The following is a 132,766-nucleotide window of genomic DNA, read 5'->3' as shown; positions in this document are numbered from 1 at the left end:
AGGGCTATACCTAATACATGAACTTGAACTTGAGCTCTTTGTCAGAAGCGCGACCTGCCCACAGATGATAGCCCAGCGAAGTGGCTCATCGCGTGGACATTTATAGCAGCAGCAGCGATGTTTCTAAATGCGGAGAGAAAAGGCGGAGAGGAACCCGAGAAAAATCCACGCGAACCACGGAGAGAGAGAGAGAGAGCGACACGCAAACTACAAACAAACAGCAGGCGTCAAGGTCGGGATCGAACCCACGACCTCCTTGTATGCCAGGCGAGGTAGTTAACATATCTCGCCTTTTAACCCAGAGAAGACGCCACCGGGCTGCTTGCCGTGTTATTTACAAGGTTGCCGAGTCTACACTAAGAGGGTAGAAGCACTTTACGCGAATATATTTTTTTATTTAAGAATTTTACGCATGTGGGGGGGGGCGGGGGGCGCTCGGTGGGTAGAGGGAGGGGTGGGGAAATTGGCCCGGGCGAGAGAGATTTTATTGAGCTGCAGTTGGAGGGATTTTCACCCTGGGGGACCCCGGATTAACTCCTCCTTTTGCCCTTAATCTGACAGCGCCGAGGGATCCGATCTCTAACGTCCCAGCGGAGGGAAGGCGGGCCACCGGTTAAAGTCTCGGCTCAGGAAGACGGCAACCGCTGCTCGTTCCGTGGTAGATGGGGGGGGGGGGGTGGAGGGGGGGGCAGTGTGGGGGGGGGGCAGTGTGGGGGGGGGGCATGGGGGAAATCTCTGGCCTTGGGAGTCAACTTGGGGATAGTTCCCTGCTGAGAATCTAGCAACACGGTGGTAATCCCCCATCAGCTCTGCAGTGTACCTCCCCCCCCTTCCCCCACTAGCCCCCCCCCCCCTCCCCGCCTCGTTGGGTATGCACAGGGAAAAATCCAACGCGTGCAAGTGGCGGTGGCGCAGTGGTTAGGCGCGCCAGTGCGCGTACGTACCTTCGATTCCCGGCCACGGTTAAACATCGGTTGCGAATGATATCTCGAAGCCGGTCCGGGTGCTCTTCCCACCTCGAACCTCGATCACCAACCCGAACTGAGCCCTTGTGGTGAAGTACAGTCACAAGAAATACACCACCGCCGCTTGTGATTTGGCGAGGTGTCGTGCCAGGTGCTGTATAAGTGGGTAGTCCGTGATTCATTGTTGGATTGAGAATGGCGATATTTGATAGGCTTCTAAAGATCTTATATCTACAATAAAAATATATAAAAGCACCACGAATATACCCGGTCTTGACAGATCTCAGGGTGGAGCCTGGTTGGTAATTGTATGGGCGAACACCACCACCACCACCACCGCCGCCGCCAGGGCTTGCCAGGTGTTGTAGGCGTGTGGCTGCGAGGTGTGCCCACAAGCTGATGGGCAGAGTTTGATGTCACCTCCCCCCCCAATCCACCTCGAATGCGCGGTGGGGTTCTCCGGGTTTTCCGCTTTCCTCCCACGTGAAGCAATACCACGGATTTAATTATCACTGGTCAACAACAGAAATTTTTTTTTTCTGGCCTGGACTTTTGCAGCTGTTTTAGACTAATTTCAGGGTGCTGATTCCAAATCTGATCTCAGATTTGCTCTATCACATCTCATTTTTATGCTATCGGCATACCCCATTTTCATTGATTTTACCCGAAATTAACTCTGCCACTTATGATTGCAAGTTGTTGCGAATCAGTGACTGCTTTAGTGTTAAAATATGGTGCTGTATTTTTAGGATAGTGTGTTTATAATATAATTTTATGTAGATATCCACATTTATTTAATATATTTCTTCTGCAGTTTTTATTGAAAATGCAATATTTGATATCTCAATAACCTGATGTGATAGACAAAAACTGATGCCAGATTTGGAATCAGCACCCCAAACTTACCTTACAACCGTTGGAATACCTTATGCCAGAAAAAGTGTGCTGACCAGTGAGTGTTATTGGTGTTGGCCAAACATCTTCATGGGGCAGGGACCCTCCTGACTGGCCCATGCTGGAATGTCTGTGACAAAGGAGCTTTATAGCTCTTGGGATTCCTCCCGCAGTCTAAATAAAGATTGTGATTCTCATCTGAAAAAGGTGGCGAGATTCATTCGGGATTTTCGTGGGTAAATTCAATGGCATTGTTACAATTGTCATCATCGTCATCGTCGTCGTCGCCATCGCGTGAGGCACCGAGGTTGTCAGCAATGATTCCACATTTGAAGCTTTCGTGACTGCAATAATTCATACTCTTTGTTTTTTTCGGTAAAGTCACGTAGGTAAAACATTTTTTCTTAAATTTAAAACAACTAAATTAAATCACTTTTATTTTTTTTTATTTTTACCTACATGACTTTACCGAAAATACCAAAGAGAATGATTCCATTTTAACACGTAGGCTGTCGCGACCAATATTATTCATAATCAACGTTTTTGGGTTTAGATCGCGTTCTTTATAAATGTGTCGTAACCCTCCACCACCCGACACACGGCCAATCAGTAAAAAAGTGTCACGTTGACAAAAGACAAAATAGTTCACTGCTTTAGCCCACCGGTGTGTTGAAGCGTGAAACCACACCATTTACAATTTGAGTACGACGTTTCGCTGGTAATTGCATCCAGCATCATCGGGCAATTCGCCAAAATGGTGAGGCTCTGCTCTGTCTCCCGTTCTTATATAGAGCAGCAGCAGGGTGAACGTCATCATTAAAAACAAATCATGAGCACGTAGGCTTTCGCGAAACAATAGTATTCATAAAATATATTTTTCTTTGGGGTTAGATCGCGTAAGTATAAAGGTGTCGTAACCCCTTCCACCACCCGACACGTTGTCACGTAAACAAAACGCGCCAATTAGTTAGTGGGCTGAAGCAGACACTAATTGGCGCGTCTCGTTTACGTGACAAACCTTGCTGACTGTGTCGGGTGGTGGACGATTACGACACATTTATACTTACGCCATCTAACTCCAAGCACCTTTATTACGCAACCATGAGCAGGCCAAGTCGTTTTTGTCGCGGACTCGAGTTTCTTTGAGTCGCCAGCGTTTCACGGCGTCCCTCTGTCGCGTTAAAACTCAACACTGACGTGGAGAATCGAAACTCCCAGCGGCCAATGATGATGAGACACTGCGTGTCGAAACCGGTACAAAGGTTGCTTGTGCTCAATCAATTCAGCTTAAATGATGCACTTACAGAAGGTTGCTTGGGGCCGATCGGTTGCGTACAAAAAAATATAAAAACTTAGGCCTAGCACTCTTCTCCTCCCCCTCCACCACGTTGTCAACAGCACGAAAACATGACCTTCGCGCCCGCGTGACTGCCAGACGGACACTTTTTTTTCGCGTGAAAAAAACACCCTGTAGACTCTAAATTGTCTCTCAATTTTAAATTGTTGCCTCGGTTATTCCTTCACGTTGTTTTTTTTTCGTGCGCGCCCGCCGTGCGCATTACGCGGAGATTAAATAAGGCCAAATGTAACGAGAGCATTTTCTGTCTCTGGCTAGACTACAGGATGGTGTTAGGTGGATTCCACACACACACACACACGTGGTTACTGATCCGTCGTGGAGTTGCACATGGGTGTCCCTCTACAGACGCCGTCTCAGCCGAGCCAGACCACTCTGTTGCCAAGCTGTTGCAGTTCTGAGTTAACCATTCCGTTGCTTTGTCTGAGATTTGGTGAATTTGCAGATATGCATAACGACCCAGTTACCCACTCGCACGCTCACTCACTCGCCCCACCCAGTCACCCATCCACTCAACAAGTTCACTCACTCACCCACCCACTCATTCACCAACCCACCCAGTCACCCCAATCTGACAATCCACTCCGTCATCCACTCATTCATCCGTCCACTCGCTCACTGATCCATTCACCCACCGAGTCACTCGATTACATCACGGTGCCAAGCTCGGCTCTACGTACACTCGTGACAGCAAACAGGCTCGTTTCCTACAAAGACAAAGGTCCCCCGTATAGCCTTCACGGACTGTTGCGGCGAGTGCTGCTAGAGAGTAACATCCATGAATGCCGGCACGGCACGCTAAGGGGTGAGTGGCAAGCACCACGACCCCAATGGCGATGTTCATACATCGCACCGGGTACTCGTTCGCGGCTGAGTCGATTCCAGGGGAAGCTCAGGACCAATTCAGATCATCGTCACTGGGGTCGGTGGCCGTGAACGGGAATCGAACTCGCTTCTTACAAATACTGTACTAGCACGGAATGCTTCGTCAGCACGTCAACAAACCACGACTCAAAGTCTTTGCAAAGAGTCCGCTCGATTGGCTACTGGATTTGAAAGGTAATGAGCTGAATGGTGACTGCCCAAATTAATTTACGAATGGGGCAACCCCCCCCCCCCCCCGGCTCAAACACCCCACCACCTTAGGGAGTCTCGGCAGGTTGACGCGTCGGCTTTCGCGACCGATAGTATTTGTCTCGACAGCCACAACACAGCACGTGGTGTGTGCAAGGCACTTGCAGAGTTCAATCGGTGACCGGCCGAAACGGACTGTATCCAAGATACTATTAAATGACGTCCCGAACGAAATCAACGGGGGGGGGGGGGGAGATTCAATCCGACAGACAAAATGTCACCTTTGCGACGCCTTCGTAGCAATGTTTAATTTTTTTTGTTGTCGTTAAGGACGGTCGTGAACATGGTATACAGCGGAGAAGCAATAACTCGGGTTCACGTCGGGGACGCGTTGCTGAAAGGTGCGAAGACGAATCTCTAGAACGACGCGAATGAAAGCGATGTTACGGGGTGGGTGGCGGATGGCGAAGGCTGTGAAGAGGCAACGGATAACGAGAGAGGGGGGGGGGACAGAGGATGCCGTCAGCGACGCGAGTGCGTGGGGTGGTGGCGACGCAGATCGGGTTCGCGGCGTTAATAAAGCGGCGACGTACTCGCGAAACGAGGTAAATCAAGGCGATGCACGGGGTGGGTGGTGGAGACGAAGGCTGTGAGTGGCGACGGATAACGAGAGAGGGCGGACGACGCTGTGAGCGACGCGAGTGTGTGGGGTGGTGGCGACGCAGATCGGGTTAGCGGCGTTAATAAAGCGGCGACGTACTTGCGAAACGACGTAAATCGGGGTATTGCTGTAATTATCATGATTTTTTTTTATATAAATATTTTTTATTGTGTTTTTATCGTTATTTAAACAATAACAAAAAGCCTTCACTCAGCAAAGGACTTTGTCAGAACGGGTTAACCCACTCGCTTGTTTTGCATGTTTACCCCGGCGATGGCGCTCATGATTGTTGCAACAGCGAGCGTGATACGAGCGCTGCTGCCAGTCTTCACCCGAGAATCATCGGCGCATTTAAATATCTCTCAAGCGTCTGTGTTGGTGGTGGTGGTGCAGCGGTTAGCGCTACGCTACGCTACGAATCCGGCCCCCCGAGTTCGATTCCCGCTTGCGGCCAACACCGGTGACGATTATTTGCACCGGTCCTAGGTCGACTCAGCCTCAAATGAGTATCTGGTGTGAAGTGCAAAAACATCGCCACTAGGGAGACAAAGGCGGTCGGGCGTGATGCTGGCCATCTACCCTCTCGTGTGCCGCGCCGGCCTTCATAGGTGCTCGCTAACAGCACTTGCCGTAAATGTATGTGAAGGCTATACGGGGGATCTTTGTTAGATTTGTATGCAAATTAGTTGGTGATGCTGCTGCTGCGTTGGCAATGGTGCACAAGCACAAATAACAAACGGCACTCAACATATTCGTCAAGAACAACAACACCGTAGCCCTTAAAATAAATAACAACAACAAATATTCTGTACATGATAGGCATCATCATAGCACATAAATACAGAGACAGAGTGCATAATACGAGTTGACTGCACTGGTTTTGCACCACGGGGTCTTGATGAGAATTACATTTAAAAAAAACATCTGATGACAGTTCAAAACATTTGTTGGCAAATTAATTGTTGTTATATATAAAAAATAGTTTAGCATGCCAAATAATCTGTTAGATGTGTATAAAGTACACGTTAACTTGACACCGCATCTTACTTTCCGTGATGTCAGAATCAGCATCTTTATTCATACTGGAAGAATCCGATGAGCCATAAAGCTTTTTTTGCAGATGCCTTACAATCACGGAGGATACGGTGCATATATTACACCACCCATTGTATATTTTTAAATATCGTCGAAGATTAATTATTCACGTGGGCGCGTGCCGCTTGCTAACAGGCGAGCGGCCTGCTGCTGCTGCTGTTGTTGGGCAGGACGGGAGCTGCTGTCGCCACGTGGGTGACATCATCACCATCAGCTGTTCCTCATCCTCCTCATGCTGGGGGGTGCCCCCCCCCCTCTCTCTCTGTTCAGCTCGGTGCCCCCCACATCCCCCTCCCCCATCTGCGCGGGGCGCGTGGAATCAGATGGGGCCAGATGTGGCACTCTAATTGGAACGAGCCCCGGCGCTCGGCGCACAGATATGTTAATCGCGAGCCCAAGGATGCATCGGTATGCGCACAAATAACAACAACAATACAACCACAATACCACCACCACCACCGCGGCCGCCGCCACCACAAAACGAACGCACGACGCGTTCGTCGCTGTGTGGGTGTGTGTCGTAGTGTAGAGCGGTTAGCGCCACGATGTGCTCCGAATCTCGGCGAGCCCGAGTTCGATTCCCCGCTCACGGCCAACGCCAGCGACGATTGTCCGAGAACCGGTCCTGGGGCCTCCCCTAGGTCGACTCAGCCTCAAATGAGTACCTGGTAGAAATCGTCACTGGGTATTTTTTTTGTACACAACCCATCGACCCCACACAACCTTCTGGCAAGTGCAGAATTTCAGCTGAATTGATTCAGCACAAGCAAACGTTGTACCGGGTTCGACATGCAGTGTCTCATCAGCAGAGGCTGCATGGGGTTGTCTGCTCGGATTTTAAATTCTACATGTCAGGGTTTGCAAAACTCCAGTCTCTCGCGCCCCCAATTAACAGTCTGCGTTAAAAGAGCAGATTCATATGAAGATTCAGATCTCGGTGTCTGTGCACGTGCTCCACGTGTGCATGCATTGCATTGCACGTCACGCATACACGATCCATAAACTTGCACAGAGACCCATAGACTTCAATAGCGATACAAAGACTTGCACAGAGATGCATTCCACAGGTTAATGTTCCACAGACTTCTCCATGTTTGTAGAACTTATTCCGCACCGCACGTAGCCATAGACTCACAAACACGTACACGATATTCTTGGTTATTTCGGTAAAGTCACGTAGCAGGGAAATAATAAAATATTAAAAATATTAAACAAAAACATTCTCACGACGTTTCGACTGCAACACAAGCAATCGTCATCAGGTGTGAAATCCACAGCAAATTTATTTTATTTTATTTTTTTCAAAATTTCTTGCTGTGGATTTCACACCTGATGATGATTGTTTGTGTTGCAGTCGAAACGTCGTGAAAATTTGTATTGTTTAATATTTTTATTATTTTAATTTCCCTTCTACGTGACTTTACCGAAAGAACCAAGAATATGAATCCCTGCAGTCATGAAAGCTTTAAATCAAAACGCACACGATACGTAGACTGACACAGAGAAGCACATGCATTCACATCGGAACTCATGAACGTGCATAGGCTGGCACAGGGACCGACGTCTGCTCAGCCAGAAGCTCCACAGTCACACGAGGTCGGTTGCTCAGATCACCCCCCACCCCCCCGTGTGCTTCTACTCTGTCTCCTCCTTCTCTCGTCACATCTGCTGCCCTTGAATCTAGTTCCACCGCGTTCCTTCCGCTCCTTAGCACCCTGCGCTGGCCGGCAGTATTCTCTCAACGGGCTTCCATCTCGTAACATAAAGGACAAGGACTGAATAACATGCAGCGTATGAATTGCAACGCGAAGCTTTGATGGCATTGTCAGTTACGAAAACCGTATTCCATTCCCGAAAAGCTCTTTCGCGTTCGTTGCATCATTAATGCGATCTTGTTGAGTCGCAAGGTAACGGTTTTATCCATTGCCAGGGATGTCCTCTTCTCGATTTGTGGATTAAATCGGGAAAGATTTGAAAAATATCAGGCCTACGTAATGCCATTTCGGACCCAGGCGAATGTTCTGTGTTTGTTCCCGATTGTGACGTCGCCTCGAAAAAGCGATTGTGACGTCACCTTGAAAAACGCAGGCAACGTCACAACTATGACGTCACTTACGCGTGTTTCGTCACGTGGCGTCGAGTGAAGTCACCGTTGTTAGGACGAGGACGACGACGACGCCCAACACAGAGACGATGGAAAATTTGAAAGAGATCCGAAACGTCGAAATTCCCAAGTCTGACTTTTGAAAATCCGAAACTCATCCCGAATACTTGAATGTGTGTGTGCGTGTGCTCGATGGTTGTGGAGAGCGATTCCGCAGTGGTTAGCATGCTGCACTATGAACCGAGCGACTTGAGTTCGATTCCTGTTCACGACCAAGGCGGTCGAGCATGGTGCTGGCCACCCACCCCCTTGTACTGGCCTTAATAGGTGCTCGCTAACAGCACTTGCCTCAACAGTCTGTTAAAGGCTATACGGGGGAACTTTGTATTTGTGCATATCAAATGACTGTCCTGAACCAAGCGAGCGTACATTGAGATCCGTTACAGCTTTTAGGATCAAAGTAGCTGTTTGAAATAGATATTTTTACGCCAAATATTTTTTGAACAAATACTAATGATCAGAGAGACACGTTACTTTAACACTTACTCAACATGATACGAGGTGAGCCAATTATGGCTACCCCATTGATATCCATTGACTCGTTCTCCCTTCATTCTCAACAGGCGATGTCTCCCCTCTCTTACAGAGGAGAGAGTTAACGACGTAAACAACATTGAGATTGTGGGAGACGGGCAGAGGCTTTGGAAAGAAAAAATTAACCCGTAAAAACAAAGTTTTTCACTCTAAATCCTTTATATGCGTGGCGGCTCGAGTCCTCTCGTCCTCTGGCTTGAGATGGCTGCCACCTATGGGTCATATGATTGCCTGCCACCATTAAGCAATTGGTAATTAAATATTTATTTTTTCCTAAAAAGTGTAAAATTTTGGAAAAAAATTTTCACGAAAATAAATTGTCACGCACAACGAGTCTGTGTGCAAAATGTCAGCTCGATTGGATCACGGGAAGTGGGATAAAAAACGACCGAAATATTTGCACGGTCGTAAGCGCGCAAGCAAGCAAGCAAGTGAACTTAATATAAAGGATTTAAAAAAAAAGTCTTCTCTGAGCGAATGATTCTTCTTATTTTGGTGGGGTAGCTATAAATGGATCGCCCTGTACAGGTTACTCTCGCTCTATGCGATAGATGCGTTCCAAATAAAGGGGCGCACAAGCAAAACCGCACGAGGAGACAGCTTCTGCCTACCGAGTGGCGCGCACAGTACACACACACACACACAATGTTGTCCCACATCCGACCTTATCGCCGCAGATGAGTGAATTCAAACCGCATATAGCGTAGATTGTTTTTAAATATGCTAGCTACATAGATACGCGAAATCGCACAATCCGAACCCGCATAAAGCGAGGGAAATCGAGGTATATTTACGTAAAAATACGTAAAAATTATGGGTGGCGCAGTGGCTTAGCAGACTGCGCTATGAACCAGGGTGACCAGAGTTTGATTCTCAGCCACGGCCAACATCAATGTCGAGTAGTATATAACATATTCATGCGTGTAAACGTACAGTAATTTGTCTATGTATCCTGGACCCCACCTCTTCACCAAGCCTCACCGACTAGCTTGGTGAAGTATGGTCAAAGCCAACCCCCCCCCCTCCCAGCCCCATGATCGACACGACACTGCGAAGGCATTCATCCAGCAGTGGCTTGACACAGGTCTGCTGTGAATGGTATAGCATTTTTTAGTAGTTATATAGTACCTATTTGTAAACAACAATCCCTTTTATCCATCGCCACAATCTGCACTACTTCTACAATATGTAAATTCTCAGCGAGTCTGGGCACCGTTTATACGTTTACACGCAAACACGGGCACGTCTGCATATCCGTAACAACAAATACACGTATATCACCATCATCAAAGCCCAAGGATAATGATGATGATGATATATCTGCGCGCGCGTGTGTGTGTGTATGCATATTGTGTTGCTAACAGCAGTGTGTGGAGCCGGTTTGCAATACGTTTAGCCGTTTTCATGGCAACAGATATATCCATCGGTGGCGAGGGCAATTTTTGAATCCCATTGAGGCTACCGCCGTCTCATCTTCGCAAATGTTCTGGTATCGAGGGCTAACAAATCTCCCCCCCCACCACCACCACCATCATCTCCCCCCCACCCCACTAGCCTCGCGACGCACCAGGGCTTCAAACGTTGCACCCCCTGAGCCACGCCAATTTATTGTGGGTGGTGGCGGGGACTCCTTTTCCAATTGCCTGCCGACGGATTGTTTAAAGCCGGCGTGGTCCAGAATTTGAATCGAGAGGGCCTCGGATAATTTCCTCGCCGAGATCCCCGGCTCCCGGCTCCATCAGAGCAATTTGGCACCGCGCGCGCGCGACTCCGTTCCAAAGCGGATGACGGAAGGCAAACGACAACCACTCACCTTGTCAGCGTGGCAGAGTACAACGTCGCATACAGACAATGGACCTTCATTCCTTTCGTGAAATGTGTTTTTTTTAATATAAATCAGATCCGATTTACAGTTATGAAATACATTGTTCATACACCACAAATTCATTAACAAAAGCAAGTGAGGTCATGGATTATTGTGTGCTGTGATAATAAAATGGTCACATAATGAAAATAAACATCGGCTTCTTTTATACGAACGATATGTCGGCCTAATATTTTTGTTTGCGTGCGCTCAAGTGCCGCTGGGGAAGGCAAATGCCCGACGTTGTAAAATAGGACAATTCCTCGCAATTAAACGGTCAAATTATTGCAGTGGAAGATATTTTCCCTGTGGCCATTCAGGTTACTCGGATAATTTTCCTGCACCGGCCCAACGTGCTCCACTTTTGTTTTTGATTCAGAATATGTAAAAAAAATAATTATACTCTGATGGGAAATGGGACTGGAGCTTACAATGCAATATAATTTTACAAATTAACAATTGTAGATCTGTAAGATGCGTGGAAATGGATTGTAAATGGTTGGGGGAGGTGGGGGGAGGGGACCCCGAAAAAATATCATTTTCACAAGCAATATATATTGGATTAGAGTTATCGGGTCAAGGTAAGAAGAGAATTACACTTTTTCAATGTTTTAGAATGGGAGGCCTTCCTGGACACCCACGTTTATCTGTGGACCTCACTCGGAAGATCAACGCTGTCAACCCAAACAACCACCATCATCGTCATAATAATAAAACTATATATGGAAAAAAAATGTTATTTTCGCAGGTAAGGCCCACTTAGCTATGTAGCAATTTTTCAGAAGCGACCAAGCCACAAATGATACCTTAACGAAAGTGGCTTATCGTGTGAACATTTTATAAAACGAAATACTCTAAACGCATTTTGATTCTAATGTGCAGAAAAAAAGCGGAAGACCCGAAGAAAAATCCACGCGACCACGGGGGAGAGATAAATGCAAACTCACAAATATACAACAGCCGTCAGGGTCAGGATCGAACCCGCGACTTCCTGCATACCAGGCGAGGTAGTAAACATCTCGCCACTGCGGTGCCCCAATAATTCGCCCAGCACCAGCGCACCGTCCAAGTGCCCCGACTCCAACCACCGCTCGAGCACGCATCCCGAGCGTGGTGGCTTCATTCCACTGTTTGTCTCTCGCCACGTGGTTTAAAAACCACGAGCAGTTATTTTTATAGGGATGTTATACATCTGTGTTCTTCACTAATTTCTAGAGGGGGAGGGGAAGGGGGGGGGCGGTGCACTTTCGCCGATAAGACATCATCAGTGTGAGGGCCGCCGCACATTTGAAACCAATGGGGGTTTTACAGCAACACGATGGTGATGTTGTTTTTTTTCACGTGTCGTGTATCGTCGGGGGCCGCACGTCAGGGACCGCACTAAAGGCCACAAGAGGTCCACCAGTGGCCCGCGGGCCTTGCAATGAAAAACATTTGTGTAAATCAACACCCATCTCCTCTCCTCTCCCCGATTCCTTGGAATTCGACGACCTGTTGCGATGCAGGGCCACGATTCAATTGAAGGCTTCTACGCAAAGCGGCAATGCATTAGCTATTTCCGCATGTCTGCTTTTGACATCTGTCCGAATTGATCGTTGGCATATTGTGAGTGCCACAGTCGCCCTGTATCTGTCGAACGTTTCTGGAGCTAAGTTTTAGAATTTGTGTTGCTGTGATCAGCCTGGAGGTGATCTACCCAAGCCGATTTGCGCTGCAGGGAATTTGAGAATCAGCTTTGATTTGACGTTGATTTGCGTTTGACGTATGTGCAATGCATCGTGTGATACAGTGTTTGTTACATTTTGTCCGCCATTGACGTTTACGTTTTGTTTATTTTAGTTGTTTGCGATTTTGGTGTCCCAGGTGAATGTTGCAAATGAGACTGTCCTGATCTCCTTACTCACCACCTGGTTAAGCAAAAATAAACTTGGCGCCTGATTATAACACCGCGTGACGATAACACTCGTAAAGACGATCCAATGCAACACGGAACTTTAGCGTAAAGTCGCGTTGCCATTAAGACAATTTGCCTATACACTTATATATATATAAATAAACAACGCGGCCCTAATTGATCCGGGGCTTGTCCGAAAAAGTACAACGACTCAAAACAAGACGCGAAAGGCAACTCGCCTCGCGCGGCTCATCCTGTGACGTCATCGTGTGTGACGCGTGGCGTGACGTCACACGCCAAATGCCACGTGACCCGGCTTGAGTTGCCACGAGGGCTTGAAGCAACTCGGAGCTGCTGCGTCAGCTGAGCACACACCAGCTGAGACCTTGGCATAACTCGCTCGGTGAGTTTAAATAAGTATAACCAGTAAAAAAACGTTTTTCACTATAAATCCTTGATATGCGTGGCGGCTAGAGTCCTATCGTCCTCTGGCTTGAGATGGCTGCCACCTATGGGTCAGATGATCGTCTGCCACCATTAAGCAATTGGTAATTAAATATTTAATTTGTTTTCCCTAAACAGTGTAAAATTTTGGAAAAAATTTTTCAAGAACATTAATTGTCTCGTACAACGAGTCTGTGTGCAAAATGTCAGCTCGATTGGATCACGGGAAGTGGGTTAAAACACGACCGAAAGATTTGCACGGTCGTAAGCAAGCAAGCAAGCACGCAAGTGCGCAAGCAAGCAAGCAAGCGAACTTAATATAAAGGATTTTAAAAAGCTTTAATTTTCGATTTAAAGCTTTCGTGACTGCAGGGACTCATCTTCTTGGTTCTTTCGGTAAAGTCACGTAGAAGGGAAATAATAAAATAATAAAACAAAAACATAATAATTTTGTATAATAATTTTGTATTCTATAATAAAATAATAAAAATAAAACATGATAATTTTGTATTTTATTATGTTTTATTTTGTATTATTTTATTATTTCCCTTCTACGTGACTTTACCGAAAGAACCAAGAAGAAGAAAAGCTTTAATTGTTAAAGCCCCAAGTCCCGAGGCTTTTCTTTAACCAGGCGAGATCTCGCGAGACCAGGCTCGAGTTTCATTTGCAGCAGTGATCCGAGTTGATAGGCCACAATTCAGTATGGAATATATGTACATTACGTTTGAGTGTTACCACCGTTTGTGCACACATGGAATAGATGATTTACATTTGTTCGAGTATAATCCATTTATAGATACCCCCAATTAAAAATCAGTGGATTAAATAATTATAGAGGTAACCACACGTTCAAGCCACCACACGCCTCACACCTCATCTCAATACGACACAATTATTCAATCTCGATTTAAAGCTTTCGTGACTGCAGGGATTAATCTTCTTGGTTGCTTGCGTTGTGACCGAAACGTCGTGAGAATTATTTTATTATGTTTTATTTTTATTATTTTATTATTTCCATTCTACGTGACTTTACCGAAAGAACTAAGAAGATAAATTATTCAATCTGTTACCACTCTCCTCTGTAAGGTACGGCAGAGCCATCCCTTTCACAATATTCGACCACATCTGTCGCTGTGCTTCATTCCAGCTGGAGCTTGCCAGGGCTTGGCTCAGGAAAATATTTCCCCATATTCTTAGGTTTTTTCGGTAAAGTCACGTAGGTAAAAAAATTACAATTAATAAAAGTAAAACAAAATAGAAAATCACGACGTTTCGGAGGCAACACAACGTCGTGATTTTTATTTTATTTTACTTTTATTAATTTTAATTTTTTACCTACGTGACTTTACCGAAAAAAACCTAAGAATATGAATCCTTGCAGTCACGAAAGCTTCAAATCTAGAATATTTCCCCACCCTCCGCTCTGAGTCTTGGGGGAGGGCGGGGTGGGGTGGGCTAGAGGCCGATTCCGTGGGATTGGTGTGGTGCGTTTGGAAGAGCCCTTGAACATATTCCGAGACAAATTCATCCCTGACCTGCGCAGAAGAAAGAGGGTCATTACAAATCAATGGGGCGTCTACAAATGGATCGCGATGCGTTTGACAATTGCATTTTCAATTCGAGTCCACGTGTGCTGCCGGCGTCATGCCACAACAAATCCATTCATCTCGTGGCGAGCCGAGCAAGCGTGCCAACTTGTGGCGGCTATGCGACGTGCGTGCGTGCAGGGTGTGACAGGATGGGGGGGGGGAGGGTTGTCGTGCCATCATCCGCTGATCAGTGCACTTGGCTACGTGCAGGACGCGCAGGCAGTTGAACGCACGGCACGTACCGTCCAACACGGAGGGGAGAGTGTAAACGTCGAACATCGTGCCGAACAATACGTGTCACAAACCCCGGGACAATGCGTGCGGGTAAAAGCCAGCCTAACCGATGTGGGATGGGGGGAAGGGGTATTCGTTCACAAAGCGCGTGTGCATCTTGTGGGCGCTTTCCTGACTCCGTGCGTTCGTATCCACTGTTCATTCCCTGCCACACCGCCCCAGCCCTCAGTCCCAGCCCCACCCCGGGGTTTGTATTTCCGCAAATAGCGCCGTTGATTCATGCTTGTGTAGGGTGCGCGGTGCGTCATTCGACACGAGCACAGCGAGGTAATTGTGGTCAGCGACAGGGTGCGAAGAGGACTTAACGCCCGTATCGCTTGCGCTATTATTTCGTGGCCACAATTAAATAAAGCTTTAAATCGAAAATTAAATCGAAATTTAAATATGAATTTTCCATAAAAAAGTGTTAATAATAACAACAACAACGGCAACGTTTAGCATCGGTGTGGTCGTTCGTGCAGATTGCATATTTCACAATCGCCGATGAACTACCACAGGCACGAGCTGAAAGGCAGTAGCAGCAGCAGCAGCTAGGCCAGGGGTCGACATCCAAAATAACAAGGGGAGGCGGTTTTTTTTTCTCTCTCCGAAATTGGTAAAAAAAAACACTCCTCAATATTTCAAGAGCCGCAATGCATGTGTGGTGAATACGAGACGGTGGTTGTCCTCACTAAAAAAAAAAAAACAACTGAAAGCTTTCGTGACTGCAGGGATTCATCTTCTTGGTTCTTTCGGTAAAGTCACGTAGAATGGAAATAATAAAATAATAAAAATAAAACATAAAATAATTCTCACGACGTTTCGGCCACAACGCAAGCAGCCGTCCTCAGGTGAAGAACAGGTCTGTCGAGAAGACAGAGTCTGAAATTCAGACTCTTCAGATTCAGATTCAGACTCTGTCTTATCGACAGACCTGTTCTTCACCTGATGACGGCTGCTTGCGTCGTGGCCGAAACGTCGTGAGAATAATTTTATAATGTTTTATTTTTATTATTTTATTATTTCCATTCTACGTGACTTTACCAAAAGATAATTGGTTCTTTACCCTTCTATCTGGCAACAAAACTGACATCTTTTTGCAAGGAGTCATGTTTGCATAGACCGCAATACCTGCAGTCATAAATACAAACAAAAGACATAACTCTGATAATGTGCACTGTCCTTGAAGTTGATTGGTCCACACCCGAGACAGCTTTCCTTCGAGCCTAGTCTCATATGGGTTGGACCAGATGACGCCAAAAGGCGCGTATTTATGACTGCAGGTATTGCGGTCTATGCAAACATGACTCCTTGCAAAAAGGTGTCAGTTTTGTTGCCAGATAGAAGGGTAAAGAACCAATTATCATATTTTTACTGGCAAATGAGGTCCCCATAGTGTAGATGTTTACCAAAAGAACCAAGAAGAGCAACAACAACAATGACGTCACGAAGCGGTCCTTAAAGAGCCACCGCACACGGGTTTCCGACCCCTGGGTCAGGCGATGTGAGCCGGCGTGGTCAACAATTGCCCAAGTTCCTGGGTTCTCTCTCTCTCTATATATATTAAGATGTTTCGAGACAATTAACGAGTTATTCATGCACGTGGGAAGAAACCGGAGCACCCGGAGAAAACGTGCGCGTGCGAGGGAGCAACGCTATGTTCCATTTTTTGCTTAAAGGCAGATGATATTTGTCCATTCTAGATTTGAAGCTTTCGTGACTGCAAGGATTCATATTATTAGGTTTTTTTCGGTAAAGTCACGTAGGTAGAAAATTTTAAATTAATAAAAGTAAAATAAAAATAAAATAAAGATAAAAATCACGACGTTTAGGAGGCAACAAGTGAGTTCTCACTTGATACAGCAATCGTGCTGTGACGGTTCCACCTGTAGACGGAAGCTTGTGTTGCCTCCGAAATGTCGTGATTTTTATTTTTTATTTTACTTTTATTAATTTAAATTTTTTACCTACGTGACTTTACCGAAAAAAACCTAAGAATATGATATTTGTCCACACTTTGCTGTATCACCTTCTCCCGGCAAGCCAGGGTTATGGGTAGCTCAACATTCGTGTGATGTACCAACACTGTTAATTATAATAATGTTCATAATTGACATCCCTCTAGCAATCCACTGCTGGATGAAAGCCTTGCCTGCGTCGTGGTCCCCGATTGTACTATAGGCGTCAGGCCATGAGTCAAAGTATCCATTCGGAACTCTGGCATGGGCAGTGCAACTCTTTGCGTTGGAAAACGGCCCACAGAAGTAGACACCACAGAGCTACCTCTGAAAAAACCTTCAAGTGACCTTTGGTCCACAAAGTGGCAGCATTTTCCCACTGAGTAATGCTCAGCGTATGACAGTGAAGGATGAGTTCACTCATTTTAACACGTAGGCTTTCGCGACCAATATCATCCATAATGCAGGTTTTTTTGGGGTTAGATCGCGCTAATTATTCATTTATTTTATTTACGCAATCTAACCCCCCCCCCCAAAAAAACCTGTATTATGGAGTCTACTCATGTTTGTACAGTCGTTGGTAATCGGGCTGAGACCATCAACTAACTGCACTTGAGATCTGGGTTAAATCGCAAGACGTGGCTGAAACGTGGATTCCAACCCAGGATCTTTGCAGTGTCGTCCCAGCGCTCTCAGAATCGTAAATTAGATTCTTTATTTATACTGGAGGAATCCGATGAGCTATGAAGCTCTTTTTCATAGATGCCAAGTAAGGGGTAGGTGATCTCTGAGCAACCTGGCCCCAAATAGCTGGTTGCCAAATCCAAAGGGCAGTATGCTAACCACTGCGCCACTACTCCAGCGCGAATTAGTTTTAATACAATATATTTTATAATTCCATTACAGTATTGAAACGGTGCACAAATCTAATTGCAAGCCGTACAAGTTTAAGCTTCCTCGTTAAAAAAAAAACGTGGATAAAATCAAGTTTAGAATCTTGAAAGCAGCAATTTGTTAGAAGGTAATTCTGTCAGGGACTCTGGTTTGGAGTGGAACTCATTGTAAAAAGTTAACAGAATAGTTTTGATCCTAAGAGCCAAGCTCATTAGTCTCATGATCCAGCCGGTAAAATAAAGCCTCAACAACATTAACACAAGACAAAAAAAAGCATTAATGACATGTTGACAAATTGGCTCACATTAGAGCGAGACCATGATTATTACATTTGTAACTTTCTCAACATCCTAATTCCCGTTGCATTCTTAATGACTTCATACATTGCTTATGCTGGATATTAAAAAAATTTTATTGCTCAATCTTTTCACAATTACCGTACATCTCGTGATCACAGCCTACCGATGGAATCTCATTAAGCAGGCTCAACCACACACACACACACGTGTCAAAAACGTCGTTTTTGTGTGTGTGTACGATGCAGGTTTCCTATCGCAGGAAATTCGTTTTCAAATTTAGATTTTTTTCTGGGGGGAGGGGGGACCCCTAGACCCCTTGAAAGATTTGGTCCCGCCCAATGTTGACTCCATGGCTACTGCCTTGGGTTACAAAGCTCTTTTTCACAGATGTCCAGCAGATATCACTCATCACTACTGTGCTGTGCGCTAACCACTGCGCCACTGCTCACTGCGAACCAAGTGAGGGTTCAAGAATTAGCCTGGGTTCAAATCCAGGTCTCCACCACCTGTGATTAAGCAGGGCCTTCAAGTGCGGTGAGTTGACGGCCTCGACCCAGTCACGAAACGATTGCACGAGCAAACCCCATCACGTTACATTTGGTTCTGCACTTAATTTGGTAGAAGGTCAAAAGCAAAAACAGAATCCAGCTCGAGCGAGACTTAAAGTATCGGTTTGACTGTCATGCGACGAACGTGACAGTCGCCCCTCGCTTAAAACACATTCCTGCGGAAGGGAGCTGGTAGGAACGTTGGGTTGCTCGGTCAATGGCCTGCAGGGTCAACGGCGGCGTAGTGTATTCCGCAAATATGCCCGACTGTGAGGGCGGGCACAAGCCGCCGTGAGTAGGTTAAACGTTGAGTTTTATAAGGGCACCACGGGGTGACCAGCCCCTCCCCACCCAGCCCCACCCCTCCCACCCCCCACCCAGCCCCACCCAGCCCCTCCCCACCCAGCCCCTCCCCACCCAGCCCCACCCTCCCCACCCTCCCCTCCTCACCCAACCCCTCCCCACCCAGCCCCTCCCCTCCCAGCCCCCACCCAGCCCCTCCCCACCCAGCCCCACCCCTCCCACCCCCCACCCAGCCCCTCCCCACCCTCCCCTCCCCACCCAACCCCCCTCCCCTCCCAGCCCCACCCTTCCCATTTTTGGATGCGCGACGGATGGACGGACGGACACAATAATCCCCTGTGGGCTGATATTACCAGGAGGTTCCTACCAGTATTAACAGTGACATGGGTGAACGGTTTTTTTCGTTGAACGATTCGCCTCCCATAGTGACGCCCCCCTCCCCAACGTCGCTTCGACTTGACGTGAACAATCCGACTCACGGTCACGTGCTCACGTTATGCACGCGGGGCACGCATTTCGGCCAATCAGAGCTGCTCGTTAAGCGGGGGGGGGGGCTGAGGCGCGCCCTCAGCCAATCAGCTTTGACAACATAATAAACACGTGGTTCCTCTGTTCGATTAACGGTCATTTCGGTTAGGGGCCATCCATTGAGTAGGTACTCAAACATCTGTCAAAACTTGACCCATTCCCCCTCTCTGTACGCACGCGTACTATTTACACCCCCCCCCCCACCTGCGTACGTACGCTTGACGCACCCCCCCCCCCCCGAATCCTATAGAACGGTATTTAATCCACGCAGAAATGACCAAGGATTCATAATATTAACGTGTTTAAGCAAACAGATAGTCCACCGCCGGCTGCATTAAAGAATTCAGTTGCGTACCTTGGCCACTTATGTTGCTGAGCTGCGCGACAGCTGCAGTCAGAGGGGCACGGTGGCACACGAAGTGACACCTCTCCCATAGTCCCACTTCTCTCAGCAGTACTTGTCTGACAGCTGGAGAAACTGAACTGTGGCTCATTTGAAGGCCAATGTAGACAAATTATAATCGAGGCTTCAGAACTGAATCTCGATTTGAAGCTTCAGAACTGAATCTTGATTTGAAGCTTCAGAACTGAATCTGGATTTTAAGCTTCAGAACTGAATCTTGATGTGAAGCTTCAGAACTGAATCTTGATGTGAAGCTTCAGAACTGAATCTCGATTTGAACCTTCAGAACTGAATCTCGATTTGAAGCTTTAGAACTGAATCTTGATTTTAAGCTTCAGAACTGAATCTTGATTTGAAGCTTCAGAACTGAATCTCGATTTGAAGCCTCAGGACTGAATCTCGATTTGAAGCTTTAGAACTGAACCTCGATTTGCAGCTTTAGAACTGAATCTTGATTTGCAGCTTTAGAACTGCTTTTTGTGTTCAGTTCGTCCTTCCCGCCTGCCCGCACCTCCGACTAGCGCTGTTGGCCACGCACGGTGCGAAAGAAGTTCAACGTACACCGTACACACGTGGCGGTGCCGCTCTCTGCGAGAGATGCACATTGAGCATTCGTCTTCGTGACGCGACGCGTCGCTTGTTATTACGCGACATCGTCATTTGGCTGCATTTGGTAAGCAACTGACGGGGGGGGGGGGGGGACGTATGGAGATGGAGCGGTTGGGATGGAGGATACCACGGCTGGGTTCAAAGGTGAAGCGGGATTGACTTTACCATTGTGTCAGGGATGTCAGGGGAAGGATTCCCACCAAGAGGAGGGGGAGTGGGACGGTGACAGGGGAAGGGGGAGGAGCAAGCGAGGAGATATAAGAGAGAGAGAGAGAACGGGCGGGAAGAAGGGGGATTTGGCTGGGAACGAGATTGAGAAGGCTGGGGGACGAGCGTGGACTTGCGTCGGCTCACCTTTACAATTGCAAGCCGGCTGTTGTCCAGAGTTGTGACGGCCTGTCTCGGGCTCTCCGCTTAATCTCTTCACATCGACGGGGGCGAACAATGCTGGCTCCAAGGTGGGGGGACTCCAGCAAAGGAAAGCGGTGTTTTTTTTTCTTTAAGCCTATTAGACGAGGTGTATAACATTAGCACGGATTTTGACTTAAAGCTTTCGTGACTGCAGTAAGACGACTGCTTGTGTTGCGATCGAAACGTCGTAGTTTTTTTTGTTATTTTCTTTGAACCAATCTATACGTGGCTTTACCGAAAGACCCAAAGAAGATTAGCACGGATGGCTACGTACGACGCGAAAGAAGTTCAACATTCATACAATATATCTAATGGGTATGTATCATCATTTGTGGATAGGAATATTCTAGAGGTAGTGCCTTTATATTGTTTGTACCAATGTCTAATTTGCAACATGGCGTGCGGTCATTTAACATTTTTGGTGAAAACATCACAATTGCTTGAAAGAGTTTTTTGGGGGGAAATTAAATATATTAAAAAGATTCGCAAAATATAAATATTCTCATACAAGCCCAATAGGTACGTACGTGTAAAACAAATCACGGCTGCTGAGCGACAGGCCAAACGGCCAGTAACAAACGGCACCAGCGGAGGTGTAAAGATCAAAGAGCAGTGCTCAATATAAGCCTGGAACAGTCTGGTAACGCTGCTCCGGGAGCTGTTCTGGACACCAAACCACATTGACATCACCAACAGATGTAAGAAGAATAACTATGGAAGAGGCATACCCTGTAATCTAGTGGTAGTGCCTTATGCCGATAATTAATCCCAGCTATAGGAGTGGAAAATGTCGAGTGACGGGATTAAGCCCCGGATAAGAATTAGGTAATATGCACACTTGTTAAAATATACAACACAGTAGTACACATACCAAGATGGGTAATTATTCCACAAAATATATTTACAGCATATAAATATGCATTATCCTCCCGCGATAAATTTTCCTTTTCGGTAATATGGCATATATATAATGCACTGAATCATTGAAATTTAATTATCTGTTAAATTAATAATGTCTATTATAATTTGGTATTTTGCGGGTGATGTTTGTGGATTCGTGTGGCCCCTCTCTCACAAGACCAAGACAACGATCCCCCGTATAGCCTCAAGAGACTGTTGGGGCAAGTGCTGTCAGCGAGCTACCTATAAAGGCCGGCACAGCACACGAGGGAACGGGCGACCAGCACCACGCCCGATCGCCTTTGCCTCCCCTGGTGGCGATTTTTACAAACCTCACCAGCTACTAATTTGAGGCTGAGTCGACCAAGGGGAGGAGGATGCTCAGGACCGGTTCAGATAATCGTCACCGGCGTTGGTAGTGGCCTTGAGCGGGATTCGAACCATTGCCGGATTATCCTATAGGAGCAAAAGCAGCTACATATGTAGTGGCTACGGGCCCCACACTTTCAAGGGCCCCCCACGCGCCAAATGCTTTCAAGCTATCAATTCCGGTTCAGCGATTCTGCACTTGCTCTATTACGATAGTACTATACCGCCTTCAACTTTTACGAACGACTGGGTGTTTAAGGTTAGCGATTTGTCGCATTATCTGGCTGTATAGCAAATGAAAAACTACAATTACTTTACGATGCAAGTTTAAAATGTACGTGTTTTCATATTTTTTCACTTAGGGCCCCGTTTATAACATATGCTACAGGCCCAGCACTAGCTTAATCCGGCACTGATTCGAACAACTCGTGTCGCCAGGTTCGCAGCGCAGCGCGCTAACCACTGCGCCACCGCTCCCCACCCCTTCTCTCACACAACGCGCGTGAATGGGGGGGGGGGGGGGTAGAGAGGAGGGGGGGGCTGGCTCATTTGCAAGTCAAAGATTGCGTTTGCACCTTTGCCTGGCTCTCTGACCGGGTCTACAAAACTACTCTCACCTTCAATCCCCTAATAACCGGCTGAGATTTAATTATTGCAAAGCAGGTCGCTCTGTCTCAATTGATTATTTATTAAGAGCTCTATTATAATGGCTCGCTTAGGAAAGCCAGCATTAAGGGGGGATTGGGTTGTATTTATATATAGAGAGAGAAGACACACGTGGTGTGTTAAACAAAAGAATATTCAGCAAAAAGAACATGGAAGGATTCGTGTTACCGTATTCTTCAGAATATAATACGCACTACACCCCCCCCCCCCCCGACGCCCCACTACTATTTGACAGCAAAAGTGGTGTGCGTCCATACTCTTGGTTCTTTCGGTAAAGTCACGTATTTCCCTTCTACGTGACCTTACCGAAAGAACCAAGAATATGGATCCCTGCAGTCACGAAAGCTCTAAATCGAAAAATGCGTGCGTCCAACTTGTATCCTGAATCGGCACCTTCTGTTTACGTGACAAACCCTTACTCATTGTCCGTCGTATCAGGTGGTGGCGGGTTGAACGAAACATTTATATTTACGCGATCGAGCCCAACCCCCCCCCACCACCACCACCCTCTATTATGGACAATATCGGTGCGCTAAATCCTCCTGCGTGCGAAACCGATCGTCATCGTCCGTCAATCCGTGCGAGCAACGCTGGCTTCGTGGCGGCTGGAATCCATCTCGTGGCGACACACAACAACAAAAACGTTTCTCATGTCACCGCCTCCCGAAGTGACATGGCACACGGCAGACAATTCTCTCTCTGCCCCCCCCCCCCCGCGTGGCCTTCCCTGGCGTGCCCCCCCCCCCCCCGTTACTAATTCCGCCCGTAGTTTTGTCGTCCTCGGCACCGCGATGCCACCCTTTCGTTTTTGTTCGACGCACAGGTTTTGAACACGTTTCAAGTTTCATTTATTAGGTATAACCCTGTGAGCCATTCGGCTCTTGAATCGGGTGCAACCGCAACAAACAAAAAAACATAAACATGAGCAAGAAAACATCTTAAAGTGACTATGTGCAAACAGAAAATCCAAGAAAAGACCGCAAAATATTGCAGAAAAAGCACCGTACATCAACACTGTGTGCAAAATCCTAGTGGGATGCAAGTCAAACAACAACAACAACCACAAGACAACTTAGATTAAGGCCGCGTGCAAGCGCCGTCGATAGTTGCGGCCGGAGGAGTGTTCAGAACCGGTGGTTCACGGCTGCCGAGCACGGGAGTTTCGAGTTGAGAACCGGTGGTTCTTAACTCGAAACTCGCACCCCCAGAAAAAAAGAACCAGCGCTTCTTAACGTTTACTGCAGCCTTGCGCCACTTTGGTTGTTAAACGTATTTTTTTTTATAATGTTAACAAATACGTAGGGTTTGATGAAACAAAGTAAGTTGTAACTTACGTGCCATTGCTCAATTTGTTTCGGTGATTTTTAGTTTCTCAAACAAATCTGGCCGTGTCTTGTACCCCCAGAAAGGGCATTTGACATCCCCAGGGGGTGAAGCGTGCATCCCAGGTTAAGAAGAACCACTGGTGTAAACGCCTTTTGGAGTGTAAACGTACTTGCATTTGATTATGTCGGGAGTTTCAATGTGTGTTGGGTGTTTTAGATATGTTTTATATTGTCCAGAAGGAAGTTAGACACAGGTGCAGGCACGTTCAGTATTTTCGGAATGCAAACACACCACGCGAATCGAAAGAGACAGTGCACACGCGTGGAAGAGGCGTCACGGACGTTGCATGTTGCATGCATGTTGCATGTTCTTACCGGGTGTCCCTAGGCCTGTCGACATGGACGCATCACTGCGCCACGGTTCCTGCTTTTTGTTTTTCTTTAAATGCCTCCAAAATACGCGTGGCTGCCGAGTGGAAGGGCTGACGCGTCGCCAGTTGCGTTAACTAAAAAAATTCCAACAATTGCAATGTCTTCCCTCTTTGAAGTGGAGCGAATATTTGGCCGGAATGCGCGGTCGCGTGTGCGCTTTTTCGTTTGTCGATACGACGAGAAATTGTCAACAGCAAAAAAAAATTTGTGATGACTTTTTAAATCTCGCCATAGTTATATTCACACATCGGTGGCTCCAATCCATCCCCCCCACCCACCCACCCTAAAAAAAATCAAAATATTTCCAGACACATCCTTCGAATAACTTTGAGATGACATCTCTCCCCCACCCACATCGCGTGAAAACTTTTCCTGTGTGTTTAACTTCACGCAACTTAATTATAAAGTAAATGTAGGTAGGCGGTGATTGGCAGAAACGTTGTAATAAAATACTTTCAAACACCGCGTGTTGATGGCCAATTTGCAAATGAGTCAAACGTTGCAAATGAATGCCAGGAATACCCATGCGCCACCAACGCAGTTGACGGGCATTTTTCGATGATGATGAGAGCCACCGACGTTCGTTTCAACCCCCCCTCCTCCGAACCCTGCCAATCATGGTACATTCCACTCTGGATCACCCCCGTGAGCCCTGGCTCAGCAGAGGGAACTTGCAGCCCGGGATAGTTGATTACGCAGTGGCGGGGGGGGGGTCCACACGTGCGCTGTGGCGATAAGCACGCACGGGCGTCCCGCTGTCTGCGAATGAGTGAGGGGTATGTGTGTGTGAGTGTCTACAGGTGTGTGTGTCTACAGGTGTGTGTGTGTGTCTACAGGTGTGTGTGTGAGTGCGAGGTGTGTGTGTGTCTACAGGTGTGTGTGAGAGCGAGGTGTGTGTGTGTGTGTGAGTGTCTACAGGTGTGTGTGTGTCTACAGGTGTGTGTGTGTCTACAGGGGTGTGTGTGTGTCTACAGGGGTGTGTGTGAGTGTCTACAGGTGTGTGTGTGAGTGTCTACAGGTGTGTGTGTCTACAAGTGTGTTGTCTATAGGTGTGTGTCTACAGGTGTGTGTGTCTACAGGTGAGTGTGTCTACAGGTGTGTGTGTCTGTGTGTTTCGAGGTGTGTGTGTGTCTACAGGTGTGTGTGTGGGGAGCGATAGTGCAGCGGTTAGCGCGCTGCGCTATGAACCCGGCGACACGAGTTCGATTCCCGCTCACGGCCAACACCAGTGACGATTATCTGAATCGGTCCCGGGCCTCCCCTAGGTCGACTCAGCCTCAAATGAGTACCTGGTGCGGTGTGTAAACATTGTCACTAGGGAGACAAGGGCGGTCGGGCGTGGTGCTGGCCACCCACCCCCTCGTGTACCGTTCCGGCCTTCATAGGTGCTCGCTAACAGCACTTGCCCCAACAGTCTGTTAAAGGCTATACGGGGGTTCTTTGTTCTTTGTGTGTGCGAGCTGTGTGTGTGTGTGAGAGCCCCTGATGAGCGCCTTTTGTTTCGGCTCTGTTTGTAGTCGCCCTGTGCATCCGCCGACAGCGCCTTGTGTGCATTTGTTTACGTCGCGTTTTTACATTTATTAAAAAACAAAGATACCCCCCGCCGCCCCCCGTATAGCCTTCTAATAGACTGTTGTGGCAAGTGCTGTTTGCGAGTGGCCCCTATGAAGGCCGGCACGGCACACGAGAGAGGGTGGTGTTGCCAGCAGCACGCCCGGCCGCCTTTGTCTCCCCAGTGACATTGTTTACACACACACCGCACCAGGTACTCATTTGAGGCTGAGTCCACCTAGGCGTAGTCTATACTCGTGCTCTATGGCTCTCCCGATTTGTTTTCTAGTTGCGCCGCGCTTGTTGTTTGGCACGATGTCCGACGTTTCGCGACACGTGCTATATGAGCTTCTCACAGGAACTGAGGCTAACAGCACGGCGTAGCGAAACGTCGGACATCATTCCCAAATCCTCCCCAAGCCACTGCCATCACTCACGGCAATCTTGCGGTGCAACAACACCCATAGCACCCGAAGATGAGACGATTAATTATCTGGCTGCTAATTCGTGAATATTCATTGACGACTTCTGTCACGTGTCCTATCCAAGCAAACACAGAACCACAATATTTATTCACACTCGAGAAATCCGATGAGCCAGGAAGCTCTTTTTTCACAGATGTCCAGTAAAACTGCCGTTGCGATGCCATTATGTATTTCAAGGTTTCGTCATTAGCGGAATCAGAATTCATGTCATCTGCCTGAACGGATGAAAAAGTGTTCTCAAATACAGTACTGTGAATTGTTGTCCAAAAATCTTGTGGCGCCATACCTAAACATGTTGCGGGTTGTTCGGACACACACAAGACACCTGCAGGCCTACAACGCGGAGCCAAGTGACTCCAAATATAACCCAAAATAACCATTCGCGTCATCGTGGAGAATATAAGTGGCAAACTAAATGAGCAGACAAACCCTGCGGTTGATTGTGCTGATTCCAAAGAACACAGGATGAGATGTTACTATCCTTTGTGCAAGCACTTCCAAGAGTTCATGAACCAATCCTGTGAAAAATGATGCACTCCTCAGGAGGCCGTGTTGGCTGATGGGATGTGGAGAGGATGATTTTAAGTTTAAGAATTGGGTTTCCCCCTTTTTTCTGTCAACAAAACTGAAACCTTTTTACGAGGAATCACGTCTGCATTAACCACAATACTTGTGGTCAGAGATTGCAAACAAAAACACACTCTGATAATATATGCATTGTCCTTGAAACGTATTGGTCCACACCAGAGAAGAAAGCTGTCTTTGGTGTGGACCAATACGTTTCAAGGACAATGCATATATTATCAGAGTGTGTTTTTTGTTTTCATTCTGACCACAAGTATTGTGATTAATGCAGACATGATTCCTCGTAAAAAGGTTTCAGTTTTGTTGCCAGAAAAAAGGGGAAAAACCAAATTATTATATTTTGGTACTGGCAAAGGAGGTCTCATGATGTCAAATAATTGTAAGTGTTTTTTTAGTTTATTGTGGAGGGACAGATATGGCAAGGAGGCATATCGCCTGCTTATTTATTCTGTTACAAACATAGCCGTGATGTGAACAGCGAGTAAATTCACAGCCCCTCAGACTGCGGCAAAGACACAGAGAGGCCAGTGAGGGAGTGGTCACGTGACAGCCGCTCTAAACTGCGACCTGGGAGAAGGGGAAGAGTGGGGTGGCCCGGTTGGGGTCAAAGGTCAGACCGCAAGGTCTAAAATCCTGGCAGGTACCGTGATTAAACGGGCTTCCCAATTTGATGGTTCCAACCCGATAACCAATGCACTGAACACACACACAAACCCTTAACAAAATTTTAGGATTTTCACTTAATTTGGCTTATTCTTGGGTCTTTCGGTAAAGTCACGTAGATAGGTTCAAAGAAAATGATAAAATAAAATAGCAGAAAACTACGACGTTTCGATCGCAACACAAGCAGTCGTCTTCAGGAACACGACCGCTTGTGTTGCGATCGAAACGTCGTAGTTTTCGGTTATTTTTTTATTATTTTCTTTTAACCTATCTATGTGCCTTTACCGAAAGACCCAGGAATATGAATTCCTGCAGTCACGAGAGCTTTAAGTCAAGTTTAATTTGGCTTGTTCCAGGGAATTCCACATTTTGGCCTTTTTATGGAAACAAAAACATTAAACGTGTTTTATTGCCCCGAGTGAAAATATATATATTGAGGTATACTGAAGTCCCTTTTGAAGTAAGTCTATGACATTATCATCCGGGACTGTTCTGACACAGCGTGGTGCACTGCTTAGCTGTAAGAGTTTCAAATGGCAAAGCAAAAAACACACACACAAGTGGAATATAATTGAAAGAGAAGGAGCCATGGGATGTCAGCTCAAGCCACGAAGTAAATAACCGCAGTCAGCTGAAGGCAACTCGAGCTGTCATGGAATAAAACAAAGTGATGGCAAAAGCTGGGTGGGCGAGCGGTGACGCACGCCTGTAGCCCAGCGCCGCGGAGGCGAGTCCTGGTGGATCACGCAAATGTTGTCTGACAACCCTGGCTCGCTGTGAGAAGGCGATGCAGCGAAGTGGTGGCTTCAGGTAATCCGTCCCGTCTGTATGTCGTAGAGTGGTGCCCCCTCGCACGCGTGGATTTTTCTACAGCTACCTCTCAAACGCACGAACGCTCATTAATTGGCTGAACGGGTGTTGCTATGTAGAGGACTGTGGAACTTGGGCAACTGTTGGTAGCGGCGGCTCACCGTGTCTGTGGTTCTTGAACGAGAACGATGCTGGCTATAAAACGTAACATTACACTGGTCAACAGAAGAAAAACATTTTTTTCTGGCCTGGATTTTTGCAGCTGTTTAAGACTAATTTCAGGGTGCTGATTCTAAATCTGATCTCAGATTTGCTCTATCACATCTCATTTTTATGCTATCGGCATACCCGTTTTTCATTGATTTTACCCGAAATTAACTCTGTCACTTATGATTGCAAGTTGTTGCGAGTCAGTGACTGCTTTAGTGTTAAAATATGCTGCTGTATTTTTAGGATAGTGTGTTTATAATATCATTTTATGTAGATATCCACATTTATTTAATATTTTTCTTCTGCAGTTTTTATTGAAAATGCATTATTTGATATCTCAAAAACCTGATGTGATAGACAAAAACTGATGCACCCCAAAATTACATTAACATCGTTGGAATACCTTATGCCAGAAAAGTGTGTTGACCAGTAATTATTATTATCATCAAAGGCAAACTGTGACACACGGTAGTGTGGCACGTGGTTACTCAGCAAGTCATATTTGTCATGGGGAACCACGCCAATTTGCAAATAAGGAAGAAGAATCATATATGTGCAGGGATTCTGCAATACTGTCCAACACGCGTGTGTCCTCGGAAGGGAGTGAATTAGCAATAATAACGATAGTGCTAGTAATAGGATTTTACCCTTTCAACTGGTACAAAACCTGACACGTTTATACAAGGCATCATGTTTGCAATAACCACAACACAAGCAGTCAAAATGCAAACAAAAAGAAACAACTCTGATGATGATAATGATATGCACTGTCCTTGAAGTTGATTGGTCCACACCCGAGACAGCTTTTCTTAGAGCATAGTCTCCAGATGACACCAATGGAGACTAGGCTCTAAGAAAAGCTGTCTCGGGTGTGGACCAATCAACTTCAAGGACAGTGCATATCATTATCATCATCATCAGAGTTGTTTCTTTTTGTTTGCATTTTGACTGCTTGTGTTGTGGTTATTGCAAACATGATGCCTTGTATAAAGGTGTCAGTTTTTGTACCAGTTGAAAGGGTAAAAACCTATCACTATATTTTGCCACTGGTAAAGGAGATGTCTCATAGTGTAAACGATAGTGCTGTCGCCAGGTGCGTAGACCAGGTGGGATGGGCGGGGGGGGATGGGCGGGGGGGGAGATGGGGGGGGGATGGGTGGGGGGATGGGCGGGGGGGGATGGGCGGGGGGGGGGCGGGGGCGGGGGGCAGGGGCGGGGGGATGGGCGGGGGGATTGCAGAATCTGCCGGGGAGGCTGCTACACAACCGGCATGGCAGGGAACACCAAAACGGTTGGATCCCTAACAGCAACACAACCTTGTACGAAATTACCATTCATAGTCGCGGTGGCTCAGAGATGTTAACTACCTCGCCTGGTATACAAGAGGTCGTGGGTTCGACCTTGACGCCTGTTGTATATTTTGAGATTCTGCGTCTCTCTCTCCCCGTGATCGCGTGGATTTTTCTCCAGGTCCTCTGGTTTTCCCCTCCACATTTAGAATCAACACACGTTTAGAGTATTTGACTGCTATATATTTACACGTGATAAGCCACTTCGTTGGGCTATCATTTGTGACCAGATCGCTTCTGAAAAAGAGCTACATAGCTCCGTGAGCTTTACTTGGTAAAATACAAAGTTTAGTTTCTTTAGTTAGTGTAGTGGATTATGTTTACGAGATTCATCATCACTCTCACACCTATCCCAGTTGCGCACGAAGAATGAATCTCTTATAGTTGCTCTTCATAGGCCATAGGACAGAAGACAAGCGAGCAAGACAGAGCGTGTGCGTTTAACGCGCATCAAAAATAACCGAAGCACGTGATCTTACGAATAATTATACACCGATACTCGTCAAGTGTGAGAGCTTGTCGACTTTTAAAAATACCTTTACCTACCCATCGACATTTTAAAAGTCCTATTTGCCCTCCAGTAAGGAATGAATTCCCCTCCCCCTCCACCTATGCCTGAGGAGAATGGAATGAACTCGACCGAACATACAAGAAAAACAATTGCAAACGACACTGTGGAAAATAGGGTAGATGCATTCTTAAAATATCTGGAAATTCATCTTCTTGGTTCTTTCGGTAAAGTCACGTAGAAGGGAAGTAATAAAATAATATAAAAAACATAATAAAATAATTCTCACGACGTTTCGGCCACAACGCAAGCAGCCGTCTTCGGGTGAAGACGGCTGCTTGCGTTATTTTATGTTTTATTTTTATTATTTTATTACTTCCCTTCTACGTGACTTTACCGAAAGAACCAAGAAGATGAATCCCTGCAGTCACGAAAGCTTTAAATCGAAATTTATCTGGAAATTGCCCATCGGTTTTTGTTGTTGTTGTTGGGCAAACACGAGCAGCCCTGTACGTCCGTTCGACGTCGCCGTCCGTCCGTCCGTACCTGCAGCAAGAAAGCAAAACTTTCGTCTCAAATCAGTGGCGTCGTAACTGCATTACTCAGTCGGCGCGGCCATCGGTCAGTTGGGGACCCCAATATTAAATTTGTGCCGCACGGTCGCACCCAGACTATTTATACATCGCGTCTCCTCTCGCCAAATCGCATCGCCATTACCGCTCACGGTCTCGAACGTTTACCGCTGGAGGGGCGCTCAGTATTCGCAAAATACGTTTTTTTGTCCTTGTACACCGTTGTTGAAAACAGATCTTCACGGTGGTTGTCAAGGCAACGAGGGGGGAGGGTGGGAGGGTGGTGGGGGCAAGGTACCCCCTGCTTGCCCCAGGCTTGCTACGACGTCTCATATCGTACGAGATCGCGTCTGCCGTGGCATTGGCGATGGCAGGCAGCCAGCCAGGCCGGCGTAAATCCAAGCAGTAAGCCAGCCAGAAAAGAAAAAAAACTATTTTTTTCTCTCTCTCACTAATATATAGTAATAATATAATTACAAGGAGCTGGTTCGAACACCTTGGTGACACGCCACGTACGATCGGTTCTGTGGTTTAGCCTTCTGCCCCATATAGAGAGTGAAAATAACGACCCGTTCAAGTTCAAGTTCATTGATTAGGTATAGCCCTTTGAGCCATTCGGCTCTTGAATCGGGTGCAACCGCAACAAACAAAAATCAAAAACATGAACAAAAACATCTTAAAGTGAATGTGACTAAGTGCAAACAGAAAATCCAAGAAAAGACAGCAAAATATTGCAGAAAAATCACCGTACACCAACGCTGTGTGCAAAAATCCCAGTGGGATGCAAGTCAAACAACAACAACAACCACAAGACAACTTAGATTAAGGCCATCAGTATAACTCTGTACTACAAAAAACAAACATGGCTAAACCAATACACTTTCGAAATCACCAAAATAAAGCCATGAAAGCAATGAAACAGTGGGGGGGGGGGGGGGGGGTCTGCATGTCAGAAGACCACCACGTTACACGTGCACAAAGTTTTTGTCATTTTCTAGACCACCAACTCCAACAGAACTACTGGGGTGGCTGTATTATAGTTGTTGTTGTTGTTGTTTAGAACACCGACTCAAAATGGTTGAGAGCAGTGGCGTCACTCGGGTTGGCGTCACCCAGTGCGGCAACTCATTGTCTCACCCCCCCCCCTCCCCCCCATGGACCTCCTCCCGTACCAGACCATACAGACTCCTTAGTAATGTTTTTTGTACTAATGTTACTCGCAAATCGTAATTCCCATATATCACTGAATGTAATGGCAATGGTAGTGACATAAAGAACTAGCAACATGTAAATTACACCTTTAAATTACAATATGATACGTGCAGCCTAAATGTAATTACTTTTACTAAGTTTCAGGTGGTTAAAGTGAAAATTCGGTAAGAAAAAAAATACAATTCGAAGTAAAAAACGTAAAAAACATTTAATGACTACATTAAAATCAGATCTATACTTGCAAGAAAGTGATGTTTTTAAAGAAAATTAATAGACTAAAATAAAAAAATGAATTTAAGATTTAAGTTATATTTCTCAACATGTATCAATAAACATAGCACCCCCCCCCCCCACTTCATGTTAAAAATGTCAATTTAATAATAGAATGTTGCTTAAATGTAATATTTCTTAGATTATATAAATACTAACAACAAAATAGTTTTTAAAAATATTTCTATATTGAATTATAACATTATTTGTTACAACATTATTTGTTACAACATTATTAGTAACAGATTAGAGCCTTTTTGGATTTTTCTCCTTTTCATTTAATTACTACTCATTCTCAAACAAGTTATTGATAAAGGTTCACACATACTAATTACCACAATATTGTAACTTAAACACCAGAAAAATTGACTAAATCAGCGACTATAAAAACACGAGCAGCAAAGAAAACAACGGCGCGTGCTTGTTGCACGTGCAGACGAAATCACGTGACTCGAAGCGTCACTGCAATTGGGTAACTCTGACAGCTCTGATAGGAGCGCATTAGAAGGTTCAAATATTACATTCGCATAGAGTTGTAGGTATATTGTACATGTAAGCTGGGCTTACGAACAATGTTTTTGTTGTTATAAGTAACTACAGAGATAGTTTTAGAAAAAAAAAATTCTGCTGAAACACTGCATAAAACTTGTATGGGCAGCCATTTTGGCGTCACCCCCTCTGATGGTGTCACCCGGTGCGGTCCGCACCACCCCCGCACCCCCCGAGTGACGCCACTGGTTGGGGGCCGTCCGTAAATGACGTCACGCGATTTTTGACGATTTTCTGACCCCCCCCCTTTCGTCACACGGCGTCACAATAAGTCAGACCCCCCTTCAAATATGACGTCACAAAGCTCTGCCCTCCCCAAAATTAAAACATGCTTCAAATTGCTTTAAACTATTGTAATTGTAGTGCGTATTTAATGTGGCGCTGCACTCTGATGTTGTAGGAGAAATCATTCATTTAAAAAGTATATTTAATTAAGTAGAACGTGTTGTTTATATTTATTTAAAGTTGCGCATTTTGATGTGACGTCACATCTCTCAACCCCCCCCCCCCCCCCACCAATCGTCACACATCGTCACAAATGTCTGACCCCCCCCCCCCCAGGTGCGTGACGTCATTTATGGACGGCCCCTTGAGAGTGCCTGACGCAATACGGCACACGTTCAGCTCTTTTGAGTTGGTGGTCTAGACAAGGCCGAGAACGTCGTACGCATATGGAGCGTGGTAACCACGTGACATTACCCTTCTAATTGTTTCCAGCCTGCGTGTCGGTCTCCTGTTTCTAATCGCTTACAGAAAAGCGTTGGATTTGAATGGAACAATGCCTGTGTAAGGGACGTCAGGGGAAGGATTCCTGCCGAAAGAGTTTATTTAGAATTGCCCTGTTAGCTAAGAAGCTCTTGAATCGGGGTTCATCAACATAACAGAATTGTTAAATTTTAAACGTAACGTTCGCAACAGGTCGCATAAAAATTATAAATACAATACAGCAATGAAAAAAGTCAACAAATATAAAAAAGAAATTACAATATATTTCTGAATTAATAATTTAATATTTAGCTAAATTCCCCATCCAGCCCTTCCCCACCCAGCCCCTGCCCACCCAGCCTCACCCTCCCCACCCAGCCCCTCCCCACCCTCCCCTCCCCACCCAGCCCCTCCCTCCCCACTCAGCCCCTCCCTCCCCACTCAGCCCCTCCCTGCACGACGGACGGACACAATAATCCCCTGTGGGCTGGTGTAACCAGGAGGTTCCTACCAGTATAAAAAAACCCTACACGTGCTAAATTAGGCATTGTGCAGTTTGACCGACTGCTAAGGAATCTCCCTGCAGTTCCCCCCCCCCCCACTATTTAAACTAAACTATTTTACCAGGTAAGAACCGCCGAGCGATATAACTACGTTTCATGAGCGATCTGGCCACAAATGAGAGCTCAACGAAGTGGCTTATCGTGTAGAAATGTACGGCTGCCAAAAATAATCTCAAGTGGATGTTTTTAGTAGTGGAGAGAAAACCCGCAGAACCTGACGGAAAAATCCACGCGACCTCGGGGAGAACATGCAAGAACTCCAATGATGCAGCAGACGTCAGGGTCGGCATCGAACCCACGACCTCCTGTATACCGGGCGAGGAAGTTAACATCTCCTAGCCACTGATACGAATACCCACATTGTGTCCCACCACGAGCAATACCCAGCCCGGTTGTTCAGCCGAGCGTCTCGAGCGATGCTTATTTGCTCCTGGGCGAAGCGAGGCCACCAACCGCATTCCATTCACCACACCCAAACCTGCAACACACAAGCAAACCTGGAACACAGAACACCTGCAACAACTAAGAGGGGTGGATGGAGTACGATGATGTGGATTCTGGATCGCAGAAAACGCCCTTGCTGCTCGATATTTTATTTTTTGTTCTCGGGTGAGAACTCGAGTGTGTCGAAATGCCACTCGCCCGCAAGACAGCCACGTTGCTGACGATGCAGATGGGGTAGTGCCTTATCAGCCGGAGGGCGCAGACAATGTGTGTGTGTGTCAAATCATGACTTGCCGCTGCTGCTGCTGCTGCACTATTGGGAAAGGTTTTCACAAACGTGTCATCGCGACACACCACGCTACGTCTTTGGGGCCGTCCATAAATGACGTCACGCACCTAGGGAGGGGGGCGCTCAGACATTTGTGACGATGTGTGACGATTGGGGGGGGGGGGTTGAGAAATGTGACGTCACATCAAAATGCGCAACTTTAAATAAATATAGACAACACGTTCTACTTAATGAAATCGACTTTTGAATAAATGTTTCCTTCTACAACATCAGAGTGCAGCGCCACATTAAAAACGCACTACAATGACAATAATTTAAAGCGATTTGAAGCATGTTTTATTTGGGGGGGGCAGAGCTTTGTGATGCCGTGTGACGAAGGGGGGGGGGGTCAAAAATCGTCCATAATCGCGTGACGTCATTTATGGACGGCCCCTTTAAGCGTCGACCAAAGTACGCCTCCCCGTTCAAATAACGTGCTGACGCGTTCCACGCTACACTCGCCCGATGATTGTTAAACGCGTCCCACGTGACGCGGCTTAGCAATCAACGCTGTCTGCGTCGCGTTGAACACGTGGACACGCGCACGTGGATCGTGAAGCACGCACACAGATCTCAATCTTATTTTGAATGGGCTCTATTAACGCAGGCAAACGTTAATTGCCGAGCTCGTCACGTGGGACGTGTTTCACAAGCATCGGGTGCGTGCAGCGTGCAACGACTTAGTTTGTATTTCCAACTGTTGATGGATTCGCATTGTGGAGGCTCCCAGTATCCGCCGCAACCACTGCAGCCACTCCTGCCACCGCCACCACCTACAGGACAGTATGCATTGTTCATGCTTTTCGCTGTTCTGCCACTCTTATGATAATTCGCGCTGGGTAAGGAAGGCGAGAGCGGTGGCTGAGTTATAAATACCCACCGCTTGATGAACTCGCTGCATATGCGGTAACTCACGAGCGGAGGATTTGTTAAAAAAAAAAAGCCCTTTGCAGAAATGTGAATGAGCAAAATGCTGCGTGGGTATGAGGGCCGCTTTGTGTGAGCGCGTGTCTTTTGCGGAGGCTACGTGTTCTCACTCTCTCGTTAAGTGGCAGCAGCGCCGCTGTGCCTTTTGTGAATATGCCTGGCTTTTTTTCTTTCTTTCTGGTACCAACCAGTTAATTGTGCGGGACTGGCTGGAGCGGCCACGTTTGCTATGTCATATTTACTGAGCGTCATCATCATCATCAAGCGGTGTTTGGTTGTTAATGGCAACAACATCATCATCATTCCAACATCACAGGGAGGGTTTAGAAATGAATTCGATATTTGCTGGTAGTCCACATTGGATTGACAGAGATTGAGATTCAGAGAGGTTGGGGTTCATCTGGCACTACCGAGTGACAATTGTTGCAGACATCTGAGGAGTGTGCCATGTGCTGTCCATGATTGTACTAAAAGACAAACTTTGTTTGAATTCAAGTAAACCACGGTAGGAATCGGCTGGCGTTCATGCGCTAGGAGGAGGCCGACATCCAGCAGTGATATTGACCATGGCTGACGATACCGATGATCAGAATATGCCTTTATACTGGAGGAATCCGATTAGCTATAAAGCAATTTTTCCACATTCTTAGGTTTTTTTGGTAAAGTCACGTAGGAAAAAATATAAATTAATAAAAGTGTTCCACCTGAAGATGGAAGCTGGTGTTGCCTCTGAAACGTCGTGATTTTATTTTTTATTTTACTTTTATTAATTTGAATTTAAATTTTTTACCTACGTGACTTTACCGAAAAAACCTAAGAATATGATTCCTTGCAGTCACGAAAGCTTCAAATCTAGAAGCAATTTTTCCACACCTGAAGCAAATGGGAAAATGTCATGAAACACTCTTCGTTTGCATAAGGTGTTCCATCGCTGACACGGTGACACGTGTACCTACTCAAACCAGCCACACCTTGGGCCCGTATTTATTAAAGCGTGCACACCTATGCAATACTAAAATAAAATAATAATACAAATCCTGCCAGCAGCCTCAACCCCTAAACAACACCGCAAGGCTAGCAACCCTGTAATTGCGCAGACCAAATTGTTTGAGCTGAAAGCTTTCGCTTATTACATCCAACCCCTTTGCTTTCTTGCTCGATATTGAATTGGATGATACGTCAGGGGCCTGGCTTCCAGAATACTCTGCTAGTTTTCCAAAAATAAATAAGCACATTGTTTTTTTTGCACGGACGTATCATCGCGTGACTACGTCAAACACCATTTCACCAATAAAATGCCCACGTCTGGGGCACTTCATTAGGCACATTCAGCCATTTGAATGCGCTGCATTTATTTACCATAATTTTACATGTTTAATGAGTTAACAGCCTACGATATTAAAAAAAAAAACTGACCCGTCTCGTGCCGTGTGAGCAAAGGCAATTCTAGTGAGAAGAAGAGAGAAGACATAATGTGCAGAGATGAAACACCCCTACCATTAAAGAAAACGAACTATATTTATTCCGTGTGAGGCAGGGCATTTTTACCCCCGAGGCCAGAAATGAGTGGCTGGCTGTTGACTGAGATGGGCAATGAACCCTGAAAGCCGTGCGCGTGTCACGCACAAACACGCGCGCACACAGCACATCTCTTTTCCTCAACCGTCGAAGCATCTACCGGATGGTGATGCTGTCAAACCTGTTGGAAGAACCGGTTTTTGAGGAAGGCATCATTGCCCCATTCCTCAAGGAGTGGTTCGGCTGGGTCACAGTCGCCCGTGGGTTAAGACAAAAACGGCATCGGATTCGTTGTAAATGCCCGCCCTTGTTTTTTTTTTGTTGCAGCAACAAAAAAAACCGCACATGCCAGAATTACCTCCCAAAGCTACACGCCCACACACGAACACGAGGAGAGGTGGGGCGGTGGTTAACGCGTACCACACATGCTATGCCACCCGACCACTCGTCACCCACCGTTTTGCCCTGCTGGTGAAGTACGGTCAAACGAAACCCCATGACCGGCACCGCGAGGTGGAGGAGGCATTTGAGCGGTGGGCTGACAAAAAAAGAGGACCGCGAATTATGTATTATGTACATGCGCACAGCAATCCATCCTGCCACATCCTCTTGAGCTATTTAGGCTGCGGTGACAGCAATTTGTGCCATACATACTAATGATTTTGCTGCTCTTTTATAATTGACACGTGAAGAGAGAATAGCGAAGCCATCAGTGGCTCCCCTCCCGACCATTGTGGTGGTTAGGGAATAGCTGATGAGATGATGATGATGGTGAAGTGAGAAGAGCGGTGTGGCTATTTGGTAGAGATGTCTGTCCTTCGCTGCAGCCACTCATCCCCGATTTGGGAAAACGAACCGTGCTAATTAGTACGTTGCTAAGAGAGTAAGCTACCGATTAAACAACAATAATTGAAACAGGCCGGGTGATCCAACAGCACCATCTTTATGTATTATAATTTTGGTCAGAGTTGGTGCAAAAAAAATCTAATTCCGTATCGTATTGCCATGGTGGGCTAATCTGGGATGGATTCCGCAGATAATTAAAATGATACATTACACGTGGAACACACGCAGACGGCATTTGACGTTGCTTTTTCATCCTAAACTATAAAGAGCAAACATTGGATTACTTCTGATTGAATTGTGGTGTGTGAAGTATATTTAAGTAAAATTTGATTAATTGGCTAAAGCCTTTAATCATGGTGTTGGTTGGCGGTGTAACACACAAGTTCATAGTTCCACTGTCATCATCATCATCAACAGTTATCATGCATCTACTGCTGGATAAAGACTTCTCCAAGACCTCACAATCCCCCAACTCCCTCCACCTGGTTATCATTCGGGTCACATTTGCTCAAATCAAGATGTGGATACTTGATGCACAAATGGGATGGGTTTTTTGTTTAAACGGCTGTGGTCAACCACCCACAACAGACCCGTGGAACACACAACCGGACTCAATCATTATGCCCGATTCACAAACACGAAGTAGGAGGCAACATCCAACAGCGATGATTTACCAACCACTCCGCACTACTCCTCACCAAAATCACCTGGGCTCAACTACCTCGATGTAAAATACAGGTAGGAACAACAGGTTTCACACTGCCCACCAGGGATTATTTGTCTGTCTGTCGTGCATATTTGTCTGTCGTGCACGAATGCGCTGTCCAACCCAAGTTCCTACCTGCCCACTCCGAAGGAACGTGTTTATAATTGTGGTGGTCCAAGATGTCCTGTGACCCCCCAATTTAACTTACCCATGGCGCATTTGTTTTCTCTTTTCCACATTCGTTTCTGTTTTCACACCCATTGTTATGCCAAAAAGTTGAAGTTTTAGATAATTAAATGGGGGTCACAAGACATCTGGACCCACTCTGTTACGTCAGTCAAAAGAATAAGTAGGAGACGAAGCTTGCAGTTATTTTGATGGTAATCTAAGACAAGAATAAGACCAAAATGCGCTCCTTCGGGAAAATTCACAATGTCTGTGTGTGTGTGTTACTTCACGTGGCCTCAAGGTGCACATGGCCTGGCACAAGCGTCGTGGTGACGAATGGCGGTTGATGTTGTTTATGAAACACGTTTCTGTCTTGATTGGAACCCCACGATTTCTGAAAACCAGATTCCACCTTTAGTTCCTGCACACGAGAAGATTCCATCGCTCCGTCTCTGCTGTGGACGCGGTTCTCTCGTACCGGGTTCCCTCCTATGGGGCCGTCCATAAATGACGTCACGCGATTTTGGACGATTTTTTTACCCCCCCCCCCCTCGTCACACAAAAAGTCAGACCCCCCCTCAAATATGACGTCAAAAAGCTCTGCCCCCCCCCCCCCAAAACCATATTTCCATTTTGAAAATAAAACATGCTTCAAATCGCTTTAAACGATTGTCATTGTAGTGCGTATTTAATGTGGCGCTGCACTCTGATGTTGTAGGAGTGTTGTGATAACAATTAGTGTTGTTATGAGCTTTGTGACGTCATATTTGAGGGGGGGGGGGTCTGACTTTTTGTGACGCCGTGTGACGATGGGGGGGGGGGGGTCAAAAATCGTCCAAAATCGCGTGACGTCATTTATGGACGGCCCCTTAGCACGACAACAAAAAACATTAAATCATCCATAAAAATTCTCAGTTCAACGGGCCTTGCCTAAAAAAAACTATCAAAAACAATCGATTTATTGACGACACCAATGTTAACAACATCAACGGTGTTGTAGCAATTGCTACGCAATGAAATTAATACGAAGAACAGCTACGATTACGTCACGGCGGCCATGTTGCACCGGTTACTTCACGGCGGCCATGTTGCACCGGTTACTTCACGGCGGCCATGTTGCACCGGTTACTTCACGGCGGCCATGTTGCACCGGTTACTTCACGGCGGCCATGTTGCACCGGTTACTTCACGGCGGCCATGTTGCACCGGTTACTTCACGGCGGCCATGTTGCACCGGTTACTTCACGGCGGCCATGTTGCCAAGGTGCTGGCAGCTGATTGGCCGCTGCCAGTGGGCGCGATGAGGTAATCTCCCATAGCAACCGCTGCCACGCCCACAGATTTGCCATCTCTGTTGGGACGTTTAAAAAATAATAATATTGGCAACAACAACGGAATTTGGGAGTCTTACTGCACGCAGGAGTTGAACTCGGTTAACAGCACACCGCGGCCAATAACAGCACGTGAGTAGATGCTGCTGTTACACAGTACTTGTTGTTACGTGAAATTAATCGACCAAACATTAGCATCGTTAAGGCTGCAGCCTTGCAAGTCCTTGCCGGCTGAACGGGCCTCGAGAGAGAGATGGTTCCTGATCCATGGTCGTCCAGATGCCTTGTGACCCCCCCCTCCCCCATTTAATTCTCTACAACTGAATATTTGTGTAAGTCAGATGTATAGCTTTTAACAGATCGCTGGGGTCGTGTGCTGATTTGCGAGCACCTATGACGGCACGGCACGCGAAGGGTGGGGTGGTCAACACCACGCCCGGCCACCTTTGCCTTCCCAGCCCTGACCTTTACACACCGCACCGGGGACATTAGGTCATTCAAGGCTGAGTAGACCCAGGGGAGGGACACATGTACACTCGCCCTCCCCGTGAGCCGAACGTGCGTTGGCAGCCATCGGCTAATTTCAGAAAGCCGAAACAATCCGGAACGGCTGCTACAGGAATTGTGTTGGCAAACATCCCCGCCGCCTCGCCTTGTCGTGCCCGCCATTGTGCCGGGTGGGGGTAGGGGAGGTGCAGGGAGCGGTGGTGCATCGGTGAGGGGAGGTGCACGGAGCGGTGGTGCAACGGTGAGGGGAGGTGCAGGGAGCGGTGGTGCAACGGTGAGGGTAGGAGCGGTGGTGCAACGGTGGGGGTAGGTACGGGGAGCGGTGGTGCATCGGTGAGGGGAGGTGCAGGGAGCGGTGGTGCAACGGTGAGGGTAGGAGTGGTGGTGCAACAGTGAGGGTAGGTCCGGGGAGCGGTGGTGCAACGGTGAGGGTAGGTGTGGGGAGCGGTGGTGCAACGGTGAGGGCAGGTGCAGGGAGCGGTGGTGCAACGGTGAGGGTAGGAGTGGTGGTGCAACGGTGAGGGTAGGTGCAGAGGAGCGGAGGTGCATTGGTGAGGGGAGGTGCATGGAGTGGTGGTGCAACGGTGAGGGGAGGTGCAGGGAGCGGTGGTGAAACGGTGAGGGTAGGTGCGGGGAGCGGTGGTGCAACGGTGAGGGGAGGTGCAGGGAGCGGTGGTGCAACGGTGAGGCTAGGAGCGGTGTTGCAACGGTGAGGGTAGGTGCAGGGAGCGGTGGTGCAACGGTGAGTGTAGGTGTGGGGAGAGGTGGTGCAACGGTGAGGGTAGGTTCGGGGAGCGGTGGTGCAACGGTTATCACGCTACTCGACGAACCGTACAACTCCCCGAGTTCGATTCCCGCTCACGGTCATCACCAGTGTCGATTTATCTGAACCGGTCCTGTGCCTCCCCTAGGTCGAATCAGCCTCAAATGAGCACCTGATGGCTGTGTGTAAATATTGTATATCGCCACTGGGGGAGACAAAGGCGGTCGGGCGTGGTTCTGGCCACCCACACCCCTCCCTCGTATGAAGGAGGAAGCATTGGCTGCTTCCATAATAGAGACTTTTTATAGTATGAGTCTTGTGGGTTGACTCTCCAACACACTGGGTGTGATAAACCTTATTAATTGTGGGGTTTAACGACACGATATTTACTCGATCTAACCCCCCCCCCCCCAAAAAAAAACAAACCTTTATTACGGAAAAATAGTCGTCGCGAAAGCCTCCGTGTTAAATTGTCTGCTTATATAATTAGTTCGTAAATACGGGGCTATTGTGGATCGGCGTAGTTTTGTATCCGATGAGGCGTTCGTACCTTACTTACGTAAAAAATAATCCCTATTTGAACGCCAAGGCTCTTAGCGCTCTGTGTACGCCTTTCTTATACTGCTAATAAAAAAGGGAAGCGTTTCTCTCTCTCTCTCACGTGAAGCCAGCACAAGGCACGCGAATGTGCCTACAGTGCCGCCACTTGCCTGCGTACAGAGAGAAAGAGAGATGAGATCGTTCGAGGTGGGTCTGTTGAACCCCAGGCTATTATTTGAGACTCGTTCCCATCGTTTCAAGGCGTTGGCCACACACACGCACGCAGGCAGACACATACATACAGTACCGAATTGTTTTGATTTCACAGACAACAACTGGATATTCTAGATTTGAAGCTTTCGTGACTGCAAGGATTCATACTCTTAGTTCTTTCGTGACTTTACCTGAAATAACTAAGAGTAACAACTGGATAGTTTAGATGGGCCCTCCCCCCCTACCCAAAAAAAGTCTGCCAATAAAGTTACGTAGATCTCACATCTCTATCTCTCTCTCACACGCGCATTCCAGATTATTCTAAGACGTAACCTCCAGCTAAAAAGCTTTAAAATAGAATACGGTACGTGGATACAGACGCGCCACGTGCGTTCTTAGCTCGCCAATCACAGATCCACACACACACGTGGGCAAAGCGGGGAATGTTTTCTAAGCTCAGCCCAGGACAGCTCCAGCTGAAATTAAGTACACGCACAGATTTCCCCTCGCATTTAATTGCGGTAGATGCGTTTACAACAAACAAATATAGAAAAAGAGGTCGTTTGAAGCGAAATCCGCACGAGGAGACAGCTTCCTGCCTGCCGCGTGGCGCGCACAACACACACAATGTTGCCCCACGTCCGACCCGCATATGAGTGAATTCACACCGCACATAGCGAAGTTTGGGTAGATACAAAATCGGTTAAGCCCCGTGTTCGTGAAATCGTACAAACCGAAACCCGCATAAAGCGATTGGAAACCGGTGTTGTACGTTTAGGCATGCACAGGTTATACGCTACCGTGGTTATAACTGTGAGAATGACTGGACTTGACATCCTAAAGGTCGCCGGGTCGATCTGACCTCGCGGCGCGGCAGCAGAAACATTTGGGGGCGTTTTTTTAAAATCCCCCACACCCCGCTCAGTATCCTCCACGCAGTGGACAAAATTGGTGGGGCAAAGAGTGGGTCACCTCCACCTCTTCAAAGGTGGTTTGCCAGCGTTGACGCCAATTTTGCAGCCTTTGCCAATCCACCGCTGGATGAAGGCCTCCTCGCGTATACCTCTCTCGTAGCTTACACCGGTACTGTGCACACAAACGTACACACAACGTACACACAAACGTACACACACACGTACACAAACGTACACACACACACACCAGGTGTCAAAGCAAACGAACACCATCTGTAGGAGACTCGGGGACATATTTTTCTCGTGAGCTGAACTCCCAGAGAAGCCCCTGAACACGATTATAGTTAGGAAGGTAAGGGGCCATCCATTTAGTGCGTACGCATGGAGGGGGTTAACCCAAATGCGTATGCTACTGACAGACAATGTACGTACGCATAGGAAACGGGGGGGGGGGGGGGGATGAAGCCTCGATAATAACACTGGTCAACACACTTTTTCTGGCATAAGGTATTCCAACGGTTTTAAGGTAATTTTGGGGTGCTGATTCCAAATCTGGCATCAGTTTTTGTCTATCACATGAGGTTTTTGAGATATCAAATATTGCATTTTCAATTAAAACTGCAGAAGAAAAATATTAAATAAATGTGGATATCTGCATAACATGATATTATAAAGACACTATCCTAAAAATACAGCACCATATTTTAACACTAAAGCAGTCACTGACTCGCAACAACTTGCAATCATAAGTGACAGAGTTAATTTCGGGTAAAATCAATGAAAATGGGGTATGCCGATAGCATAAAAATTAGATGTGATAGAGCAAATCTGAGATCAGATTTGGAATCAGCACCCTGAAATTAGTCTAAAACAGCTGCAAAAGTCCAGGCCAGAAAAAAATGTTTTTTTTTTGACCAATGTAATTTGCCTACATTGGCCTTCAAATGAGCCACAGTTCAGTTTCTTCAGCTGTCAGACAACAAGTACCACCGGGAGAAGTGGGACTGTGGGAGAGGTGTCACTTGGATGCCACCGTGCCCCGGACCGCCAGCTATCACACAGCTCAGCAAAAATAAGTCGCCAAGGTACACAATTCTAGATTTGAAGCTTTCGTGACTTGAAACAGCAATTTTGCTGTGACGGTTACACCTGAAGACGGAAGCTTGTGTTGCCTCCGAAACGTCGTGATTTAATTTATTTGTTTTCTTTTTAACCTACGTGACTTTACCGAAAAAAACAAAGAGTACAAGGTACGTGACGTAATTCTTTAATGCAGCATTGATCGTTTCTGCGTGGATTAAATATCGGCCGTTCTATAGGATTCGGGGGGGGGGGGGGGGGTCAGGCGTACGTACGCAGGTGGGGGGAGGGGGGGTTGTAAGTAGTCCGCGTGCGTACAGGGAGTCAAGTTTTGACAGATTTTTGCGTACCTACTCAATGGATGGCCCCTAATGCATTGACACAGAACGGGCAATATACACGCGTATGTAGACACACGCAAAGGGTTAAACACACAACAAGTCGGCTGCTAAGGGGCAAGTGCTGCTAGCGAGCACCTATAGTGAAAGCCTGGCTCGGCTACGGTTCAGATAATAATGATAATCGACACTGATGTTAGCCGTGGTCGGGAATCGAACCGGGGTGCTTCGGGTTCCTAGGCGGTAGCTCTACTGTACACGCACACACACGCACGTGTCACACGTGCGTGTCAACATCTACAAAGACAAAGATCCCCCGTATAGCCTTAGACTGTAAGGGGGCAAATGCTACACACACATCACCTACACACACACACATCAACGCATACGTATGTACACACATGTAGATAGACACGCCCATGTAGACACACGTGTACACTTACGTACAGACACGCAGACAGGCACAAAGACAAAGATCCTTAACAGACTTTTATGGGAAGAGCAGGCCGGCAAGGCACACGAGGGTGTGATGGTCAACACCGGCCGCCTTTGTCTCCCCGGCGGTAATGTTTACGCACACCGCAGAAGGTCCTCGTTTAAAGGTTAAGTCGACCTAGGGAAGGCCCAGAAAGACCGGTTCCGTCAGTGGTCGCAAGCAGGAATCGAACTCGGGGAGTCGCCGGGTTTGTCGCGCTAACCGCTGAACCACCGCTCCCCCCCCACCACCACCACCAATGTACACAACACAAATACAAAGATCCCCCGTATAGCCTCCACAGACTGTGGGGGGTGTGTGAGAGAGGAGGGGGTGGGGCAAGTGCTGTTGGCGAGCTTCTATGAATGCCGGCACGGCACACGAGGTGGGGTGGATGGGTGGCCACCAAACCACGCCCGGGCCCTCCCCCCCCCCTCCCACTTGCTCAGTGGCGATTTTGGCTGCACCACCGGAACCAGGCGCTTCATTTGAGGCCGAGTCGACCTAGTTGCGGAAACCCGGGACGGCTGTGTTGACGACAGCCGTAGACGGGAATCGAACTCGGGTGAGTGTACGCCGGGGTTTGTCGCGCGGCGCGCTAGCAAACAACGCGCACACTCGCTCAGATACGTACGACACACAGACACGTGGACGCACGCATCACGCACGCGCGCGCGCGTTGGTGTGTTTGTGCGTAGCGCCTGCGCCGTTCTGTTCGGCTGCTGCTGCTGCTTGTCCAGTGGTCGCAACGCCCGAGAGAGAGAGAGACTGCCCCCCCTCCGTCCTTTCACTTCACGCAGGCTGCTGTTGCTGCTGCTGTAGCTGCTGCTGCTGTTGTTGTAACTGCGACTGGTGGTGGCACAAGAGGTGTCCGTCCTCCGCACAAATAGCTCAGCGCTCTCCTCCTCCTCCCTCCTCAAGTCCCCCCCCCCCCCACCCCATCATCATCATCCGGCAACGTCGTCGGTGGAGGAAGAGGCATCTGAGAAGCTGCCTCGGTTCTTTGGAACACGGTGAGGTTTGTCTGCACGGAAGAGAGAGAGTGGTTCGTGGTTGTGTGTTGTTTTTGCTTTGGGGAGGAGAGGGGGGGGGATTCAACATCAGCCCCGGTATGTGTGTGTGTGCACGTGTTAAGGGTGTATGTGGCCGGTGCGGCGTGCTGCTGCCGCTGGGGAGACAAAGGCGGCCGGGCGCGGTGTTGGCCACCCTCAATAGGTGCTCGCTAACGTCACTTTTCTCCAGCAGCCCGTCAAGAGGGACACACGCTGTGGTTATTTCATTCTGCTACGTGCTGTATCTTTTACCTGTCCCAGGCAGCCCGTGTGTTTTGTACGGGAGATCTTTGCTAGCGAGCGCGTGTGTGTGTCTGTGCGTGTGTGTGTGCGTGTGTGCGCGTGTGTGTGTGCGTGTGTGCGCATGTGTGTGTGTGTGTGTGCGTGCGCATGTGTGCGCGTGTGTGTGTGCGTGTGTGCGCGTGTGTGTGTGCGTGTGTGCGCATGTGTGTGTGTGTGCATGTGTGTGTGTGTGCGTGCGCATGTGTGCGCGTGTGTGTGTGCGTGTGTGCGCGTGTGTGTGTGCGCGTGCGCGTGTGCGTGCGTGTGTGTGCGTGCGTGCGTGTGCGTGCGTGTGTGTGCGTGCGTGTACGTGCGTGCGTGTACGTGTGTGCGTGTACGTGTGTGCGTGTGTTTATGTCACACATCTGCGCGTGTGCTAGATGAGAGAGGCGACCTTAATAGGTGCTCGCAGACTTGCCCCCAAAAGTCTCCGGGGATAATCCTGTTCACGTTTTTTTCTCTCTGTCCTCTCTCCGCACGTTAACTTCGCACGTACGTACGTACGTGTGTGTGTGTGCGTCTGAGCCGGTTCTGGGCCTCCCCTAGGTCGACTCAGCCTCAAATGAGCTTTTGTGTGGGGTATGCATGCGTAGGCGTGTGTGTACACGTGTCATTTTATACGTAGCGGGGGGGGGCTACGTGATATGAGCTGTAATCGAATGTACCCATGGCACACTCGAGTGCGTGTGTGTACGTGAACGTCTGCACACAGACACGCTTGCTTAGGTATGTCCGTGGATATTGTATACGGTGTGTCAATACGTATGTTATAACCTACATAGCGTGCATATTTTTTTACATGCGTGTGGACATTGCGTATATGCAAGTGCTCTCATGTACATGTCACTGTCATTTGCCCGAGCCCCTGAGTGTGTGTGTGTGTGCTGCATCGGTATGTGTGCGTGTGTTTGTCAACATATTCACCTGGCGTGTGATTTGAAAGCGCTAACAGATGCTGCCTGTGTATGCGTGCGCGTGTTTATATAAATGTGTATGTGGTTGTGTGTTTTTATGCACGGGTCCTTGACATTGTATCTAACCGGGCGACCCGAGTTCGATTCCCGCTCACGGCCAACACCCGGAACCGGTCCCGGGCCTCCCCTCGGTCGACTCAGCCTCGATATGAGTACCCGGTGCGGTGTGTAAACATCGCCGCTGGGGAGACAAAGGCGGCCGGGCGTGGTGCTGGCCACCCACCCCCTCGTGTGCCGTGCCGGCCTTCATAGGTGCTACTCGCTAACAGCACTTGCCCCAGCAGTCTGTGAAGGCTACACGGGGGATCTTTGTCTTTGTGTCTATGCGTACGGGCGTACGGGGAAGCGGTGGCGTAGTGGTTGGCGCACTGCGCAACGAACAACAGCGCGTCGGGTTCGATTCCCAAGATCGGTGAGCAAATAGCTAAACATCTAAGCCTAGCCATAGGTCGACGCAGACCACTGGGGAGACAAAGGCGGCCGGCCCGGGGGGGGGGGGTGATTGCCGTCATAGGTGCTCGCTGAAGAGCGCTTGCCTACCAACAGTCTGCCTGGCTGATCTTCGTCCAGGTGTAGCCTTAACAGACCTGTTAAGTCTTATTTCAAAAGCTGTTCGCGAGCACCTATTAAGGCCGGCACGGCACACGAGGGGATGGATCGACCAGCGCCACACATCTTGTCTCCACGGTGACGCTGTTTGCAATGCCCCAGCAGGTACTCATTTGAGGCCGAGTCGACCTAGAGGGGGGTAATCGAACTCGGGTCGCCGGGTTCGTTGCGTAGTTCGATGCGAGCCATCCCGCACCTCCGAATTAGCACGGTGCAAAGGAAGTTTGGCGTACGGTGCGCGCGCGCACACACACACACAAACATTCGTCTGTACGTATTCTTCCCCGCAAGAGCCACTCGCGTTCAGGGCAGGGATATGCAGCAGCAGCAGCAGCAACCTGTTGCTTGGGGGAGTGCGGAGAGGGAGCGAGAGCGCGAGAGCGGGAATCTTCCATAATTGACAAATCCCCCACGTGCATGCGAGAATGGCAAGAACCACGGTGGTGATGGTGGTGATGGTGGCGGTGGTGATGGTGGTGATGGTGGTGGTGGCGGTGGTGGTGGTGATGGTGGTGGCGGTGGTGGTGATGGTGGTGATGGCGATGGTGGTGATGGTGGTGATGGTGGTGATGGTGGTGGTGATGGTGGTGGCGGTGGTGATGGTGGTGATGGTGGTAGTGGTGGCGGTGGCTCCATCCATCTGTGCGTGCATGCGCTGGTACATGCTCTGTGACGATCCGCGTCACGGGTTACACACACGCATGTGTCACGCATGTCGGTCACGCATGGGCCACGAGACATCCACCTGTGTTTTGCTCGTTTGTTGGGTTCCTCGCTAAGCTACGGCCACCCTCTTGCCCCCGGCCCCCCCCCCATGATTCTTCCGCGTGAATGGGTGGCGGGGATACGGGGACGTGTCACGCGTGTTGTTGTCATGTTCTCACCGTAGACAACACGTGGGTCGAGCAATAACCCTGCTGTTGCTACGCAGAGAGACGGACAGACACACACACACAGGGAGCTATAATTCCCTGCACGAGTGTTTGTTGACCGCATGCACCACGGTGGGCCCGTGCCGACCATGGCTTTCACGCACTGCACAATGCGTGTGCGCGAACGCATGTAATATGTGGGTTGGGCAATAACCTATTGCTGGGTGTGCTCCGAAGGAACACACAGAGAGCGAGAGAGAGACGCAGTCATATCTCCCTGCGAGAGAATGTGCGGGTGTGTGCGCGAATGTTTATCGCATGCGCCCGATGCCTTGCGCTGTGGGCCCCTGCGTAGCCGAAGCAATGGCATGACCGTGCGTGTCGGTGCCATTGGCACGTGCGTGCGTAAACACGCATCGAGCAACAACGATCAGCGGCACGGGAGGAAACGTGAATGAGTCCGTGCGAATGGGGAGAGCGTGGGTCCAAATGCATGCGGAAGGATCAGGAAGGTGTGTGTGTGACAGCACTTTGCCCCAACAGTCTGTTAAGGCTATATATATTGGAGGGGGGGGGGGTATTTTTAAATCCTTTATATTAAGTTCGCTTGCTTGCTTGCGTGCTTGCTTGCTTGCTTACGACCGTGCAAATCTTTCGGTCGTTTTTTAGCCCACTTCCCGTGATCCAATCGAGCTGACATTTTGCACACAGACTCGTTGTGCGAGACAATTAATGTTCGTGACATTTTTTTCCAAAATTTTACACTGTTTAGGGAAAACAAATTAAATATTTAATTACCAATTGCTTAATACTGGCAGACAATCATCTGACCCATAGGTGGCAGCCATCTCAAGCCAGAGGACGAGAGGACTCTAGCCGCCACGCATATAAATGATTTATAGCGCTTGCTTGCTTGCTTGCGTGCTTGCTTGCTTGCTTACGACCGTGCAAATCTTTCGGTCGTTTTTTAACCCACTTCCCGTGATCCAATCGAGCTGACATTTTCCACACAGACTCGTTGTGCGTGACAATTAATTTTCGTGAAAAAAAATTTCCTACATTTTTACACTGTTTAGGGACTTTTTTAAAAATATTTTGATTACCAATTGCTTAATACTGGCAGACAATCATCTGACCCATAGGTGGCAGCCATCTCAAGCCAGAGGACGAGAGGACTCTAGCCGCCACGCATATAAAGGATTTATAGTGAAAAACTTTGTTTTTACGGGTAAATTTTTTACGTGTTAGGGCGATGAATGATGTTGTTGGTTAGCCGGGGTACTCGGGGACAAAGAGACACTGGCATAATCCCCCCCCCCCCCCACTGTGTGTGTGGGGATGCGTGTCCACGCGCTCGATGCGCCATACGGGGCAGGCATATCACACGCATGTGGCATGTGTGTGTGTCTTTGCACTGTTATGTGCGTAACTGGAGCAACCCACCTGCTGTTGCTGCTGCTGCTTGGTACGCAGGGAAAGACACAGGTGGTCAGTCATCGTTTCATGCGAGCGAGCGTGTGTGTGTGTGGACAAGCGTTTATTAATTGCACTTAAATTCGGTGTTTCCACCCAACTAAAAGTGCACCTAGCCTGGCACAAAGCGCCGTGGCGACGTCGCCGCCACTTAGTGGCAAACGGCGGTTGTTATGCATTACGTGGTTCTGCGCTATGTTGGCCGTACACAGCCTAAGCATGTGCCTGTCATGTGTGTGTATGCATGACGTGCCGTGTGTGTGTGTGTGGCTAAAGCACAGCAAGTTGGTACAGTAGGGGGCACAGGTGGTGCATCAGCCAGTCATCTCGGTCATCTCGGTCAGTCGACCCGTGGCACCTAGGTCTGCCCCGTGACCTCCTGCCAGCGGACGTTCGACACGTCACGTGGCCTCAAGGTGCACTTGGCCTGGCACAAGCGTCGTGGTGACGTCACCGCCACTTAGTGGCGAATGGCGGTTGTTGTCATGTATTATGTCAGAACGTACACGTGTGTGTAGGCTGTAGGTGAGTGGTAGCGCATCGGTTAGCGCGTTGTGCTACGAACCCGGCGACCCGAGTTCGATTCTCGCTCACGGCCAAACACCGGTGGCGGATGTCTCAATCGGTCCTGGGCCTTCCCCCTAGGTCGACTCAGCCTCAAATGAGCTACCTGGTGTGATGTGTAAACATAAACCACTGGGGAATAAAGGCGGCCGGCTGTAGTTCTGGTGCTGGCCACACACACACTCACCCACCCACCCGTGTGCCGTGCCGGCCTTCATAGGTGCTCGCCAACAACACTTTGCCCCCAACGATCTTCGTCTCTTGTTTTTTTCTCGCCGGCTGAGCAAACCACTTGTTGACGTTCGCTGGGATGCGCAGAGCGAAAGCGATAGCAGCCGTGATTCAATGTGAATAGTCGAACGCGCGTGTGCCCTGCATTTGGTATGCGCCGCGGCGTCGCACACGCTCGTGCTCATGCACATAACACGCAACGTGTGTGCTGTGTGAGTGTATGGGGGTGATTAGGTGGTGAGCGTTACTCCGGCCTACCTGGGTTCGATTCGCATGCCGCGGTTAACGTAAGCGTGGATTATCTTGAAGGCGTCTTGTGTGGGGGGCCTCTTCCTCGCTCGACTCAGCCTTAGGGCTATTGCGCGGTGTGTTGTTTCATCATCAGCCTCGAGCTACACCAGCAAACTCGATCAGTCTCAATAGGTGAACCTCATGGCGTGTGCCCCTGGGTACCGTAGTCACCCCGGCTCTCGCATCATGTCCGCGATGCAGTCATTTTGAGTCTGTTGTGATGGTCGGCGATGCGGCAATCGACTCATCTCGACGAGCTGTACACGATGCACTCTTCAAAGTTGCATTTTTCGACAACGGATTTTGTTATGCCGATGTTTGGCGTTTCGGCATCGCGGAGTGGCACTGATTTCGGATTGATTGGTACCCCAGTCGCGGCGTTAAGTACACCCTTGGGAAAAAATTAGTGTCCCAGAAATACAATATTTAATTGCCTCGGCTATTTTGTTTTATTTGGTACCCCGGGGTAGCGCCATAAGGAACAGGTGCTCGCTAACAGCACTCGCCCCGAGCAACAGTCCGCATGCCTACATGGCGAGTAGCGGCAGGATTATTGACCATACTTCACCACGCTCGTCTGTGCGAGTCGGTCAAGCCTGGGAGGGGGGGGGGCTAGCATAGACGTGGAGGCATAGAAGTGTGGTTCGATGGAGTTTGCTGCGATGCCCTCTGCTGCCCACCACGCAGTCCCGCGGTAGCCTCTGCCAGCAAGCTGGTGCATGGCGTTCGTCCATCCAAGCACCGTGCAGACTCAAACCCTGCGTAGCTTGCGATGGCTGACGGTATCGGGTGCATTCCCGGCGATTTGCTCATTTAGGCAATCGTGATAGCGATAATACAACGTTTGCCATTCGTCACACTGACTCCTAAATAGTAAATGTAAATATATTACCCATTATACTGTACTGCATACCACAATTGTTGCACTCCGTAACCTTGTCAAACAGGGCACTCACCCAGTATAGGTGTGTCACTAATTGCCTTTGGCCACGCCAGTTGTCAAGTCAAAATCATGTATTGGTCACTTGAGCTTTGACGCCATTGGTGCTCTTCCCTGCTTGCGGGCCTGAGCCAGTGGTGGAGATTCCTCGTTCACATGGCGGGGGCCGAGTCTATCCATACGACAACCACTGTTGATTTCTCCGCAAATTGGTGTCTCACTTTATCGACCGCGGAGCGATGATGGGCCGGGTCAACCGCCCAACCAGGATTTGAACTCGCGATCTTCCGATTGCGAGCCGCTCCATCTCCCTCCAATCGCCGAGCCACCTGGCCTCATTAATAGGGGATAATGTTTTCACTTGGTGGTAGGGGCATTCTTCAAATATGGCCGTGGGTAATTTCTCCAGATTGGCCACAAAAATTGTCCCATCCATTAGGATGCTGCAGTGCATTTTATCCCCAATTCGTGGTTGGGTAATTTCTTGGTATGCTTGGTCTCCTCCTTCTTGTTCTTCACGCTCGCTGACAGCTGCAGAAGTAGTGGTAGTGTCATATTTTTTAAAATTCATAACCAGGACATAATCCCACTGAAAACAGGAGGCGGGTTTTGCAAGGGATATGCGCGTTTTCACCTCGTAAAGCTAAAGAGGGCAGCTTGAATCGCCCTACATCTGATCAAAACAAATGCCACTTACAGTGCCATGTACAACAACATGAATTAATAGTTGGTGGGACACAAATCGACAGCACAACAGAGCACTTTATACGTGGGTGTAGTATACAGGGCAATCATTGATGGTGGAATGGGGTGAACGTCGGTGTAAAAAGGGGTGAGTGAGAGCAGAACGGAGTGTTTTTTTTGTGGGAATTGAATTGGATCATTTCAAAGCAGCATACCAACGTGGCTTGAAAGAGACAGCTAGTGTAATTAGTGCATGCGCGTGTTCCCTGCTGTGACACGTGCACACTGACAGATATTGTGGAACGAAAACTGAAAAGTGCAGACAGAAGGCATGCATGCTGGGAGTTAAAACTGAAAGGCCGAATGAGGAACACACTGTACATAGATCAGAGAGGAAATGCACATTTAGAGACGTAAATTTTGACCGCGATGAAACGTAAGTGGGTTAGGGGTTAGGGTACTTCGCTAAAGAGGACGATGGCCCGTGCACGGGATTGGTGGCAGAATCATCATCTTTCTCAGACACGCTTGAGGAAGAAGACGACCGCCACGGAGGTGGAGCAATGGAATCATATTCTTAGGTTTTTTCGGTAAAGTCACCACGTAGGTAAAAAATTAAAATGAATAAAAGTAAAATAAAAAAAATCACGACGTTTCGGAAGGCAACACAAGCTTCCGTCTTCAGGTGGAACTGTCACAGCACGATAGCTGTATCAGTAATTTTTTTTACCTACGTGACTTTACCGAAAAAACCTAAGAATATGAATCCTTGCGGTCACGAAAGCTTCAAATCTAGAATCAATGGAATCAGCTCAGGTGCAGCAGCAGCAGCGACGGATCGTGGGATCGCGAGGGTCGCGAGGGGAGAGTGCCGACGTGGGGCGGCTTTCATCCAGCAGTGGATGACTCACGGCTGTTGATGGCGAAGAGCCCCCACTGACACCAGGATGCACTTTTGCGAGAGAGCGACGTGGGTTTTTGTCTCACGAGGATTGGGGCAGCGTGCATTAGTCAACGACGCCTTGGGACATTCGCCCTCACCGCACCCCATCGCATCCGATCTAAGAAGCTAAGCGGAGTTGACTGTTATGGCTTGCCAGGTGTTGTAGGTGTGGGGCTGCAAGGTGATCAGGAGATGGCAGTGCTGAGTGTTACTCCCCTTTGTGCAGCGTGCTGGGTTTTCTCTGGATATGTTGGGGTTTTCCTCGAACGCGAAGCCAAACACGGTGAGCTTTTAAAAGCATCGGTTAATATTTCATCGATGAATTGTTGTTGTACCTGTGCCGGTAAGGGTTCAACTCATGCACCGCCCAATAAGAGGCGCGGCTCGTACTGGTGGAGCAGCGATGAGGAACTTGCACATCAGGATAACGCATCACAACTGCTATGTAGCCCGCTGTTGGAAATCACTGGGGAAGTCGCAGCGACGTCTTGTTAAAATCGAGGTGATTCTTACCTCCCGTTGACAGCCCCCGAGCCAGTGGTGCAAAATTCTACATTCCAATGGCAGGGGTGAGTCCACCAGTAGGACAACCGCTGTTGACTCCGCAGCAAAGTGGTACTTGGTTTATTGACCCTGGAGGGATGATGGGCTGGAGGAATGATGGAGGGATGATGGAGGGATGATGGAGGGATGATGGTCTGGAAGGATGATGGGCTGGAGGGATGATGGAGGGATGATGGAGGGATGATGGACCCTGGAGGGATGATGGGCTGAATGCACCTCCAACCGCGCTCGCTGCACTGCTGTGAGTGACATGGCCCGATTACTTCGGGCGCACAAGGTCAACAACAAACAAAAACACGGAACAAAAAAATGAAAAGTGCTAAAAAAAAAGTGTGCAGATTTGCCTGCTCGTAAATACGATGGGTAGGGGGGGGGGGAATCACTTACCATGAATTTAAATAGAAGCCATCTCCACTCACGGCCTGGACATTACAGCGAGCATATAGAGAGAGACAGAGAAAGAGTGGGAGATGTAGAGCCGTGGTGATGGTGGTGGCGGCAGGGGAGGTCGAGGTGGTAGGGGGGGGAGAGAACGGATAGAGCGATTTTTCCATTATACGTCTTGAAAAGAGTGACACGGCGCATTTGATTAGATGTGAGCAGGCAATGAGAACCTGTGGCACGTGTGTCCGATTGACAGGGCATTATACGTGGAACCCCCATCACGGTTGCTTGCCTCTCCCCCAGCTCTGTCTGCCACAGACCTGTGTTTAGATGAGTGCAGCCCATGCGATTCCTTGTAAAAAAAAAAATTCTAACAACGCGAAGCTGCAGCCCTACCATTTATTCTTCACTCCGCTGCTGGCGGAAGGGCCAAAAATGCTACACCATGCCGTAATCTTGTCATATAGGGCAAGTCGCCCAGCACAGGTGCGTATTACTCACTAATTGTCTTAAAACGTGGAGGGGGATACATTTACCGCGATTGGGTCATTCGTCCAATTTGGCCACGACAATTTCCCCACGGTGGATGTCTGTTGACAGCAATGAGATTTTATTGGTCCAAAAATAAATAAAGGTAAAGGCGCGGCCCTGCAAGTTGCTCGCCCACGCCCCTGTTGGCGGAAGGGCCTTCACTAGAGAGGTAGATATAGAGGGTATTTGGCCTACTCTTCAATTCTGGCCAGACGTCTTGAAGGAGAATTGAGTAGCCATAATTTGTCCCACCACACATGGCCTGCCAAGCCGGCTCACTGTGGTGTCTGTGTCTCCATTTATACTGCTGGGGGTGGCAGGGGGTGGCAAGGATATGGGGATTTAAGAAACCATTGTTTCAACCGCCGCACCGGGACATTGAGCCAGCAACCTCTGGATTTAAAGTCCAGCGTGCTAATCATGGCACCGCAGTCGCCGCATTCTTCTTCCTATTGTGATGTGCGGAGAGCATTGCACTGCTCTCATGCATTCTGCCCATTGTGGTGGACCGATATGATTTATGTGACTGCTATGGAATTCAATTACACAATTTTTTCAATACATCTGAGAGGGCTTACCTTTGACTTCTAAAATGGCATTAAACCAAACAAAATGTTGGTGTTGCTTTTAATAATTCATGCACGCGGAGCACGCGTGTACACCTACAGCGTATGCATGCCCTCCATACACTGCACACGCGCACACACACACGCATACGCTGCACTTGTAGAGTGTATAGAGGATATATTCGCTGCACGTGTACACACACACACACACACTTGCAGAACGAACAGCGTACATATGATGTCTGTACGTATAAGGTGCCAGTAACAGGTTGCTCGATTTGCTTGCTTTCTATCAGATCTGCCGTCACACCCTGCTGGAGGTGGATTCCTTGGCTCACTGATTATGGGGATTGTACATTTTAATTATTGTTTCGTGTTTATCGCGAGACTTAAAGCTATTTTGAACGTTAGCCTGACCCCCCCTGCCCTTATACGATTGAAAGTAATGAACTGTAATTTTCCATTTGAATATGTTCGATTTGATTATGTTACTACTGTTAAATTTCAGCTCTATAGCCCTTTTGGAAGATGATCAGAATCGAAATAATTCACTCACTCCATCACAGTCGTCCAGGTATGACAGGTACCATCGCCAGCATAGACGATTGCAGCCAATGAATGGTTCGCGGCCGTGAGGACGTTTGTTCAGGAGAAGGAGCAATGAAATCAGCTCGTATGATGGTGGAAGGTGGCTCGTTACATCTCAGAGGCGACAGCTTGGAGAGTTCCTAATCCAGCAGAGGATTGATCATGGTCGATGGTGATGATGGCCGCTCCGTAAAAAGCCATCAGTGGCTTCCTTACGAATAAAATTCCCTTGCCGTGGGAAAATGAATTTCCAGCACTGTCTCTGGGTTACCAACAGAGACGATCAAGGGAGACTGATATTATTGGTTTGACTGCACACCCGATCCGACCCTAGCCTCATGCGGTTGCGGGTGCGTGGCGAGCGGTCGCGTCATGGCCAGTGCACTGCGCGACAAAACGCGGTGGCCCGAATTCGATTCCCAGCCACGGCAAGCATCAGTGGTGATCATCTGCATCGGTCCTGGACATCACCAAGAACAGGGGTGGGGAACGTCCGGCCCGCGGGCTGTATTAGGCCTGCGAAATCATTTGGTCTGGCCCTGCCAAGGCAACCGCAGGCGGGACTCGAAATTCAATAAATCTAGGAGCAAACCTGGCAAAGCAGTTGCGAGTAGCAACATCATCAATACCAGCTAACACCACACGCCTCGCCAAAGAGAAGCAGTTCCAACCATCACATTAGGGGCGAGTTAATTAAACGTTTGAGCAAATGTCACAGCCTAATTTTTAAGTTGATAATTTTGTATGGCCCGCGAATGATGTTATAAATATCCAAATGGCCCTTGGCAGAAAAAAAGGTTCCCCACCCCTGACCTAGAACCTAGGTCGACTCATTCTTGGACGCGCACCTGGTTCTGTGTGCAAACAGGACTTCAGCCCAAGAGCCTGAGTAGGCTGCACGGAGTGGGGTGTGTGTGTGGGGGGAGGGGGGGTTCTTTGTGTATTCACATACATATTCAGCGTTTTATTGAGATGCCTGTTTACGCAGCAGTGCCACCACTCCGGGTGCCCACTCTGAGCAGCGGCGAATGAGTCGAGGCTCCGTTAATTAAAGCTCCACGCGCGCGCACTCCGTGTGACTTGTCAGCCGCGAGGCGCGCGCGGGCATGTGACCGCGTGCGAGTGAACGATGGAACGAACGAATTTAAAATCGTCACCGGCTCGCTCGTGGCACTTGGCACGCGGCCCTGGCCGAGGGAGAGAGGCAAGCGCACACCCTCGTTTACGCAATCGTTCATTCGTGAGTCCTTCCCTCCCGACCAAGCCCGCTGCACCTTAAAAAGGCCAAATGATTTTCATTACGTCCCACTTTTGATTTCGATTTTTGCATATTTTTTTCTCCTCTCAACCATATCCCGATTGCCTTTTAGGAGAGAGTTAATACGTCTCGATAGAATTTTTCACCTGAAATACATTTACATGGCATTAGGGAATGAATGAATAAATAAATGAATAGAGTGCGCCCGTCACGTGAAGTCCTTCAGGGGTCTGTCATGTCGTTGTAACCTTATTAACATATGGCTGGCTGTACGGTAACCCACCGCTTAAATGCATCACCCCCTCTGTGATGGACCCACTTTGATTTTATATATTTATTTTATTTTAATAATTCATGCACGAGAGGGTTCATTTAGTCTGCCTCTGATTGGAAGACTCTAAATATTAACAGGTGAATGTCCTACGGTCGCCCACAACGGAATCACCCTCAGCTCAGAAGCCCGGCAGCGTTTGGCTCGTAGTCGAATGGGAGACTGCCTTTGGAATATCAGGTGTTATAGGTTGGGCCTTCGTGGTGGCAGCACAGCAGATGATTCATGACTCTATCTGTGTGGAACTTGGAGTGTTACCCTCCCCCCGCCTACCCCTGTCCACCTCGTATTTGTGGCTTCCCTCTGGATTCCTCCTCCCACATGCCAAACACTCTTCAGTGGAATTGGCCAAACATCGCGATTCAGGACCCACCTGGACAAAACGGTCTTGAGACTCATCAGTCAAAACTTCCCGAGTAAAAAAACAGCGCGGCCGAGGCCTTCAGCCGGCAGTGGATAGACAAAAGGCTCTGAAATGTTTACAGTTTTTTTAAAATTACATTTTGCAACTGATAAAAAAAACGAATGGAGCGATTAAATCGGTTCGTGTGCAGGCGCCGGGTGGATTGTCGCACCGCAGTTTCACGGTAGGCGGCGGCGGCGTCGGCTCGGGTTAGTTCTTCATCCAGCAGTGGAGTTACCGTGGTTGCCGTCGTCGCTAACCGCGCTCCGTGTCGCTCTCGCCCCCTCGTTTCCCAGCGTGAGCGTCACGTGACCACAGCCATGGCCTCGGTGAGGAGGAAGTCGCAGAAGGAACGGGTCCTGCTGGCGCGCCAGGCCACCATGCCGGCGGCCCCCGTGCACGAGGGCATCATGCAGGCCGCCCGCGCACCCATCTCGTGCTTCTCAGCGCCGCCGTGAGTGATCCCCCTCCGATTTAAAGCTTTAGTGACTGCAGGGATTCGTCTTCTTGGTTCTTTCGGTAAAGTCACGTGGAAGGGAAATAATAAAATAATAAAAATAAAACATATTAAAATAATTCTCACGACGTTTCGGCCACAACGCAAGCAGCCGTCCTCAGGTGAAGAACAGGTCTGTCGGAAAGACAGCGTCTGAATTTCAGACGCTGTCTTTCCGACTTTCAGACGCCGTCTTTCCGACAGACCTGTTCTTCACCTGAGGACGGCTGCTTGCGTTGTGGCCGAAACGTCGTGAGAATTATTTTAATATGTTTTATTTTTATTATTTTATTATTTCCCTTCCACGTGACTTTACCGAAAGAACCAAGAAGATGATCCCCCTCCCTTCCTCCGCCCCCCCTCCCCCTTCCACGCAGCGCCGGGCAAACGGAGGCGTTCCGTCGGGAATTGCGTCCATCCGTCAATACGACTCGCTTCATTTTGTATTGTCAAGTTTATTATCGGGCTCAGTTTTTCCGAAAGGCGCTCTCAACTTGCTCCCGTCCGTCTCTTTGCCAATATTGCTTGTGCGTACGTTGTTCTTCCTTCGCACCGTACGGAGCCAACCGCGCTAACCGGAGGTGCGGGTGAAGGAGAATCTCAAGACATGTAGTCGTCCTTGCTACACGTTTGCATTGCGCTTGACAGGTGTTTGGTGTGATGACGTACGGTCGAGCAACTGGCACGACGTGGGGAGACATGCATCTAGCAGTGGATTGACAAAGGGCTACAAGCAGTAGTAGGTTTTTACCCTTTAAACTGGTACAAAACTGACACCTTTATACAAGGCATCATGTTTGCAATCACCACAACACAAGCAGTCAAAATGCAAACAAATGCTTAACCCGAGCTCTCAATACTCTGATAGTGCGCTGTTTTTGAGTTGTACGCCTTTTGGCGTCATCTGGTCCAACACCAATGGAGACTAGGCTCTAAGGAAAGCTGTCTCGGGTGTGGACCAATCAACTTCAAGGACAGAGCATATCATTACCATTACCAGAGTTGTTTCTTTTTGTTTACATTTTGACTGCTTGTGTTGTGGTTATTGCAAACATGATGCCTTGTTTAAATGTGTCAGTTTTGTACCAGTTTAAAGGGTAAAAATCTACTACTATATTTTGCCACTGGTAAAGTAGATGTCTCATAGTGTAAAGGGCTACAAAGTTATTATTGTTTGACGTTCCATGATAGCGGCGCATGGCGAGTTGTCTTCAAGTCTCGTTAACACCGTTGTCTGCGCTTGCACAAAATTGTAATTATCGTTCAGATAGCGTCTCGTTAAATTTTGCGAGATGTTATTTTTGCTTGACAAAAATGATGGCTTACGCGATGTTAATAATTGCGCAGTTATACAAAACAGTTGCGTAGAAGCACCCCTTATATAAGCACACAAATTATTTGTTGGTGATGCTGCTGTATTTCCTGTGGTATGTGCCCAAGCACAGATAACCCAAATTTTTTTTATATATTTGTAAATTTTTTCATTTTAAGGCAGTGTTATCGGGCGAATGTGTTTTATTTGCGTAATACAGGTTTGGGTCAGATCGCGTAAATACGCATAATTACGCGATCTAAACACAAAAAAACCTGTGCTATGGATGATATTGGCCGCAAAAGCCTACGTGTTTCTTTTCGTTTGGTATATAAGCTCAGTCCTGGTTTAGGAAAAACATGTTTATATCACACTGGTGGGAGTAAAGACAAATGGAAACTTCAGAGACAAGTACACGAGTTCAGATAACACATTCCTGCGGAGGGAGCTGGTAGGAACGTTGGGTTGCTCGGTCAATGGCTAGGGTCAACGGCGGCGTGGTGTATTCCGCAAATATGCCCGACTGTGAGGGCGGGCACAAGCCGGCGTGAGTAGGTTAAACGTTGAGTTTTATAAGGGCACCACGGGGTCACCAGCCCCACCCCTCCCACCCCCCACCCAGCCCCACCCTCCCCACCCAGTCCCTCCCCACACTCCCCTCTCCACCCAGCCCCACCCCTCCCATTTTTGGATGCACGATGGACGGACACAAGAATCCCCTGTGGGCTGGTGGAACCAGGTGGTTCCTACCAGTAAATTCAGATTCTACTGTCATTCGTATGAAGTGACTTGATAGCCAGCGTGCATGGGAAATGTGCCTTGCGTTAATCATCCTTCGAAGCAGGGTGTATTTATTCTCAAGAAGTGTGGTGACTCAATGCCTTGCGGGTTAGCGAGTGTCGTGTGTCGAAATTAGCTCATTCGTCGGTGCGTGGTGTGCATTGCCTGGCAAGCTGACTCAGTTGATGAGACACTGAACATCGAAGCGGCTCCACAGTAACGCTTGTATTGATAATAATAATGACGCCAACTTGTGAACGCGCACAGTATTCACTCATTCTTGACAGAGAGAGATACTCAGAGGCGTGAGCGACCGCAGACAAGCGGGAAGGCAGCAGCCAATCGGTGGGCCGGTGCCAACAATTTCACCAGCTCTGCGGTCCTCGATATATTAAGATGTTTATACGTGTGGAAGGAGAGAACCAGAGCATGTCGGGAAAACCCAGCGCTGTGGGCCATGCGTTAAAAATGCCGTTGTTGTTTTCTTACGTACAGAGACAAATGTGACAGAGGAGATATGCCCTTGGTTCATGTGTTTCGTTACTTATATTCTCCAGAACAACACGTGTTACTGATTATTTTGCGGAATGATAAATAGATCCGCATCCATTGATAATGCCAGCCACCCTGAGTTCTTTTTTTAATTTAAATACGCTTTTTTACCCTAGAAATCCTCGCTGAGTCTCACAACTCATTTCTAGAAGGTGCAGAGTAACTTGCAGTCAGGGAGCGGCGACGCTGCTGCTGCTGCTATATGCAACCTCAATTGAGCAATTCGCAGGTCATCTGTCAGCTCTGAAGATGTTTGGCCAATACCAGTTGTATTGCACGGGTTGCTTTTGTTAGCTACGGGTGGACACCGGTGGACCCAGAGGGAAACCCACACAGAGCAGGGGGAGAACAAAGACACTCCACATGAATCATTGATAATGCCAGCCACCCTGAGTTATTTTTTTTCTTTAATTTAAATACGCCTTTTTACCCGAGAAAGCCTCGCTGAGTCTCACAACTCATTTCTAGAAGGTGCAGAGTAACTTGCAGTCAGGGAGCGGCGACGCTGCTGCTGCTATATGTAACCCCGATTGAGTAATTCGCAGGTCATCTGTCAGTTCTGGAGATGTTTGGCCAATACCAGTTACATTGCACGGGTTACTTTTGTTAGCTACGGGTGGACACCTGTGGACCCAGAGTAAACCCACGCAGAACAATGGGAGAACACAGACACTCCACATGAATGGGTGCCCGAGTCGGGAATCGAACCCAGCCTCCTTCTAGCGATGAGCGTTGCTGTACCGCGGCCACCCTGACACCCGAAAAAGCGTGCGGAAATTCAAACACGAGCACCCGCAATGCTTTTCCGTCTCGACAAAAAAACTCCCACGTCTCCCAAATCTAGCCAACGGCACGACCCCGACAGCCCCGAGATCTTTATCGCGATCTTTATCGCCAGTGGCCCCGGATAATCCTGTTGTTGACGCGCTCTCCGCTATCAGCTGGTTTTCATAGCACGACTGTCCTGGTGGAAATATATTTTACACGGGTGATCATTTGAGGCCGAGTACACTTAGGGGAGGCCCAGGACCAGATCTGATATCACTTACCTACTACTAATAACAACCGTACCAATGTTTGGTGTCATATCGTGTCGTTCATACATCTCGCAGGCAGTAGCGAGACGATTAGTCAACCAGGATGTGAGCCGTCGCCAGGTATCGAACTCCAGCCACCAGGTTCATAGCAGAATGTTCTGACCAATGTGCTGCCACTCAGTAGTATCTCTAGCTAACACTACGTATGTGTATCTAAAGTACACACATATCTAAAGCACTACACTACTGCGTAGGTGTTCACAGTTGTGTTGTACAGCTCTCAGAAGTGGTTTCAGGTTGTACCACGGGGTTGTTCGGCTTGATGCCCAACGTTTCGTTCCATACATACATACATGTGCTGGGACCTTATTTAGGAACTTAATTCAGGAACTCATTTCATTTCCCAAAGAAGCTCCGAGCACGCGGAGCAAAACGTCGGACAGCCATGTCGACTAACGCGTGGTACAACCTCGTTGCTATGGCATCGATGGTCCGCTTCCAGCACCAAGGCCATACATTCAGCGAGTATTTACGGTGCCATGGTGCGGGCCGTCTGCTGTGAAGTGCACTTTGAAGGCCCTCGGACATTGTTCACAAGAGCTCGCCAACTTCGGCCAAATTGTCATAACAATAAAATGGAATTACTTTTCTCTTGTCATTTTTACAAAAGAATTGTATCCGAAGAATCCATTCTGAACTCTCACAGAGCAGGGTTACCCATTGTCTTCGAGAACAGCTCTCAGAAAAGCAGATATCAAGGAACTGCTTCAGAGATCTTGGCAAATGATATTCAGTCCATGCAGCATTGGGGCAGCATTTCTCCACCTGTCCTGCCACGTGAGAGTACTAATGTTTTTTCTTCGCTTGACAAACTGATATTTTTAATCCTCAGAGCTGGAATTTAGGCAAATTAAGTGCAGAACCAAATTTTAATACGATGGCCTTTTTTGTATTTACGTGTGCAGTCAAAGGTGACAGGGCTAACGCTCATTACCCCCGAGAACCCATTTTAATCACGGGGCTGCTCCCTGAATTCGCCTAAATTTCTCAATTTTTAAATTGCCTAATCCCACTGTAATCTAAGAGAACAAATCGCCCGGCCACTTTCCCCTCCCACCCTCGTCGCCCCAATTCGCGGTGATTTTGATGAACTGTCGCGAATCGGCATCGCAGCCGGTTTGTGAAATGTGTCTTGCCATTTGTGTCGTGAATGGTAGCGCCTCCAGTGTCTGCAACGAGGACGTGACATTGTTACATGCATTGCACGTCGATTCTTGCTCGCACGGTCAATGCTTTGTCGCGTGCTTGTGAATCTACATCACTTTCTGTTCCCACAATCGAGAGCAAGAGTAGAGCCTCACCATTCTGGCGAATTGCCCGATGATGCTGGATGCAATTACCAGCGAAACGTCGTACTCCAAAATTGTAAATGTTGTGGTTTCACTCTTCAACACACCGGTGGGCTAAAGTAGTGAACTATTTTCTCTTTTGTCAACGTGACACTTTTTTGCTGATTGGCCGTGTCGGGTGGTGGAGGATTATGACTCATTTATAAATAACGCGATCTAACCCAAAAACGTTTATTATGAATAATATTGGTCGCGAAAGCCTCCTACGTGTTAAACTAACCTAGTTATTGCCCATTGAATAGTTTTACATCAAACTAGGACCCATATCTCACAGAGAGGCGTCCTCGCCGATAAACACGCTGCAGTTCGCCCGCATTGGTGCAAGCAAGTCTGGTGGCTCTGCTGATGAGACACTGAATGTTGAATCGATTCTGGTGAGTGTATGCACTCCCGGAAGGAGGGCCGTGTGTGGCTGATAGAATATGGTGGAAAAAAAACAAAAACTTTTAAAAAATATTTTTTTTATGCGGAGGGATATATTGTCTGCTTACCATATCACATTCTTGAATGCAAAGCCATATTGCCTCATTGTGCATTATAATTGGCTCTCAATTACAATAGGGCATTTAAATATATATAAAGGTTGAATAAATAATCTAATATTTGCTGCGTTTTTTTTACCCTCTAATGTTGAGACCCAATTTTTCCTCGCAAAATATGCTATCAACAGACTCATCGCGTTTGGCATTGAACATAGCATATATGGAGTGTGCTCTTGCCAATGACATCTGGCAATCCACCAGCGTTTGAGAAACAAGCCTGACTGCACCGACGAGACCCAGATGCTCTAAACCGGTTCAGAGTTTTCTTGCTTAAATACATTTTGCTTGATATTGGTCTAAAAAGTCGATGCACGAAAGACATGTTTAAATATAGAGACGCAGAATGGAGTTGTGCTCTATACACTCGCTCTGTAAATACTACGATAGAATGCACGCCCCATTGCCAACTACACTCGCACAATCACGCTACCTCTGAAAACCTGTTGCTCTCACGTGGTCGCAAAATTGCGAGATGGTTCTCCAGATTCCGCGAGCTTTAATCTCATTACATCCGTGAGTTATTGACATCGCGGATGAAAACTGAATTCCGTCGATGCCGCACACCTGACCTGCTATTTTGTCCTTTCATTAAGCCCCCCCCCCCCCCCTGCTCTATTGTTGACCAGTGCAGCAGTCACTTCCTGCAAGGGATTACCCGCATGCATTAAAGGAGCCCACTCTCGTCTTATCTTAAATGTCTCACACAGAAGCGGTCGATACGGATCAATCAAAGCTCCGTTTCACCAGGTGGAAGTCGATGCAGCACAACGCGCGTGTGTGTGTGCGCAGACGTCTGGGGGAGGGCGCGCGCGCGCGTGCGTATTTTTCAGGTGGCGCGGTGGTTAGCGGCTCTCTCCGCGCAATGAACCCGGCGACCCGAGTTCGATTCCTGCTTCACGGCCGTCGATACCAGTGACGATTTTTTTTTTAACCGGTCGACTCGGCCTCAAATGACTGCCTTTTGCGGTGTGTGAACATCGCCGCTCGGGAGACAAAGGCGGCCGGGCGTGGAACCGACCACTCACCCCCCACTTGTGCCGTGCCGGCCTTCATAGGTTCGCCCCTAGCGGCACTTGCCTCAAAAGTATGCTAAGGCTACACGGGGGATCTTTGTCTTCTGATTGTTTTAAGCGGGGACATTTCTTTTCGAAAAGTCGTGGGGATGCGGCCACGGTGGTGCAACGGTTGGCACAATGGACTTGCGACCCAGAGGTCACCGGCTCAATACGATCCGTACGTGTGGCAGTTGAAACAGTGGTGCGTGTTTATTAAAATCCCATGCCTCTTGTCCACGCAGCATTATAATTGGGTAGACCACTGTTAGTCGAACTGCAGGTCACGTGTGGTGGAGTAAAGTGTGGGTGCTGCCACCCTTCTTCCAAGACATCTGGCCCAGCGTGGAAGAGTAAATGAACACACTCTGTAAGGGGCTCGATCGAGCTAGTTTCCTCTCGTTGAGGTCCTTTCTCCCAGTAGTGGCATAAGCAAAAAAAATCGCAGAGCTGCGCCTTTGTTTTCTCATCACATATTGCTCGCTTCCAGAAAGCGAGCAATATACGATGGACAGCACTTGTTTTTTTCCCTGGCGAGTTCGCCGCCGCTTGATGAGGAAGGGCTCCTGAAGCTTAGGACTGGATCCAGAATGGCAGGGGTTAACCCCGCGATGATAATCAGCGCAACAGCCACGGCGGTGGCGATGGTAACGTCGATGCCACGTCCTGGCGCTGCTTTAGAATTGGCCACGACTCGTTAGCAGGGCTTCCTGAACTGTCCGTGCAAAGTGTTGTTCTTCTCTTTTCAGCGCGTAAATTCTTCCTCCGTGCATTCCGACGTAAACATTTTAAAAGGTCAAGTTAAAGGTGCAAGTGCAGCCTCGCAATTGCTCATGGCAACGCTCGCGGAAAGGCCTCCACTTGGAGGGGGCTATCGAAAGCCCCCCGATAGAGGGTGTTTGACCTACTCATTCGCACTGATGGGACATCTTGGAAAAAAACTAAACTATTTATGAACAATTTTTATTTTACCAGGAAAGGCCCAACTGAGCTGCATAGCTCTTTTTTCAGAAACGACCTGGCCACAGATGATAGCTCAACAAAGCGCCCCATCGCGTGGAAATGTATTTTGCAGCCAAATACTCTAAACGCACGTTGATTCTAAACGTGGAGGGAAGAACCCGGAGATCGAACCCACGACGTCCTGTATACCGGGCGAGGTCCTTAACATCTCGCCACCGCGGCACACCAAAAGGAGGTGGGAATACCCACACTTTACCCCAGCACACGCCACCTACCGATCATCGACTAACTGTGGTGCACGGTGGAGGGTGGATGGTTTTAAAAAAATCTCGCCCATTGTTTCAACTGCCGTTGCCGGGAGATTGAACATTGAATAGGCCGCCCTCTGCATTTCAATTCCAGTGTGCCAAACCATTGTACTACGGCAGCATCTCTAATGAACAAAACAAAAAAGAGATGAATAATTTGACGAAATACCCCCGAGTAGGATATTCCTGAAAATGAGCATTTTACACTCGACGGTGCCTTTTGTGTGGGCGATCGTATGAATCACAACACTGGCATTGTCGGGAGAGAGTGGCGTTTTTTGGCACCTGCCTGCCCGATATTCTAGCACAGTCGTAATGGGAAGCGTTTGACAGCGAGAATCAACAAGTGCTTCTCCCGCGAGGAGGAAGGCAAGGGGGGGAGGGAGGGAGGGGGAAGGCTTGGCTGGCTTGTGGCTTGCAGTTCTCTCGCGCGTGTGTGTGTGTCTCCCTGTTGCACGAAGCCATTACTCATTTGGCGACCAAAACCAGCGCCGTGCCAGGCTGCGTGGCGGGACATACTCCCTCAAGGCATCGCCACCAAGGATCTCGGCGTAAAATCAACGAGGCAAATGGATGAATTCGCCTGTGTCATTTATCCGGCCACGTGGCGGTTGGAAGGGGCGAGCAGCTCGCAATCGAAAGCTTGCGAGTTCAAGTTCTGGTTCGGGTTTGACTCGTCATCATCATCATCGTTAACTTCTTCACCATCTCGATTTAAAGTTTTCGTGACTGCAGGGATTCTGTCGGGGAGAAGACCTGGTCTTCACCTGAGGACGGCTGCTTGCGTTGTGGCCGAAACGTCGTGAGAATTATTTTATTGTTTTATTTTTATTATTTTATTATTTTCCTTCTACGTGACTTTACTGAAAGAACCAAGAAGATTCTTCACCATCATCATCATCGTCGTCATATCCATTGTGACTGCACAGTGGAGCCGTAGGGCTGACTCGCACACATGAAATCACAATCAAGTTGTCAGTTCGAATCCTGAAGAGGGGTCGGCTAAGTCCCATCGTCCCGCTTGGGTCAATAAAATTGGTACCGACTTTCGGGGGAAGTCAACTGTGGTTGTCATGTGGATAGACTCCCCCCCCCCCCCACGCCCCGACAGAGGAATGTGCAATTTCCACCACCAACTCTTTTCTGTCAGCAGATGAGCACTCCCTCGATGCTTAGTTGAGCAGGAAATTAAGAAATCATCGTGATTTTGACTTTCATTATCACATGTTAAAAATATATATATTAGTCTTAGCCTATTAGCTTTTCAGACCCATATTTCTAAGCAGCATTTGTTTAAGCAAGCAAACTCTCAAATGGTTTCGACCGTCTGGCTCTCATCAGCAGTCAGGCTTTCTTGCTTAAACAAATGCAGCTTGAAAAATATTCGGTTGGAAAGCCAACAGGCTGATAGATTCAACTGTTTGGTTATATCTGGAGACACCCTAATATTATCTGAGTTCTGCAAATATTTGCTGTTACCTATATTGCTCATGGCAACAATTGACATGGCATTTGCTGCCTTTTCAACATTCTGTTTGTTGCTGATAACCAAATCAATTGGCACAGTGACAACTTGATTTTATTGGTTCTATCAGGTGGTGGAGGGATATACTGCAGTAAAAACACGTTCCTTCGGAGTGGGCAGGTAAGAACTTGGTTGGACAGCGCATTCGTGCGATCTGTGTCACGTGGCGCAAGCTGCGTGGGGCGGCGCGTCACGTGGTGCTGAGCCCGCCCTAAGCGCTCTATGAAATACAAATCGAGGGTGTGGCTATGCACGATCGACAGACAAATAATCCCTGGTGGGCAATGTGGAACTGTTGTTCCTTACCTGTAAAAATGCCATTATACTTACACAAAGATCTAACCCAGAAGAAAAGAATAATAATGAATCGACGTTTGTTTTTGCTTGAGCGCACTTCACCATGCTCGTCATTGCGGCTTGGGGAAGGGGACGCTTCAGATATTCACTCGGCAAATACTGATTAGCCATGGACGGGAATCCAACTCGGGTGGCCAGGTCCACGAGAATCAGCACGCTGTCATCACTGCGCTACCACTCCGCCGAACTATTACCGGTGATGTTAAGCTACGGAATCCTTAAACACAATGACCTGCTCTTGGGATTGATGTCGTACGGCTCATAAATGTTTATGTCGCAATGTTCACGGTCGAAGGAAAGCCTTGGTAATCATGCCCTGCGGAGATTAGCAGGAATTTCAATCTCATTTTTTGAAAAATATATGACCGGGTCAATTATATAACGGCGAAACGACCGGTGCTGTCACGTGGCTCAGAGACACGGGCACTAAGGCAGAGAGAAGAAAGAAGGGCACTTGAAAGGGCAGAGATGAATATCTTGACGGGAAAGGAGGTATAATGACAAAGTTAAAGTCTTAACAGGGTTTACTTTATATTAATGGATTAAAGCGCTAATGTGTTTTTCGCGTCTCTCTGTTGTTTTGCAGGGAGGTGAAAGCAGACCAGGGGTTCTTTGAAAGATTCGGCAGCATTTTGGATCAGTACAGGAACCCAGATTTGTTGGCAAGTTTTCACCTTTTTTTCTCCAGTGTGTGTCCGTGCCCTCGTGCGCTTACGTGCGAGGTAGCAACCCTCTATTACAGCGGCCTAGCATGAGAGCACAGGCCCTGGTGCAAAGGGCTTCGGATCGGTGGCCCCCCCTAATACAGTTTTGCCCCTCCTCTTCTTAGCATGCTTGATGATGACCAGACAATACTAACTCGTCTGAATGATAGACACAGACTGAGGAAATTTACACGAGACAATGGCACGGTGAGGAAGACCGAACACATTGATTGACTGCATATAAGCGCGTTTATTAAAATATTTACTGACTTTACCGATTGGCTGACCCGACAAAAAAATGTGTGAGGGGAATTGCGTTCCCCTCGCACCAACGTTGAGCAGCTGAGAGCGTTTGACTGCTTAAGCCGACGCGACTACGGGAATTGCTGCATGGAATTTGCGGGCTAAGACTCGGCTGAAACTCCACAGGTTGTCGTCGGCTAGACTTAAGACCTAAGAGTATGAATCCTTGCAGTCACGAAAGCTTCAAATCTAGACTTAATACTGTGGCTAAATATAACAAAACGCCGATCGCATTGGAACGGACGGGCAGGATCAGAGGTGGCGTGCCTACACAGAGAGAGGGGTGAATTGGCTTCCAGATCCAGGTAGTGCCGGTCCCACCACCACCACCTCCTCCTCGTTGTGCTATGCCTTAATAGGTGCTAATAGATTGGATAAGAGCAACTTAGGGGTTTGTGAAGCCATCTGTGTGGAATTTTGAGAGATTTCTAGTACACATGCATTTTATTTAGGTACAGCATTCGGGTTTCCTCCCACATGCAGAAGATGAGTTGAAATTAATTGGCCGAGAATGTCACTGCAGGGGTTTCAGGAAAGTGCCATGCGATTGTCATTACCAATTTTTAGTTAGTGTGGTCATGGCCAGCAGTTTTCTCTCATTTTTGGCAAGCAATTAAATATATGTATTTTTTTCATGGAAGCTTGTTTAACAGGAAAAGTAGAAGTAAATAAACACGCCATCATTGCTTAGAAATCTCATCTAGCAAGTACATAACATAGCCCCGGTCACAACGAATTAAAATACAGCAGAGGTACAATTAAAAACGATACACAAAAACATAGAAAACCCTTTTGATTATGTTTTTAATATGGAACACCTTCCCAACAATTGAATAAGATCATTTTCGCGTCAACGGCAGTTTCGAGTAAAAACTTTCTTCGGCTGGCGAACTTTCCGGAAACGATCCAGAGAGCTGCGAGCGTGCACTCACCCGCGTGCTCGTCGTAAAACCCAAACGTCCCTTCGTTCCGATTTGCCGGAATGCATTCAACTTTAACCCGGAAGAAGTTGGACGTTGGACCTGTAGTTGATGGCTGCCTGTAAAGGTACGACCGGAAAGAATACCTTAATCGAGACCCACGCATCGCATCCTACTCGTGGAACCATGAACAGGCCGATGCGCGCATCACCGTCACAAACTGAAAATGAAAGACACGAGCCGCAGTGGCGCGATTGTGGCCACGCAACCCAAACTTTGGACCCATTTAGTAAACCGCCATAGTCGGCGCTCCTTCAGCGGAGGAGGAATAGCAAAACTACACGAGTACCCTCTCCTCAATTTCCATCTTCGTGGCCCGCAGACTTCGACACTGGCATTTGGCTCCCGAACATGCTGCTGCTGAACCCATGTATGTGGAGTGTCAACGATTCAGAGACAGAGTTTCTAGGAGGCACTTTCTTTATTAACAACTTTCACGGTCTCGTCCGCACACTCTAACACTAGCGGAGATGTTTAGCGACGACGGTGACGAGACGATAGCAATGACGAGACGAGCTCGCTCCCAGATCCAGCAGCCTCGAGCCCCCCGCTCTCCGCTCCTTTTATGCTCCCAGCGCGGCCTGGCTCCGCCCGGACCGCGCCTCCCTTCTCGAACCCACCAGCAGGTTCCAGGGGCCTCCAGATGGGGTCCTCCGTGACCCTTGCCCCAGTTCCTCCGCTCTGCCAACACACACCGTGCTCACGCTCACCGGCGTGCGCACTGTCTGTCCACTGCAGTTGCCGCTGCTGTCCACCAGCCAGCGCTATTACACTACATCTGTATGTATGTCGGACTTCGATAGAACCATACGTAGCCAACTGTGCTTCTGGAAGGTGCGGGATAGACATTCACAGCACCTCAGAGTGTGTCTGAGTACTCTACCAGCCCCAACCACAGAAGCGTACGAGCAGGAATTTATGCAACTCTAAAAATCGTGTTTGTTTTCCTTTTCCTCAGGAATGCACAGTAAGTGCTCCACTGCTGGAAGAAGCTCCCGTTCAGGGCAAATTGATGGAGAACGTTAAGCTTTCCAAGCGTGAGGTGCGAGTGACTCGTACATACGTACGCACATACATACAACACATACAAAGACCAAGACTACCCGTATCGACTTAACAGCCTGTTGGGGCAAGTGCTGTTAGCGAGCACCTATGAAGCCCGGCACGGCACACGAGGGGCGTGGGTGGGTAGGAACACACCCGGCTGCATTTGTCTCCCCCGGTGCTGAGGTTTATACTTCACACCGAGCTGAGTGGACCTAGGGGAGGTCCAGGACTGGTTCAGATAATCGTCACTTGGTGTTGGCCGTGACAGGGAATCCAACTAGGGCCACTGGGTTTGTAGCACAGGGTGCTAACCGCTACGCTACCAGGCCCCAGCTACACAGCTACACACAGTACGTAGCCAAATGTGCAAATCGGAGATGCAGGGGAAGGACAACAAACTAAACGCAAAAGCAGTTCCAAAGAAATTAGTTTTCAATTTAGATTTAAAAGTGCATAGCTGCACAAGATAGATACCGAAGATCATAGACACAGACCAGCGCTCACATACGTACGCAACACACAAGCTCACAATCACACACACCGGCACCCGCACAGATACATACAGTCACTTAAATAGACAAACACTTACAGGTACTCACACGGACACACACACAGGCATTCAGATAGACACACAGAAAGGCACTGACATAGACACGCATAGGCATTCACACGTAGACATAGACACACACAACCTCACAGACACGCAAGCTCACACAGACAAACACAAGTACACACAGACACACACAATCTCAATCAGACCCAAGCTCACACAGACCCAAGCTCACACACGGACAAACACACAAGCTCACACAGAGCCAAGCTCACACTACGGACAGACACAAGCTCACAAAGACACAAGCTCCCACACAGGCACACACAAGCTCACACAGACACAAGCTCACACACGGACACACACAATCTCAATCAGACCCAAGCCCACACACAGACACACACAATCTCAATCAGACTCAAGCTCACACACGGACACACACAAGCTCACACAGACACAAGCTCACACAGACACACGCCCCACGCGTCCCGTCCTGCGTGCAGCTGGACAACCTGTACGAGGAGGCCCTTTACACCATCATGCACCGGAGCGGCGAGACCACGGAGGACTACGTCAACGAGGACTACGAGCTCTACGGATACCTCAAGCGGGTCAGCGATGGGTTGGGCTCACGTGCGGGGGTCGCAGTTAAATCATCGCGCCAGACATCTCTCTCACGCATCGCCAACCGCTCACCGGGGGGACACGGGGCGGGGGAAACGTTTCCCGCTTTAGTCCTGCACCTTCGATTAGCGCGGTTGGCTACGTACGGCGCGAAAGAAGTTCAGCGGACATACGCGCTGTGGCCGTCGGCAGTCTCTCTGGCTCAAACTCCCTCGATCCTGTGCGGTCTTGGGGCCTCTTCTTCATGTCACTGTATCAGAATCGTTATTTATATTGCAGGAGGAATTCGATGGCCTATAATAAAGCTCTTTTTCACAGATGTCCAGTAGGGGCAGGTCAGAAAGTTACAACAACAACCGATACAAAAACACGATAGAAGTGCAAAGTGTAGGAAGGTAAGCAAATCATTTTTTAAAAATCTTTTTACCAAGTAAAGCCCACCGAGCTATTAGCTTATTTTTTAGTAGCGAACTGCCCGCGAATGATAGCTCAACGAAGCGGCTTACCACGTGGAAATTGACAGCAGCCAAATCATCTAAACGCGCGTTTCTCAATGTAACCCTCTGCTGAGGTCCCCTTGTCGTGGCCAGCAGACGTCGACATTGACATTTTGGCTCCCGAACGAACCCCTTTCGCCATCGTGCGCAAGAATAGAACAGAACTGTACACGGCCTCACCCCCCGCTCCGTTGAGTTGTCGAGCGGCAGTGTGTGTTTTTTTTCTCACCGCTGCTTGGCCCCTTTCCCAAATTTGAACTTCCTTCCAGAAACATCCGTCGTCGAGATTTTCTTATTTTGAGACATCGTGACAAATCCATATATTCCACCCGTTTTCGATTGTTCCGACCAGACTTCTCGCCTCCCGAACCTGCTCGAGGACCCACGTCTCTGGACTTTCTACTCGTTAAACAACAATGATGAATAATAATAATAATGACGTGTAGTTTTGTACAGCGTTCATGCAAATTGCATCTCGCAATCGCCGAGGAGCCACAGACAAGCCGGAAAGGCAGCAGCCAGGCGGTGTGAGTCGGTGCCAACAATTGCCCAAGCTCTGCACTCCTCTAGATATTCAGATGTTTTCAGGAAATTCATGAGTCCTTATCCATGTTGGTGGAAACCGGAGCGACCCTTTGGGCGGCCCACACATGAGCAGTCACCTCAGTCCAGAGGTCGCAACCGGGTACCCGATACCCGTACCCTACCCGATACCCAGCTACCCGTACCCGGCCGGGTACGGGTACCCATTTGCGACCCTGGTGCGGCAGGGTACGGGTACGGGTAGGCCGTGAGTCACTGGTGAGTAGCCGTTTGTCACTCATTTCGGGTAGGGTACGGGTACGGGTAGCGTACGGGTACCCGTACCCGGCCGGGTACGGGTACAGGTACCCATTTGCGACCCTGGTGCGGCCGCGTACGGGTACGGGTAAGGAATCAAAACCCGTTTGCGACCTCTGCCTCAGTCGTTTCTGTCACCGCAAGAGGCCCCTTGCAGTGACGTCAGTGACTTGAAAGCGGGGTTAAAATTAGAAGCACGGTGTTGCCAGGTCAAAAATCGTTCCCCTCTCGAACCCAATTAGGGTGGCTAAGATGCTTTGCTTCGTATAAGATGAACTCGGGGGGGCCTTATCAACCCATGGGGCGTGTGTTCCTCACCCTTGCACTAGCATCTCACTATTACTCATTACCAATAGCATTGTACGTGAGCCTAACAACACTGTTTACTGAGCAAGCAACTCTTCGCAATCCCACCGTGATTTGAATCTGGACGCGATTCTGTGTTGTTTGTGCCGTCTCGTCTGCGATGTCTGGCTAGCTCATACCGTCGGTCTCGTCTCTCTCATTCGTACGGTCTGTGCCTGTCTGTTGTGTGTCCTGTCTCATCTGTTCTGCACGACAGCGAACGCTGTCTTGTGTCGCATTTAAATGTTTGCGTCCCTGGTTTCCGTCTGTCTCATTTGTGCTGTCTCATATCTGCCTGATCGCCGATCTAAAAGGACAACCTTCGTCGCATACATTTTGTACAAATCAAATTGATTTAGTTTTACAATTCCTACGTAATGAAATGAAAGGAAATCCATTTGAATGAATTAATTTGTGAATAATCAGATGTGTGCTATTTATAACCACAATCGTACATAGTCACACCATTTATAAGGAGGCTCAGAATGGTTCGGGAATAGAGGACAGTAAGTCCTCACTCAACGCGGTAGATGCGTTTCTGAAAAGTGCTGCGTTAAGCGATAAAGACGTGAAGCAAAAACAGTTTTCCCATAAATAATGCAATGATTAAGTTTGCCGAGATACGATGTACTACTGCTACGCGCACACAGATGGCGGGGCAAATCACTGAAACTGCTCAGCCGCGCAGCTCAAGAAAGTAGTTCGGTGTCGACCGCTCAGAAAGCGCGTCGTAACGGGGTGCGCGTTCCCGCGTTGTGACGGTGAGCGCGTTCCCGCGTTGTGCGAAAAGTATTCTCGAATGGAAGAATCGCGTTACAACGAGAAAGCGTCGTAGTACGAACGCCGACGCACATTAAGCGAGGACGGACTTACCGTCGTTTGAACTCTCGCTCGCGTTTGACCGCTCAGGCTCCCCGCGGTCGCGCCGGCTGTACGTCGTTCGGCACGGTGTCCGACGTTTCACTTCCGCGCGCCGAGAGCTTGTTCGGGAACCAAGCACAATTCCGATACAAGCTCCGGGGCGTGTTTACGGAGCGAAACAACCGGTTCGCGGCACGACCCGAAAAACCACGTCGGAGGGGTTTGAACTCGCGCTGCTTGAGATGCAGTTTGTCGGCGGTTCAGTCGGTCTTGTTTATAAATAAAGGTTAAATAAGAAATAAAGGTTAAATAAAAAATAAAGGTTAAATAAAAAAATAAACCCCGTCAGGCGTTGTGCAGCATTTGTAGGGCACCACCGCCATAGATCAAAGGTTTAGGTGTGTTCTCGAATTTCACCATTTTTGCTTAATTTGGATTTTAAATAGTCAAAATCTAAATCTTTGAAGTATGAAAACCGTTCAGTAAGAGTGTTAACCCTTAGAATCACATGTGATGTCCTCACTCATTACTTCATATGGAGCCCTTTCATTTCGAAATCTGTTTGTATTGTTTATCGTAGATAGTGTGGCAATTTTTTCGTTGTTTTTGCATAGTGGATATATTTATTTGCCTATCCATTAATTTATCGTAACGATCTATTTTAAATGTATGCTCGTGTCACTTGCCTTTTGTAACAGGTGTTCAACCTGAGCCAAATGGATCATGAAGCCCTGATGGAGAAAGTCAAAGAAGCCAAAGTAAGGAAGCATTGCCCTTGCGATAACACGCGTGCACTTCCACCTCTCCCCATAGCTGTGGCTACCATTCACGAGCCACCTACCCCCCCCCCCACTCTTACCAATTGATCCACCAATCACCACGCATAGTCAGCGAAGGGCCTTTGCGCCTAAACGTGTGACGTCATGCGACGGCATTCACAAAAAACTGCTCTTGCTGCCGTACTGCCGGTACCGGTGTCTCGAGCGATTTGGTTGATCGACGGATCGCGGGCGTGACCACACGGGGGTTCTTTCGAGGGTCGCGGTCCACCTTCGAACGTCAACCGCCCCAACTGAGGTGCGCAACTATGCTGCAGTTTGCGCGTCAAGACGGGCAACGTGTCCAACGTTGTCAGTCCTTACCGTCGATTTGTAAAACGTTCAGTGAGAAACCTAAGCCCTGGTTTCGATTTAAAGTTTTCGTGACTGCAGGGATTCTTTCGGTTAAGTCAAGTAGAAGGGAAATATTCAAATAATAAAAATAAAACAATTAAATTCTCACGACGTTTCGATTGCAACACAAGCAATCATCATCAGGTGTGAAAACCACAGCAAGATTTTTTTTTTTAAAGTGACCACTTTTAATTATTTTTATTATTTTATTATTTCCCTTCTACGTGACTTTACCGAAAGAAGCAAGAATATAATCCCTGGTTGTTGATAGAGGTGCTTGAGTAAGTCCCAGCGTGGATGACCGTGGACGTTTCTGTAGATGGTCACGCCTAGATCTTCTCCTCCTTTCACGTGGCCGGGAATGGATCGGCGATGTCGAATGAGTGGAGGCTGGCGAGCGAGCCCAGCGGGCGGCCGCATGAAGTAGCCTGGCGGATGTCTGAGACGCTGCCAGTGAATTATCAAAGCGGGGCAGTGTTGTTGCTGAGTTCTAGATTTGAAGCTTTCGTGACTGCAAGGATTCATATTCTTAGGTTTTTTTCGGTAAGTCACGTAGGTAAAACATTAAAATTAATAAAAGTAAAATAAAATAAAATAAAAAAATCACGACGTTTCGGAGGCAACACAAGCTTCCGTCTTCAGGTGGAACCGTCACAGCCACGACAGCTGTATCAAGCAAATGAATGTTGCTGAGTGGTCAACGGGGTGTGGGGGGGAGGTTGCAGGACCAGTTAAGATTTCACTCTGCGCTGTTGTTAGCTATGGCCGAGAATCAAATCAAGCGTCAGCTCGCAGTGGCTATTGAGTCGTGTGCCTAAGCACTACGTCGCCCCTTTCACCCCAACCATTGTGTCCCCCTGTTGTAAGTCATGATGATCTGATGATGATGATGATGATCGTGATGGTGTTGCCTAGCGATTCTTGTGAAGTGACTCGTGTTGTTTTGTCAAGCCGCCCGTGCAAGTGCTCAAGGTCACCGTGGTGGAGGCTAAAGGATTGATGTCCAAAGACCCCGATGGTGAGTTGACCGTCAGCCCGTCGCATGCTCACGCTGCGGTTTCGCGCCGGTTACAAATCGGATGCGGGCAGTGCCGGGCCGATCAAAGCATGTCCCCAGAGATGTATTGCGAGAGATGAGAAACGTAGACAACGTAGAGATGACAGAGAGCTAAATCAATTGGCCCTTTATGCTAATCGGCTCGCTACATTATTGGGATCTGAATTTGAACTGATGTTTCATGTGCTCCTACTTTTTCAGGTGGCTTCCCTTTGAAGCTGCTTAGGGGCCGTCCATAAATGACGTCACGCGATTTTGGACGATTTTTGACTCCCCCCCCCCCCTTCGTCACACGGCGTCACAAAGAGTCAGACCCCCCCTCAAATAAGACGTCACAATCCTTTGCCCCCCCCCCCCCCGAAAAAAATAAAACATGCTTCAAATCGCTTTAAACTATTGTCATTGTAGTGCGTATTTAATGTGATGCTGCACTCTGATGTTGTCGGAGAAAACATTTATTAAAAAGTCTATTGAATTAAGTAGAACGTGTTGTCTATATTTATTTAAAGTTGCGCATTTTGATGGGACGTCACATTTCTCACCCACACCCCCCCTCGTCACACATCGTCACAAATTTCTGACCCCCCCCCCCTAGTTGCGTGACGTCATTTATGGACTGCCCCTTAGGAGCCCTGAGCTTGTGATTTGCTTTACTTGTGCACAACACTGCCAGTGGTGGCGATCCCAGGAGCAAGCCTTGACCCATGACATCTACAAAGACAAAGATCCCCCGTATAGCTGTAACAGACTGTAGTAGCAAGTGCTGTAAGCGAGCACCTATGAAGGCCGGCACAGCACACGAGGGGGGTGGATGGCCAACACCACGCCCAGCCGCCTTTGTCTCCCCAGTGGCGATGTTTATACATCGCACCAGGTACTCATTTGAGGCTGAGTCGACCTAGGGGATGCCCAGGACCGATACAGAAATTCATCACTGGTGTTGGCTGTGAGCGGGAATCGAACTCTGCGACAACCCCCCCTTCCAACTCCACCGCCCCCTCTCTCCGCCCAGGATTCAGCGACCCGTACTGCATGCTTGGCATCATGCCGGGCAGCAAGGATTCGCCGCGCGAGGTGGCCGAGGAGAAGAAGGAGAGGAAGTTCAGCCTGCGCCGGCGCTCCGACAAGCGCACGCCCAGCATCAAGGAGGTGCTGCCCGCCAAGTTCATCCAGGCCACGGAGGTCAAGCCGCACACGCTCGACCCGCAGTGGAAGGAGTCATTCAGCCTGTAAGCGCCACTCGCTTCTGTCCGGGGCGGCACGGGGGGAGTAGGGGGGGGGGCGACGCTAAACTCTCGCGACGGGGGAGCGAGCGACCTCGCCCAGACGCCCGTTTATCTCTCACGGGGTGACGTCACAGAACCTGGTGGTTGCGGTGGCAGCTGGATATAAGCACAGGTGTGATGTATGCCGTTGGGCGGGGGCGGGGGAAGCGAACGGAAACTTCTGATAGAAGGCTACTAGGACAGGAGCAAGCACGGCTAGCATTGCTTCGACTGTCGTTGCGTGCCAGCAGGGGTTTCAAACCCGAGTCGGGTTACGGAGCTGCGCGATTTGATGAGGTGGTCACAAGGCGTGGTCACACGGCCGGTTGTGCCGCGGAGTTTTTCATCTTAGACGTCTGCAGGGCCGAGTGCTTCCGGCCGCTCCTGCTGCAGCAGATCTTTTTTTTTCCATCTTTCAAATGAAGTCATATTGAATCCCAGTAAACACGCAGCGTTACACGCGGCTCATTACGCTGATAGTGCATTGTCTTTGTGTTGTACGCCTTTTGGCGTCCTCTGGTCTAACACCGTTTAGAGACTAGGCTCGAAAGAAAGCTGTTTCTGGTGTGGACCAAATCCGTTTCAAAGACAATGCATACATTATCAGAGTACGTGTTTTGTTTGCATTCTGACCACAAGTATTGTGGTTAATGCAGACATGATTCCTTGTAAAAGGTTTCAGTTTGGTGTTTTAGCATCTTAACACAGCTGTTTTGTTGCCAGACAAAAGGGGAAAACCTCTTCTCAGATTTAAATAATGTGGAGGCTTATTCACTGCTAAACTTCATCACGGTTACCTTTGGCCATTTTTTTTAATTAACTGGCAGAATCATATTGGGAACTGTTCACGGCTATGGCGGGCTGTGTGAAGGTGCAGATGCGAATGTGCGTGTGTTTTTGTTGGCTCGGCATTAAAGATGTTTACAACGACGTAGGTTGCTTTTAGCGGTCGCGCTGCAGAGCTCTTTGATGTGCAATCAGCAACACCAGCGGCCAGTTTGCTAATGAATCCAGCGAGAGAGAGAGGGGGGGAGAGCGGCCGCCTCAATTGACTTCCTGAAGAAGCTCTAAGCACTTGAAGCGGAACGTCGGACATCGTGCCGTACAACACGTGGCGCAACGTGCAAAGGACACGTGGGAGGTTTTAATTTTCCTCCACTTTGTTTCAAGCAACAAACAAAAGCAAAGGTAATAGCTCTCAGCCCTCGTGCATGATGCACATTAACATCATGCTAATCTCTCACATTAACATAGCCACTTCCGTGCCTAAGTCGAGGAGGCCGCTGTCCTCCTATCTTACAGTTACATGATAATTTCTCACATTAACGTCACCAGCCCCGGCCACTTCTTTATAACCTTACAAAACAGTCTGCCGTAGCAGCAGACCATGCTTTCCCACCTGATGACGGACGCTTGTGTTGCGCCCGAAACGTCGTGATTTATTTAATTTTACACCTACGTGACTTTACCGAAAGAACCAAAGAGTATGGATTCCTGCAGTCACGAAAGCTTCAAATCAAGATAAAAAAAAAACGTCAGCAGTTCCAGAAGAACTGCCTTGTTGGTCCTCTTGTTGATGGTCATCATCAGGATGTATTTGAGTAAATGTAACCGACTGGCAGGCAGCAGTGATGCAGTGATGGAAAACTCGATCAGTTTCATCCTCAGTAGGTCTCGTCAGTACAGCGGTCACCAATGCTCATTGCTGCAAAGTGTGCTTTTGCGAACCATGTAAGTGCAGAAGCAGACTTTGCAACAGTGAGAATTGGTGATTATACTGTGCTGATGAGTCCTAACAATGATGAAACTGGCCTACAGTTGTTTATCTTGGCATTATCGCTGCCTTTAAGTCGGTGACATTTACTCAAATTAATTCTGATGGCGACCGAAGACAACTGGACCACAATGCACTTCTTCTGGAACTGCTGATTGATTATTTTTCTTTGCAATTTGCACAAAGGCTGAGTGCTATTCACTGCGGTTTTGTGAAACTTATGGTTTTCCGGCCTGTGGTTAGTATTCTGTTACGATTGGTTTTTCCTCATCATGTACAGATTAGATATATATGCTCGTGTTGCCGATCATAAATACAAAGATCCCCCATATAGCCTTAACAGACTGTTGGGGAAAGTGCGAGCACCTATGAAGGCCAGAACGGTACACGAGGGGATGAGTGGCCAAGCACCACGCCTGACCACCTTTGTCTCTCCAGTGGAAATTATTTTACACACCACACCAGGTACTCGTTCGAGGCTGAGTCGACCTAGGGGAGGCCCAGGGACCGGTTCAGATAATCGTCACCGGTGTTGGTGGCCGTGAGCGGGAATCCAACTCGGGTCGCTTTGGTTCGTAGCGCAGCGTAGCGCTAAACGCTGCACTGCCACTCCCCTGCGCCACACATGCACACACACACACATGCACACGCACACGTGCACACGCACACATGCACACGCACACATGCACACACACACGCGCACACACATGCACACAAAAAAAAGATTCCCTGTATAGCCTTAACAGACTGTTGGGGCAAGTGCTGTTAGCGAGCACCTATGAAGGCCGGAACGGTACACGAGGGGGTGGGTGGCCAGCACCTTTGTCTCCCCAGTGGCGATGTTTACACACCGCACCAGGTACTCATTTAAGACTGAGTCGACCTAGGGGAGGCCCAGGACCGGTTCAGATAATCGTCACTGGTGTTAGCCGTGAGTGGGAATCGAACCCGGGTCACCAGGTTCATAGCGCAGCGCGCTAACCACTACACTACCACTCCCCACATGCACACACACACACACACACGCACACACACACGCGCACGCGTCTGCCCACGTGCGACTGCCATCCTGCCGCACCAGAGCTGCGCTCCGGCGCGCGTGAAGTTTTTGCCGAGTCTACGGCGAGGCGTGTGAAACACCGCGGCGTGTGATAAACGCGCCTTGAGTGGATTCCCAAGCGCCCACGAGGGGATGTGGGCGTGAAGACTTTCACGAAATTATCTCCAGACTTCGGGCGGCGGGTGGGGAATAAAAGAATAAAAATAACGGAGAGAACATTGTGGAGTCGAACGGGCGAGCGCACATTCCGCGTGACCTGCCGAGTGGTGTGCCTGGGTATCACGGCAGCTCGTGCGTGTTCTTTCTCCCCACCGGCAGCTGCGATGAAATTAAATCTCTCCTGGCTAAACAAGTTGGTTCTCATGGCACGCTCGAATGCTACGCTAACCGCACATTTGCACGCCGTTTGGGTAGGTTTATTCAAAATGCAATTCCTTGCATAGCTCTCAGATGTGTTTTTGTTCGGATTGCACCGCGGTGTTGGCACGACGTACGAGGTTTTTTCTCCACATCCTGGCAGCTTTCGCCCTTGAGATGTTGGCCCAAGCATGGCATGTAGGTACCCCCGAGGGTGGCGACTGCTAACATTAATTACCTCGAAGCGTTTCTTCTCTAGATCACAAATATGTATGATAGCAAGGTTGCTGTGATAGCTTTTATGAAGAAAAAAAAAGTTGTTATAGGACAGCACACCTTCTTGTTATATGGGGTAAAGGTGCAGCCCTGCAATTGCTTACTCACGCGACTGCCGGCAGAAGGGCATTCACTCGAGGCAGCTCTAAAGCGCCCCTGTCGACGGTATTGGCTTACTCTTCTACCCTGGCCAAACATCTTTGAAGAGGTGGGAGTGCCCACACTTTAACTCCACGACACGTGACCTGCCAATGGACTATGGGCGGGGTACCCATTCGTGCTGTTGGGTGAACAGAGGCGGTGATGTTAAAGGGTTTTTGGGTTAGATCGCTTAAATATATAAACGTGTCGTTAAACCCGCCACGAAAACAGAACGTGGCCAATTCGTCACGAGTACAGCAACACCGGTGTGTTGGAGAGCCAAGCCACAACATTTACAATCTGAGCACAACGTTTCGCCAGTAATTACAACTCGCTGCATCAGGCGGCAGCCAGATATGTTTATATATTTACGCGTTATGGATGATATTGGTCGCGAAAGCCTACCGCGTGTTAAACAAACTTCAACTGCTTAGCCGACAGATCGAGCTGGCTACCTCGGCATTGTTAGTCGTGTGACAACCATGACATTCACGTGGGCAGGCCTTTCCTCCATGGTGTGTCACTCGCACAATGCGTTGTCTTCAGTAACGGGTGCGACTTCAAAAACTGCACATACAAAAAAAACACAATTGGCCTTTTAATATTCGCATGTGTGGACATTTCCTTTTCAGAGACATTGACGATATTCAAACAGATACGCTTCACCTCGACATATGGTAAGTCCTCCTTTAATAAACAACATTTAGAATGTAATCCTCATTGTGCTATCAGTGAGTGTCACGTCACGAGCAGTGCGTCCCTCTGTGTAAGAGAACGGCGCCGGGGTAAGCGGATACCACAGAGCTACCGCTGAGTTCCCTTCAAGTGACCTCTGGTTTCACACAGTAGAGGGCGGCACCTTCTCAACCGCTTTGCATACGAGGGCAAGGTTCGTCGCTTGACAAGTCAAATTGATGCTTGATTTTCTTGTTTTAAATCGCACACAGAGGTGTACGGTTATACCTTCTGCTGACCTGTTCCTGGCTCCCGTCGTTTTACCGCCGATTATTTTCAGGCCCTCATTTTCTCGTCTTCTGTCTCGTCTCTCCTCTGCCTCTCCGCTGCGTCTCTTTCCTGCCTTAGTCGACATCTGATTTCTTACTCTTAGTTTTTTCGGTAAAGTCACGTAGGTAAAAAATGAAATTAAAATTAATAAAAGTAATATAATTTTATTTCTATTATTACTTTTATTAATTTTAATTTCATTTTTCACCTACGTGACTTTACCGAAAAAACTAAGAGTATGAATCCTTGCAGTCACGAAAGCTTCAAATCTAAAATCTGATTTCTTCTCTCAACCGATCGGTCTGTGTCGGACACGTGGCGGCCCTTTGTGTCCTGGCTGTGTTTCTACGTGTTTACTTTGTTTGGACAAAAGAAATTGCATCGCAGAAAGATTCTGATTGTGAATCGGACTGCTTTCAAGGCGGACTCCGTTAAGAGCGTTTTAAAATGGGGCACGCTTTTCTCCGGAATTTTTTTGAGCCGTGCAATGCTGCATCTTCAGTAACGAATGTGATAAAAAGAAAAACCGTTGAAAGAATAATATTAATACGGAAAATAATTGTAATAATAGAAATGTAATGACCACTTTATTTTGGTGATTTTTGAAAAGTTTTTTGGTTTGGCCATGTTTGTTTGTTGTAGTACAGAGTTAGACTGATGGCCTGAATCCAAGTTGTCTTGTGGTTGTTGTTGTTTGACTTGCATCCCACTGGGATTTTTGCACACAGTGTTGGTGTACGGTACTTTTTCTGCAATATTTTGCTGTCTTTTCTTGGATTTTCTGTTTGCACATAGTCACTTTAAGATGTTTTCTTGTTCATGTTTTTGTTTTGTTTGTTTGTTGCGGTTGCACCCGATTCAAGAGCCGAATGGCTCACAGGGCTACACCTAATAAATGAAACTTTAAAACTTGAAACTTGAGTGACCCCCCCACCCCCGGATTGAGTTGGCGGCGTTGGGTCGAGGTTGTTTCACCGCGTGTGCCCAAACCCGGACAGGGACCACGACGATGACGTCTCGGTGGTGGAGGCGTGCAGCAAGCTCAACGAGGTGCACAGCCTCAAGGGGATGGGCAGGTGAGACGCACGCCGGCGCACGCGCACCAGCGACACACGCCTGTGTACGTACAGCGTGTACGTTCTCTTTCGCCCAACCAAACTTTATAGTTTTATATTCTTAGGTTTTTTCGGTAAAGTCACGTAGGTAAAAAATGAAAATTAATAGAAATAAAATAAAAATCACGACGTTTCGGAGGCAACACAAGCTTACGTCTTCAGGTGGAACCGTCACAGCACGATAGCTGTATCAAGTGAGAGAAATTCCAAGAAAACAGTCCTTGTATATATACTGGTTGAGGGTGGGAGGAGCCAAGGTAGGCCCTGAATATTATTTTTGTGAGGTTTGGTGCGGCTGAAGCACGCTGTTAGGAATACCTACGTGACTTTACCGAAAAAACCTAAGAATATGAATCCTTGCAGTCACGAAAGCTTCAAATCTAGAATTTATAGTTTTACTCGGCCTTTAGGGAGCAGCGGCGCAGCGGTTAGCGCACGCTGTGCCATGAACCGGGTGACCTGAGTTCGAGGGGAAACAAAGTGGAGCCAACTACAAGCACGACGGGCTTGCTTTGTGACTTCAAATCCGCGCTTACAAAATCGCCAAGGCGCCTTTTCGTTTCAGATGAGTGTATTTTTTGGCATTCTCCGCGGTTGTAATCTCCGGTAGAATATGGGGACTGGGGAACACAGTGGTCAGATGTTGTGCCTGTTTCTTGACCTGCAAACTCCGGTGATGCCCTCGCTCGGTGAGACGTCTTGTACTCTTCAAACGCAGCGAACGGCAGGAGCTGCGGATAACTTGGCACATTGACGGTTTCTTCTGCCCAAGCTACAGATTAAGAATGGGACGTCAATATTTCCAATTCGTCGAAATTAGCGTTTCCATCTTCCTTGACTGGCAAACCACCATGTAGTAGAATCTGATATTTAGTCGAAAGATCCAATGTGGTTTTTTTTGTATATCGGTATTTTGATTGTGATTATATTTGTCTGACGCGTCTGTGCCTTCTGGCTGCTTGATCTTATTAGGCCTCTGAAGGGAGCAAGTGGTGCAGCGGTTAGCACACTGCGCCGTGAACCTGGTGACGTCAGTTTGATTTCCAGTCACGGCTAACATCAGTGGCTCTCCCGCCACTCCCCCCCCCCCCCGACTTTCCCCTGCACCAACCTCACTGACCAGATGGATTAAATATGGTCAAAAAACGTCCCACTACCGCTGCCGAATGAGTCCCGCATTGAGCATTGGATTGACAAAGGGCGGTAAATTGTTATTTATATATTACATGTACCACCTATTCTAATAAGTCTGACCAGCCGTGGAAGAGTAGGCCAAAAAATATGCTTGAGAGGGGCTCCCTGTTATAGCTGCCTCGACTGGCGTCACTTCCAACCAGCTGTGGCACAAGTCAGAAATTGCAGGGGCTGCACCTTTACCTCGGTTTGTTGTTGTTGTTGTTGCACAACAAGCGGCGTCCTTGCCGTCTTATAAAATCAAGCTCTCTCTGCTCTATTGATATTTTCGTTTTCGATGATTTCAACGGCAAATTGACGCCCGGGCAGACTTGTTACGCGGGGTATAGCGCGCAGCTCAAAACAGCGGCGCTAATGAAAACCCCATTGATTGCGGCACCTCCGCCTAATGAAGGGGGGTTTGGCGTGAAATCGGTTGAGCACACGGCCGGCCGGCGCGCCCACCGCCGCTGTTCCGCTTGCAAATCGCGGTGTTTTTAGGTTTGGGCATCAAGGTCGTCGCGCGTCGCAACGGGCCATCGGCTCTCCCACCAGCATTGCCCTTTGCTTTGATTGTGAATAACCCAACCAATAAAATAGAGATCGATTGTAATTTATATGAATACATTAACCCCCGCTCCCCCCTCTGGTCTTCGCGCGTGATTGGCTCACAAGTCATGACGTTCACATCTGTCCCTCTATTTTATACCGAAAACAGGAGGAGGATTTCTCCACAACTCTGGCTGTCGCCTGATGAGGCTGGTTGTAATTGCTGGCGAAACGTCGGACTCGAATTGTAAACGTTGTGGGTTTACACCGCAGCACACCGGTGTGTGCTGAACTAGTAACGAATTGGCACGTTTTGTTGACGTGACAAACCTTACTAAATGGCCGTGTCGGGTGGTGGCGGGTTTAACGACACATTTATATATTTACGCGACCTAACCCAAAGGAAACCTCTATTATGGATAACATTTCACTTTTATTTTCCGCTCGGCGACAGCCGTACGAGAGTGCGTGTTTTGATTCCGCGGCGCATCATAGGCGGGCGTGCGGCCGGCCGGGCGGGCGCTTTTCTCAGGCTCCTGCCGCTATTGTTGCTGCCAGACGGGACAGGAAGGGGCGAGATCGGGCGTCTCTCTCCCCACGCGCCGCCGTTTTGCTGTTCTTTGGGGAGCGTTCACGCAGCGCAAACGCGGCCGCGGCGAGTGGCATCGGAATTGCGTGACCCCAAGTGGCATCTCTCCGTTGCTGCTCCTCGCTTCACCGATCCCGGGGAGGGGAAACTTATCTGTTTTCGCTCGATCTGTTATCAACGTTTATATATATATTTTTTTCAGAAAGCTGGATTGCGTCCCGTCCGTGCGGTATCCTGGAGCCCAAACTTTACTGCATGTGCCGAGTTAATCTTGGCCGTCACATATTTTTCCATCCCCAATCCCGCGCCAATAAAACGTGGAAAGCAGCCGAACGTGCCTCCGTACGGGATCGGTTTTTACACCCCACTCCGCCGTTATTGCTCGCCAACGCCCAGATGTGGAGCTTCTGATGAGCAGCCCTCTTTACTTTCGCGCGACGCGACCTTGCTATGTAGCGTGGAGCGGGCGGTTTTATGACTCCGCCATTACGCCCGCGTAAAGATTTCAAGTGGCCCCACCTGCCTGTTGTGACCACAGATGACCCAGTGTGCACCTTATGTACGATGAACACTCAAGCGCCGGCCACTTGGTGGTACCAGCTAGTTGTGTCGTAAGGGGTTGAAACTCACATTTGTCATATTGGATTTTCAGATATTTATGGAACGTTTCAGATTTTTTTTTTAAATCAGGATAATTTTTTTATTACGGACTACGCTGTCGTGTTTTCATGCTCACAAAAGTAGCATCACACGATGCTACGGGACACCACTGTTCAGTGAATAGGCAGAGATGTGACGCAGTATGTGATGTAATTACCCGTGACGTCATACGGTCGGATTTTTAAAAAAAATTCTCGGATGTAAAAATATACAAATGAGTGCTGCCAGTCTCAACCCACCGATAGATGAAGCCCTCGCCACTCCATATTGGTCATGAGTTTATTTTTTGTATCCATACTTCACCATGCTGGTCAGTGCAGGATGATGGAGGGAGGGGAGTTTGGTAAGGCCGGCTAACAAAGGCTCATCGTGTCCCACTGCTCCACCCCTGCCGTCGAGCAATACAGGGAAGCTCTTTGCGCACGTTGTCTGCCTGCGAGTGTTTTCCACTGCAACATACCTCACCCGCCGGCCCCCACCGTCCCTGCGCACTGTCTCTTGCTCCCGTTCAGCTATTTCAAACAGATCGTCAAGTCCGCCCGCACGACCAACGCGTCCGGCTCGGCGGAGGAGCACGTCGACGACTTCCTGGGATGCCTCGACATCCCACTGAATGTGAGCCCCCACCGAGTCGGCTCCCATCGCTCACGACGAGACCGCCACCGCGACCTTCCCCGCCTCCCCAAGTAACAACCCGCGCTTGATTTCAACGCGCGGACGGCTCGGCACGCTGTTCCGGGAACGATCTCGGCACGCCACGTACATCTCGCCTTAACGTGTCTCAAGCCTGCTGTTCTCTCTAAAGCTCCCTCTGGGTGGGGGGCGCGGCGGGCACGGGCGAGAAATTGCACGGTTGCACCTTGCACAACTTTAGCGTTTTACCGCACTGTGCGCGCTCGCTCTCTGATCGCCGGCCCTTATGCTGCCGTGCCAGGATCTGCCGTCCACGGGGGTGGACAAGTGGTGTAAGCTGGAGCCCAGGACCAGCTCGTCCAAGGTGCAGGGCTGGTGCCACCTTCTGCTCAACCTCACCTCGTCGCAGGCAAGACATGCCGCCGAGCCACCCGCATGCCCGTCGGCAGGCGGGCTGCAGAGCAGCGCGTGACGCGGATGTCGCGACGCGTGCGTGCGCGGGCTCGCTGCGAGCGATGGGACGCCAGGCGGCTTGGGTTGACTGTGGGCGGAGAGAGATGGAGCCGGAGGGGATAGGATGTAGCGCGGCTCTGTTTTAACACAAACGACGTGGTTTTCAAGCGTCGTGCATCAACTCTCAACTAAGTGGCAGTGTTTATACGTTTTTAATATAAAAAATGGGCTATAAGTATTAATATTGAAAAAAAAAACGTGTAAATACTAATGCAAACTTGTCACTGTTAAAATTAATTCCATGAGCTCCGACACCCCGTGTCAACAGGGATTTTTTAATTGGGGGCTCCTCTCCCAGCCCGACCGTGCTCACACGTCCCTGCGTTGCTGCGTCTGCATGCTGTCAAGTGTGCCGCGTGCGTGTGTGTGTGTGCGTGTGTGCGTGCGTGTGTGTGTGTGTGTGTGCGTGTGTGCGTGCGTGCGTGTGTGTGTGCGTGCGTGTGTGTTTGCGTGTGTGCGTGCGCGTGAATATGCGCGCGTGTGCGTGCGTGTGCGTGTGCCTGCTCACTTGTAGAGGGACACGCTGCTCAGCAAAAAGGTCTCCAACGTGACGGTGTACGAGATGCTGATGGAACACTTCATCGCGTACCAGCACAACATGCAGGCACGTGCACAGTCATCCGCACTGCACGCACCGCACAAACCACACGCACTGCATGCACCGCATGCACCACACGCACAAACCACACGCACCGCACAAACCACACGCACCGCACAAACCACACGCACCGCACAAACTGCAGACACCGCATGCACCGCACAACAGCCTGTCTGCATGTTGTTTTTCTTTCAGTGATGAATTCCTAAAAAAAAACACACATTGTTCGACACAATTAACTATTCTTATCACCATCGAATATTGAAACATATGTCGTCGCAATGTGAACTGCCATCTCCCCATGTTTCCCTGATTAAAAAACCTGACGGATTATCGCCAGTTAATTACCCATAACCGCAATAAAAACATCACAGGCTAGATAAGACACTCGTCCGTCGTGCTGTAGCAACTCCATGTGGCTTGTCTTCCAAACGTCCGGTCAGTCTTTGTTCACAATTATGTAAATTATTGATTGACCTCCTTTTGTGCAGGTGAGGTGGTCCCAATTTATTTTTTCTTCCAGGTTTTGCCGCTTTCAAAGATCTTTTCTCAACTGCCTCATTAGCGTCCGCAGACAAATGGCGGGATGGAGCTTTGCTCTGACCTCAAATAATGGAATGTCAAGCTCGTTAGCCCTTTGGCAAGCGGCCTCAATTCCTGAAATACTGTAAATTGGCCACCGAGGCCTAGTGCAGGACAAAGAAACATATTAAATAATCTCTTTCAAACACTTTAATTAGCTTTTTTTTGCGTTTGATATTCTGCCTTTTTTCCCTCACCGAGGCCTTGAACGACAAATATGATATAATTAATATTGTAAAAAATATGACATTAATATTACCGTGGAATGAAATCATCTTCATTGGAGCCTCTAATTTCCCATTCAGCAAGCTTTTGTGATAAGTGCTCATAGCAATAAGATGAGTAATCAATATATTAAAAGCCACGTGTGGCAGTGTAGCATAGTCATCAGGAAAGTTCCTTCTGGAATAAGTAGCTCATTTGCAAGTCTCTGGGAATTCAACCCCAGGTCCTCATATTAAATGCACAGTGCATTGCCAGCGTGTGTGAAGCATCTGCTTGAGAGGGGCGTCAGGGACTGCTATGATGTCTTTCTCAACAGTTGGCCATCATGTGAACATTATAATACAAATGTGGAGCCCTTTGTCGATCCACTGCTGAATGAAGGCCTTCCCGTGCCGGCTCGATCGTGGGGGCCGTTTGGCCATGCTGCCCAACGTTTGTTCGTGCTAATCGCACCTGCGATGAGCACAGTTGCCTATGTACGGTGCGAAAGAAGTTGAGCATATGGTTGGTGACGGGGGGGGTGGGTGGGTGGGTGGGGGGTGGGTGGTTGCAGGACTATTTCAGATATCGCTCGTCATTGATGTTAGCCCGCGACCAGGTCGCAGGTTTCAGAGTGCAGTGCACCGACCGCTGCGCCACTGCTCCCTTCTGTCTACCCGTCGACGAGTGTCAGCGGCGTAACCCGGGCGGCAGGAGCCCTGGTGTGTGGAATTAATGGGGGGCTCCGGTCCAATGTTCTCCCAATTTTCAACCCAGTACCTGGGGCCATCCCTCGTTTCTTTTGCAATGCAGACAGTGGGTGGGAGGTGGGCTCTCAACTCATTAAATAAAGGACACCCGATGAAATGAACAAGATAAACGAAATATCACTTTTAAAATATACAATCACGGTGTAAACGCGTACAGAGACGTGTTCATTTAAACTCTAAAGCATGTCGGGTTTCATTAATTTGTTTTAATTGAATCTAAAACAGTGCTGGGATTGTGCCATTGTTAATTATTTGTGTCACTGGGAAATGAAGGATTTGAAATTAGCCAAGGTACAGCGTCAAAAATGGCATTTAAAATAATTTAGCAATTTTGGCGGAGGAGCGGCGGAGCAGCGGTTAGCGCCGGTGCGCCATGAGTCTCGGCGACCTGGCTTCGATTCACAACCATAGCAAACGTCGGCTTTGAGTGATGTTTCAAACGATCCTGGTACTCCCACCTTTGGCTAACCCCGTACTGACCGGCTTGGCGGTGTTAATGGACGTGTCATTTGAAACACACCGCACGTTCCCCCCCCCCCCCCCCCGACGAGATAAGTGCACGCAGAAGCAGCACCGCCGTGTACCGCTTGTTCAGCGAAATAAACCGGATTTTTCTCGCACTTATGAATTGCGATTAAAAAAAAGCTGTGAAAAATCCGTGTTTACTTGCAAATTAATGCAGCACGGTATCAAAATGATAAAATGTCCCTACTCGGATATGCATATAAATATTTGCTCAGATGGCCGGGAAACAGATTGGAATATGAAAATGAATCAACGACTAACGTTTGGGATGTATATGCTTGGTTCTTTCGGTAAAGTCACGGAAATAGAAAACAAAAAACCCTTAAAAGCAGCTACATTTGGAGGCTTGCCCCTCTTTTCTCTCCGCCTGATGAAGACCGCTTGTGTTGCGATCGAAAGGTCGTGGGTTTTTAAATATTTTTTTATCATTATTTTTTTTCTATTTACGTAACTTTACCGAAAGAACTAAGAATATGAATTCCTGCAGTCACGAAAGTTTTAGGTCAAAGTTTTGGATGTAGTTAAACGAAAATGTGTTTTTTTTTAAATGCTACTGCACGCTGCGTTGACAGTGGTGCGTTAAGCATCATAACCACAAAAAACGCTCAATCCCTTCGTCAATAATAACACTGTGTGGCCTTTAAAGGGGAAAAAAATACATAATCGGCTTTAAACGTTGCCTGTTATGTAAATGTGTTCCTTTGAGGGCACTCTTATTGTGTTGAGTTTTTTTTATTGTTGCTATAACATTTCACTGAAACCGAAACGTACTTTGCGATGTATATCAATTGCTGGCATTTAAAAACAAAATTAACATCAATTGAACAATTAAATAATGAAAGCGCAAAAATAAGGGCGCCATTTCTTCATTCCGGCGGGTTTGTGTTTGGGGTCGAGCCGGGCGGCAGCTTGGTTAGCGCGGCCATGGTCGTCATCGATGATGTGCGGCGTCATCGTCCGTCTTGCACAACCACCACCACAGCGACGATAAATAAATACATTTCGATTTAAAGCTTTCGTGACTGCAGGGATTCATCTTCTTGGTTCTTTCGGTAAAGTCACGTAGAAGGGAAATAATAAAATAATAAAAATATCAAACGTAATAAAATACAATTCTCACGACGTTTCGGCCACAACGCAAGCAGCCGTCCTCAGGTGGAGAACGGAAGTGCGAGCAATGATGATGATGATGATAAAGACAACGATGAGAACGATGATGATAATGATGGTGGTGGTGCTGGTGGCAATGGCACTCACCTAAGGACGGCTGCTTGCGTTGTGGCCGATACGTCGTGAGAATTGTATTTTATTATGTTTTATTATTATTATTTTATTATTTCCCTTCTACGTGACTTTACCGAAAGAACCAAGAAGATAAAAAATAAAGAAATCAAAACTGCTGCCCATACGTAGCTGAAATTGCTGCACACAGGGTGCCCGTGCAAAATAATCCGGCACGTTCCATCGTACGGAAGAGAAGCCGTATATGTTAAACGAAGTTAATGCATTCCAGCCGTTCTCAATCCACCCAATCGATGAAGGCCTCCCATGCCACGTCAGTTATGGGTTTTTTTTTTTCTTTGACCCACTTCACCATTGCTGGTCAGTGCGATGCTCGTCGACGGAGGGAGGAGGGAGGCCAGGACCGGTTCTGATATCACTCGCCACTGATGTTGGCCGTGGCCGAGAATCGAACTCTCGGTCGCTGGGTTCACAGTTGCAAAGGCGCTAACCACCGTACCACCGCTCCATGTAATAGCATTTTTTTTTAAGAGGACAGAGAGCTGTCAATCTAAGAGAAGAGGATAGAAGGACTCGATCCTGGATTTGAGCAGCACAGATGGCTTTGGGTGGCTGCGCAGAGGGAATTACTAAATTACAAGGGCAGCCGAGAAGCTGGAGTGACCTTCCACTGAGTGTCAATTCATTGGGGGCTTCAACAGAATACTTCTATTGCTGAAGCGGAGAGCGCGTGAACAGAGAGAACAGTGAAATTAGAGGGCGGTCGGGGGTGGGGGGGGGGGTAGATGTGGTAGGTGGTTTCACTTGTAAGATGCAATCAATGCAAGGCTTGTTTTGGGTGAACACCTGCTGAGCACGAGCTCCAAGCACACAGGGAGTGGAGCCAGCTCGATGTGACGTTGAACTCCCGACCCCAGGGCGGGCTGAGCACGTGGGATGGTGAGCTGTCCAAGTGCGCCAAGACGGTCCTGCACCAGCATGCCGTGCAGACGGACATACCTCCTGCCCAGCAGGCAATACTGTGAGTGCCATTGCCACCAGCACCACCACCACCACCACCATCATCATCATCGTTCTCATCGTTGTTTTTATCATCATCATCATCATTGCTCGCACTTCCGATTAGCACATTGTTTTTATCACAGTTATCACCACCATCGTCATTACCATTATTTTCATCATTGTCTTCATCATTACCGTCATTACCAATATGTCCAACATGTTTTGATCCAAAACACATATTCATATACTGTTAGATATAATCTGTGTGTGGAGCTTTGAGTGGCACCACGCAAGTATAGCAATGGATTCTGGAATCCATCCGTGTGGAGCTCTGAGTCGGGGTGATGGTTTTGACTCGGGTCACATGCACGTGCTTACGGACACATTTGTGCATCCCCTGTGGTCAACCTGTGCCGAAATGGCATCCGATTTGCAATTAATTACGGGAGCAATTGAAGCGTCAATGATTTTATAAGACGTTTTAATTACTGTGCCCGTGTTGCAAGGCGGGTCTCGCTCAATTAGCGCGGTTGGCTACGTACGGTGCGAAAGAAGTTCAGCGTACATACATACGTAACTACTAACTATGGGGGAGCGGTGGCGCAGTGGTTAGCGCGCTGCGCTACGAACCGAGTTACATTCCCGCTCGCAACCAATAAGAGTGACGAATATCTGCACCTGTCCTGGGCCTCCCGTAGGTCGACTCAGACAACCACAGCAGGTGAACTGCTGCTCTGCTGCTGTGGTTATCTCACCTGATGACGGTTGCTTGTGTTGCGATCGAAACGTCGTGATCTATTAATTTTCTACCTCCGTGACTTTATCGAAAGAACCAAAGAGTATGAAAGTATCGGTTAATTTTTCGATTTAAAGCTTTCGTGACTGCAGGGATTCATCTTCTTGGTTCTTTCGGTAAAGTCACGTAGAAGGGAAGTAATAAATTAATAAAAATAAAACAATACATTATTTTATTATGTTTTATTTTTATTATTTTATCGGTTCATTATTACCATATTATCTGGATTATAAGATACGCCTTTTTTTTCTCCCTGTATTTTAAAGCAAAAGTTGGTGGGGGGGGCAGGGGTTGGTGTGTCTCGAAATCGGGAGACTGCACTGTTCTGCAGAAGATGTGTTTTAATCTGGAATCTAGTTGTTCAAAATCACCTTCGTGAAGAATGTTCCGGATAGCAACGCAGTAACACGACCACCCAGGTGACGGTAGACACCGCCTCCAGCCGACCGGAATCACCTTCCAGAAGACATCCTGGCACCTCCGATTAGCACGGTTGGCTACGTACGGTGCGAAAGAGGTTCAGCGTACGTGCGTACATCTCTTGCCGTTTTAAAAGCGGCGCTTTCATAATCACCTTCTGGTAGTCAGCTCCACCACAGCAGTACCATATTTTTCTCGCGATTATAGACCACGCTTTATTGTTGTTGTAAGCGTTTAATATTGTCTTTCAAGAACCCACAATGCAGTGGGAAATATCAAAAGGGTTAGGCTGGCAACAACACGCAGCATATAACAGGCCAGGCGTAATGCACCATCACTCAACATTGTGGATTGAACGAGGGCATCTGGGCTCGCCGCCCTACCGATTTAGGGGGTAACGATCGGAGGAGGGAAGAGGAGAGAGGCGATAGAACACGCTTAAAAAAAAATAATACACAACTGTACCCCAAAGTCTGGGATGCGTCTTTCTTTCCGGCGTGTCTTTCAATCTGGACAATTCGGTGCGTTATAAACCGGTTTTGTTGATAATGCAGTATAACAGTTGAAAAAGCAATCGCCTGTTTTCTCTGTGGCACAATCTCAGCTAACGTCACGGTGGAGAGAAGCCACTGATGTAATTTACCAAGGATTAATTAAGGCTCTTGCAAGATGCGCGCGCCAGGGTTTTTTTTTTATGCACAACCGTTGTTGTGTTTTGAGAAGCGCACATTTATCATTTCTTGCCAGTAATTGGCAAGAAATTTAATTTACACCCAGGGCACATTCGTCCGTGTTAACATCCACCGAGTAACCACTTTGCGCGACAACATCCGAATGCAGGTTTTCTTTCTTCTATTTTTTTACAATTCGCATTTAAGTTAAGAATGATGCAAAAACGTATATTTGCGGCATTAGTTATTTGCTATTCGCTTTCATGAGGAAAACACAAAAACCCCTGGAGCAGTCGTTTGAGAAATCGCGCTGCGTTGAGCAGGCCATCGCAAGGCCACGTCTCTTACAGCGTAGTCTACCTACGTCTTCCATTAGCCCACGTATTTTTTTGTCTAGGCCACTTCAAATCAACCCCCCCCCCCCCACCGCCCCCACAATTACCCCCGTTAACCGATAGTTGACTGCATTGGATGAGATGCTCCCAACATTTGTACTACGCTGCCTTCCCCTACCTGCGTGTGAAGTATGGCCCTCTTTGCGCGCGTGGGTTTTCTCCGGGTGCTCGGGTTTCCGCCCACAAGTATAGGCACCCGTTAATTGGCTGAAAACATCGTTACACGTAGAGGTCTGTAGAGCTTGGCCCATTGTTGGTAGCGGGTGTAGTGCCTGCTTAAAAGCGCTTCCTGTTGCAGGCACTGGCAGGCCTACAGCAAGTACCACCAGGCGAACGCCATCAGCTACACGTGCCTGCACAACGCCCTGCAGCAAGTGGAGCAGAGCTTCCAGGACGCGTCCGTGGCTCACGAGCAGGTGAGCGCCCCGCTCCACACCGTCCCCTCCGTACGAGGCGCCTTGTGGCCCCAGCAGTGGTGGCGGAGATGGCGGAACGAAATCACCTGGAAGGGGGGTGGGAAGGGGGGGGGGAATAGGCGTGAGGAGTAAGGGTGGCCACCTGGCCTGGTTTTCCCAGGATCGTCCTTTTGTTGCGGTGGAGGTCCTGGAAAACCGGTAAGTCTTCCTGGGAACATTAATAGTCCAGATTTTTGTCAGTTTCCTAATTGCGTAAAGCAGTTCGGTTGATTGATGATCCAGCCGTCATTGATTCACTACGGTCACTCACTTACCGGTGGTCAGTTCTCCTCCTTATCGCTCTTCTATTGCTACTACCACGGTTACCGTTTCTCTGAACATCACTCATTGATTCCTGCAGCTGCGTTCAGAACTCGGTCTACCAGATTGACTGTTTCATGTCATCCACATTGTGTTGAGCCACCGAAATGCAGGTCACAACAACACACTCACCCACTCACTCAGTCACCCACTCAGCCACTCACTCAATCACCTACTCACCCACCCACTCACCCACTCACTCAGTCACCCACTCAGCCACACACTAAATCACCCACTCACCCACTCACTCACTCACTCAGCCACACACTCAATCACCCACTCACCCATTTACTCACCCACTCACTCAATCACCCACTCACCCACCCACTCACCCATTTACTCACCCACTCACTCAGCCACACACTCAATCACCCACTCACCCATTTACTCACCCACTCACTCAGTCACCCACTCAGCCACTCACTCAATCACCCACTCACCCACCCACTCAGCCACACACCCACTCACCCACCCACTCACCCACTCACTCAGCCACACACTCACCCACCCACCCACTCACCCATTTACTCACCACGTTACACGTCATGACGTTTCCTCCCATCGTCTCTTTTTCCAGAGTTCTTAAAATAACTGTGCTCAATTCAACAAATGTGTTAAATTCTAATCTAATACAACTTTAACAGTGCTATCTTGATTTGAAGCTTTTGTGCCTGCAGGAACCCATCCTCTTTGGTTCTTTCGGTAAAGTCACGTAGGTAGAAAATAAAATAAATCACGACGTTTCGATCGCAAAACAATCTAGCAGTTCCACTGCTGGATTATATTTTTTCCGCCTGAGGACGACCGCTGGTGTTGCGATCGAAACGTCGTGATTTATTTTATTTAACAGTGCTGTTTGTTTCGGCCACCTGGTAATTTTATGCCTTTCTGCACTGTGCTGAACAATCGTAAACAAAACAAAAAACACCACTGCAGTTTATACCACCGTCCAGTATTTGCGAGATGTTCATCTTCCTGCGACATCTCTCGAATTTTCCTTCAACCTCGGTGGTGGTGGCGGCCCCAGCGGGCAGGCCCCCCGTCCCCAGGGGCTGCGCGTGTACAATGGCCGGTGTACGTTGGCGTGTGTTGCAGCAGCAGAGCTTGGCCGAAAGCTTCAACGGCTTCCTTGAGTTCTGCCTGGGTTTGCTGCGAAAGATCCGTGACGTGTTCCCGCCAACAAACCCCGAGGCCACGTCCCGCCTGGAGGCGCTTCTGGGGTAAGGTTCCGACGGCGTTGAGCGCGAAAGGTGATCCGGGTGCGGACTTGCCCGATGATGCCGGATGCAATTACCAGCGAAACGTCGTACTACTCAAAAATTGTAAATGTTGTGGTTTCACGCTTCAACACACCGGTGGGCTAAAGCAGTGAACTATTTGTCTTTTGTCAACGTGACACTTCTTTACTGATTGGCCGTGTCAGGTGGTGGAGGGTTACGACACATTTATAAATAACGCGATCTAAACCCAAAAACGTTGATTATGAATAATATTGGTCGCGAAAGCCTGCTACGTGTTAAACTTTCCCGGGGGGGTTAGGCCGCGTGTGGAGCATTTCTTGGTAGTCATGCTTTCGGCGATGTTGCCACGGCGCCACGGTGGCGAGACATGAACTACCTCGCCTGGTATACAGGAGGTCGTAGGTTCAATCCCAATTCTGACGCCCCGCTGTATTTTTTGGAGTTTTCATGTCTCTCTCTTTTGGTGGTCGCGTGGATTCTTCTCCGGGTCCTTCATTTTTTTCCCTCTACATTTAGAATTTGTATGGGTTCAGAGTATTTGATAAGCCGCTTTATTGAGCTATCATTTGTGGCCAGGTCGCTTCTGCAAAAGAGCGATATCGCTCAGTGGGATTTACCTGGTAACTTTTTTTGGTTTTGTTTCGTCTCTCGGCCAAGTTTGCGGCAGTGGCCACACACGTGGCCTGTGGTCACTTAAAATGTAACAAATGTCGACTACATTTTACGGTGATTTAATGGCACATTAAATATAGCCAATTGAAGATGGTGAATTGCGCTTTAACGATTTTAAAATATGGACCAAAAAAATTAGATGGCGGTAAGAGGCGATGGAGAAACGTGTGTAAAAGGTAATAAAATGTAAGTAAATTTGGCTGAAGGCAAAGGGAAATGCAGTACATATCTATATCATCATGAGCTCAAGCCTCCCCTAAGTCACGTGACTTCTGTGTGGCCACCCCCCACTCTGAATCCCTCCCCTTTCCCCGCCCCATGTGAAAACACACACTGCTCCCTCCCTATCCTAATCTTTATTCATATTTCCTGACCCTTTGGTCCTATTTTTCAGTTTCTATTCCAACCCCTTCCTCGTATTTCCTAGTCTTCTCTCCTCTCTTCCCTTTCCTATTCCTTTTTATATTTCCATTCATCATATCCTTTACTTAACTCCCCTTCCCCTGGTGTGCCGTGGGTACTTATATACAAAATGGCGCATGCATATACACTCACCCCAAATTGTTTATATTGGATATGCACAGTATGTATACTGTAAATATAGGGATGTTTAAGTAAACATCATTGTTTTACGATGTCGGAGCTGATGGTTCTTCTGCAACGTTTTGTGCCTCTCTACGAAGGTGTTTGTCGGAGTTCTACGGCACGCAGGTGTTCAAGAAGGCGTGTCCCTTCCACAACGACCTCTACCTGGAGATCAATAGCGTCATCAAGGTGAGGAGGGCCACTCGCAAGCACAGTGCCGCGTAGCAGGACCGGTGGGGCAGTGGTTAACGCACTGCCCTGTGCAGCCGCTGGCCTGAATTCGATTCATCAGTGGTATCTGAACTAGTCCTGGCCCTCTCCCCCACCCCCCTCGCCCCTCCCCTCCCCGTCCCATCCACCACCAAATAACACCCCCCCCCCCCATGGCGCACACAGCAGGGGGGTGCCCTCATCCAGCAGTAGATTGACAACAAAAGGCTGTAAATGTCTCTTACGTTTTTGCCCAAAACTATTTTAAAAAATCAACACTAAAAGCTTTTTTTTTTTACCAATAAAGAGCACTCAAATTTTTTATTTTTTTACATACATGCGAACGCATTTTTCGCTGACAGCTATCCGTCGGCTTCCATATTCACAACTAAACTGTGTAAGTAAAGACTTCTGAAGGCCAATGCATGTGAGAAATGTTTACAGAATCCATGGGTAGATGTGATTTTTTTCAATGCCTCGTTTGTTGTCGTTTTGTGTTTTAGAAAGGGACGCAGGAGTGGTACGAGCAGATGAACTCGACGTTCAAGGCGGGCGGGAAGGTACCTGGATTTACCTGAATGCTTGACGCTATTTGTCCGTGTGACCATACGGCTCCGAGAGAATTTAGCGGCACAACTGAGAAATAAACCGTAGCTTTTGAAAGCAGGCGCATGCGGAGCGCGCCCGGAATTTCATGGAGCGATGGGGAAAGCAACTTGGAAGTTCGTAATGGAATGTGTCAGTAATGTCCTGTGGATGTAATGTGATGCGTGGGGCGAGTGTGCAGAATGGGGGAGGGCAGATATCCCAGACGGACATTGCAGTGGTACCCAGAGGTCGAGAATTTACCAAATCTCGTAGATCTTCGCCGCTAATATTGTGATCGTATTTTTTGTTTGGTTAGGCCACCTAATGATATGGCTAAAATTGTGAGAATAATTCTCGTGGGCTGTAACCATAGCAAGCTTGCTTGTCACACGCTTGCGCAAATTAACCATTTGATAGGATGCTTCGGGTGGTGGAAGGTCTTAACGGCACGAATCTCGCCAGGTTGTTGTGCAACCTGAACCCGAAAGCACTCTTGTGAATCAGCTCATCTGAACGTAATACTTATTTTATTTAAAAATAAGAATAGCTTATACCTTACTCCCCTGAGTATACCTTGTCTCCCAATAAAAATAGATACCTTTCGCAAGAAATCAAGCCTGCATTAACCACACGTATTTGCGGGAAAATACGCAAATAAACATGCTCTGATAATAGTATATTCCATTGTCTATGAAACTGATTGGCCTACACCAGAGACAGCCTTCTTTATGGCCTTGTCTCACCAGTGTCAGACCAGAGAACGCCAAAAGGCGAACAGCACAAAGCCAATGCACGTATCAGAGCATTTATAGCTCGGGTTGATTGTGCTGATTTTGTTAGCTCCGTCTCGCAGACTCAGGGGTGTGTTCATCATGACAGCCGCTCGCGCTCGGAGACAGCGGAGGCTTCAGCCAATCACATTGCTTCGTCTATATCCAGACAGGGCAGTTTGTTCAGACACAAAAGTAATTTTGCACTTAGAGGTTTTGAGGGGGAAAGAAGTGAAGCGATAGGCTGCCGGCATTTTTTTTTAAGCATGTCATTGTACGACTACTATTCAAAACAACAGGGTTCGCCCACAAACCCTCAGCAGGATACATATCTTCTTGGTTCTTTCGGTAAAGTCACGTAGAAGGGAAATAATAAAATAATAAAAATAAAATATAATAAAATACTATTCTCACGATGTTTCGGCCACGACGCAAGCAGCCGTCCTTTTATTATTTCCCTTCTACGTGACTTTACCGAAAGAACCAAGAAGATGAATCCCTGCAGTCACGAAAGCTTTAAATCTAAAGGATACATATCGCCTGGATAGAATCGAGCAGAACGTTTGCATTTTTTGTAATCTTTACATTTTTTTTATGAACACTGCCTCATGTCAGAATTTTTGTTTTGTTTAATAGGATAGTTCTTGCTGTGGGGGTTATGGTTATCACACCGGATTTGCAATCCAGAGTTCGCGGATTCGATCTCGTGGTGCGGCGGTTGAAACGATGGTGAAGTTTCCCTGAATCGTGTACATGGGTAACACCATGATTAGTTGATCGGCAGTTCGCGTGTGGCGGGGGTCACGTGCGGGCACCCCCACCTCTACCAAGTCGTCGAGCTGGCGTGGAGGAGTAGGCCAAACGACGGCAGCGGACGGCAAGCGCTCGCCCGAGTCGCCGCTCCATATAGTTTGCGGGCCTCACGTAGATTGGTCAGCGATAAGTGTGTGTGCTCTTTTTGTTTGACTCTTCAAAATGTCTTGAGAGTCACCGTGGCCGCCCCCTTGTCCACCCGGCAGAGTGAAGAAGAGAAACTTCAGGGCCTGGTTAAAATAACGAACGCGGTGCTCTCCGACCTCTACAAAAACAGAGACCACTACAACAAGATGTTCGCCAGGTATCCCATGGGCCGCAACAACATCCATCACCACTCCCGTCATTTGTGAACATGAAGCAGACCCTTGGCACCGGGGGAGTCAAGGCACTTGGCGTAAGAACTGTTCGAGATACAAACGGAACAAAATGCGAGCGCGTGAATCACCATACCCTCACTGGCTCACCTTGCCGCCACTTACAGGCGCTACACCTGCGGGCTCGCCTGTACGTGCATCAGAGGTCGCAACCGGGTACCCAATACCCGTACCCTACCCGATACCCGGCTACCCGTACCCGGCTGGGTACGGGTACGGGTACCCGTTTGCGACCCTGGTGCGGCCGGGTATGGGTACGGGTAAGCCGTGAGTCACTGGTGAGTCACCGTTTGTCACTCATTTCCCAACGTCTTGTCTCTTCTCACAATTCAAGATCCTAGAATCAACCCACCCGTGCCTGCAACATGGCTTCATCCCAGAGGTCGCAATCGGGTACCCATACCCGTACCCTCCCCGATATCCGGCCGGGTACGGGTAACCGGGTATCAGGTAGGGTACGGGTACGGGTACCCATTTGCTACCCTGGTGCGGCCGGGTACAGGTACGGGTAAGGAATCAAAACCCGTTTGCGACCTCTGACGTGCATGTAACTGAGCATTACAAGCTGTCAGAGGGAGGGGGGCAAGACAAAATGAAAAGAAATTATTGTAGTTCTTTAGCGATGGGCTTCTCAGCCTTTCCGCAAGCACACAGGGGATGAAAGGCAGAGCACGATGCACGACAGACACAGGAAGATCTCATCGTTACTCGTTCCGTTTAACGTTTGTTTGAAGTTTAACATTGGCTATATCTTTGAACCCCCCCCCCCGCCACACCCCCTGTGTTTTTGTACCCCCCCCTCCGCTCCCCTCGCAGCGTGACTTTAAGCAAGGTCACGCTGCAGGGTTAATCTATCGCGAGGTTTCACCTTGAAGCCAGAAAGGGGGAGGTGATTTTATTTTCTCCGAATGCCTTCCTGACGTACGCACGACAAATTCCTTTTCTTTCAGTGCCGTCAAGGTCGAGTACTTCAGTGTCACCTACCGACAGTTGGAGAAGCTGGTAATTGTGTGCTTGCGCGCGCGGGCGTGCAGTCTGTGTGTCTGTATGTATGTTGAACTTCTTTCGCACCGTACGTAGCCCGACCGTGCTAATCGGAGGTGCGTCCAACATTATTTCTACGTTGAATGCATTCACGAGACAAAAAAAAAATCTAATTCGGAGCTACGAACCAAGCGAGCTCGATTCCCGCTCACGGCCAACGCCAGCGACAATTATCTGAACCGGTCCTGGTGCCTCCCCTAGGTCGACTCAGCCTCAAATGAGTACCTGGTGCAATATGTAAACATTGCCACTAGGGAGGCAAAGGCGGCCGGGCGTGGTGCTGGTCACCGACCCCCTCGTGTGCTGTGCTGGCCTTCAAAGGAGCTACTCAGGATCATCACTTGCCCCAACAGTCTGTTACAGGCTATACGGGGGAATGTTTATCTTGTGCAGTGTGGGGGGGGGGGGGGGGGAGGTTGTCCTTGAATTCATTCACGAGACAAAGAAAATCGAATTCATAGAATCCTGACAACAAAGAATTGTCCAGGCATCCTTGGTCTATGAAATAGTTCGAATTAATCACACGAGACACAAATGAATAAGCATTGTGATTCACACACAATACGATAGCATCGTCACCCGTCGCCCTTAAGCGGAGACACAATGTCCCCCCTCTGATTCCACTAGCAGCTGTCGTGGCGCTCGGCACAAACAAACCGAGCACAAGCTTAGGGACCCGAGTAACTCAAGGGGGCCCCGGATTCAATATAAAAAAACACAACTAGCGGTAAACAAAATATCAACTCGGTCAAATCCTAATGAACGTGAATATCTAATTAAATGGCAGTGCTAATAATCTCTGCCATATCTATCTCAGCTTGCACTAAGCTCTATTCTCTTAAATTTCGATTTAAAGCTTTCGTGACTGCAGGGATTCATCTTCTTGGTTCTTTCGGTAAAGTCACGTAGAATGGAAATTAAAAAAAATAATAAAATAATACAAATAAAACATTACATTCATGTCTCGTCTCTCTATTTATTCTCTTACCTCGCAATCTTTTGTCCATATTTCTCCCATCTCGCGACGTCTCTAATATGTATACCTTCTGTTGTCTCACTAGAGGGGTTGTCCTTCCCCCGCACCTCCGATTAGCTTAGCACGGTTGGCTATGAACGGTGCGAAAGAAGTTCAACATGCATACAAAAGAGTCTGTTTAGGCCCCCTAATGGGCCAACACTACCTCTGAATATACACACCTAGGCCCAAGGCTTCAGTACAGGGCGTCCCGTTGGAGCAAGACATTTGGTATTCCCTGAAAGCCAAGTTCCTTGTGACCAATACCATTGATGCTGCCGCCTCTTGTGTAACTGTGAAAAGGGGCATTGGGTGGAGGTGTTTAATAACCTCCCATGCCCGATGCCCCAAAGTCATTTACTTTCGTTATTGCAGTACTAATGAAATCAAAGTTTCAACAAACAAAACTATGCTCTTTGGTTTTTTTGGTAAAGTCACGTAGGTAAAAAAAAAGAACAAATAAATTAAATCACGACGTTTCGGAGGCAACACAAGCTTCCGTCTTCAGGTGGCACCGTCACAGCAAAATTACTGTATCAAGTGATACAGGAAGCTTGTGTTGCCTTCGAAACGTCGTGATTTTTTATTTTTTTCTACCTACGTGACTTTACCGAAAAAACCAAAGAGTATGGACCCTTGCAGTCACGAAAACTTCAAATCTAAAACAAAACTATTTGGTGCAAATGAACGGCGTCAACTATGAGACGTTGCCGATCATTCATATTTTCAGAATCAACATCTTTACTCGTACTGGAGGAATCCCACGAGCTACAAAGATATTTTTCACAGATTCCCCAGCAGGGCCACGGGGTCAGAACCTCACAACAACAAACGGTACAAAATACACGACGGGAGTGCAAAGTATAGGAACGGTAAGCCAATCAAAACTCTAGCGCGGTTTTATTCACGTACAGAAGCTCCGATCGCCCCTTTTGTAGCGGCGACGCGCCGGCGTCGTGAGATCGGTGTTCACTCGCCGCAACCGCCCCCCCCCCCGCCCCCCCGAACAGATATCGGACGAGGTGAGCAGCTGCCTGGAGGAGCCGGGCGGCATCTCGGAGGGAGACGTGGGGGCACTGAGCCAGCCCTCCGGGGAGGCCATGCTGCAGCTCTACCTGAACTTGCGCGAGCTGCACGGCCTTAGTGACTCGCTGCCCGCCAGGTGCGTGTGCGCGCGTGCGTGCAGCCGCGGTCCCGTGCGTGCGTGCGTGCGTGTGTACGTATGTTGAACTTCTCTCGCACCGAACGTAGCCAACCGCGCTAAGCGGAGGTGCGATGACGTTTGATGGGGGCCAAGGGCTGGGGGGTGGGGGTGGTGGGGGGCTCTCTTTGTATATTTGTAATTTTTGTTCCTCTACTGTTTCGCCAGCAATCAAGCATGATGCCAAACACCACACCGCTATTAAATTCGGTTATTATTCATATGCATCACTTAATTGGGAAAACAAATTGCAACATTGCCCAACACTAAAACTAAACTTTTTTTATCTTTCGATTTAAAGCTTTCGTGACTGCAGGGATTCATCTTCTTGGTTCTTTCGGTAAAGTCACGTAGAAGGGAATAAAAAAAAATAATAAAAAATTAAAAACATAATAAAATACAATTCTCACGACGTTTCGGCCACAACGCAAGCAGCCGTCCTCAGGTGAAGAACAGGTCTGTCGGAAAGACAGCGTCTGAATGAACACCACCAAGCTTGGCAATGTATATTTAAGCTGGGTTAGGTTACCAGGTAAAGCCCACTGAGCTATGTAGCTCTTTTTTTCAGAAGCGACCTGGCCACAAATTATAGCTGAACGAAGTGGCTTATCACGTGGTGATTTACAGCAGCTAAGTACTGTAAATGCGTGTATCTAAATGTGGAGGGGAAAAACGGAAGACCTGGAGGAAAATCCACGTTACCAGGGGGGAGATCGCGCAAACTCCAAACATGCGGGCGTCAAGGTCAGGATCGAACCCACGACCTCCTGTATACTGGGCGGGGTAGTTAACATCTCCTAGCCACCGTGGCGCCCTCACCACCGTGGAAAACGAATGGCAACATTGTCCAATACTGCGAGACTAAACGCCCACCTGTAGTAGGCTGGTGCTGCCTTCACCGTGTGCCACACAGCGGCAGCTGCCATCGGGGTGAGGTCCCTAGACGAAAACTACAGCGGGGCATTGGAATGATTGATATCCTGATCCCATTTGTAGAATCACAATTTCAGGTCAACCTTGAATGATTGTGGCATTTAAGTGTCCAAGGCTGTAACTGTGTATCCCTACATTTCACTTCTCGTTTTTAAACGTGACGTATGAATTGTTAAGCTAAATCAAAGTTAAAATTTACAAAAGTATTTTAATTTTAGCCCATATTGAGTTGCAGTGCACAAAGTGATGCTATTATAGCCTTGGTTATCAAGCTACCTATAGGATTCATCACAGTGCAACAGTTTTGCATTTCAACCATTCTAATTCTGTATTCTTTTTTAAATATACAGATGATAAAGAACTTATTCTTGAAAAGAATAAAGTTGGCAGTATGAACTCGTCTGTAAGTAGAAGTGTGTGATTAGACCAAGCACTTTTTCAGAGGTCTTTAAAATAAAATCGTGAAACCGTACAGGAATAGCAGATGTCAAATATCAGAGATTAAAATTCAGCAAATTAGCCAAGAGCATTTTATATATACATATGAGACTTGAATAAGAACTTTCATTTAAAAAGTAACCAAACGTGATTTTGATGGAGGGAGTGGGGGGGGGGTAAAGAAAACTTGCAGATAAGGAGGAATGTAATTTTAAGTAAATGGGATTCTTATTTTAAATGTACGAGTGTGGAGGAGGAGGAGGTCTCGAGGAGACGTTTGAGATGGCTGAGGATACCGTACGTACGCCCAAGACAAGAGACCTCGGGGTGCCAAACTCTCCCGCAATATCTCCAACAATGCCGCCGCACACCCACAAAGAACCAGGCAATTCTAAGATAATCAATAGGCTGCACAATGTTGTTTCTTTTAACGGTATAAATTAACTGATAATTGATAGCCGCGTTGAAGGCTGTATCGTAATAGATCCGTACGTAATACCCGACGGCTGCCGCGCGGGATACGATGTCAAATTAAATAAGAAAATTGTGCAATTAATGATCACACCTGCGTCATTGTGTGCGCTCTTTGAAATCGCCAGGAAATAGGGGTAGCAGTTCACAAGAGGATATTGATGTTGTACGGCTGCGTGCAGCTGTGTGGTTTACAGGTAATTCATTACCGGGGGGACGGGGGGGGGGGGTTCTGCTGTCGGACGGTACGGACGATCAGGTGTTTCATCGGTCGAGTGAGCGACACCTTAAATCTCATCTCACTGATGGCCGCGGCGAGTATTCCGCGAAAATAAAAGCGTGAAATTGCAGAGGAAACAGCAGCTTATTTCAAAGACTCCACACGCCTCCCACCAGTCCTCGCGACGCCCGTTAAGTGTTCCAGCAGGCTCGTCGCCTGCCAGATATGTGGCCACAGAAGAAAGTAGGAGGGCCATTTATAACTGGATCACCCTGTGTAATTGGGGGGAAATCCATGCATGGATTTGCCAGCGATCAGAAAAAGCGGAACATCGCGTTCCCAGTTCAGTTCATCGTCGCGATGATGACTCTGGATCGTGTCCTCCAGTTGGCCTCCTTCCGACCGATGCTCGCGTTGTCGGTCAAATAAAACATTCGTAATTACATTCCTGAAGTCTTCTTGGTTCTTGCGGTAAAGTCACGTAGAAGGGAAGTAAAAAATAGTAAAAATAAAACATAATAAAACAATTCTCACGACGTTTCGGCCACAACGCAAGCAGCCGTTGTGGCCGAAACGTCGTGAGAATTGTTTTATTATGTTTTATTTTTACTATTTTATTACTTCCCTTCTACGTGACTTTACCGAAAGAACCAAGAAGATGAATCCCTGCAGTCACGAAAGCTTTAAATCGAAATTTAAATTCCTGAAGTCGTCTAAGTTTTGAAATCGACGCTGGGCCCAGCGCGCCGTCATGTGACATCGCCAGCCTTTGCCTCCTGTGCCGCTTCCCCCAGGGACGGGAAGCCGCTGGCGCTGGCTTCGTTCCACGGCTCGTTCAAGGTGCTCATGCTGCGTTGGCTGCAGCTGGTTCACCAGAAAGCCAAGGAGAGGATCAGCGAGTCCGTCAAGGCGGACGGGGTACGTCTGCTACTGGGCCGATGCTCACGTCACTGTGATCCCGCACTGCAATGATCTGGTTCCGGATTACCCGCCTTGCTATATGTATATGCATTGCTATGGTATCGGGTTACCTGCATTGCTCTTATCTGATATTGGGTTACCCGCGTTGTTATGATCTGTATATGCGTGGCTATGATCTGGTATCGGGAAGGAACGAATGCACCTGTTGTTTCCAGGACATTTGATGGTTGGGTCCTTGGAAATCAAATGTTTTTCTCCTTCAGGTTTCTTTACTGGCCAATATCGTTGCACTTGTGTGCAATGGAAGAAAGTGCATGCAAATCAGGCGTTAGCCAGGTTACAAATTACATGCCCATTTATATGTAAATGAGCGCCTCCATTCATACCCTTTAATGTGTGCACTCCTTCCGATACAATGGTAAGCACAGTTCCCTAATTAGAATGCAATTTAAAATTAATAACCGCAGTGGCCGTGACCCCTCGAGATAAACGGAGATCTTGTTCTTGTGCAGCGAGTTCCGTGGGCCCAGGCCCAGGACACGATGATTGCGATGGGCCTAACGCTCGATCCCCGTACAACTGGAAATTAATCTACTTGCTGTACTGCCCTAGTGTGGCATTAACAGTAAGGTAGGACACATCACGAGTTTGTGTGATGTAGCAAGCCTCGCCTCTAGGCCCCATGTAGCGTAGTGACCAGCGCCTCAATAATTCGGTGACCAAACAATCATTCAAGCCAAGGTGATGGTGGTGGCAGCCAGTCTCTCTCAAGCTTTGGTGGATCTTAGAAGGGCGGCACTTGGATGCCGTGATGTATTGTATGACATTCTAGATTTGAAGCTTTCGTGACTGCAAGGATTCATACTCTTAGTTTTTTCGGTAAAGTCACGTAGGTAAAAAATGAAATAAAAATAAAGAATAAAAATCATGACGTTTCGGAGGCAACACAAGCTTCCATCTTCAGGTGAAATCGTCACAGCTAAATATTTGGCCTTCCTCAAGAGATGCCGCGATACAGATATTTTGCTGTGACTGTTTCACCTGAAGACGGAAGCTTGTGTTGCCTCTGAAACGTCGTGATTTTTATTCTTTTATTTTTATTAATTTTAATTTCATTTTTTACCTACGTGACTTTACTGAAAAAACTAAGAGTATTGTATGACAATTGAACCAAGATAATTGTATCGTCCATTTCGCGCAATACCGTCATATCGCGGTGAGCGCTATTAATTTTATTTCCTTAACTATTTTATTTTCAGGAGAGAGAAAAAAAAACCTTTTAAGAAATAACACGATAATTAATGTTGTAATTAAATAATTACAGTATGATCCATTAAATTAGTGTTTGGTGATAATGTATTAAAGCGATGAACGGCACGGCATTTATATGACTTCATCATTTTCGCAGATCACCGAATTGTATTCGTTGTGTTTGTGAAGCTGACAACTTGAGCCTTCTAAGCGTTGCAGATTGTAACAAAAATCACGAAGAATTTTCGCGCGCTTAAGTTGAGTGAAGGGCAGCCGAAGAACGTTTAAATAATCGTATAGCACAAATCCAAGACAATAAAAATTAACCCGTAAAAACAAAGTTTTTCACTATAAATCCTTTATATGCGTGGCGGCTAGAGTCCTCTCGTCCTCTGGCTTGAGATGGCTGCCACCTATGGGTCAGATGATTACCTGCCACCATTAAGCAATTGGTAATTAAATATAATTAATTTTTTCCTAAAATGTGTAAAATTTTGGGAAAAAAATTTCACTAAAATAAATTGTCACGCACAACGAGTCTGTGTGCAAAATGTCAGCTCGATTGGATCACGGGAAGTGGGTTAAAAAACGACCAAAAGATTTGCACGGTCGTAAGCGCGCAAGCAAGCAAGCAAGTGAACTTAATATAAAGGATTTTAAAATGTGAAACGCAATTGTAGAGTTGTGGGTGGCGGCGGGGGAAAGTAATATCGCGATAATCGTCCTACCGTGAATTTCGATATCATAACGTATCACCAACAGCTATTTCGCAGCACCCCTGACCGCTGTGAATTTTTTTTTTCCTGCGGAGTTCTTCCGCTAAATGTGCTTGGCTCGTTTCTCCTTCCTTTTCCGCGCCTTTTCTCGCCTGTAACCCGCCGACTTCAGAAGGTGTCGCGCTTCAAGGTAAATCGCGCCGGCAGTGCCACTTTCCTCGACGACGGTTTTCTCCTGAACGGAGCGCTTTATGCACGAGCGCATTCCCTGCCATTTGTTCGCTCGATTTATTTGCCCGAGTGCCGCTTTCTTTGCTTTAAGCATGCTTCTGCCATCACTTCATTCGTGACGCATGGTCCATACGTCGTCGCCGCCATCGCCGCCGCTGCCGCATACCGATTCCGCTCGTGCCAGATCAGCGCCTCCGAGATGTCACGCAGAAGACGTCTGCCCTCCGGGTTTTTGCGGTTGCGCCGCTGTACGGCCCTCTCCCGGCGGCGCGTTTCCAGGTCGTGCCGCGCTTCTTCGGGGAGGGAACGCGGTGACGCGAGCTCCTCCTTCCGGAACCGAATTCGTTTCCCGAGGAAGCGCCCGGCACACGGAGAGAAACGTTGAAGTGTGCGACGATCAACACGCATCGGAGAGAGCTACTCTGTGCGGATGTCAGGAGTCCACCTGCATGTGTGCATGTGTCTCTGTGTGTGTCTGTGTCGTGTAGGCCTTCATCGGTGCGCGCTAACAGCACTTGCTCCTACAGTCTGTTAAGGCTATACGGGGGATCTTTAGCCTCGTTGTGTCGTGTAGTTGGAGTTCTGAAATTCCAAGGTGGATTATTGCTCATTGGTGTGTGTGTGTGCGCATGTTATGTGTACTGGATATCTGTGAAAACTCCTGGAATCTGTTAAAAAAGCTTTATGGCTCATCGGATTCCTTGAGTGTAAATAAATATTCAGAGTCTGGTTGTGTTTGTCATATATAGTGGGGAGCGGTAGTGCAACGGTTGGCACAATGCACTACGAGCCTGGCGAGTCGAGTTTAATTCTTGCTCACGGCCAGCATCGGTGACGAATATCCGAACCGGTTCCGGGCCTCTCCTAGGTCGACTCGGTCTCAAATTAATACCGATGCGGTGTGTACACAATCAGCACTGAGGAGGGAGACAAAGGCGGCCGGGCGTGGTGTTGGCCACCCCCCCCCCCCCCTCCTTTGTGCGCCGTGCCGGCCCCTGACGGGTTTCTAACAAACCGCACTCGCCTCAAAAGTCTTGTAAAGGCTACACGGGGGTGGGGTACCATTGTCTCTGTGCGTGTGCTACACAGCTGGACTTCCTGAACGCCCAGGTGAAGTACAGTTCGTCGGCGCTGAGCACCACGGAATGTCTGTCCCACATCCGGGACCTGTGGAAGGGCCTCCAGTGGCCTCCGGCTTCGGCCACCCCCATCCTCAGCAAGCTCATGCAGGTGAGCGTCCCGGCTCTCGGCGGCACCACCGGCATTCCACACGCACCCAGAGTACGTACGCACGTATGTATGTATGTAAGTTGAACTTCTTTCGCGCCGTAACGTAGCCAACCGTGCTAATCGGAGGCGCGGGGGAAATACAACAAACTAAACACAAAAAGCGGTTACAAAGAAATGAGTTTTCAATTTAGATTTAAATGTGCGTAGCTGCAGTGGCTTCCTCATGTCGGAAGGAAGAGCGTTCCAGACGGTCGCAGAAGCGCATCTGAAAGCGCGCGATGCGGTGACCATCTTTGTTTGATGGCGAGCCAGCAGCCGCTGCGAGGATGACCGGAGTTTTCGTGATGTTCTATCCTCCTTGACGAGATCGGCAAGGTATTATTGTAGGATTGAGCACCAGCATCAGCCGTGAACCATGAGCCGTGAAAATGGGAACCGTCCCAATAAGACACGCCCAGCGTGGCGCGGCTGGCAATGCCGATGACATCGCCAAGCCCCGCCCCATCACCTCCCGTCCAGCGGCACAAACTGGGAACACAGGAAAGACTCTTACGCCCAACTGTTGTCTCGCTATCCGATTAGTTGAGTCATCGAACCGATGACCGGTATAGTCATCGATTCCTGAAATAAGAGAGTCATCCGCTTCATGGCGTAATGGGAGAGCCCAGCCCTAGCTCGCAAGGCCCTGATTTGGATTGACCTCCACCATGTCTGGCTGCACAGAACTTCTGCAACTGCGCTCACTTCTACATGGAGCTCGTCAAGCGCAAGGTGGAGGCGGGCGGCTACTACAGGGCCGACGGGCAGTTCGACCTCAGCAACCAGGTACTCGGATGCGCGGGGTCCATTCGGTCGCATGCTGCTGAGCTCTTGCGCAATAGCTCTGTCTGTCTGTCTGTAACAGCGGGGCACGACAACTGTAAGTATAAAGTTGTGTTGCTATCGGGGACCTATCCTATAGAAAACCGGCCAGATTGATGAAAGGGTTGTGTGTATGTATGTTGAACCTCTTTGGCACCGTATGTAGCCAACCGTGCTATTTGGAGGTACGGGGAATGACGGTGGTGATGGTTGTGATGATGGTGGCCGGTTTTATATAGGATAGGTCACTAGCAACTATCTTCACAAGCTTTGCGATAAACAAAAAAACTAGCGCCAAAAGGATGTGAGCGCACTGCTGCTAATCGAACGCTTCCGAGGACGAACGCGCTTTGGGTAGCATTTCAAAAGTCCGCGCACTGGCAGGACTCGCCCCCCTCGTTGCAGTTTCAATGTCGGCGAGGGTGGCCGCCAGCTTCCGTGAGTCACCGCCGCCGTGTGCCCCCCTCCCGCTCCCCCCTCCTTGCGCAGCTGTGCATAGCCCTCAACGGGATGGAGTACGTGCGCCAGTTCGTGTGCGCGCTGCCCAAGGAGCTGGGGCTGACCGACGCCGAGGCGGCGGGGGTGCCCGCGGTCGGTGGGGGGCTCCAGGGGGGGGGGGCCGCGGGGGGGGGCACGGCGGGGGGCCCGCTGGCGCAGCTGCACGCCCTGGACAGCTCCGTGCAGCACGAGATCACCGCTGTCGTCACCATCTTCGCTGAAAAGGTGAGCGCCGATTTGAACGTTTTCGTGCGAGTGTTTTGTTGTCCGTCTGCCTCCCTCCGACTCGGTTGAGTTTGCGGCGACGAAAAGCTTCGGGTAAAAGCGGTCGGGGCGTTGGAGAGCTGCGTGCTTGGCATTACGCCGAGAGACAGAAAGAGGAACTCGGCGATAAGTGGACACACGCACATTTTTGATGTGATTCAATCTCGTTAAGTGGTCCTCCTGCAGGATGTATCATGGCTGATGGTCAAGAACAATGACAGGGAGTATGTGTGTATGTATGTTCAACTTCTTTCGTACCATTATGAGGCCTCCTTTGCCAGTAGCAAGATACAGTAGTAGGTTTTTACCCTTGTATAAGGTGTCAGTTTTGGTGCCAGATAAAAGAGTAAAAACCTATTACTCTAGCTTGCTACTGGCAAAGGAGGTCTCATAATGTAAATGCTTACCCCGAGCTCTCATTACTCTGATAGTGCGCTGTCTTTGAGTTGTACGCCTTTTGGCGTCATCTGGTCCAACACCAGTGGAGACTAGGCTCTATGAAAAGCCGTCTCGGGTGTGGACCAATCAACTTCAAGGACAGTGGATATCATTATCAGAGTTGTTTCTTTTTGCTTGCATTTTGACTGCTTGTGTTGTGGTTATTGCAAACATGATCCCTTCTTTCGTACCGTACGTAGCCAACCGTACTAATCGGAGGAGTGGCAGCAAATGAACGCATCACGTCCTTGAGGACGTATGGAGCGGAGATGGAGTGATGATATTTGTCCTCGAGCAGGCGCGCAGTAGGATCATCACGTCGCTGGACCGTGAGAAACGTCTGTTTGCATTTGTCCGCAGATGTCCCCGGACATTCGCAAGTATGTTCAGCACATCAGCTTGTCTCCGGACTCCATCCAGTCGGACGAAGTGAGTTTCCCCATGTCGCACCTCGCGCTTCTCGCTGGCCCCAATGCGGCACACGCGTGACACCCACGCGTGACATCATCGCGCAAATCGTCGGGTCAGGAATCGCGAGAATTCTGAACCCCGCATCTCCGCCACACCCTCCATGGGCCATGACAAACCGAACATCTGGTGCGCCTGTAACAACGTTCATCCTCTGGTCGACGGTTTACGTGTTGCGAGAGTGCGGTGGCATCGAGCGCGCTCTCCGACGTATTCTCGGGACGTACCGTGGGGTGGTGGGTGCCGGTGTAAGGGTCGCCATGGTGGTGAGGTGTTTCTTACCTCTCCTGGTATACAGGAGGTCAATCTCGAACCCTGACGCTTGTTGTATGTTTAGGGTTTGCATGTTTTTCTTCACCGTGGTCGCGTGGATTTTTCTCCAGGTCCTCTGGTTTTTCCCTCCGCATTTAGAATCGACGTCACGCGTTGAGAGTATTTAGCCGCTATACATTTCCACGCGATGATAAACCGCTTCGTTGAGCTGTCGGTTGTGGCCAGGTCACTTCTGAAACAAGAGATATACAGCTCAGTGGGCCTTACCTGGTAAAATATAAATAGTTTAGTATTTAAATGTCCGACGTTTCGCTCCTCCTGCTCTTCTTCAGTACTGGACGGGAGCGTTGCTCGAAACAATGTCCGACGTTTCTCTCTGAGCGCCGGTAGCTTCTTCAGTGCTGAACAGGATCATCCGGCACGGGCCGCGAAAACTTTGCGCAAATATCAACACCGAATGTTGTCGTTTTAAATTAACCCAGTCTCAACAAATATATTCTGAATTGTGAAAGATTACACCGACCTGACAGTGGGGTGACTTTGAAGCCCCCTCTCCGCGTACAGTAATCGGATGATGGAATAAGTGCTTTCAAGCTATGAGTTGCTACGATTAAAATAAATTGGAAATATAATGGAAGCGTGAGTCTGCGTGTGCTTTTAACAATAACAAAATGTAGTTAATGCTCAATACAATACTCAAGCGCTCGGCGTACCTCGCGACAATTTGTATTGCATTAAAATGTTGTGTTTGGACTTGTGCGGAACCATGTGATTATTTCCCACAATGTTGTCCAAAACTGAAATGTTTTGAACTCCATTGATCAATTACTGTAACTTGCATGTATGTATGCCGAACTTCTTTCGCACCGTACGTAGCCAACCGTGCTAATCGTAGGTGCGGGGGAAGGACAACAAATTAAATTGTTACCTACGCCGAATAGATTCAGAGATATCACATCTCTCACTTGCACGTCGGGTCACAATGCGCAGCGCACAATCATCTCCTCTTGAAAACGATGCCACGTCATCTTTAATAGCATGCGTACGGCGGATGGGCTGATGGGGATGATGCCGTGGTGCAGCGGTGGTTTCAATCCACCGTTTTATTCGGTCCAATTCAATCTCCCCAACGCAGCAGTCGAAACAATTGCCGCGAGTTTCTTGAATACCCTCTCCCCCCCACCTCGCCTCTGTCCACCCAGCGGTACGAATGGGCTCACCAGTTAGTCAGTCGATCGGACGGGGTCGAACGTGGCGGGGGGGACAGAGTGTGGGTACTTCCCGTCTCATCCAAGCCGTCCGGCAAGCATGGAAGAGGAGGTCAAAACGCCCTCTCGAAGGGCTCCCCCACAATCCCCTCTTTCTAGCGGAGGATACCCGCCGGCGGGGGGTGGGCGGCGGGCGTGAGTTGGCAATTGCGGGGCTGCGCCTTCATCTGGCCATGCGTCAGAACGGTGGCGGCGTTGCACTTTTGTGAAATGGGATAATTGCGTTGCTGGGCGACCGTGGGGGTACTCTGGCGGCGCGCGCCGGCGTTGACGGTTGAGTGCGGGAGGTCACGCAGCTCGATCTCGGCGTTGGTGTCAGCTCTTCGGGGCGCGCGTGTTCGGGGCTGTGCCGCGGATTGTGCGGCGTTTCGCTGGAAACCCCGCCGCCTTGGCCGGGAGCTTCAACGTGGCGGTGAATTTGCTTTGAGCTGCTGGCCAGGAGTGTGCCTATCCACCACAGGCCGTCTCGCCTCTCATGAAGTACTTGGATAACAACTTGGCCATGCTCAATAGAACCCTGCTCAAGGAAAACTTCAACTGGTGAGCGCGCTCTTTTTACCGGCTTTCGTGTGTTCGTTACGTGAAACTTACGGGAAGGGAAAAAAATTGCAATTACATTGCGACAAATGACACGCGGGGTGTGGGTTGTGAATTGGCCAGGGCGGATATGTGACGGTCGGATACGCGATGCTGTGGCGTAGTACAGGGTGGTCCAGGTGTCTTGTGACCCCCAATCAATTGACCCCTCAATTTTCTTTCCCTTTGCTCATTTATTTTGGTTTTCACACACTAAAATATGACGTTTTAGAGAATTAAATGGGGGGGGGGGGGGGGGGTGTCACAAGACATCTGGACCACCCTGTACATTGACAATTATTATTGGGGAGGAACTGGGTCGGGGAGGGGCTGGTGGGGAGGGAAGAGGGAGGGGTGGGGAGGAAATGTCATAACCCAACAAGGGAAGCTGAAGGATGCGTTGCCTGTGCGGGCGTTGTGCCGCCAAGGATGCTGCAGGCTCTGTGGAAGGTCATACTCGGCACCATCGTCGACGTGGTGGCTGCAGATCAGCCACACACCACCGAGTTCTACAGCCGCTTCGATTACACGCTGCAGGTGAGATTACACGCCGCAGGTGAGATTACACACCGCAGGTGAGATTACACGCCGCAGGTGAGATTACACACTGCAGGTGAGATTACACACTGCAGGTGAGATTACACGCTGCAGGTGAGATTACACGCTGCAGGTGAGATTACACACTGCAGGTGAGATTACACACTGCAGGTGAGATTACACACCGCAGGTGAGATTACACACTGCAGGTGAGATTACACACTGCAGGTGAGATTACACACCGCAGGTGAGATTACACACCGCAGGTCAGAATGCACGCTTCCGTGATGGCGACTTGGGATGTTCGATCTGCACGAAATTTTCAAGCAAAATATTAAAATTCATTGATTGAATGCTTAATAGTCTCGTGATGTGACGCCAATACCATGGTTGGGGTAAATCTGTGGTGTGGAACGGCAACATCTACGCCAGCGGGTTTGCGTTCATCCTGACGATTGAGAAAATTAAAAAAAGGTGCTTTGTGTGCTAGGTTCTCGTGGCTTTTTTCCACGCGGAGGGTCAAGGCCTGCCCATGACCGTCGTCCACAATGAGGAGTACAAGGTGAGCGGCGGGCGTGCAGCCACTGCTTCACAAAGAACGCCGCGATCCCCTTCCCCCGTCGCCCGGCCGCATCACCCCTCGTCCCGGCACCACTGAGCGAGAGTTATCAGCCAATCGGCAGGAAACACGTGCAACCGATAAAATAGATGCGATGAGATGTGTGTGTAAACGCGTGCATGCACACACCGTTTTGTCAATCTTGCTGGATTACTTGGCCGGTACTCCGGTCGCTCTCGAAGAGAGAGGCAGAATGACTCGGAGGCAGGAGGGACCACAGGCGATCTGGAAAGCACCCAGGTGACGAGCTGTCATCAAATTACCTCACCTCAAGCTCTGCGGTCCTCTGTATACGAAGGTGTTATCGGCCAATTAATCAGTGTCTACACGCGGGCGGAAACCGGAGCACCCGGAGAAAACCCATGCGTGCGAGGGGGCAACGCTCGATCACATACAGAAATAACGAGGGGAGTCCACGTTTTGCTGTCGTGCCTTCTCTTGGCAAGCCGGGTACGGGTACCACCTCGACGCGCACGGGAAGGGAGTTGCACAACCTTTGCGTGATCCGCCAACCCTCACATCCGCAGCGCTTGCAGGCGTGCATAGCCATCACCTCCCCAAACGTATTTTGTCATCCTTGTACGCCAACGCGATGCGAAGTGTGTTCCTCGCCCAGGCCACGTGTGTATTCACAATGGCCCTGTGTTCGTTTGGCGCAGACTCTGCGGGACGACTTCATCACCAACAAGATGCCCACCCAGGACCTCATCGAGCAGTACTTCCTTGAGAAGCTGAGCCAGCAGGTGCGTCGGGGGATACGAGCCAAGTCCACCCCGCCCTCCCCGTTGTGTGTAGTTTCTGCCCTAGGCCAAGCGACCCATCGCTTGGGTGCCGTGGTGGTGAGATGTTAACTGCTACAGGAGATAGTGGGGTCGATCCCGACCTCTTGACACCTGCTGTATATTTGGAGTTTGCGTGTCTCTCTCCCTGTGATGGCGTGGATTTTTCTCCAGATGCTCCGGTTTTTCCCTCGACATTTAGAATTAACGTGCGTTTAGAGTATTTGGCCGCTGTAAATTTCCACGTGATAAGCCACTTCGTTGGGCTATCATTTGTGGCCAGGTCACTTTTGAAAAAGAGCAATATAGCTCAGTGTGCCTTACCTGGGAAAAAAATAGTTTCGTTTTAGTGATTGTTAAACCCCTCATTAGGGTTGCCACCTCATGAAGGTACAACAAAGAATCGGGGCATGTCACGGGAGGGAGATTTTCTCACAATGCCGCAAGATATCGTGCGAACTTTCTTATTATGCAAATGACAAGAAAACGGGACTTGTAATGTCTCTAAGAAGACTTGTAGATTTCCCAGGATAGCAGCTATACCTCAACACAAGTGTAGCGACAGGGTGCCCCCTGTCGGCCAGGAGGGGTAATCACGGGTATGGGCGCGTTATATAATAACCAACTAGGAGGGAGGCGTGTCTGGGTTAAAGATAAAAGGCGGGGTCAGTCGGAAAGCTCCGGGAACCTGCTCGAAGGTTCTAGAAGGGGGGGCGTGGCCAGAGGTGGGGACTGGCCACGCCGGGAAGTATAGAGGGGGGACGTGACCGGAGGTCCGGGGCTGTCGCGGGGTCCCGGGTCCTGGCCGCGTCGCTGCTCGCCGTCATCTCTCTTCGTCGTCCGCCCGCGTGGCCGATCCTCTTCACGTCTCCCATCGTCGGCATCGCTACATTAGTCAGCCAGCTGCGTGGTTAGACGCCGACGATGAGGCTGTGTAGAAAGGTCGGCTGTGTGTAGCTTTGTAGATGCGTTTCTATATATCGCCCAGTGTTTGTGCCCCTAGTGTGAGAAATAGACGTTGTGTCTAGGAAGTCGCTCATTCCACAAGGGTGTGCTGGGAAAAGCAGGAGAGGTGGCATCCCTTAAAAAAAAATTTGCTTAAAATGTTTCCCTGCAATTTCACAGCGATCAAAGCAGTCCGCCGCAGCGGACCATGATTCATGGGAGGGTTGCGCCCCTTTCTTTTTCCCACCCACCAAATGCATTTTTTCCAATTGTTGCCGTGGGCGTCGCGTCAAGACCAAGCGTCTCTGCCGTGTTCTAGCAAAGCAGCCCAGCGCCCTGCGTCAGAGAACGCCCTGCGGGAGGCAGTATCCCGGAACGCTTCTGCGTACGTTTTTCGCTTTCGTGCCGCACAGCTCTCGACGTTCTGTCGGAATGTACAACCGTGCCGCGTTGTTCGGCACGATGTCCGCACGCTGGGAGCTTCTCCAGGAACTGAATTGGGCAGCTCACTCGCCTCTCCCTCGACACGTGGTCAGCTGTTGCGTGCTGCTGTTGCCATTTTATTGACACTGCTCGGCCCAGCTCTCTGACTCACGCTGGCCAATGCAGTTTTGCTTCGTGTGGCACGACACCATTGGGCATCGCGAGGTACAATCTGAGAGCACGTCGGAGAGTCGTATAACAGGAGAGTTTCTGAAATCCCTTCCAGTGACTCCTCATCTACATTATGGGTACAGCACTCTCCCCAAATATCACGTTACAGAGACGTTCATCACACCGCGATGAACCCACATTCTTACCACGGTTTGTCGTTCTGGGTGAACCGGTGAGAGACCAGTCAACTCGCGACACTCGAGAGCACGGTCGAATCTCGGAAGGCTGAAACCCGGATTCCAACTAAGGATCTCGGCAACGCCGGCTCAGCGTGCCGACACCGGAGGCTGCCCGGCCACCCTGCCCATTATGATTTCCCCCTCCACGGATGATGGCCAGGGTTAAGACCCCCTTTGTGCCAACCTGCCACAAAGCCTTCCAAAGCAAACTGCTCTGAGCCAATGAATAATTCCGAGATGGTTTTATCAGCAGGGGCAGCTGCACAGCTCTGCGATGTCAGCGCGTGTCATTGACCTACTCGGCAAGGACTCGGGTTGTTTTAAAATCCCGCTCCGGCCCATTTATCACCGCACGGCAGAGCCAGCAGCTCGCCGCCTGACGTGAATGCGGTTATCGCCCGTCCCGAGTTCATTTCTCAAGACAGATAGGTGCCACCATCATGGCTCGAAGACGAGTGTTTACAAAATTACCCACAAGAATTAAACGATAATAAAAACGCCACGAGTGCCTGCGCCCCACCCCCCAGCCTCATCCCACGCCCCGTCGGGGGTTCATTAAGTAAACGGCAGTAAGATGGCGTAAATTAAGGAGGGATGTGGAATGGCTCCAATTTTTCTCGGAGACAATAAACTACGCCTTGGGATTTTCCCCTGTTCCAGGGAATTAATTAGAAGGCAACAGGAAAGCGGACGCGATGCCGCTTAATGCACCATGGGGTGTCGCGCGGGTGTCGCCAGGCCTGCTCTCGCGGGAGGCCTGCCATGTGGATTTTTTTTTTTATTATGATTTTTAAAAAAATTATTATTATGATTTTTTTATTATGATTGTTATCATTTTTAATTATTATTATGATTATTTTTTTATTATTTTTATGATTTTCTTTTTAATTATTGTTATGATTTTTAAAAAAATTATTATTATGATTTTTTAAAATTATTATTATGATTTATTTTTAAATTATGAAGATTTTTTTATTATTATTATGATTTTTTAAAAATTATTCTTATGAAATTTTTTAAAATGATTATTATGATTTTTTTATTATTATTATTACGATTTTTTTTTTAATTATTATAATGATTTTTTTTTCTGGGCTGGAAATTTTTCCGGCAGAGCCACCTGCCGACTTGAACCAAGGGGCCCCCGGCACGCGCGCGAATGTAACCGGCGGCGCGTGTGCGTCGGTGTGCGTCCCTCCGAACGCAGAAACCAACGGAGCCCAGCAAGTATGGCTCGCTGAACGCCATCTGCTACTACAACAGCGCGGAGCAGAAGGTGGTCGTGGAGATCATGAGTGCGACGAACCTCATTCCACTCGACTCTAACGGTGAGAGCTTATTGCTTAGGGTTGCAACTTAGGAGGCACGTCAAAAAAAAAAACGGGGCGTATCACGGGGCAGGAGAAAATATCTCACGGTACCGGCAGAGGGTAGAACTCGCGTGCAATTGCATCGTCTTGAGTGTCGCGTTATTACTCCTGCTGACAAAAAAAACTCCCGAGATTTTGATGTCCCCCGGAAGACTTACCGCCACGCGCGGTTCAACGCAAGCGCCGTGGGGCTTCAGGACACCCAATGGACGCTTCGTTAATGCGACGCCTCCCGCTGTTGGGCGTCTTAAAGCGCAACACCGATCTGCATCACCCGCTTGCCGCTCTACAAAGTCGGCTGCCTAACCTCTGGCGCTCGGAAGGGAAGGGCGACGAAAGGGACGTGCGTCTCCCGCCTCGCGCTCCCCCTCACGCCGCCCGGACGCCGCGTTGTTTGCCCGCCGCAGGCCTCAGCGACCCGTTTGTCATCGTCGAGCTGGGCCCGCAGCACTACTTCCCGCACCTGCGGAGCTTCAAGACCCAGGTGAAGCCCAAGACGCTGCAGCCTGTCTTCAACGAGCAGTTCACCTTGTGAGTACGCACGCTCGCGCTCGGCCCCGCTGCCACCTTCGTTTTCCGACGTCTGCCTCCGAACGCTTGCCCGTTCGCAGCTTCTCGTAGAGATTCGCTGTACGAATCCAGCAGCCGCCCTGATTGATACTGTGGTGAGTCATAATCAACGTTTTTGGGTTTAGATCGCGTTATTTATAAATGTGTCGTAACCCTCCACCACCCGACACGGCCAATCAGTAAAAAAGTGTCACGTTTACAAAAGACAAATAGTTCACTGCTTTAACCCACGGGTGTGTTGAAGCCACAACATTTACAATTTGAGTACGACGTTTCGCTGGTAATTGCATCCAGCATCATCGGGCAATTGCAGCGAACTATTTGTCTTTTGTCAACGTGACACTTTTTTACTGATTGGCCGTGTCGGGTGGTGGAGGGTTACGACACATTTCTAAATAACGCGATCTAAACCCAAAAACGTTGATTATGAATAACATTGGTCGCGAAAGCCTACATGTTAAACTGACTGTAGGCGAGTGTCAAGCGGAGTAATAGCACGGGTGCCGTCAGCTTCAAAGTGGACGTTAAAAACTAACCCGTAAAAACAAAGTTTTTCACTCTAAATCCTTTATATGCGTGGCGGCTAGAGTCCTCTCGTCCTCTGGCTTGAGATGGCTGCCACCTATGGGTCAGATGATTGTCTGCCAGTATTAAGCAATTGGTAATTAAATATTTTATTTGTTTTCCCTAAACAGTGTAAAATTTTGCAATTTTTTTTTAACGAACATTAATTGTCTCGCACAACGAGTCTGTGTGCAAAATGTCAGCTCGATTGGATCACAGGAAGTGGGTTAAAAAACGACCGAAAGGTTTGCACGGTCGTAAGCAAGCAAGCAAGCACGCAAGCACGCGAACTTAATATAAAGGATTTAAAAAGAGCTTGTGACGTCTTTCGCAAGGGCAGCTAATCGTGTGCTGGCGTTATGGATTCAACTTTCCCAATTAGTCAATTGGGATTTTACACAGCAAGTACCACCTCCCCCCTCCATCGGCCCCACTCGCGGACCACAGGGCCTGGGCACTCGTTAGTATCAGTTTCTGGCTGCCTTCCAGCTTGTCTCTGGTGTCCTGCCCTAACGAGCGAGACGGACCGAACCGCCCCCTCTTGTTAGTGATCTCTCTGACGCTCCGATGTTTTGACACCACCTGACACTTGTGCGACGCTTCACGCGGAAACGTGCTACTGAGCAGCCCCATGAAGAGAAATTTGGTGCCTCATTTCGTAACATTTACCCGGGGCCCTTCTATCCCTTCCCACGAGATGCCGCCGTGTTTTTTACGCTGTCGCAATTATTAACAACCCGCCCAATTATTCAGTGCTCGCAAACAGCGCTTTCTTCCAACAGTCTGTACGACGACGACACAGGGGATTGTTGCGTGCCGTGTGTGCCGTGTGTGCCGTGTGTGCCGTGTGTGCCGTGTGCGCCGTGTGTGTGGAGAGCGGTAGTGTGCTGTTGGCGCTACGCTGTGCTATGAACCCGGCAATCCGAGTTCGATTCCCGCTCACGGCCAACGCCGGCGACGATTATCTGAACCGGTCATGGGCCTACCCTAGGTTGACTCAGCCTCAAATGAGTACTTGGTGCGGTGTGTAAACATCGCCACTGGGGGAGACAAAGGCGGTCGGGCACGGTGCTGGCCACCCCACCCCCTTCGTGTGCTGCGCCGGCCTACGCAGGTGCTACTCGCTAATTGCACTTGCCCCAGCAGTCTGTGAAGGCTACACGGGGGGGATCTTCGTCCTCGCTTGCCGTCTGTGTGCGCGTGCAGCCCGACCGCCGTGGAGCCGTGCAGAAGGAAGGCGGCGTGCCTGTCTCTGGCCGTCATGGACTACGATTGGCTGTCGCGGGACGAGCTGGAGGGGGAGGTGATCCTGCCACTCGCCGAGCTGCACGGTGTCCCGGTTGAGTCGGCCGGGGCAGCCGGGGCAGCCGGGGCAACCGGGGCAGCCGGAGCAGCCAGGGCAGCCGGGGCAGCCGGGGCAGCCGGAGCAGCCGGGGCAGCCGGGGCAGCCGGGGCAGCCGGGGCGGCTTCCACCGAGAGCCCCGCGCAGACGCAGGGCAGCCAGCCCGTACTCACCCTGCATCTCAGACACCCCAAAGGTAACCTCGGCCACAGGCAGCACGCACCGTGGAGAGTATGGCACCTGTATCTGGGCCATCCGGCAAAGCAAGTAACCGATCACGCTTACCGATTATCGGTTTGATTGCTTGATAAATCGCATTAGTTGGGAGCAAACAAATGTCTCACCTCTGCGTGGTTGACGATGCACACGGCATCGCCGCCCGCGTCGCGCTGGGCTTGGCTCGTAGGGGGTTTCCCACCTTCGGGAGGTGGGCTGTTATATGGCCGCCATTTTTAAAGGGGTCCCAGTAATCAACCACCAAATAAGTCGTCAATTACAATGTGTAGCTGACCAGTCGAGGTGATGGACTAACTCGTCTCAGCTCTTAAAACAGAAATTGTAACAATAACAATGTCTGTACACATGTGAGGTGGAGGCGGTGGCGCAATCGTAGGCGCATTGCGCTATTAACTTCGCGACCAGAATGTTCGATTCCCGGCCGCAGCTCACATCAGTGGCTCGTGATATTTAGCTGGGTCGACCTTGGGCCCTCCTCTTCACCGACCCGTCAATTACCATTGTGGTAATGTATGGCATTGCAACCACCGTGACCGAATTGGCATGGAGAGGCCTTCATCTAGCAGTGAATTTATAAGGTGAAGCACACGCGTGCCAGTGTGTGCTGACACGCGTACACACCGCTTAAGTATACACCACCATCTTCTTGGTTCTTTCGGTAAAGTCACGTAGAAGGGAAGTAATAAAATAATAAAAATAAACATAATAAAATTATTCTCACGACGTTTCGGCCACAACGCAAGCAGCCGTCCTCAGGTGAAGAATGAATAAATTCTTCAGAATGAATAAATTCTTCACCTGAGGACGGCTGCTTGCGTTGTGGCCGAAACGTCGTGAGAATTATTTTATTATGTTTTAGATTTAATTGTTTTATTACTTCCCTTCTACGTGACTTTACCGAAAGAACCAAGAAGATGAATCCCTGCAGTCACGAAAGCTTTGAATCAAAATATACACCACCAGCCTGGCAACACGGTAATTCGTCAATTCAAAGTGATCGTGTCGGCTCACGATCACTTGCCATTGAATGCTTGCTTGACCCTCTTGCATGCCCTATGCACCAGACCTCACCGATGCCCTCTCTTCGTATCTCGGTCCACGCAGCCAGCAGAATACTGAAGATCCTCGAAGCCAGGGTGGCAGACAAGGACGCCCAGGAGTTTGTGAAGAAAAGACGAGATATCGAAGAGACCTCCCAGGCGATGGAATGACCGGCCACCGCCATCTGGTGTCACCGACAGGGTTTTTAGCGGAATGCCGTCGTTTTTGTGCACACATCCCAACCCCCCCCCCCCTAGTGCCACCGTCGGTGGCTCCCTTCCACGCGCCGGTCGCAGAGTTTGCTATTGCGCAGGGCTTTTGGGCGCAGGTTAAATTCGACCAGATTGCCGACGGTTTCATTGCTTGCGAATTGTACCGATGAATGCACTTTCACACAGACCGTATTTTTCTACCAGCGCTCCGAAGGATTCTATACAATTTACAAAAAGATTGCGATGCTGCATTGGCAGCGACGCACAAGCACAGGTAATAACGAATTCGACAGGTTCGTCAGTAACATTGCAGGCAACGTTTTCATCATGATAATAATTTACATTTATACGGCACAAATAATCCAGGGATCTCGGTATTGAGCCCCTTCTTAATTGCACGTTGCTAATGAATAACAGGGCTCAACCACGTGGTATTCTGTCACGGGCCTCCATCCTCGGGGTCTCCAGGAAGCTCTGGGTGAACCTGCCCATGGAGCGCTGTGCAGAAGGCCCATTGCCTGAAACATCATTTTGAAGGAGGTCCACAACCCAGCGACCCGAACCACTTTTCAGTGCCGGGCAAATGCATCATTGCGGAGAAACATCGAGAGCCATGTCCCCCGCACAGGTCAGATCATTCATTCTCCTCCTCTTTTATCGTTCGGCCCGGGCGTCTGGCTGAGACCACACGAGATGCGTGGATTGGATTGATATCCGACGGTGGAATTAATCACCTTTCGTGCGGTTCATTCCCTCCCCCCAACATTTTTTTTCCATTGAAGTTAAAGGTGACATCTACAACTGAGGTTTGACAAATGCTGGTTATGTAAAAACTAAACAAAAAATAGTTTGCTTACTCTTCCTGTTCTGTTGTGTTTTAAAAATTCGCAGGTAATTCGTATAGTTACGACGCTTTATAAAATTCTCGATTCGTTATTTTATTGGTTTTTTTTTTTTCTTCGGCAAGTTCACCGCCGTTTATAACGTAGCGAGTCTGGCTACTTGTGACAATCCGCACGCTCTTGGCAGGATCTCACGAACGCGTGAGCTCTCCTGTATTTTTATCGAGGTGCCATGCACACCCCATGACAGGACCGCCCAGAAGGGGGGGGTGGAGGGGGGGGGGTTAGGTAAAATGAGAGCCATTTGCCCCAGGGCCGCACATACATCAAAGTGGCCCCACAACCAGGCCTGGGGCTTTTCAGTGCTCACGATTAACGGGGCTTACCACGTGGCATTCTGTCCCAGGGGGCCTCTGGGAACTTCTGGGTGAACCTGCCCATGGGGCGCTTTTTCCAGTCGCGTGAGTACCCGCCGCCTCCGGCGTTCATTGTGTCCTCTTGTGCAGTAAACGCAGCATTAAGCAGAAATTTTGAAACAACAAAAAAAAACAAGTGTTTGGAAAGAGTTATACGTGCGTATAGGTGGACTCTGGTTAATGTTGGTGTGCTGCTGTGCTATAGACGACAGTGAAATGTGTTAGATTGGTGTAAATGTGTGAAAAGTGACCAAAATTGTTAATAAATTGAGAAATGAAATGGTCGTGGGGTCATTACTCCGAGCGTGGCTGTTACAATCGCGATTTGAGGCCGAGTCGACGTAGGGGAGGCCCAGGACCGGTTCATATAATCGTCACCGGTGTTGGCCGTGAGTGGGAATCGGACTCGGGTCGCCGGGTTCGTAGCGCAGCGTAGCGCTAACCGCTGCACCACCGCTCCCCAGGGTACACACAAGCAGAGGCGCTTCGTTATTCTAATTAGCGCTTAACATTTATTTAGTTTGCTAAACGTTGACGGTGTCGTGCCACCTTCCTGAGCTATTTTAACAAGTACACGCGAGAGAGTGGCGAAGAACGTGTTCCGAACAACTTTGTAAAAGTCAATGTTCAACCCAATTACCCGCACTGGACGGGAAGTCCCTACGCTCATTTGCCTCTACGCGTCCAGTGGATTGGTTGGAGACACGGTATAGGGACTTCTCGCCCACCGCGTAGTGTGTTCAAGCATGAGCGAACCTACAGAGAGGGTGGTTGTGCTGGATGTTGCTGTGAAGGACCATTGCCTGAAACGTCGCCTATTTGAATATTTGTCCTGTTACGACCAGTGGCGGCTCGTGACATGTCCACTATGTGGGGCTGTTGTGAGTATACCTCTGAGAAGACGGTGTTCTAATGAAGGAAAAACCTCGTCATGTTATAATGGCCTTCCCGTGAAAGTGATAGAACTCCCTTATCTACCAACAAAGCACTCAAATGCTGTCCCCATGCAGCCCCCAAGTCCACACCACACAACCCCTTTGACACTGCCGAAGGCCGCGTGACCTGCTGCGTCTGCACAGTGCAACTTCGCATCGTGGCATCGTCTCGCCTTCTTCACCACCCTGCATGGGTCTCGAACGCCGCGGCTAAAATGCCCGAAGCTGATAATGGCAACGAACGAAGGGAAGACCTCTCACTCGGACGCCTTCACAGGCGTGCCGAGACCTCCCCGAGGACCACAAATCAGACCGTGGCGTTGCAGCGGTGTCTAACGTGAACAACTTATAATGTCTTCTTGGTTCTTTCGGTAAAGTCACGTAGAAGGGAAGTAATAAAATAATAAAAATAAAACATAATAAAATAATTCTCACGACGTTTCGGCCACAACGCAAGCAGCCGTCCTCAGGTGAAGAACAGGTCTGTCATTCAGACGCTGTCTTTCCGACAGACCTGTTCTTATTTTATTATTTCCCTTCTACGTGATGACTTTACCGAAAGAACCAAGAAGATGAATCCCTGCAGTCACGAAAGCTTTAAATCGAAACTTATAATGTCATCTTCATTAGGCAATTCACGTTGAAATAATATTTTTAAAAATAAAAATTACATAACGAAACTATTTATAACATATTTTTTTTATTAGAAAAATAATTGAAACACAAAACTATTCAGCTTCTTGGTGGAGGCGGCGCCTCAACGCCCCCTTGTGGACGAATCGCGCCTGGTTGCGGCCGCAGTGTCATGAACGAATGTCCATGACACTGGTGTATTTTTTGCCTTTCACCGTCGCAAATGTTGGATAATCATCAGCCGTGGTCAATCCGCTGCTGGATGAGAGCCTCCCCAAGCCGTTTGCCATCTCTCTCACGAGCCTGCGATTAAATCAGCTCGTGGACATTCATGCATTGCGGAACAATCCCTTTGGCGCTATGTAAAGTAGCAATCGTAGTGGCAAATGCTAACGCCGATTTTATTGAATCGTGTTTTTATCTCCAATACTAGCTGTACTACCCGGCTTCGCCCGGGACTTGGATCCACCACGCCCGGCCGCCTTTGTCTCCCAAGTGCCGATGTTAATACGCCACACCAGTTACTCGTTTGAGGCTGAGTCGACCTAGGGGAGGTTCAAATAATCGTCACCGGTGGTGGCCGTGAGCGGGAATCGAACTCGGTTCGCCGGGTTGGTAGCGCAGCGTAGCGTTAAGCACTACACCCACCGCTCCTCACACACCACACACGCACAGACACACACGCAGACACACGCAGACACACACAGACAGACACAGACAGACACACACACACACAGACACAGACAGCACGCTAAGCACTACACTACCGCTCCCCACACACCACACACGCACACACACAGACACACACACAGACACAGACAGCACGCTAAGCACTACACTACCGTTCCCCCTACACAACACACGCGCGCGCGTCCATAGGTACACATACACGCGCTTGCTGCAGACACACACGACTTTCAGGGTGCGTAAGGCAGTAAACGACTGAAATAATAAAGCGGCAATGCTGTGCGAGGAACGCCTTAGACCAGCAACACATTTGTGTAATGCGAGCGTAAACACACAAACACATACAAACACATACACACACATACATACACACACATACACACACATACACACACATACAAACACACAGACATACACATACACACAAACACACACATACATGCACACAAACACATACACAATACACACACACATACATGCAGACACACAGACAGACACGTAACACACATACATACACACACATACATACACAGAAACACATACACACACATACATAGACACACACATACATACACACAAACACATGCACACACGTACATACACACATACATAGAGACACGCAGACATACACATAAAGACATAAAAAAAAACCCACATACATACACACACACATACACACAAACACATACATACACATACATACACACATACATAGAGACACACAGACATACACATAAACACAAACACACATACACATGACCCGGCTTCGCCCGGGACTTGGATCCACGATGCCCCGCCGCCTTTGTCTCCCCAGTGACGATGTTCACACACGACAGCAGTTACGCTTTTGAGGCTGAGTGGACCTAGGGGAGGGCCAGGTCCGTTTCAAATAATCGTCAGCGGTGGTGGGCGTTAGTTGGAATCGAACTGGGGTCGCTCAAGCAGCTTAATGACTGTTTGTACAAAGAACATATAAAGAATCGATTATAATAACCAGGCAAGAGTCCACATTATAGACTGCCAGTACACGCACTCAGCTTCATAAGCAGGCTAGAGTGTACATGATAGAGTGGCAGTACGCTCACCCAGCTTAATGAGTATTTGTACAGTGAACATTAAAGTAATCGATTGTTGGCGCGTTGGGTTTAAAAGTAATATTAATAGCACACATTGTGGTGGGGGTGTAGTGAAGAGTAGGAAAAACTTTGATGAATTTACCTCAGAGTGGCGTGGTGGGTGTCGAGGCCTAGTAGCGTGCAAAGCCTGCGGCCTCGCCTAAAATTGTCGGCTTGGAAAAGGCAGGGTACGGGTGGCGTTCCTTCCCCCCCCCCCCTAGCGCTCCAACAATACTGTGTAATGGCTATTATTTAATTAAATACGGAGCTTATGAAAGTGGCGAAGGCGTGGCTAGCCGTTGGCAGGGGCAACCGCCATCCAATGAAACTGCAGCCCTTGGCGAAGGCGTGGCTAGCCGTTGCCAGGTCCAATGAAAGCGGCGAAGGCGTGGCTAGCCGTTGCCAGGGGCAACCGCCGTCCAATGAAAGTGCGTATGGGCCAAAGTCCACACACACACACACAGACAGACAGACATGAACGATTTTATATATATAGATGACAACATATCTGTAGTGGCAACGTCACCTCGATAGCTCTATTTTTACGACGAAAAATAACATTTTAATTTAAGGGTTACCACACTATGTTCATTGGAAAATATTATTTTGGAATTGAGGAATGGCACGAAAAAAAGTGACGAGAAACATCCGCGGAACATGAACAGCGTCTACCAAGGCCGTGGCCATGGAGTCAACATTAGGGGGGGACCAAATCTTCCAGAAAAAAATCTAAATCTAAAAGATTTTCCTGCCTAAAATATAAAAAAAAATCACTAACACATAGGATGGACTTTTTATTTATTTTTTACAATAATGTCTCATAGTGTATTGTATTACATTGTTCTGTTTTTTCTTTTTTTTTACCTTTTCTTGTTTCATTATATGTAATGGCAGAGATTATGGATTAATAAAGTACAACCATAACCACAATCATATAAACAGAAATCTATTGTATAGCAATATATTGGGGGGGGGGGGACATTTTGAGCATATTTGATGTGTCCCCCCCGATATATATTATAGTTACGGCCTTGATCGGCACAGAGCTTAAGGACAACTCGGGATTGAGGATTAATCATAAAAAAATTAACCCGTAAAAACAAAGTTTTTCACTATAAATCCTTTATATGCGTGGCGGCTAGAGTCCTCTCGTCCTCTGGCTTGAGATGGCTGCCACCTATGGGTCAGATGATTTCCTGCCACCATTAAGCAATTGGTAATTAAATATTTATTTATTTTCTCCCTAAAAAGTGTACAAATTTGGGAAAAAATGTTCACGAAAATTCATTGTCACGCACAACGAGTCTGTGTGCAAAATGTTAGCTCGATTGGATCACGGGAAGTGGGTTAAAAAACGACCGAAAGATTTGCACGGTCGTAAGCACGCAAGCAAGCAAGTGAACTTAATATAAAGGATTTAATAAGTATAACCCGTAAAAACAAAGTTTTTCACTATAAATCCTTTATATGCGTGGCGGCTAGAGTCCTCTCGTCCTCTGGCTTGAGATGGCTGCCACCTATGGGTCAGATGATTGTCTGCCAGTATTAAGCAATTGGTAATTAAATATTTAATTTGTTTTCCCTAAACAGTGTAAAATTTTGAAACATTTTTTCACGAACATTAATTGTCTCGCACAACGAGTCTGTTTGCAAAATGTCAGCTCGATTGGATCACGGGAAGTGGGTTAAAAAACGACCTAAAGATTTGCACGGTCGTAAGCAAGCAAGCACGCAAGCAAGCAAGTGAACTTAATATAAATGATTTAAAAAAGAGAACTCGATCCGAGCATAGAGGAAGTTCCACCAACAGCCTTCGGTCAACGCGTGCTCCTCCCCGTTCCACTGCAGTTGCACACAAAACCCAAGGACCCCCGTACGGACTTTTGGAGCCAAGTGCCGTTGTTTGTTTGCAAGCGTATGCGGAATTTCTTTCGCGCCGTACGTAGCCAACCGTGCCATGTCGGAGGTGCGGACCTGTTAGCGGGC

At 48.6% G+C, this 132,766-nt stretch overlaps 1 protein-coding gene across 4 annotated transcripts; it reads left to right on the top strand.

The window, feature by feature from the left end:
* Positions 1–46,022: 46,022 nt before the first annotated feature.
* Positions 46,023–127,684, top strand: BAIAP3 (BAI1 associated protein 3). 4 transcript variants are annotated; one of them, XM_061548865.1, is made up of 35 exons: positions 46,023–46,151; positions 59,423–59,580; positions 70,046–70,121; positions 72,405–72,488; positions 73,547–73,654; positions 76,909–76,968; positions 78,334–78,400; positions 79,452–79,668; positions 83,945–83,989; positions 85,316–85,393; positions 88,916–89,018; positions 89,338–89,445; positions 90,064–90,153; positions 94,388–94,491; positions 97,053–97,170; positions 98,626–98,750; positions 100,127–100,217; positions 100,742–100,798; positions 102,616–102,713; positions 103,737–103,788; positions 105,856–106,007; positions 108,903–109,026; positions 111,169–111,186; positions 112,317–112,457; positions 113,181–113,282; positions 113,808–114,041; positions 114,879–114,947; positions 116,988–117,067; positions 117,532–117,640; positions 118,131–118,202; positions 118,919–119,002; positions 122,024–122,144; positions 122,594–122,717; positions 124,527–124,858; positions 126,004–127,684. In XM_061548865.1, the coding sequence occupies exons 2-35, from the start codon at positions 59,447–59,449 to the stop codon at positions 126,108–126,110; spliced, it is 3,684 nt and encodes a 1,227-aa protein (XP_061404849.1). In that variant the 5' UTR covers positions 46,023–46,151; positions 59,423–59,446; the 3' UTR covers positions 126,111–127,684. The 4 variants fall into 4 exon arrangements, with proteins under 4 accessions (XP_061404849.1, XP_061404850.1, XP_061404848.1 ...); XM_061548866.1 differs by lacking the exon at positions 46,023–46,151 and adding an exon at positions 46,414–46,599 and having other exon boundaries at positions 98,629–98,750; XM_061548864.1 differs by lacking the exon at positions 46,023–46,151 and adding an exon at positions 46,416–46,599.
* The last annotated feature ends 5,082 nt before the right edge of the window (positions 127,685–132,766 follow it).

The sequence above is a fragment of the Lethenteron reissneri genome, chromosome 10 (genome assembly GCF_015708825.2).
Source record: "Lethenteron reissneri isolate LAM-NWPU_2019-01 chromosome 10, ASM1570882v1, whole genome shotgun sequence".
Lineage (NCBI taxonomy): Eukaryota > Metazoa > Chordata > Hyperoartia > Petromyzontiformes > Petromyzontidae > Lethenteron > Lethenteron reissneri.
Note: the sequence above shows the minus strand (reverse complement) of the source record. Positions and strands in the feature narration are given on the sequence as shown.

What these genes read in the sequence shown, in the direction of transcription:
- BAIAP3 (XM_061548865.1), top strand. Translation starts at nt 59,447, where the DNA reads ATGGCCTCGGTGAGGAGGAAGTCGCAGAAGGAACGGGTCCTGCTGGCG. An exon ending in CGTTCAAGGCGGGCGGGAAG is followed by an intron (nt 100,799 to 102,615) that starts GTACCTGGATTT and finishes TCCACCCGGCAG; the next exon opens with AGTGAAGAAGAGAAACTTCA. An exon ending in CTCAAGGAAAACTTCAACTG is followed by an intron (nt 117,068 to 117,531) that starts GTGAGCGCGCTC and finishes TGTGCCGCCAAG; the next exon opens with GATGCTGCAGGCTCTGTGGA.